The sequence below is a fragment of the Syngnathoides biaculeatus genome, chromosome 9 (assembly GCF_019802595.1).
Source record: "Syngnathoides biaculeatus isolate LvHL_M chromosome 9, ASM1980259v1, whole genome shotgun sequence".
Taxonomy (NCBI): domain Eukaryota; kingdom Metazoa; phylum Chordata; class Actinopteri; order Syngnathiformes; family Syngnathidae; genus Syngnathoides; species Syngnathoides biaculeatus.
Window position 1 is genome coordinate 6,669,605 of NC_084648.1, and position 118,038 is coordinate 6,787,642.

The 118,038-nt window shown below is 41.5% G+C and overlaps 5 protein-coding genes and 1 pseudogene across 10 annotated transcripts; 5 read left to right on the plus strand and 1 right to left on the minus strand.

The window, feature by feature from the left end:
- The first annotated feature begins 44,360 nt into the window (after positions 1 to 44,360).
- Positions 44,361 to 45,257, plus strand: LOC133505706 (myeloid-associated differentiation marker-like protein 2). Its single transcript, XM_061829059.1, has one exon. The coding sequence runs from the start codon at positions 44,361 to 44,363 to the stop codon at positions 45,255 to 45,257; it is 897 nt and encodes a 298-aa protein (XP_061685043.1).
- A 1,272-nt stretch (positions 45,258 to 46,529) lies between these two features.
- Positions 46,530 to 69,101, plus strand: LOC133505797 (testis-expressed protein 2-like). 2 transcript variants are annotated; one of them, XM_061829259.1, is made up of 13 exons: positions 46,530 to 46,689; positions 47,144 to 47,235; positions 56,816 to 58,313; positions 58,429 to 58,629; positions 58,786 to 59,092; positions 59,256 to 59,479; positions 60,010 to 60,168; positions 60,572 to 60,671; positions 60,883 to 61,000; positions 62,755 to 62,868; positions 64,225 to 64,440; positions 64,561 to 64,681; positions 67,469 to 69,101. In XM_061829259.1, the coding sequence occupies exons 2-13, from the start codon at positions 47,168 to 47,170 to the stop codon at positions 67,610 to 67,612; spliced, it is 3,270 nt and encodes a 1,089-aa protein (XP_061685243.1). In that variant the 5' UTR covers positions 46,530 to 46,689; positions 47,144 to 47,167; the 3' UTR covers positions 67,613 to 69,101. The 2 variants fall into 2 exon arrangements, with proteins under 2 accessions (XP_061685243.1, XP_061685244.1); XM_061829260.1 differs by lacking the exon at positions 46,530 to 46,689 and having other exon boundaries at positions 47,219 to 47,359.
- A 65-nt stretch (positions 69,102 to 69,166) lies between these two features.
- LOC133505798 (coiled-coil domain-containing protein 40-like) lies at positions 69,167 to 84,718 on the plus strand. Of its 4 annotated transcripts, none has more exons than XR_009796343.1 (21): positions 69,167 to 69,276; positions 69,705 to 69,795; positions 70,008 to 70,126; positions 70,256 to 70,343; positions 70,519 to 70,631; positions 70,881 to 70,964; positions 71,111 to 71,330; positions 72,214 to 72,371; positions 72,456 to 72,578; positions 72,746 to 72,867; positions 72,953 to 73,196; positions 73,273 to 73,455; positions 76,472 to 76,717; positions 77,108 to 77,321; positions 77,400 to 77,569; positions 77,656 to 77,747; positions 77,837 to 77,951; positions 79,728 to 79,916; positions 79,989 to 80,165; positions 81,965 to 82,323; positions 83,442 to 84,718. XR_009796343.1 is itself a non-coding variant. In XM_061829261.1 (20 exons), exons 1-20 carry the CDS (start codon positions 69,178 to 69,180, stop codon positions 82,220 to 82,222), a joined length of 3,105 nt encoding a protein of 1,034 aa, XP_061685245.1. In that variant the 5' UTR covers positions 69,167 to 69,177; the 3' UTR covers positions 82,223 to 83,319. The 4 variants fall into 4 exon arrangements, 2 of the variants coding, with proteins under 2 accessions (XP_061685245.1, XP_061685247.1); XR_009796342.1 differs by having other exon boundaries at positions 83,340 to 83,452; XM_061829261.1 differs by lacking the exon at positions 83,442 to 84,718 and having other exon boundaries at positions 81,965 to 83,319.
- LOC133506828 (5S ribosomal RNA) lies at positions 71,768 to 71,886 on the plus strand (annotated as a pseudogene).
- Positions 84,719 to 84,848: 130 nt separating the features above from the next.
- On the minus strand, positions 84,849 to 90,854 carry LOC133505799 (RIB43A-like with coiled-coils protein 2). Of its 2 annotated transcripts, XM_061829264.1 has the most exons (3): positions 90,705 to 90,851; positions 88,701 to 88,729; positions 84,849 to 86,368 (listed from the first exon to the last, which is right to left on the minus strand). In XM_061829264.1, exon 3 carries the CDS (start codon positions 86,278 to 86,280, stop codon positions 85,276 to 85,278), a length of 1,005 nt encoding a protein of 334 aa, XP_061685248.1. In that variant the 5' UTR covers positions 86,281 to 86,368; positions 88,701 to 88,729; positions 90,705 to 90,851; the 3' UTR covers positions 84,849 to 85,275. The 2 variants fall into 2 exon arrangements, with proteins under 2 accessions (XP_061685248.1, XP_061685249.1); XM_061829265.1 differs by lacking the exon at positions 88,701 to 88,729 and having other exon boundaries at positions 90,705 to 90,854.
- A 2,555-nt stretch (positions 90,855 to 93,409) lies between these two features.
- LOC133506531 (multidrug and toxin extrusion protein 1-like) lies at positions 93,410 to 106,203 on the plus strand. Its single transcript, XM_061830761.1, has 16 exons — positions 93,410 to 93,682; positions 95,328 to 95,429; positions 96,763 to 96,831; positions 97,034 to 97,182; positions 98,167 to 98,209; positions 98,313 to 98,357; positions 98,452 to 98,549; positions 98,743 to 98,840; positions 99,231 to 99,412; positions 101,499 to 101,607; positions 102,499 to 102,574; positions 103,219 to 103,288; positions 103,374 to 103,506; positions 103,598 to 103,692; positions 103,777 to 103,843; positions 105,255 to 106,203. The coding sequence occupies exons 1-16, from the start codon at positions 93,518 to 93,520 to the stop codon at positions 105,482 to 105,484; spliced, it is 1,731 nt and encodes a 576-aa protein (XP_061686745.1). The 5' UTR covers positions 93,410 to 93,517; the 3' UTR covers positions 105,485 to 106,203.
- The last annotated feature ends 11,835 nt before the right edge of the window (positions 106,204 to 118,038 follow it).

Here is a 118,038-nt window from a genome sequence, read left to right on the forward strand (position 1 = left end):
TTAATGCCGTTTCCCCCGCTAAATGTTTAACCCTGAGGAAATCGTAAAAATTGATAACAGTGGCGTTCTCATTCCATCATCAAGGTGGCGGAGTTGTACAGTAATGGAGGCCTTTGTAGTTTAATTGTCTCTATTAAACGGACCTTCCTCGTGACAACAAGAGCATTCATTCAGTGTGCGTAACGTGGCATCAATAACGAGGCGATTAGTGATAGTTACGCATATTCTTGTGGCAGGAGGATCTGGTTGAGCAAGCTGACAACCACAGGCCCGCATTTTTGACATTTGAAGACATTTCTAGTCGGGGGGGGGGGTTGCTCTGGTCTGAGCTGCACTTTCTATTTCTCCTCTCATGTTGATGCCTTACTAGGATGTGTAGGTTTGGTACAGAGGTGAGCAAGCTGTCCTACATCCCTCCCTCACCCACACACCCACCACCCCCACCCCCTTTTGGAAAGCTCGTGCCCAAGAGCGATCCATTTGAACTTCAATGAGAGGCTGCCTTCTTGTGAACACTTGAAACACACACTCGGAGAGGCTGTTAGAAGTGCTCGGGCATGTCTTCTTTACCTGATGTGATGTGAAGCTTACTTTTGTTTGATGATTCCATACATAGATGCAATCTGGTGTCCTTGGCTGGGAAGGGATGGAGGGGAAAAAGCTGAAGAAAGGATGGGGAGGGAGCACAAAATAAATCACTGACATCATACAGCAGCTTTACTTTACCTGTTACACAACACTGTTGAGCCGAAAGGGGGGGGGGGGGGGGGGGGGGGTGTCTCGATTTACAGTCGTTTTGACTTAGGACGTTTGCGGTTGCCAAAGGTGTGCCATCCACTTCGTTTACGTTCTGTTTTTCAGTCATTTACTTGATGTTTCAAATATTTATAATAATTATGAGTCTACCATCGTATCAGCAAAGATTAGTAACGTAAGAGCGGAACTTCATCCTAAACCCTCGTAAACCGAGGACCACCTATACAATAAAACCTCAAACGTGTGCGAGTGCATATACTATGTGTGTGGGTTTATGTTTCCCTTTTATTTTAACCACAACAGTCAAGTAATTTTCCCATGGCAGAAATGAAATTCCAGCAATTTAGATTCGAACACGACTGACGGGGGGAAAAAAAGACTTGCGCACACAAAACTTGTAGGCAGCGCGATCCATCAAACACCCCAAAGCGTAAAGTAACCCTCACCCCAGCCTTGAACCTAATGCTATTCAGCACGCTCCCATGATCTTAACAAAGGGGCGTCTGCCCTCAACCAAGATTTTAAATGCTTGGAAAGCCGTAAAAAAAAATGATTTATGAAAAACAAAATGGAGAGACGACCTTAAAAGGAAATCAAATACGAAGAGGGCACTTGAGTTTGGTGATGCTGAAATCCTAAGGGGAAGCTTCTTTTTCAGAGAGTCAAAGGTAAACCAAGATGACACCATTTTTGACACGAAGAATAAAAGCACGGTGGCAAATGGCAACTTTATCGCTAAGGAGCAACAACCCACTGCCATGAATTCGGAACGTTTTGATTTACTTGTCTGTGCCTGGGAAAGACATAATAAAATAAATAATAATAAATGTGGTGCAGTAAAAAAAAAAAAAATTGTAGATGCTAAAAGCTTGCTTAAAGTTAAACCAGACAGGAGAAAAAATAAGTGTTAATGGAAGTATCCATTCATTTTCCATACCCCTTATCCTCACCAGGGTCGCGGGAGTGCTGGAGCCTATCCCAGCTATCTTCGGGCAAGAGGCGTGGTAAACCCTGAACTGGTCTCCACCCAATCGCAGGGCTTGTAGAAACAAACAACCATTTGCATCCGCATTCGCACCTAGAGCCGACTGAATACATGAAAGAAATGTGAACGGAATACAAACCCAGTAGGGTTCTGAGAGCAACAGACACGGGTCAAACAGTGAAACACAGAGTCCAACACGAACATGGTGAAGCAGCATTTAGCTGTTATGCTGCACTCAAATGGAATAAGTTTGAAACAGAACTAACATTGGGCCCAAGTGTAAGTGATTTTAAATGCTTTTAACCATATTACATTGATTTATCTTGTGTATGAAATGCGCTATACAAATAAATTTGCTTTGCTTTACTTCCCTGGATGCCACAAAATACACAACGGATGTACGTGTGCCATAATTAAAATTCCTATGCGTTTTGTGTTACGCAAAGCTTTTTGGCACGTCACTTAGGTTGAGATATGTGTTCAAATATGTCAACTCGAGCGAACCACGTGCTGACGAATGTGCGCCGCTCTGTTAATAAATTGCTGACTGCTCGAGCCTCCTGTAGCCTGTTAGCTCCAATGCTAACTGATGGCAAGCAGCTCTCAACAAACCCCTGCGAGGAACTACTGCAATATAATCTGGCCACAGGCAGCTTTAAGCAGATGTATTTTTTGCAGCTCAAACATGTAGAGATGTTCCAACCTCCTCCTGCTTTTAACTTACTAATAATAATAATAAACATGGCCATTTGCATCACGCAGCCATCTTTGTTTCCCTGTAACATCATCTGTGCAGTAGATCTAACAGTCTCCTCCAGATGAACCCCCCCCCCCCAAAAAAAAGAAACTTGAGCATGCGCAAGCATGTAACATTCATTCATATCAGTAAGAATTCAGAAAAGTGGCATTCATAAATGATTTTCCTTACAGCCAACTGTAATGTTTTGTTCCCATTGAAGTGTACATTGACCGTGACCAGTGGAGACGCATTAACTCAACTTCTCAACCCAAATATTTGCAAAGTAGAATATCTATCTAAAATAGTCCTTTCAATAATAAAATGGGGGTGGGGTGGGGGAGCAGTTGGTGCGTGCACGTGAAACTGGCACGGTATGCCAATTAACATTTGCAGTCAGTTTTGAAACTCTGTTTGAACTGACATCAATACAAACACCTTTTTCTAAAAGACTATTCTGCTTCTCCATTCCTGGCGACACAGAACTTTTTTTTCGACGCCCCAATTCTGGACACACCGATGCACAACGTGAACATGCAATGAGCGACGGCATCAACACACCAGAAAATCAGGTTAATGACGTGATGCAAGATGGCACCGCATTACTTGGAAGGATGGATGTTGTGTTTTCTTTTGTAAAATGCCGGGAGAAGAGTACATTTGTGTGATGTTTGTGCAAAGACTTTGCTTCTCATGAAGTGCAGCAAGCCTACAGTATCACATTAACGGAGGTATGGCGTCTTAATGATCCATATTTCACGAACCAATTAATGTTATGTTTTGTTTTTGCTCAAGAGAAATTAAACTCGTCTTCGCTTTCAATGATATGTCTGTTTTGGAGTAATGGTTCATTAACTAATTGCTTTTCAAATGGCCATTTTTCATTGCAAAAATTCACTCTTGACCAAATTCACTGAATCGTGAATAATCTTAATGTTGAAAAATCGCTACTTTATTAGGATGTCACTTCTATCTTCGCTCTAATATTCATACATTTAACAATTAACATAACTTGCAGATGAATGTATAGTGGAAAGAAAGTGATTGGGAGGTGCTTGTTGCATTTACAATACACAATGATGGTGCAATAGCTTAAAAGTGTAACGAAATGCAGTTTCACTCTTGCCACACTATTTTTATTTTCCTTTGTCCAATTTTATGTAATTGCTAAAAAAAACAAACAAACATTTATTCCAAGAAATTATGTATCTTTATTCATCGATTTATGCCAGTGAGGCACAATGACAGATGGAACAAAAAAATCCTCTTCTATTAGATGGCAGGAAGTACATACAGTAATAAATCGATCCATTTTTGGTGACATTTACTTTTGTTAATGTGCTGTGGGAATTTTTTCCAATTGTAAAATATGTGCCTTGGCTCTATAAAGGTTGGAAATCACTGCTCTAAGCATTAAAAGGTGCAAAGGGGCTTAATGTCAGAAAACTAGCAGTCATCACCAAAAATGTATGTGGACATCTCTACTGACGCCCCCTTCCATCTCTGAAAGTAACAGAAGTACAGCCCAAATATTTGGGATTTTATGGATTTAAATGTTGAAGCACGGTGGGTGACTTGTTGGCACGTCTGCTTCATACTTCTGAGGATAGGAGTGAAAATCTCGGTCCTGCCTTGTGTAGCGTCTGTATGTTCTCCCCGTGCCTGCGTGGGTTTTCTCTGGCCACTCGGGTTTCCTACCACATCTCGAAAACATGCATGTATTGGACACCCTAAATTGCACCTAAGGTGTGATTGTGAATATGGCTGTTTGTCTTGTTGTGCCCTGCGATTGGCTGGCAACCAGTTCTGGGTGTAGCCCACCTCTCCCCCGAAGACAGGTGTGGTAGGCTCCAGCACGCCAATGACTCTAGTGAGGATAAGCATTGTAGAAAATAGACGGATGGGTGAATTTAAAGTCTGTTCTTTTTCTGTACTGAGGGTCAATGGTGAGTAAAACACGTCAATTTCTATAAAATTCATAATATTCGGCAGATTGTTGTTATATTTTCAGATGTGGGCATAAATTCTACTGATGGTTGACAATACCTTTCTGACATTAAGCAATGTTGAGCATTTGGATGGGAGATCTTCGTCATGTGTCCATCATTATGACAGCCAGCCGTGCCCATCAAAGTCCGCGGTCAGTCAAGTACAAAATGTACAAAAATGTTCGTTTTTCCACAGATTTTTTTTTTTAACATGCCAATACACATTTTTCTCAGATGCTAAATGATATTTTTAATTCTAAACTCAAGAAGTGTTCTTGGCTCCCTAGAGTTCAATTCCACTCTGATTCTTGAAATATTCTGACATCATTGACATCTACAGTACGAAATACCCATTTCTCCCAGCCCTTGAACATTATTCTAAATGGATATTTCTCAATTGCATTGTGATTAAACAAATGGTTTTGTGTCTAGTTTAAATATTATCTCTCCATTTGTTTTCATTACCGATTTTTGTTACCTTCATATTCAGTGGTATCTTCAAAGCAAACATACTGTTGTTGTTGTTTTCTCAAGGTCTCTGTTGTTCAACTTTCCATCAAAGCTCCATCAAAGTTTTCCAAATCAAATGTTGTTTGCCCTGTGAAAAGACTTTTTTTTCCGGTATGCGACGTTAAATACAAAAGAAGTAGCCCCAGGGTGACAGGCAATGTGTTAAAACGGCCAAGTTGGTCAAGTAGCAAAGATGTCACCCAAAAAAAAAAAGAAGCCCATCTTGATTTACTTTTCATGAATCGTCCTTTTAATACAAGTCTCCTTTCAAGATCTTTTGCCATCATCAAGCTCGAGAAAGGGCATGAGACAGCAGACAAAAGAACTCAAAAGCACAGACTTCACTTCTCCTTTGAAGATGTTAAAATTAGTCTTAAAAAAAAAAAAAAACCAAAGGCCCAACATTACACGTTAAAAGATTCTTGAAGCGTCGACACTTCTGTGTTTTCTGAAGAAAGGACATAAGATGAGACATACTTGGAACACCACTTTGGTGTCACTTCAAAGGCTCAGCTTTAAGGAAAGTGGGCTAATATAATACTGATAGGCGAATCAGTACCTGGCCCTGCTGACCTCCACCGAGGCTACTGACAGTCCCGCCACAGATCCTGGGACTATGCCTTCGCACCATTGGGAGAGGGCGGCTGCCGGGGTCTGCGGTCAAGGGGGTTCGGTTTTGACGAGTAACCTTGAAGGTCGTCTTTGGTGTCTTGCTCTGTGATGGCTTCTTTCTACTTTTTGTACACCCCCCCACCCCCCACCCCCACGCCCCAGAAAAAAAGAAAGACATCAGTCTTTGAAGTCCCAAGTAACTATAAAATCAGCTGGAGTTCGTCCACTAGCAATGGGCTGTCAGTGCCTGAATGTACCATCGTGACGGGCCAACATCATTAGACGGTGCCGCACACAGAACACACACAGACACATTTGTTGGTGCGGAGCATATAAACAAAGCCCCGTGGAAGAGTCTGTGTGAATGTGTGTTTGTCTTTAGGGGGTAAGGGGTCATTTTAATTGGGTCGGCCAACCAACCTACGGACTTCGGAGAACTCGTGACCAACAGTTAGTTTTATTTCCGTGCCGTTTGCGGTGTTTTCATGTCGCTGATTTAAGACTAGCTGTCACGTCTCCTGCAAGTGCTACATGCTAAAATCTGGGAAAAACAAAGTATTGGTAGTAGAACTGTCCCCCCTCTTAGTCGTCCAACAAGAAGTCGGCATTGTCACTGCTAAAACTTTCAGGAATGTGTTCTGTGTGCCACATTGATGACAAGATTACTGTTCACCAACAGATGTCAATCATCTCCTCCCTAAACAGTAAAAGAAAATATTTGTTTTTTGTGAAAACTTTTTGATTTTCCAGTCTCTGCAACTGCAAAGTGGAAACAATTTGTGAGTCCACAACTCTCTGAGCATCTTTGATTCTCTCGTTTCATTCTGGTGCCCTTTTCAGTAAATATGTGCATGAATGCCACTTTTCAAACAGATTATCTCTTTTATTTCAAAATTATGATTATGAGCTGGCCCAGCTAAAGGAGGTGCTCATGCTAATCCTCAGGAATTGCAATAATTTACATTTAATTCCTCGTTATAGGATATTCTATAGCAACTATTTGCCTTACAGTCTCAGCAAATGAGCTGTGCTACCCAGACTGCTCTGCATTCATAATTTCATTGGGAGGAAAGGCAACCCCTCGCCCCCCACCTTTTACTTTGATCCGTGAACATGTTTTTGAATTCACTGGTTGTATATTCGAACATCAATGGAAACGACGTTGTAAGTGCTTCCTTTCATTATTTCCCGCAGAAATGAATTGAAACAACAGAGGGAAGTCGGGAATGTGAGGATGGTAAGAGTCTTGGGTGTCGGTCCAGAAAGCCAATGATCACTCTGTCAATTTGGAGTCACGTTCTTACCAAGTTCTCTTCTAATAGGATGTTGCTGATAAAGCCTTTCTTCACTCCGTGTTCATATAGCCGGTGGTTTGGGCGTGGCCGGCTTATTTTTCCAAATGGTCTTTATCAGTAAGTCATTATGCTGCCCAAATTCGGGCAAGGAGCAAGTGGCCGTGCAAACGGGATGTCACCAGAATAGAGTCTTGAAAAATTTTCAAGTCTCAAACCATTTATTTTTTAAAAAAAACAAGCAAATGTGTCAAAGAGCAATGTTTATTCCGGAGCACATTATAAAATTAATTTGTAAAACATCACAATCAAACAAAATTTAATATTGACATTTCAGTTCAATGTTATTGCAAACTAAAGCGCAGGAAAGGTACTGTACATGTATAAAAATCTTATCAAAATAAATATATGTATTTAATTTTTAATTGCTGTCCACCGTCCATTATAGTGTTGCCTCGTTTAACAGTTACGTTACAAAAAATACCCACATTAAGTGGAATCTGTGTAGTAGATTTTTTTTTCATTATTCTAGTTTTGGTTTCGTTTTTTCATTTACAGTACTGTATTTTTTCATATCTTTCATGTTTTAAGGCTGCTAAAACCCTCACATCACACTTTATAAACCTTTCTCAGACAGCCATTAACATTTTCTCACTTTTCTCTCGTTCAACCACTCTCAGAATTCAAACTTTCTTAGTACTGTATTCTAGAACGACACCAAAGCTCAAAACCTGTTTGAGGCCAAAACATTCATTTGAGAAATAAATGTAAAAACACCCCACCATCCATTTTCCTACCCTTTATCCAGACTTGATGTAAGAGTTTTCCTATAAAGAAAAATATTATAGCTTTCAGAAATACATTTAATTTTAATGTTTAATCTATGAGGTTGGACGCACGAGAAATTATTAATAACAACTCTCGGATATTCTTCAGTTCCTCTGGCCGTGCCTCTTCCTCATGGCCTGGCGCTGCTTTTTCCGCTCAACCCTTTGACACGGGTGTCTTTTTGCAAGTCATTCTTGTAAACGGACACGACACCTTCAATTATGTTTGAGAACTGGAATGAACGAAACATCAAAAGGGGCCAGTTCTTGCGCAGTCCGCTGAAGTTCATTGGCCTTTGTCAAGCGAGTGTTGGGTGAAACGCGCTGTAGCGAGGGAACACGATAGTGCTATTTTTTAAAATTAAAAACACCATTTTTGGGGGGTCTTGGGGGACTGGTATGGATTAATGGCCTTTCAATTCATTTCAATAATAATAGTAAGTTTCTTTCAGCTTGTCCCCACAGCGTGACATCTCAGATCAGGGGTCTTCAACATTTTTGAGGCTGAAGGCTATTTCTTGAGAACTGATTGTACATGACTTGTTTGTAGCAAACTTCAGTCATAGTTCATTATACATACATAAATTATTTTTGTTTACATTTTTTGGATGATGTGACATTACAGGTATTTTTAAAAATGTAAATAACATGAGCAAGTCATATTCAAAATTTAAAGCGGTGGTATTTTTAGAAAATGCCTCGCGGGCGCCTTAGATTGTTCTCGCAGGCCACCATGCGCCTGCGTGCATCGCATTGGTGACCCCTGTCTCAGATGAATGCTGAAATTTGTTTTGGAAGTCAACATGGTCGCAGAATGATTTCTCTCAAAAGAATAAAAGCACAACAAATGGCAAAGGTAAGTTTTCTTTTTCATATATATATATATATATTATATATATCTTCTCATCCATTTTCTTAGCTGCTTATCCTCACAGCTGTCAACAGGCAGGAGGCAGGGTACACCCTGAACTGGTTGCCAGCCAATCGCAGGGCACTTAGAGACAAACAGTCGTACTCACAATCCCACCTAGGGGCAATTTAGAGTCTCCAATTAATGTTGCATGTTTTTGGGATGTGGGGGGGGGGGGTAAACTGGAGTGCCCGGAGGAAACTCACGCAGGCACGGGGAGAACATGTAAACTCCACGCAGGCGGGGCCCTGATCGAACATCTTGGTCATGGAATTCTAATTCCTTTCCTTTCATGTCATTTTCATAGTTGAAACACATTCGATAAACTTGCTAAAGTTTTCAAATCGTGTGTTTGACTTCAGTCTTGCCAGCATGTTGCCCTCCTCCTCGCGTTCCCTCCCCGATGAGGCACCCTGAGCCACGACTGCAGCAAATGGGGACTGAGGCATCCCGCAAAGTATAATGAGTGATTGGACTTCTTTTGAATCCTCGAAAGCTTTCATCTTCAGTCAAGACCTTGACTGCACTTTTTTTTTCTTCTCCCTGTTCATCTTTGTCTTTTCGCCTGATGTCTTTCCATGGTGCAGATAACGAAAAAGATCTTTTATGCGGTTATTATTTCTTGGGATTCCATTGCTAACTCATTTTACCTGTTGTCTTTGTGGAAACATTGGGGATAATGCGACAGTTCAAGACAATTAATTTTATTTGTCAAGGCTTACTGCCAGGCCTTTTGTCTGGAGTTTCGGGGGCATATAAAGTCACGGAGGCAAAAAAAAAAAAAAAAGTTTTAAACGATTTTGAAAAAAATAAATAAAAAAGGCAACTTGAAAGTAAAACTACAAAGATTCCATTTGTTGTCTTTCTATGCATACTTCCTCAGTCAAATGTTCTCATCTTTTATTTTTTAAAGCCTATAAAAAAAAGACAAAGGAGTCACAGATCAAAACAAATGACTATCAAGCTATCAAATGAGCACCACCCTGCCACGATTCCAAACGCTGACTGCAGGAGAGTGAGGAGAGCGTCGGAGTCAGACGGGTCGTGTATTGTTTCCACTCACTTTGATGCCAAACTTAAAACGCTTGCAACAACAAAAAACAAAACGAAAAAAATTTGAAGAAATCAAACGTTGACGATGAAAGAAGGAGGGAGGAAAAAGGAGAAGAAAAAAAGAGAGGACAATGAAACGCACAACGTTTACATATGTGCGCTTGCCTTTGTTTCATTAGTGGACCAGCTGATAACCTTCATGAAGCTTGATCTGGAATTAAACTCGTGGACCAAGAGAGCTTTGAAGCTCCTTTTCCTGTTTGCTCTCTAAATGTAGGTTGTGGTGAGGAGATAAAGAACTTCTGAAGGATACGCAGACTTGAAAGTCTCTTGGCTATTCATCGGGACATATTTGATGTTGTTCTTTTGCTCCTTTTGCTAAATTAGCATATCTCTTTCAAAGCATTCCTCTCCCTCTCCATAACAAATGTGATCCTCTACCATCACAAATTCGCCAAAACTCATAAATGATAGAAATATAGCGTGCACGCTACTGACACATCAAAGGTACGATAACAAGATTAGCGACGATGACTGGAGTTTGTTGTCTCCCCTCCCCTTCCCGCTCTTTCTTCTCATCATTGTAATCAGGCACCTTTTTGCTCTCGTCTTTATTTCTCGCCGCTTTCATTTCAGGCAAAATCACAGTCACTGTTTCCAGTCGCAATGGGGTGAATGACCTTTTGCGCGGGTGCGCTCACTTTCATTCAAGTTCGTCGCTGGAAAAGCGTTAGCGCAAGCCAAATTTAGCATCGTCGGTCTGCGTGACAGCTCTCTCTTATCCCACACGGTTCTCTTCTTGAAACGAGTCTTGTGCTGTGGGTGACAGGGCAAATGTGGCACACAACTGTGGATGAGCAGCCTTGTGTAAGTTAAACAGCAAAGCACATTCTGCGCCTCATCACAGTGCACACATCAAAACAAAAGACAGCGACAGTATCATTGTGATCTATTATTTAGCCCCCCTCCACATCAGATCACTAGTGCGTGCCATGGTGATGATCATGCAGATTAGACCTCTTTTCTTCCTGATGCCCCACTAAAATCCTTTGCTTTTATTTCTTAAGGGATCTGCAGTTTTTACCTCGCTTACTGCATGAGACAAAGTGGTGTACTGTTTAATAACAATGCTATGAGTGCAAGTTTTGATGTTTCAATAGGTAACAAGGCATCGTTAATCGAAACAATATGGCAGCTGCTTACGCATCGTGGCTCACTGTACTAGATGCTGTGACTGAAAGGCCACAAGTTTTTTTTTTTGTATGAAATACTTTTCGGATTTAAGTGTGGGGCAAAATATCAATACTAAATAGATTTTTCATTACGTCATTATGGATTCACTGGTGCATCATTAAATACATAGTCACATATGATACAGTTCAACACCCATCCATCCATTATCTACCGCTTCTCCGGGTCAGGTCGCGGGGGAAGAAGCTTCAGCAGGGATACCCAGACTTCCCTTTCCCCAGCCACTTCTTCCCGCTCTTCCGGAGGGATCACGAGGCGTTCCCAAGCCACCCGAGAGACATAGTCGGCATGTCCTGGGTCGTCCTCGGGGTCTCTTTCCGGTGGGACATGCCCGGAACACCTCACCAGGGAGGCGTCCGGGAGGCATCCGAATCAGATGCCCCAGCAACCTCATCTGACTCCTCTCCACAATGGGGAGGAGCAGTGGCTCGACATTGAGCCCCTCCCAAATGACCGAGCTTCTCACCCTATCTCTAAGGGAGACCCAGGACACCCTGCGGAGGAAACTCATTTTGGCCGCTTGTATCCGGGATCTTGTTCTTTTGGTCAGGACCCACAGCTCGTGGCCATAGGTGAGGGTAGGAACGTAGATTGACTGGTAAATTGAGAGCGTCGCCTTTCGACTTAGCTCCCTCTTCATCATAACGGACAGATACAAAGTCCGCATCACTGCAGACGCTGCACCGATCAGTCTGTCGATCTCCCGCTCCATTCTTCCCTCACTCATGAACAAGACCCCAAGACACTTGAACTCCTCCACTTGGGGAAGGATCTCATCCCCAACCTGGAGAGGGCACGCCACCCTTTTCTGATTCAGGACCATAGTTCTGGACTTGGAGGTGCTGATTCTCATCCCATCCGCTTCACACTCGGCCACGAATCTCTCCGGTGAGAGCTGGGGAACAGTTAAACATGCCAAATAATAATTAACTTTCTTGTGATCATCCGGTTACCTGCTGCTTTGATTTCCATTTACATAGGTCTCCTTGTAAAGTTCTCACTAGCTTGTTTATATATTCTGTCATCGTACCTGTTGAAACCTCGAAAACAACAAATTTGCAGCCAACGTGAGTGTGTGTGCGTGAGCAGGTAAAATGTTTCCATGTTGTGCTGACAAAAATTCCGCCGTTCCCCACCCCAAAAAGCAATTATTGACAAGAAAGAAAAAAAAGACAGACTGCGATATGTATGAACTGCATATACATTTATCAATTGATATTAAATTTAAGTGTGCTTGTTTTCATGTGCTTTACTGAATGTTAGCCATTAGCTTGAAGGAACTGCTGCCAGTGAAAGCTAACCCTGCGAGGACATCTGTACTTGCTGTTAAAATCACTCATGAGTAGTTTCACTACATTGTACATTCTTCCTTGTGCAAACGGATCACTCATCATACTAAAGCAAAGCAAATTTATTTCTATAGTGCATTTCATACACAACGTAACTCAATGTGCTTTATATGATTAAAAGCATTTGAAAACACAGAGATAAAACATTTAAAACGGCATAAAAACAAAAATGACAGACAAAATATTTTTTAAAAAAGACAAAACCGCATACAATGAAAGTAATATGATCAAAAAGTGGAAATATTGTAAAAAGCATGAGGAAAAAAGAAGAGTTCTCAACCTGGATTTAAAAACATTCACACTTGGGGCTTACATCACCTCTGTTGGCAACTTATTCCATTTGTGTGCAGCATAAAAGCTAACTGCTGCTTCATCATGTTTGCTTTGGACTCTGCGCTCCACTATTTGACCCCGAGTCTGTCAATCTCAGAGCTCAACTGGGTTTTGTATTCCTTAAGCATTTCTTTCATGTATTCAGGACCTAAATCATTCAATGATTTATAGCCCAGTAGCAGAACTTTAAAATCTATTCTAAAGCTGACTGGAAGCCAGTGCGAGGAATTTGGGTTGGAGTTATATGCTTTGACCGTTTTGGCCAGAACCTGAGCTGCAGCATTCTGAATGAGCTGCAGCTGTTTAATACTCCCTTTATTTTTTTGGGAGTCCAGTCAGAAGACCATTACGGTAGTCAAGTCTACTTGAGATAAAAGCGTGGATGAGCTTTTCCTGGTCTGCGTGAAACATATAAGATTACACTCTAGATATGTTCTTCAGATGATAGAAGGCAGTTTTTGTGATTTGATTTGATATGATTGTTGAAAGTCAGGTCGGAATCAATCAGAACACCAAGGTTTCGGACCTGGCCTTTGGTTTTTAAAGATAGAGAGTCCAGGTTTTTACTAACAGCAATTCTCGTTTCTTTATTGCCAAAAACAATCGTCTGTTTTGTTGTAATTTAGTTGAAGAAAATTTACTAGTGCGGAGTACAAATGAAGAATTTCATACAGCAAATCATGCTTCAGTTCTCCATTAGATTCATTTCACTGAAGTCCCTCCCCACCTGCACAGCGCTGCCTGACCCTGGGTGCTCATTGGTCATTTGCTGAGGCAAGTGACAATGCTGGCGAATTGGAAATCACATAACGTGGCGATTAACGAAGCACCACTCACGCCTGTACGCTGGCTGCTCATTGGTCATTCGCTGAAGATTCAGAAGCGAGTGGCAAAAATAGTTCAGTTTCCGCTTCCACTCAGTCGGTGGCCAAGCTAAAATAACGAATCATTTCACAAACTGTTTCAGTTGTGTTCGTTCTCGAAAAAGACGTATTCTTCTGGACAGACCGTTTGTGAACGAAACAACACTAGTGAAACGGTGTTGCCTGCTATTTATTTTTTTTTTTTTCCCCCCAGACAGCATAACTTTCAAATTCAATGAGGAGCTTGTTTTTTTCCACCACCGGTTTGGCTATTTTTCCCATGACATTTTCATCCAAGTGAATGAGCATTTATCTAAACGTGGGCGTACTGATGGTGTGGCTGAGATCATTACAAGCCGAGAACTGACGGTGCCATTGAATCGGGGAAGAATCCATTGCTGGGTGACAGCCTGCACAGCAACCTCACTCGCCTCCGATTAAAAATGCTAATTTACCTCTTTTGTACTTTGATGTGGGACGGGCAATTGTGTCTGCATTGCTGGGGGGTTACTTGGAGCTAGACAATGTAATCCTTTACTTGTCACCGTGCAACGACACCCAGCCGAGCGCTGTGACAGTCCAAATCAATCATCTGACACTGAAGCACGAGCACGACTGTTAATTATCCTCCCCTCCATTATTCAACTTCGAAGGCAGTGCAACTCTAATTGGTTTTGCACTCTCAACATCTTTTACAAGGATACCGATCGAGATGAACATATCTTTTTGTTGAGATGATTTACGCATTAGATCACTGCTCGTTTTAAATTCTTACTCATTTCTTGAGTGAGTCAACACAGGTCTCCTGATAGAGTCCTGAACCTGGCTTTAGGTATAATTTTTTTTTTATTAATCCTGAGCAAATTTCTGGGCTTTAAAGTTCTGAGTTGTGAAAAGAGCAATTCTTATTAGCAACAGCAATTCAAACTCATACTTGCAGCGTTTAGCCAGCCAATACTTAATTTTCTTTTATCTCATGTAGTAGGATCATGCCAAATTCGTGGGTAACAAGAATTAAAAAAAGATTTAAGAAAAACACTTGCCAGCGAATTGTGAGACATTTGAGTACACTTATAGACCTTTTCCACTGCAGAAGAGAATACGGGATACTTTGTTCTGCTCAAGTTTCTTTTCTTAGCACGTCTCATTCTTACTGATACATTCAATGCAGCACGATTTTTCCCTCCAACTCCAGAAGTTTTAAATTTTGTCACTTTTAAATGCTTACTGGCTTGATTGTGAGAGTTAAGAAGCTGCTGTTTTTAAATACACTGACATCCCAAAAATGTCCATCCATTTTTCTGAGCCGCTTATCATCACAAGGGTCGCAGGAGGGCACGCTGGTTTCCTCCCACGTTCCAAAAACATGCATTGATTGGAGACTCTAAATTGCCTTTAGGTTTGCGGGTTGTGAGTGCGACTGTTGTCTGTCTCTGTGCCCTGCAACCATTACAGAGTGTACCCTGCCTCCTGGCTGATGATATTCCAGCACCACTCCTGCAACCCGTGTGAGGATAAGCAGCTCAGAAAATGGATGGGTAGATAGTATTTTTGAATTTTTTTAGTTTTATTTTCGAAGTACACAATCCAGCAGCTTGAAATGTTGGAAGTACATTTCACTATTCATTGAAAGGTATTCCCAACAAACGGTGCCTGTGACTCAGTAGGTAAGTGGGTTAGACCAGTGACCAAAGGGTCACAGTTTCAAATCCCGGTTTGGAATGTCCACATATTAAAGTGTCCTTGGGCAAGACACTTAACCCGAATTAGCTCCCATTGGGCAAAGCAGCACCTCACCCATTGGTGGCTGAATGTGAGGGTTTGTGAAGTGCATTGGGCACTGTGATGGTGTTGATGATATGCTATGTAAGTGCAGTTCTATTTCCATAGTCCCTTGCCACAAATGACTTTCTTCAAGCTTATGTTTGACGGGCTCAAAATGAAGGCTAGGGTTTGTATCACAGCTTATTTTTTTTTTATTTTTTTTTTTAGTTTGCTTTTGGGCAGTTGTGGCTCAGTTGGTGGAAGAGATCATCTAGTGACAGAGAACTGTTTTCAGACCCGCAAAGACAGGCACTCATTGATGCTTGAGTTAAACTTTAGTTTAACTCTGGAAAAAAAACTTTTCGATGTTCAAGTACAAAAATTCTGATCAGTGTGTGGTATGAGCTGAGTAAGGTGATTTTCTCCTTGTCCTCTTTAAGGTCAATTAGTAGATTGAGCCTCACATGACAGTGCCATGAAGAAAATTCCTCATGTTAAACGAGGTTGGTAACAGTCTCCAATCAGATCTTAGTGTAATAATTTCCGTAATCGCTACCCTGTATGTTCCGTGGAGACGACCCTGTCCTCTTTTTCTTTGTTTTTCTTTGTTTTTTTTCCAGCAATCATGGTTGATGAATGCGAGTTTGTGTAAAACCAGGAGTCATTTATTTAAATATTGGTATTTGTATTGAATATTAGCTCAAAAGATCGATGAATTCCGGCAAAGGTTGACATGTGGCCGAACGTTTCCGCGTTCACGAGCAGTCAACCCATCACAGTGTGGGATTTATTCCAGATGAGAACAGATCCAGCAGCAAAGTATTTGTATGCGTCCAGACTTTTATACGCGTTCAAAACTTTTCCGTGTAAATCTAACGTCTTATTCACCAGATGTGTATATCCAGTTGTCCAAGACATGCGGAAGCGAATTAACAGTCCAGTTTCTTAGCAGCGAAAACATCGACTTCGGCATTAAATACTATGCCAAGTTTATCTAATTTTTCCACATAGCTTCGTTTATTATCACCTTCTAATTGTCTAACGGTATCAGACAAGACTCTGGGCGTCGTGCTATAAGGCATTATTTTCGTATCGTCTCCAACCGACTTAGCGTTGAACGATCCTTTGTTTGACATATATATAATAATACGGCGACGTAAACAAAAGTCACATGATTTTACGACGTAGGTGCACGAGCGCTATCTTCATCAAAAGATCATATAGTCTATCCACAATGAAACAGCATTCGAAGATGTTTTTGGGATAAATTTGCCCCTTGACTGTACACAAATGCTGTCACAGTCAAGTCATTTTTGAGTTAGACAAAATTTGTAACCTTTAGAAGACACTTTCATTAACGCCATTGGTATAACACAACACAAGAGGGAGGAGTTGAGACTCCACAATGGTCCACCAATATTATATACAAATTTGTGGTGATCTTTATTACCTCCTAAACTTGTAATTGCAAGTTATTGTTGCTTGAAATATTAAAAACATTGATATAGTGACTCATGTTTGAGACCTCTGCCAGATTTTTATTGTCAATGTTTAAAGTTTATTTAAAAAACAAAAACTGTGTTCTGGATATTTTTTATATCCCAGGATGCCTCCCCCCAAAAAATACTATGTTGCATTACAATGGAGTCAAGTAAAACCATAAAACTGCACCAACCAATAAAATAGTCAGTCAACTTCACTGTGTGTACAACCGATGAGAACTAAGAGTTTTGACCAAAATTCCCTGGTATGTTTACCATGTTTACTCTCCTTTTTATCGTGCCACGATCAGGATGTGACATTGCCGTGACTCTCTTTCAAGACATCTACTCTGCTTGAAACCGTCATGTTTGTCACATCCTGGCGATCTGTCGCTCAGCCACACGGATACAAAGCTTGAAGATTTCCTCTTCAGAGAGCCGTGTATATGTGTGTGCATGTGTCTGAGCCAAAGAAGAGGAGCGCTGCGATATGAAGTGGAGGGGCTTTTATCAGCTTCTGAGATGGGAGCCTTTGAGGGCCTCCTCAGAAGCTCAGCACTTCTTCCATTGTTCTATTTCCATCCCTCGTTTCACTGCTGTCACATGTAAAATTACAAAAGGCCTCCTATACCCCCCCCTCCCGATGCATACCTTTCCTCTTTGCTTATACTTCACCTCTTTCCCCCCGTGTTCCAACGTCACAGAAGCATATAACCCACTTAGAGTCTTCTCAAAATACTTCACAACTTTACAGTTTTTTTCCTGACAAATTGGAGTTTGGGCAAAGAACTGTAAAGTTGAGGTTGCGAACTTCAACGAGCAGCTTGCCTAATTTAGCCTCACTTAATGTGTCATACACTCAACAGCGGACAGAATTTACGCTGACACACATTCCTGAGTGTTGAAGGACGTTGTCATACCAACACACATTTACTGTACACATGATATGTCACAAAATGCCCAATAAGTCTTGGTTTCACAGTGCTGGAAATTATGTGATGCAGTAGTGTGTGGATGTATCCATAACTTTTGTAACATTACACCCAATACAATCTCAGGACCACATGTTACATTATTTTGGTTACCTGATCCACTCTTTTTCTCCTCTGCTTTTTGGAACCTCCAAAAAGGAATTTCAAAATCATCTAGTATTGGATTATCGCACTCAGCATGTATGGTTTACTTGTATAATCCTTGGCCACTCAGTCAATCATTTTATGAAACAATTTGATTGTTCGTGGTGTCCCACTGTCTGTGTACATGTCATAGCAGCCAGAATAAAGATTACATCCAGGGACAGTGTTTGCCAAAATGATTAACTCTACTATTGCAGAAACATTGAGGAAAGTAACAAGGAAGTAATGTTAATGCATTACAGTAAAAAGACACAAATATTGTTATTGAGCAAATCACCAAAGTAACTTATTATTCTTGTGGACTTTAACAACGCTAAACTCACCCACGATCTCTGCTAATACAAGTAGTATATTGACAGTCCTACCAAGGAAAATAACGTGCGAGACCATTGCTATACTATGCTAATTGATGCGTGCACCTCTGGGCATGTCTGATCACGGCTTAATTCACGTAATACCAACATACAGCCAAAAACGTAAATGTGAGAAGCCTATTGGTGAAAACAGAGAAGTAGACCTAGTAAGCAAAGTTCGAACGTCTGACAGCACACATCGGAGTGTCGTGAAAATTCAGCCCGGATGAATGTACGCACTGTGTCACATCCTATATCAGTTTCTGTAAAGATCTCCCAAAGTTCCGCAACTTGGCCAGACTAAAGAAGATTCCGATGAAGATGGGTTGAGACCCCTGTATAATTGCGCGAGAAACCATCTGACAAAAGAAATTAACATTGCAAAGTTATTATGATTATGCAGAAAAGATGGAAAAACCGTTTACTGCTAAGGACTTTAAGTCAGTCTGGCATGGATTACAAACTCTGACCAAGTACAAGCGACTGTCTCACGAAAAAAAGGACAATCTTTTAAGACGAACGACTTGAACGCCATTTACTCCAGATTTGAAAATGAGACTTTCACACAACACTACCGAGCACCATCACACCTCTTGACTCCCACTCCCATGTTAAACATCCACGAACAGGATGTAAGTATCTTCTCACAACAAAAGATCAACAAAACCCAGACCACGTGTTGTCATCCTGCCTCAAAATCTGTGTGGACCAGCTCACTATTGTCTTTACTCAGATTGTCCAAAGATCTCTGCAACTGTGTGAAGAACAATCCTGTTTCCATCATCCCAGTCCCCAAGAAACATGCGAGCTATGCTATGAATGATTACAACCCTGTCGCATTGACATCGGCGTTCATGAAGTCTTTTGTACGCCTTGTGCTGGACCACTTCCAGAGCGTCATATGACCCACTCTAATTTGCCCACCGAACAATCAGGTCTGTGGATGATGCAGTCAATATGGGACTACACTTCATCCCAGAACGACTCGACAGCGTGTGGATCTATTTGAGAATCCTGTTCGTGGACTTCAGCTCTGCGTTCAACATCATCATCATATTCACCAAACTCCTCTCCTCTAAGCTTCTCCCGCTCACTATCTGAACCTGCCATGTGCCAGTGGATTTGCACCTTGTTGATGGGCAGGACACAGCAGGTAAGGCTGGGTGACATCTCCTCATCCACACACATCACCAGCACAAGGGTGCCCCAAGGATGTGTCTTCTTTCTGCTGCGCTTTTCTCTCTACACGAAATCCTGCACATCACCGGACTCAGCTGTCAAACTTCTGAAGTTTGTGAACAACACCAGTCATTAGCCTCATCAAAAACTGAAGGGAGTTTGATAATAAACAGGAAGTTCAGCAGCTGAAGTTTTGGTGCGGCCAACACAACCTGGAGCTGTACGTGCGCAAGACTGTAGAGAAGATTTTGGACTTCAAGAGGCATCCTTTGCAACAGCTGTCACTCACTCTGTCAAATTGCCCTGTGTCAACTGCTGAGACCATCAAGTTCCTGGGAATTTCAGTCTCTCAGGATCTGAAGTGGGACACCGACCTTAACTTTATCCTCAAAAATTCCCCGGCAGAGGATATACTTCCTGTAGCTTCTGAAGAAGCACAGCCTGCCACAGAAACCATTCAGGCAGTTCTACGTAGGAATCATCAAATCAGTCCTGTGTTCATCCATCACAGTCTGGTTTGGTGCTGGCACAAAAAGCACAAACTCTGACTACAATAGCTTTCCAAAACCACTGGAAAAAAAATGTCAGTACGCCGATACCTACCATTGCAGGCTTCCAGAACTAAGACAAGAACGTGCAAAATCATCTTGGACGCTCCACATCCTCTTCCAGCTACTTCCCTCGGATAGGCGCTACCAAACAATGCAAACTAAAACTATCAGACATTCCAACAGCTTATTTCCTTTTCAACAGTTAAATTACAATTCCATTGTAACATACTGCCAATTTTGTCTTGAGATTGTTGGCCATCAAGCCAATTACACATTTTCCGTACACTCAATGTTACATACAGTATTCATACTGTATATCTATTGTATATACTGGCCACTCAGGTGCTTGAGAGGTATTTGCACAACTGACCCTGTTCCAGATTATCACACGACTAGTCCCTTTAAACTTCTTAAATTTCTTGACGTGGCCGCGCCATTTGCACAATTGTCACTGTACCAGATTATTGCTCTATTAGTCATTTCAAACTGCTCTGATTTGGTAGCGGACTCTGCATCATTTGCACAGTAATAAAACAATAATAATAATTCCTCCGGCATTATCACATAACAAGTAACCTTTCACGACTCAGTGATTCTCCATGCTGTGTTCGAAGGTTTTGATGTCTCAAAAAGTATTTTCTGTTCTCATACTAAAGTGGCTCCAACTACTACAGGCAAATTCCGTGTGTGTGTGTGCGTGCGCGTGTGTGTGTGTTTTTTTTTTTTTTTTTCTTGTGGCAAATAGACGATGACAAACACACATAGCCACAGAAGTCTGCATACACACTCAATGGGAAAATCCTACCTCCAGGCCACTAAACAGGTGATATCAGTATGTTCCGTCTGAGCTTCAGCAGATTGCAACCTTCCCTTGCGCATTATCTTTTTCAATTACCACCTCCATTTTTAACCTTCCTCTTTCTCCTTTGCTCCTCTTACCAACCCCAACTTTCTTCCCCTTTGTCCCTTCTGTTGCTGTTGTCGTTTTGACTTTTGCCTGAAGGTACATTTTGACTTCAGGTTGCAGTGGCAGACACAGGAAAAAGAAGATTAGCTGACCCTTTCCCTAAACGTAAACTTCGGCAGGTGTACTGGAAATCCCCTGGGTCACCTTTTTCCAAGGCAGCAATAGCCTTTGATTTTTTTTTTTTTTTTTTAAGGTGACTTGCCCACGAGCATGTAAAAACTGAACAAGCAAAGGAATGTATTAAGTGTTATGTCCCTGTCATTGATCAAAGTAAACATGGTGGTGGCATTGCTTGTGGCGCAACAATGTTACTACTACTCCCACTCTTCTCGAGTGTCAGCCACTTTTGCTGATCATACACTTGTCTATGCTGTAAATAAATGATCCTTACTTACAAACAATAAGGTGGCCATGTTAGTAGAACAATTAAAAAAAAAAAAAAGCTTAATGTTGTTTTAGGGATCATTTTATTAAGAGTCAGGGTGTTGCCGCATGTGTCTGAAGATAAAGGTGTCATTGTTTTGGTTACAGGTACGTGTCCGTTCTAGGTAGACTTGACCAGATGATCTAGAGAACAATAGCTCTCTTTTAGTGTAACACACCTGAGTCAGTGGGGGGATGGGTTGGTGGCGGGAGGTGAAGAGGGCCCATATACAAAAAGATTACACAAGAGCAGACTTCATTAAAACTGGGGCAGGGAAGCAATATAAGGAGTGAAGTGAGACAGAAAGATGAAAGAAAAAGATTTGGCATTTTATGATACCTTCTCAAAATCCCGAACAGAATACAGGGAGTCCTGGGGTCTACGACAGAGTTCCGTTCCTACAGCAATGACTTAACTCGAATTTCAACTTAAGTCGCATTCCACCATTAAAGTCAGAATCTACATCAAAATACTTTGTATAAAAAACAAATACATTGAAATAAACAAGATGATGTATTTAGCATTACTGCTGAGAAGTGGATGGAGAAGAAGAAGGGGGGGGGGGTCTGTGCTTAGCTATTGCGACGGAACCTGGTCCTCAATTCTCCATCTCGACAAGTATCAAAGACCTTGTTTTGTGATCATTGTATCTGACACAGGACCGGAACCCTTCACATGTGCTAAAATACGGGCTTTGTCTTTAATAATTGTCACCACGGTCGACCGACTGAAGCCTTGATGGTGTTGCTGTCTCTCCTTTCTCGAATCTTTTTATGATCTTGAGCTTTGTTTCCATGGTCATGGATTTTCTTTCGGCTACAGAAGCATTGTTTAAACACACAGCTTTCCTTTTTGGAGCCACAATGTCTAAAAAGGAGGGTGATAAATGTGAAGATACTCCTGGTGCACAAGCATTCGCCAGACAAAATGGCGGACGGGCGACGGGCATTGTAAAGTCAAAACGTCTTCGGTCGAAACCATCTTAACCCAAGGACTCCCTGTACAGTTAAACTCAATTTGCAAATCTTGATGTTTATTAAAAGGAATTCCAAAGCAATTGATCTACACATGATACAGCTTTATCATAAATACATTCGCCTATTCGGGAGGGATTGGCGTGTGGGTTAAAATATTTTCATTCATTTGTCAACAGGAACAGTCATATCAATTCTTTTGATAGGTGAATGTAGAGTGAGATCATACCTTGGAATTGAAGCCCAACAGTTACTCCAGGTTAAGTCTCCAATAAAAGGCAGGATTAAAGTCCAGTCTCATCAGGTGTCAGCACAATGCTGTTGTACAAATGGAAAATGTAAAGGCACTTGTCTATAAATTACAAGATTTGCAAATACATCAAGGCTGTCTCGTATGTGGAATGCTGGAGATCATGTCACATGAAGCAGAGCATAAAACTATTTGGTGAAGTGGGACAAACGTTGCATTCGATTGTGAAGCGCATCTTCATGAATTGCAAACCGGAACATGTTGAAGCCAAGTGGGGTAACACACTCAATACTGCAGGCCTCTTTTTACTCCCGTGCTTGTATAGCTGACAACAACCGCATTGCATCAGGTTGCCAACGCATTGGCCCTCCGTGCTAGCATACGACTAAAAATTGCTGCTGCACTTCAAATGCAGTGGAGATCATCTTTCGTAATTGGTCTGTTTTAATCACATGCTGTGATGATGTATTCACCGTCCCACATACAACCTTCTCCGCCTTGATCAAGTTTGCGGTATTATTAAATGTTTCATCTGGTCATGTAGCTCCATTTGTTCAAACCGATACCGTTCTACAGTTGCCATTATTGTTGCTTTGTTTCTAATAATGGGAAGGAAAGTAAAACCCATTTTTTAAATTAAAACGGGACATATTTTATTAGTGGACAGATTACACCACGCGTCAGTTGCACAAAAAATGCTTTTAAAGGTTCTGTACTCTGGTTATTTAGACCAAGATCAATTGAATAACTAACGTGCATTTAGAGCAGTATAAAAGCGTAAATTTCATTAAAAAAAAAAAAAACAGCAAACTTTGGTTTCGTCATTTCAGTACTACTTCTTCTGTTCGATCCAGTTTTGTACCCACTTTGTCCATATTTGGTTAAGATTGCCTGCCCCCTTTGCTCGGATTGGTTGCTTTGGTGAAGATGACCCACTTGTGAGAGCGTGCATTTGAAAAGCCAACGTGTTTGTGATGTTCACAGTGCTGGCTTAGGAAAAGAAAGTCTGAGATCTTTACTCGAGAAATTCGAAAGACCTGAATTTAGGGCTCTCTGCAGAAAAACAGCAAGAGCTCGGGAATACGTGGATAATTTCAACTCATGTTTCACATGTTTTTAACCTGGCACCATTACGGCTACATTACATCCCAAATACTTAAATTTTGGTTTGGTAAAATATGGCATCTTTAAAGGTCAAGTGTCATCCCTATAAACATTCTAAAATAGATATTGAAATGAAAAATACATATAACATTATTCACTTCAATGTCTATACGAAAAAATAAATATGAGCGGAGAGCGCATCATCCATGCGCAAAGTTGCGGAAGTCTCATTCGACATCCAAGTGGTCGCCATATTGGCTGCATCTCCTGTCTGTCGCCATTGAAAACACGCTGTGGCCCTTACTATGGGACTCGCTCCTTCAGACACAGAAGCTCTTTTTGAACAAAACATCGCACAATCAAATGAAGTATCCGGGGCAACATTACCCTATTGTTTTGAGCCATATTTAGATGATTTGCGGATCACTTCAAACTAACAACAGCCTCCCAGACAGTATGTATTAACCAGCCTGGCCGAAGCCGTGCTCGTCCGCGAGCCCGACGCGGCAGCCTTCGTCAACGCGGCAGCCGTCCGACGTTGACATCGACACATTTAGCACCCCTGTCATACGTACGGGGATCTTTTGTTACGTTATGACAGACAGATTACGTGGTTCCCCCCCCCCCAAAGTAGTTTTTTTTTTTAGTAGCTGTTTATAAACCTACCTGTCATTTGGAACCCACGAAGCTCTCGTCCTTTGCACCCGTGCAATCCATTTTTCACGACGAACCGGGTCTCTTGGAAACTTATGAAGGGTAAATCCATCCATCCAAGTGGTCAAGGAATATCCAGCAATGCAACGAGACAGCATTTTGGCTAACACGAAGGAACAACGAGCTATCTTCCCGCAGATAAAACTAATAGAAAGAAACGAGTCCGCTTGAGTGCGCTACTGCCTCCGTCACTTCCTGCTTCTTGTTGGGGGAGGGGAAATCCCTTGAGAGGATTTTCATGGCGTGAGTTACAAAAAGCCGAATACGTCAAAATCATATTTTGTGGTGAAAAAACTGGGTCCATACCGTTTCTTTCATTAATAACGTACTAAAAATCATCCATTTCATGACACTTGACCATAAAAGACAAAAACCAATGAGACACATTTCAAAAATGTGGTGCTTCATTTTGGCAGGTGTCATTTTCGCATCAAGATTTGAAAAATCGTCATTACTCATAAGAGTGAGGTGAACACAGCAAACCTTGTTACTCAATGTGCGTCTTCATGTCCACTGCACAATGTACGGCTGAGACCGACCCATCGAACCCCAGAGTTCTATCGAACCCAGACAAAGAATCTCTGTGCCAGATTGATATTCAAAAACTAAAACAACCAAAACGTCTGCAGGGTGATCCCACTTATAAAACACGATGTCATTATTATTACCTCATACAGTAGTCAGGTTAACTGTTAATGTGTCATGTTGCATTGTCAAGTAAAATAACAATCTTGAACACTCACTTTAAAAAAGTGAAAGAGACTTTTTCCGGAGGCTTTTGTCACTAATTCATGACAAATACTCTGTATAGTTGGATAATAAGGAGGAGACAGGGTGACAAGATGACAAAAGAAGAACTTACATGGAAATACTATGAGATTTAATTTGGCTCTCATCTTCCTTCCTCCTCCTCCAGCTTTCAATCATGCGTCCCTCCTGCGTCGTTGCAAAAAAGTTCACAAAGTCAAAGCGTTCGTACTTTCACACAGGATGAGTTCTGTTTCTGCCTCGGCTTCTCAGAGATGAAACACAAATGGTATGTAAATGGAGTCTTTGATTCTGTTTAATGTATCCCAGTGACAAGGTGTAACGAATAAAGGGGGTTTTCTTTTTTTTTTCATGCTCGTACATTTAAGGCATTATAGCACACCATTACAGGACAGTGGACCCCCCTGCTGTGAGAATAATAGGAAGAAATTGTTTTGGAGCGAGATGACGGGATAAGGGGAAAAGTATAATTTTTCAAAGACTTCACGACGCCTTTACTGGGTTCCATCTGGAGCTCATGAGAGGGAAATATTTGAGCGTTAATTGGGGAATTGCTGATTGTGAGTTGTACATCTTCTAATTGTATTATTTCTTTGTAGAGCATACAAATGAAATGTAAAAGAAGTCATTTTTGTAGCTTTTAACTTTGAGTGAGACAACCCTCAGAAACAAGTGTGCAGCAACTTAACCACTGACTATACAGTATTTGTCCTTGTGTGTCATAATAGCACAAGGGTCCTGAACCTTTTCGACTGAGAGAGCCATAAAGGCCAAATATTTAAATATGTAATTTCAAAAGAGCCATACAGTATTTTCAAAACTAAGTGCATGTCTATTTGCGCATTTATGTAAGACCAACACTTTTAGAGTACAAAAAGTCTCTGAATTCTTTTAAATAACATTCTTACACTGTTGCTCACCAATGATGACAAAAGTACTTCTTACCATTACTTACTAGTGCTGCACGGATTGCTGATGGCTTGGGAGTCTGTTTCATACATCATCACGGTGTTGAGACTTCCATCCGTTATTGTGATTAACGTGTAATTCAATTGGATTTGCCATCATGCTGGTACGATGGTGAACAGTTCTTGCCGACGAAAGCATGTCTTTTACTCGTTTGATTATCTTGTCTTTATGCGAAGTTGGCAAAAAGTTGGCATACTCCCCGCCTGTGAATTTAAACACACAGCAGAACCCTTCCCTCTCCACAAAGGCTGTCCATTCTTCTTGGAAACTTCGGTAGTCCTCATATTTTTGTCTTTGAGCAACTTTTGTCAAAAGTGTTTCAATAATGAGTTGTTCCGACATCATCACCATTAGACTCTTCTGAACCTTTGGACATCGACTACCACGCAAAAACCACGGCAATCCACTAGGCCAAAGTGTCCCTACGTCATTTGCGTTGCCTCCCACACCTAACTACGGCAACCCTACTAGACAAACGTCCGCACGACAGAAATCACATGTACAATATGTCGCTATGAGGGCTCCGTGAGCCATGTGCAACCAAAACCAAAAGAGCCAGGTATGGCTCGCGAGCCATAAGTTCCCGACCCCTATGATAGCACCAGGCAATGCCACGCAACCTCCATTTTTATTTTATTTAATCAAATATGCCGCATTCACTGTAAAACTCTTCCGATGAAAAAATATTCATTGAAAGTACAACTTAAAGGTCAAGTGTCAGCCCTATAAACATTCTAAAATGGATATTGAAATGAAAAATACATATAATATTCAATGTTTATACGAACAAATAGAGGGCGTCATCCATGCGCAGTTGCGGAAGTGTCATTCAACATCCAAGGGGTTCCCATATCGGCTGCATCTATTGTCCGTGACGTCACCTTGGACATTCGCCATTGAAAACACGCTGTGGCCCATACTATGGGATACGCCCCTTCAGATACGGAAGCTCTTTTCGAAGAAAACATCTCACAATCGAGTGAAGTCTCCGGGGCAATATTACCCTATTGTTTCAACCCATATTTAGTTGATATGCGGATTACTTCTAACTAACAACAGCCTCCGAGACAGTATGTATGAGCCAGCCCAGCCGAAGCTTATGGATTATGTGGTCCACCCCAAACTATTGTTATTCATTTTTTTTTAGTAGCCGTATACACACCGACCTGTCATTTGGGACCCACGAAGCTCTCGTCCTTTGCACCCGTGCAATCCATTTCTCACGACGAACCGGGTCTCTTGGAAACTTATGAAGGGTAAATCCATCCTCCCGAGTGTTCGAGCAATATCCAGACATGCAACAAGCCACCATTTTGGCTAACACGAAGGAACAAGGAGCTACCTTCCCGCAGGTAAAACTAATAGATACAAACGAGTCCACTGGAGGGTGCTCTTGCCCCGTACGTCACTTCCTCCTCCTTCACGAAAACAAATCTTCGAGAGGATTTTCATGGCGGGAGTTACAAATAGTCAAAATCATGTTTTGTGGTGAAAAAAAACGAATGGGTCCATACCGGCTGCCGTTTTTTTTTTTCATCATTAATAACACATTGAAAATCATGCATTTCATGAAACTTGACCTTTAAACAACAGTTAATAGCACCAACCAATCAAATCCTTTCAGAGCTAACATATGTTGCACATCTTCTTTTATGTTTTGAAATGTTTACGCTAACTTGTCTCATGTGCCTTTATGTAAACATTCAAAATGTGATCAGTCATTTGACATTTTAAATTTTAATCACCATATTTCATATTCAAATCCATTATTTAGCCACAATTGACTGCTGAGAATCAGTAAGACTTGGTTTGGAAGTTGGCTTAACTCATTATATTCATTATTCAAAATTGTGGTCATTTTTTCATTATAGTACTGTGCTGAGGTGTAACTGGAAGAGAACATAAAACGCTAAAAAACATGGACAACCTTATGCTGAAATGTCCAAACTGTCAAAACTCAGCCAATGTATACCAATTCTCACATAGTGTATGGTATTTACCTGGAAATATTTCGAAGCCCCCACCACCTTGTCGTGATACTCATTCGCAAAACCCAAAGGGCAGTAATGTTGTGTTTCTTAAATGACCCATAAATGCCTATTGTACTCCATTTAGCTTTTTCTGTTTGCTGCGTTTGCGATAGGCTGGCGATCACTTTGGGTATTACCCACTTCTCAACCAAAGTCAGATATGGGATACATGCCCGCACACTCCCCAACCCCTAGCGATGAGAATCAGTGCGCCAAACGGCTGGACGGATGGGCGTTAGCTGTATCCGAGCCTCAGTTCATCTCCACTGAAGCTGGCCTTTTACTGAACAAATATACCATGAGGGGATTTTTCTTCACCAGAAAAGAAATGTTAATATGTAGATGAAGAAACACAAAATGTAAAGTCTGACTGAGACGCCAAAGGAAGGTCTCTCGCAAAACCCTCGATCAGTGCTTTCAAACCGTTTGTTTCGAACCAACAAAGACTGTGTGTCTACACTGACAGGCCTGATCCAGCTGGGCTTGACAGCAGAGCACACATGAAAGAAAGACATGGAGGAATGGAGTGGTGAGAGCAATAGAAAAAAAGCGAGGGATGAAGAGAAACACACACTGGGCTCCTGCTGTTCACAGCAGCAGGTGCAAGAGAGGGGAGAGGGAGGGAATTGAGGGAGGGGGGTCCAAGCAGTTTTATTCAAAAGAGAAAAAGATTATGCCAGTTGGGGAGTCAGGGGCCGGCGGGGGCAACATATGCGGAGCGTTTACTGAATGAAGTTCCAAAGAGATAAGTTCTCAGCATGGGTTTCTATAAATGAGATCCCCCGTTTGATTTTGCGATCATGACGAAGCGTTTCATTAAGATCCACTGAACTTGGGCTGTCTGATGATGTTGAGACTACAAGAGGCCACAAACAGCAGGAAGGCGCACACTGAACTGTCATTTGCCGCCGCTCTGATGCCTAATAGAGGAAACACTTTGGTAAAGACTGATGATAGTAAAAGCCCCAAAACGAGACTTTCTTGATCAAATCAAGTCATTTCTGGGACTATAGCGGCTCGTTGTGAGGCAGTTTCAGGGCAGACTGTACATGAGGGTGCAGGCGGGAATATGAAGGGGGCATCATGCACCAACATATTTTTGTTGTTGTTGTTCATAAGTGTTTTCTTTGAGGGATTCGATTGTTAGCGGTGTTCAACAACCAAGAAAAGGAAAATCGTTTGTCAGGACTATTTCATAAGACCCCTGCCCATCTTGCGTGCCCCACCTAAGAGACAGAAAGGTAATTAAGGCCTGACCGCAACATACTTGGGGGGGGGGGGTCTAAACTTCTTCTTTTACTTTCGGCTTGTCCCTATTAGGGGTCGCCACAGCGTGTCATCTTTTTCCATCTAAGCACATCTCGTGCACCTTCCTCACGAAGATCCGCAGTCTTCATGTCCTCCCTCACCACGTCTGAACTAAACTCATTTATTGAGCAGTGAATTGAACTTTGAACTAGTTTTTGTACAAAATGAATGTTCCAGACACTGGTAATTATGGTCTTAAAAAAAAAGGCAAAGAATGTCAAAGAGGCCCCAGGATTTTAACATTTTTCTGTGACACTTGAAGGCCAAACTTTTGACAACGCTTCCGTTGTGCTTCATGAGCCTCCTAACTTGATAGCCTATTTTACTGTTAAATGTATTTTATTATGCTGATAAATAGTATAGCAGGAGTGCTAACATGTTTGTTTGCAGTCCCTTGAGCCAGCATGTGCCTTAACAAAGATTTTTACACCCCTCACCCGCACAAGTAAGGCGGGTGTGTGTTGGGGAGGGGGGGGACATATCAAATTACAGTACATCAGTCTTGAGGAGAAGCATCTTTGTTGAAGGCTGGGTGTTGACAGACAGCAAGAGAATAGGCAAGGGGGGGATAGGCGCACATTTCTGCGTTTGATGAGACAGAACAATATCCAAATCCCCAACTGTCTCTTATTTAAGTTACTGAGGACTCTAAAAAAGGGAAGTTCTTCCAAAGTCGCTCAGAAGCTTGCGCGCTTATAGGTGATGGGAGGGAATGGAGGGAGCAAGAAGTAGAGGGGCGGGAGGAAAGAAGATAATGTTTATGCATTAGATTTTCAAAGCCCTTTTCTCTGGAAGGAAATTCAGATTCAAAGGTGTATTTCTTGCAGGAAGATCTAAAGGATTCTTTCTCCCTGTTATTGCTTGAGTGACAAAGTCTCTGTAGCTTATCCAGGACTTTGTATGCGCACGGTAACTAACCGTGAGGAGGCCCTACATAGCAACTCTTTATCCGCTCGGGCAAGCGAGCGCTGTGTAACTGTATATAAAATATTGAATATTTTTTTCTCCTCAAACTACATATGTGACATCAAAGAGGAGAGTAACGGCGAATAGTAACACCTCGGCTATGCAATCAAATGCTACTTTTAAGTCAATCACCGAGCCCCCCCACAAGCAACAGCTCTGTGCACACAATGGAGTCTGAACTGTGTGTGCCCGTGCTTGTCGCTGCGAATTCAAACACGCTGGAACAATATTAGCTGAGACTTTTTTTTTTCCCCCTCTAAGAGGAAGTTTGAACTTCACAACTTCAGAGGAAGAGCACTTTGAAAGAGCTGAAGGAGCAGAGATGAGAGTGTTAGGGCGTGGATGTGCGCACTCGCGTCGAGATAGTTGCTGAGTGCAGCAGTCATACTTACGTGTGATTAAAAATTCAAATGAGTGCCTTTAGAATCAATGCGAGGCTTTGAGGCTTCGTAATGAGGCTGATAGATGAAGTTTAAACATTCCCATCTGCTGAAAGTGCCACCGTGGAAAAAGAGACAGAGAAAGCGAGGGAGGCAAAGAAAGAGGGAAAGATTTGCGGCTTTGATGCCAGGGTTTCACCGTGGGGCACGGCTTGCTAGGCTGGGTGTTACTGCCATCCGGAGCCCATCCGTTTTGCAACCTTCCCGAAGATACCGTTTTGTGTAAATGTTCACCAAAACGCGTGCGGAGCAAAGCGGAAGAGATGCTGGACCGGAGCGGCGTAGAAGGAAGAGCATAGAACGGGAGCAAAGACGTGAACACTGAAATAATGGAGGCGAGAATCAGGCACTATCAGAAACAAATTTTTCCAACATATGGCATTTGTAAAAATATAATGTGGCATTCACCCAGTCATTTCAAATCGACAAAAATAGACATACAATCCAATATCGTTTATTTAAAGTGCCTCTAATGTACAGCTTCCTTCTGTGTATCTGAGTTTTCACAATGATATATAAACATCTTATTCTGAGGGCATTTAACTGATCACAACTTAACTTTTCTGGTTATCGTAAAATACTTTTTCACGTCTTCAGGCTTCATCGTTTCATGCGACAAGACCTTGATGAGGACAGAATAGTCTGAGTTGGTGTGGAGAAACTCAATTTTTGATCCTAGATCCCAAACCAAGGATGCTATCATCAGTCACTCACATTTGAAAAATGTATGGGTGCGGTTAGTCATGCTCGCAGATAAAGTTGTGGGTCTGATTAGGGATGGAATCTCAAGACCTTAAAATAACTTACTGGATTCATATAACATAATTGTAAATTCAAAATAAAATAAACAAACATAACTAAAATAGAAAACTAAAATTTCAAACTCAGAAATGATCATTTCCAATTTCAACTGATATTAGTAGAACATGATATAAAACGATATTTAAAATTTTTCATCAATAAAAATTCTTTATCAGACAAATTTTATCTGAAGAAAAATTAAATGTACTGGGCTGTCAAGGAATAAACACAAACGGTCTATACCCGCAATTTTTTGAAGATGCTGAAAGTTTAGTTCAACATAATCGGCGTTTGCGGCAACAAGCTAGCAATACATTGTAACAAACATTCCTGTCGACAATTGTGATGTGTTGTTGTGGATGGGGGAGCACGCACCACCGGACTGCCATAAATAGGAGGGCGACTTGCTAGAACACACCTTTATGTGCATGCGCTCGGCGTATTGGCCACACCTGAATCAAGCAACGAGGAGGATGATAGTCTAACGTCTTTTTTGGGGGGGGGGCACGCTGTGACACTGCCGTGCAATCAACGCAATGAGCACCCCTGGTCTAACTGAATTTCCTTTGACATGGCTCATTATGTTGATGACTTTCGACGTAAATGCGCTCGCAGTACGTGAGGCAGCTCTAAACATGCGCTTTCGGCCGAACCTCCGTACATGCTCAGTAGGGTTAACTTGCATTTCCTGTTTCCGGGTGAATACTGGTTGTTTTGCAGCAGACTTGTTTAGTTAACAACGTTTATGAAATAAACACATAAATTAATGTCAAGACTATACAAAATAAGCGATGTCTTTCAATATCTATTTTTTGTACTCGTAACAAATTTTACCCCCGAGATTTTTCGTGCTCGACTGTGCAGATTTGCGAGCACGCAGGCGTGCGGTCGCGTTCGTCAAACGCGAGTGACTGTATCCTTCTTGCGGATTGCAAAAAGAGACATTTGACAGGGTCACAGGATTTGGTATTAAATGCGGAACTCCGTCTAGGAATAACATGCACACATGGATACTGTTCTCCAGGTGTCAAAGACTCAGGTGAAAAGCAGACGAGATGGTGTCCTCAGTGAAGGGTTTCATCCAGCTGGCTAACTGGAAGGGGTCGGAACTGGAGGGAGACCGGAGATGAGGTGGTCCTCATCAAAACTGAAGTTGAAAATTAGTCAATTATCTTATTTTGATTTTGCCCTTTACCTTTATTTATTCCCCAGAACTGTCCAATTATTTCTTTTTAACCTTTTCTTTTACTAACCGGAGGTAAATAATGTAAGATGTGTCATGAGCTGCAACTGCCGGTCCTCTTTTGGAGCTTGGGTAGCGCTTTGACGCCTTCAAGGATCCACCTCCAAATCCCTTTTTAATAAATCATTCTCCAGAAACTTCTTTATCCTGCGTCTGCTTCTGGGTCTAGTGAAAATGATCATCATATTGTCACAATATGGCCACAAAAACAAGTCTGTTTGAGCTTACGGCATGGCTGCAATGCTCAAGTGTGTGCATGTGAGTGTGAACATCAATTGTTGAACAGTTTGACGGATTTTCCAACGCCGTGCTCGGTTATTGAAATCATTTTAATACACTCAGCTCATACAGACAATTTTAATTTGACAAAAAGGGTTGTTATTTAAAAAAAACAGTCAGGCACGTAAAATGAATATAAATGAAAAATATATAATGTGATAATGCATAGTATACAGTACATAATGCCACCAGAAAGAATTCACACCTCTTCAGGTTTTCCACATTTTGCTTATTCTATCGATTATTGATCTGCGTAGAGCTTTAAAAAACCTACATAAAATATCCCATAATAACAAAGTAAAAATATTTTACACTTGTGCAAATGTATTGAACATTGTAAAGATAATTGCTACAGAAGTATCCACATCTTTGGCTTAATATTTTGTTGAAGCAGCTTTGGCAGCAATGGAGCCTCAAATCATCTGGGGTATTTCTCTACAATATTGGCACACCTGTTTTGGAGCATTTTCTCCCAGTCTTCTCTGGAGGGTTGGATGAGCAGCCCCGGTGGACATCCATTTTGTGGTCTTCCCCGAGATTTTCAATTAGATTCATGTCCAGGGTCTGGCTGGGCCACTCAAGGACATTCACAAGCTGCTATTGTAGAGGCTCCTTTGTTATCTTGGCTGTGTGCTTTGGGCCATTGTTGTGTTGAAAGGTGATTTGACACCCTAGTCTGGGTTACAGAACAATCTGGAGAAAGTTCTCTCGAATAATTAGTCTGTATTTGGCAGCTGTTATCTTACCCTCTACCTTGTCTCCCAATTCCTGTAGCAGAAAAACAGCCCCACAGCATGATGCCGCCACCACCATGCTTCACAGTTGGGATGGTGTTAGCTAAGTGATGAGCAGTGCCTTTTCTTCTCCAGATATGACACATGCAATTCAGACCAAAATGTTACATTTTGGTTTCAACAGACATTTGAATTTTGTTTCTTCAATGCGCTTTTTGGCAAGCTCCAAGCAGGCTGCAATGTGGCTTTTAGAGAACACCTGAAAGGCCTGATTGGTGGAGTGCATTAGCAAAGGTTGACCTTCCGGATGATTCTCCTGTCCAAGCAAGGGGAGAGTTAAACTCTGCTTTACTGACCTTTGAGTTCTTGTTCACCTCTGGATCTGTGGACCAAGGCTCATCTTCCCCAGTTACTCAGTTTGGTCTGACAGTTAGCTCTAGGAAGGCTTCCGGTGGTTCCAAACATTCTTCAGTTTTGAATGCTGCTGAAATTCTTCTTCGTTTCCTTCCCCAGATTTGTGCCTTGACACAGTCCGATCTTGGAGGTCTGCAACCAATTCCTTTGACTTCACTGCTTGGTTTCTGCTGTGATAAGTAAGTTTCTTTCAGCTTGTCTCGTTAGGGGTCGCCATAGCGTGACAGTTCATATTTGTTTGGCACAGTTTTTACGCCGGATGCCCTTCCTGACACAACCTCTCGCAGGGAGTGGAAGCCGCAGTGGGATACGAACTCACGACCCCTGGTTCACCAAACCAATGCGCTAACCACTGAGCGTCTTGGTTTATTCTCTGATATGACCTGCCAACTCTGAGACTTTACGTAGACAACTGTGCCATTCCAAATGATGTTGAATCAACGTCGTATTTATCACATAAGAACTCCAATATGAACCTCAGGGTTGAATCATGAGCTGGATGAGAAAGCGCTTGAACGATTCTGTGAAAAAGAACCGAACAATGCGATTACCGAATCTTTTGAATGAATCTTTTTAACAAACTGATTCGAGTGATTCAGTGGACGCAAAAGAACTGCCGTACACATCACTGGTAAATCTGTGTTGTGTCCTGGTCTAGGGTCACCGCTTCTCATCTCTGTCCATCTCCCAGGTTTGAATGCATTGCACACATTATCCTCCCTTTTAGACCGCGCTACATACACTGATTCTCTGGCAGGTTGAGTGATTGAGGTCGGTAGGGGGCAGGTTTTAGGACAGCAGGGCCCCTGCACATACAGGGAGCATACACGCATGTGCATACGCACAAGCACATGCATGTGGACACACACACACACATGCGCACATCCATTTTTCAAGGAAGCAGTGGGAGTTTCTGCCACTTTGAACATACCTACCATTAAAAGCCCGGAGCCAGAGTTTTGAAGAGGCCAATTGAAAGCGAACCTGTGCATTCATGATCTAAATGTATTTTTCCAACCCTTTCTTCTTCTAATCTTTTTTTATTTTGACAGCCTTTGAAATTTGTCATATGAACATTCAATTTAACAGGCAGACAGACTTCTTTGGCCCCCCTTTTTTCCCTTTTCAACACTGCAATACAATCTAAACTTTAAAAGGAAATGGCAGAATATTTGTGCTTGATTTTTATTTAATGTGGCCATTACTGTTCCCAGCACACCACATGTTGGGCTTTTAGTAACGTCATTTTCTGACAGATTTACTCTCATAACCGACTCATCAGAGAAAAACAACACATTTTGCAAAATACTCGATAGCAGGTTGGTTTTCTATACCCCTTACTTTGTTGCATTTGGCCCTAAAATTTCCCTCCAATTCTTTTGGGTTTTTTTTTTTTTGGGGGGGGGGGTTGGTCAAAAAAGATGTAAGTTTACATTTGCACTCAAAGCGACGGTTTACTTTTAAATCAGACTTGACCGGGCATCGTTTGAAGTGACTCATATCTGCATCCTAACCACTGACATGTGCTCTTGAACAAAGGGCCAAAGAGCAAAAATGATAACAAATATTATTGCAACAAATATTGAAGTGAAAAAAATAAGAAGAAGAAGAAGAAGAATTGCTGATCCTGTGCAGGTCACCTGACTTTCCCATGTTTCACCTCACTTAAATCTGTATTGGATCTCTGACGCTTAAGAAAATGTCTTTGATCAGACTACAACTCATCCTGACTACCAAAAACGCATTATTCTGTTATTAAATTCCCGAGTCAAATATATGACTTGTAGATTAGTAAGATATGCTTTTGTATTGTACCAAGAAGATATGAAATTGGGGAAAATGAATGTGGTACTGGCCCCAGCAATATCCACTGTTGGGGACTAAATAAAAGTAATTTAATTACAAAATTGAATGTCGGGGCTGGGGTGTGGATGAGAGGTCTAAATTATTCTTTTTCATATTGCTGTACTTCTTCCAACAGACTGTTTTCGACTGACATCACACACCTTCCGATTTAGAACGCGGGCGCCATTTTGGTCTGGTGAATTCACGTAAATACACGTAACTAACCAGGTATCATTTCAGAAAAGCGTACAAATGGGGGTGCACTGCTTTGTTATTGGTTGCTCTGACAGGCGTTGTGAAGCGTCTTTCTTTCGACTGCCAGCTGTGATCGAGAACCAGTGCGAGAAAATGGAGCAGTTAGCAACCAAACAGCGACAACTGCGGCTGTCTCGTATTAGCAGAGCCGATCTAGCAGCCAACCACAAGATTCGTGTGTGAATGCAATGCACGTCTCCAAAATCTGTATTTTCTGTTTCATTATAATAAGTTTGCAAAAACGAGTTACCGCACCAGCTCTTTCGTGAGTTGAGTTAAAAATGCAGCTGTGGAAGTAGAGAAAAAGGTGCGGGCGCCACTTGGGACTTGTCCCAGTCGAACCTCTCTCTCTCCCTCTCAGTAACAAAAAGGAAAATTATAATCTACACCTCTTTGGTTGGTATAATCAACATAATTTAACACAAAGCTGACTGTAATCACGTGGTACATATTTAAATTGCATTGTGCAGTACACTAACCTTAGCAGTGTGCTTACAATGGATACCGCTGCATGACGAGCTCAGCCATTGATATAATTGGCTGTAGGCCTCCAGACCTTTTGTAATTCTTTAGTTGGCCCACACTAAAAGCACTTGTCGAGAAGAGGAGAAAGTGGACGATGTCTGGATAGTTGTCCTCCATTTGTGTTTCTCCGAGGCATATGGGTCGATATTGTCGATCAAAGCACACTTCTTGTCGGAACAGTTTCTTGAAACAACATCTAATGAGCACCGATAACTTTCCAAACTCTTTTTAGCCATCACGCGTCACTTATAACAGTCGCACGAACATTTGTGCAACTCCAAAAGCATTAGAGTGAATGGCGCGTCAGTAGCGTGAACCCATCCAACACGGCCAGGTTGTTGAAAACAGTTTTTATATCCTAGTGCAGGGAAACACGGTGTCCCAGTGGTTTGATTCGATTAAGGTGTTTGTTATGTTCTCCTAGTGCTTGTGTGAGTTTTTCTCAGACTGATAGTTGACGACATTCGTATTCACTCCACGACGATCGTTTGTTTGACTTGTTAAAGTAAGCTAGCCAAAAGTCGTGCAGCATTTGTCGAAATACCATCTGTAGCTATCACTACCTACAGCACTGCTCTATATCAGCAGTATACAGTGTGTTGACACTCTCTAAACAAGTACATGCCACTTTAAGACATGAGATACTTATTAGAGCCGATGTGTTTTCACTTGCAGACCACCTATAGGTTTGGAGAAGAGACGGACTTTGTGCCGCATTCACTTGCGCAAACAAGGATGCTGAGTTGTTGTGCCCGTCATTGGCAGTCGAGTCTTAATAAAGCCAAAACCCCGCCGTGCGTGCGCTCTCTGTTCCACGGCTCCTGCTGGTCATCAGTCTCAACAGTGTCGTAATTTACTGTCAGAAACTCTTCAAACTGGCCACCACACAGAGCGCTGAGGGGGGACTGCAGACAAGGTAACAAAGATCACAGTCAAAAAGAGTGAGCGAAAACATTCTTACTTTCCTCTGCTGGGGAGGGGGGGGGGGAATAAAGGCTTAAAAATAATGGAGGAGGAGGATGGAGGAAGGAACTGACTGAAACACAAACAGCAGTTTGCCTTGCTTTGTTTATGTTTGCTTCATTTTTTCCCCCTCAGTAGAAAAAAAGGGGATGGGGGGCAGAGGGGGTGGGGTGGCGACCGCAAGGTGTTTGTCAACGGTTGAAGCTACAGCCGCACCTGGTGACGCGCGACTGGTCTTTGATCACTTGTCGGGTGAAATTCCTGCAGTGGATTAGAGTGAGTGAGGGGGCAGATGCGGGTGGGAGGGTTGGGGTGAGGTGGGGGGGGGGGGGGGGGAGACAAGGTGGAAACAGATAAGATCTGCTGGAATCATGGCCTGGATCTATTACTACTGAACTCTGTTCAGCCATTGTGGAATACAGAACAAATATGGGGAATTAAATAAGTCACAGAAAGAAGTGGGCTGTACTTTATTGAAAAGAAAGAACAATAGGAGATGCCGTGTTTACAGTTTTCCGCCAGTGCTTATCAAAACCAGAATCATCTTTCATTTCAAAGTACAGTGATATTAAAACACAAGGCATTTGTGTCAACTGCTTCCGACTACTTTCATTTTATTTCACTTCAAAAATACACAGACAAAATAGACATCGATTCATCAATTTTCTTTCCCGCTTATCCTCACGAGGGTCGCAGTGAGTGCTGGAGCCTATACCAGCTGTCAACAGGCAGGAGGCAGGGTACACCCTGAACTGGTTGCCATCCAATCGCAGGGCAGGTAGAGACGAACAACAGTCACAATCACAATCACACCTAGGGGCAATTTAGAGTGTCCAATTAATGCTGCGTGTTTTTGGGATGAGGGAGGAAACGGGAGCGGCTGGAGAAAACCCACACAGGCACAGGGAGAACATGGAAACTCCACACAGGTGGGTCAGGGTTTGAACCCAGGACCTCAGAACTGTGACGCCAACACTTTACCAGCTGCTCCACCTTGCCACCCCATAACAGACATTTCAGACATATAAGTGTACAAACTGTACCCTTACTATTTTTTTACTTTTGTGTAGAAAGACGAGCTATCTCCTTGAATATTTTGGTAAACAGTATAGTAAATGTTACATGAAATGAAATGTTAGCACGGAACAAAAAGATGTTCACTTGAATATCCATTTATTGAATAGTTCACATCGATATCAAATGTTGGGCACTTGTGGCACGCAATTGTACCCTAGCATGAACACATTAAAGTAGGCTAACCCTATGTTTAGGTGATTTTTGTTTTGTTGCATTCCTTTTGTGCTCAGTAGTTTAGTTTTCTCGTGTTATTTTACATGTCAGAGATTTAAAAAAACATATATTTTCAAATAGTTTGTCCAGGTTTTTGGGGATGAAGGGAGGCCTCCACGTTTTTGTTTGTTTTGTTTTTGTTTTTGTTGTGTTTTGCCACGCAAACACCCCTGTTACTCGCTACTGTAGTCCAGAGTGATAAATTTGAGTCGAGAAATACAGTTCAACCTTATGGCCAGCAGAGGGCACCAACAACAACAACTTTGTCCCTTGTCTTGACTTCAACAGTATCTGAAGACTGGATTTGAAGTTGTAGTTTCAATTTCAGAGTGAATATTATATAAATTGATCGCTACGAATATCTTGTGGATGTAATGCCTGTATCTACTTATAAACATTTCATACATACTTGTAAACATTTCAAATAGTTCTGCTGTGACACTTTTTCCATGAAATTCAGTAGTACAACTTTGTGATTTATGTATATGAAAATAGAAGCCATGTATCCGCCAAATGTTATCTATGGCTCTGTGGGAATCCGTATTTGCGAGAACCACAGTAATAAAAAAGCAGGGGGAGACCTGTCAAGATTTTTGTTTAGGAGCATGCACAGGTGTGGCATAGGTTGATCTCAATAAAAGGCCATTCTAAAAATGAAAAAATAAAAACCTGCAGTTTATGTTAAGGAATATCTTGTATTAGCTAAAACGAGACATACGGACATGTCAAAAGAGGGCACATAGTCTGTCCATAATCTTTTTTTTTTTTTTTTGGTTAGGTCATATTTTGTCACATGTTTTTGACAGTATACAAAAAGCCGACAAGGTTCTTGATTTTGTCCCGTGAAATGTTGCTTTATTCCTCTTTGAGGTCTTCGGTGTTAAACTATAGAACATCTGCAGGATTTTGGACAATGCTGCTCGCCCAAAGCATTGACAATGCTCATTATTGATGACCTATCTAGTGAAAATGCATAAACACACAATTTATGCCATTACAGGCAATTTAGAGACTTCAGTTAACCTACCGTGTGTGTTTGTGTTTATTTGTGTTGGAGTCCAAGAAGCCATTTTCTCACCCTGCACTTTCAAAACTGCAACTCCACCCACCCATTGACACACACACACACACACACACACTCACGCACGCATGCACACAAGCATGCACGCACACTCACGTGTGTGATGTTGCCATGATGCAGAAGTGTAGTAAACCCCATAAGCCCTCTCCACCTCTGCTTGGTTCCTTGGGAACCTGCGTACTGCTAATCTTTCTTTTTGGCTGGAAAGAGCTTCTCCAAACAAATCATCCGGTTCTAAGACCCACTGCTCCTCAAGTGGGTCCTGGCTCTCTTTGCCAAGTCACACCAAAAAAAAAAAAAGAAGAAGAAAAAAAAGCCCTCTCTCTTTTCTCATACACCCCACATAAAGCAGCGACCTAGCATGAGGCAAATCGCCCTCGTCTCTGTCTTTTTTTTTCTTCTTTGGGCCAGGGAAGGAGAACCGAATGAGATGTGGATAAGACACACCAGAAGGTGATTGTCAAGTCCAACAACCGAGGTGACCTGTGTTGGAAAACCGGGCGTAGCTGAGCAATGCTGTTAAAGAGGTCACTGCTTGTTTGCAGCAAAGAGGTAAGTAAGTGAGGCTAAGAGAGGATGCAACTGATCCAGTACTTACATTTAACTGATGGGGTGTGTACACATGGTTATATACTGTAAAAAGATATATATATATAAAGATCGGTTTAAATAAGGAAAGACTAACATTCCTGTATACTGCACCCCAACCAATGAGGTCTCTCGCTCTTCCCTCTAAGTCCCTCTCACTGCCATCCTCCAGTCATCCGGGTAATTCTTCTCATAGATTTCCAGTTCCCCATCCTACATTATACACCTCTCTACTCATTATATGAGACTCATATTGAAGTTTTTTTTTAACCTCCTTCCCAATTCAGACTCATACTCTGATCTTAATTTCCCTGTGGTTCCGCACTTGGGCCCTTGTGTACACGCAAAAAAGGTGGCATCCCCTCTTTTTCACACCAAAGCTCAGACGTGTCAAGAGTGAAATGGCTGCGGAGGCGTGTGCCGCCTCACGCCAACGTCACGGCTGGCGTACGCATGTTTCTGCAGCTGTTGGCGATTTACACACAAGAGATGCGTCTGTGACACCGTTCATGCTAGCACTGAAAAAAAGAATCCTTTGATTTTGATTTCAACATGTCCATCAGTCGCAGATGATTAAAATCTGTTTGAATGGGTTTTTTTTTTTTTTTTTTAAGAGAAGACGGGTAAAGTGTGTCATTTTAACCCATTTTAATCACCTGCAGTTGATGTACATGTTCAAATTTAGTCAATCCAAAGAACTTTATTTTCAAGTGATGGACGCAGGAGGAATTCTCTGCATCTGTGACGCTAGAGACGCCGGGGACAGTGGACAAATCCCCCGAACATGAGGCACGTGGCTGCGACTCCTGTGTATTCAAATAATTGAGTAATGGAACGGGAGTCAAAGGTTTCGATGTCCTCTTTGATATCCTGATGTGCTTGTATTTGAATTCAAAAGATTTATTACAAATACCATCCATACATTTACCCATGAGCATTTCTCTTATACAGCTGCGTGACTATTATAACACATTTGTCGTGAGTTATAAAAATGTTGTGTTTACCTTATGGGTAAATTAGAGTCAGCATCACGTGGTCCCCACCAGCCCTGAGAGAGCAGAGACTTTAGCGGTGGGCATCTGCCCTTCGCTTCAGCTCCACCTTGGTCAGACCTCTTCTTTTTTTTAGTTCGGCATACGTGCGCTGTTGTGACCCGGCTGCATCGACAGCTACACACACGATGGCACATTCACTCCTTTTTCACTTACTTACAGTGGAAGGACAGCCTGCCAAAGAGGATTGTGTTGTGCTCCTCCACTTTATCGAACAACTTCACATTCAGAAAAATTTGTCATTATCTACGAGTCTCATTGGGATGCAATGAGGCCTCGGGTGTGTTCTTCCCAACCCTTCCTGTTCCACATCAAAAATTGTTCCAGCATGAAAAAAAAAAAGGCATAGAGCTCCATCGTTCTGTTTGGCTATGCACGTGAAGACAGAAAGAAATGACAAAAATGAAGACAATAACAAATGTTATTTTAATAAGTCTGTGATTGGGTGACAACCACACCAGGTTGTACCACGTTTCTCTTTCAAAGTCAGTTTTGATCAAACCCAGAACACTACTGACACTAGTGAGGATAAGTGGTACTGAAGATGACTGAATGAACTTTATTAGGTGTGCAGTGCCTCTACCGCATTGGGGCAGCAATGGACCTTTCCGATGGCGATCTTAAGCTCCGCCCCCTTAGTCATGTCCCACAAGCTTCCAATTTCAAATGTTGCTCCCAATGTCAATTCTTTCCAAAATGATACTAATATGTGTCGAGTGTAGAACGACATTAGATATGTCCTTGAATTTTCTGGTTTCCACCAAATATGATTCTACACTACATGTTAATATGAAACATTTAAGATGTTAAAGAAAATGGCTGTGTATTAATTATTCCATGCACATCTCAAATTTGGAGTCCTTGTGGCACACAATTCTAAACTCACATGAACACGTCCAAGGAAACAAACTAAGTATAGTCAGGTTATTTCTGTTTGCTTTCAAGGTTATGTTATTTGATTCTTGTTGATTATCCGTCCATCCATTTTCTGAACTGCTTATCCTCACAAGGGTCACGGGTTATTGTTGATTGTTATTGTGTAATTTCATGTCGGTTTCTTTTTAGGGTCTGGGACCCCTACAAATTTTTGATTGTACCTGAACCCCCTGATCCCCTGAATTCAACTTTGTAAATGGGGGCGAGACACCTTATCAAAATGGCAAAAAATAAATTTAAAAAATCACCTGCCAGCCAGTCACAGTTAAGATCATAATAAAAATAAGAAATCCCGGGTTCAATCCCAGCTCCGCCTCTGTGGAGTTTGCGTGTTCTCCTAGTGCCGGTGTGGGTTTTCTCCGAGCACTCCGGTTTCCTCCCACATCCCAAAAACATGAAACATTAATTGGACACTCTAAATTGCCCTTAAGTGTGATTGTGAGTGCAGCTGTTTGTCTCTAAGTGCCCTGCGATTGGCTGGTAACCAGTTCAGGGTGTACCCTCCCTCCTGCCCGTTGACAGCTGCGACCCTCGTGAGGATAAGTGGCTAAGAAAATGGATGGATGGATGGATGGATGGATGGATGGATGGATGGATGGATGGATGGATGGATGGATGGATGGATGGATGGATGGATGGATGGATGGATGGATGGACTCGCACTGACAATTTTTGAATTTCATATAATACTTGTCTGGTTAAAGAGGTCATGTTGATGGAGACAAATGTTGGCATAATAATGTTTGCCAAGCTTTCCGCAATCAGCAGTTAATTCTAATGTTGCAATTTAGTGAGCATCTTTACATGAGGAGAAGAATGTACGTATTCTTTGCACAAAATCCCTCTTCCTCCAGTTACAGAGAAATCATTTTTTGATTGGTGAAATTTAACATGTAATGTTCAATGAACCATACTAGGAACACAGAATAATTTCTTGGTACCCAGCAGATGTGCAGAGCTCTTCACAGTGAAAATCAATGTGTAAAGAACATTTTACAAAGGTTGTGTCTAAAACTGTAAAGTATTTTATGGCTGATAAGATTCATATGAGTGATGACAGCGTGGTCTTTTATCGCAGCAATAAAGACGCTGTGGTCACTATGGTTTATTACCAATGGCTGGGAGAAATAAATAACAGCATTTTGTGAGACGCAGGATCGCCGTGTTTTCTTTTACACTTTATTGTGGCCATACGCACCTTTCTTTCCATGAGGTTTAACGTGCACTACTGAAACCACAAAAAGGAAGTAGGCGAGGCTTATTTTGGCAGACTGCGATGCACAATATATGTACGAACATGGTAATGTTGGTCCCACAACATTTTGCAGACGTGCAATAAACTCCAAGCGATTGCTTGCTGAATGAAATTTTTGGAAATTGGACAAATTGATTTCACAGGTTTTCTCAAGAGCGCAAGTGGATTAGCAATTTTGCAATCAATAGTACTTGGTTAACAAGCAGATTTAAGCAATATTCTCAGATGTTGCATATCCATATTTGACTTTGTTACGATGCCTGTTATCGTACTCGAGCCCAAAGACTTTGCAAGTCCTCTTTTTTGGGTGAGATCATGGGAGGTGTTATCCAGTTGTACCACATTCAGTCTGGTGACTGCGCTGGAATCATCAGAGCTGACCAAGAATTCGTTGCATCTTCAACACCTCTACACCATCAGGATGTTTTGCATATTTACCTGGAGCTTCTTCTTCACGCTGACCTTGCTGATCCAGATTCTGACCACCATCCAGTTTCACAACCTCCTTCCGGTGTCATGGAAAAACCTGACCGTGACGGCGGCAGTCTTGGGATCACTGATGTGTCTCAGTGCCGCCATATTTTTTCCGTTGCTCGTCATGGAACGCCAGCAGGTCTGTCCTCGTCCTGTGGCAGCCGCCGTGACATCCGGGCTCGCTTTCCTCGCCTACACCTCAGAATGCTACATCCTGTGCTCCCAGGTCCAGGAGCAAAGAGGTTTTGTGGGAAGCATACCTGGTCTCCTCAAGATTGTGCAACTGTGGGGCAGTTTGCAGATGATTCCTCTGTTGGTGGAAGCAGACCACGGACTGTCCAGTGGAGTACCTCCTTGGCAGCTGTGGGCGTCTGGATCGTCATATGGTGTCTGTATCCTCATGTCCGTTATCACACTGGGAGTAATACTGGGTGACTTTGCAGGGCAATGCCGTCTCCCTTTTGACAAAGTCATGGTTGTCTTCACTATTGCTGGACTGTTGCTATACATGGTTGCCACAGTGATTTGTTTTGACAAGGTACTACAGCTGAAAAATAGTGCCAACAAAAGTTCCGAGTTGGTTATAATGGAGACGGTGGTCGCTTGTATCGCGCTTTTAGCTTATACAGTGGACCTTACATTCTCGATTAAAATATTGCGTGACAGGAGTCACACGTGAATTTAACTCTCTGTGCTGAATGTAAGTAATGTTTTTCTATGGATGTTAAAACTCTTAACTGAATGACATATGAGTAAACAATTTAATCTCGGGACCTTTATGTAAGTATTGTTCACATGGAAATGTTCACACAATGCAATAAATCATTAACGTACAAAACTGCTGATTACGCTCACTGTCAAATTTATTTAGTCAACTTTAATCTGATATGTGGTGGCACGGTGGTGCATCTGGTTAGATTGTTGGCCTTACAGTTCTGAGGGGGGCCTTACAGTTCTGAGGCCCCGCCTGTGTGGAATTTGCATTTTCTCCCCGCGTGCCTGCGTGGGTTTTCTCCAGGCACTCCGGTTTCCTCCCACATCCCAAAAACATGCATTAATCGGACACTCTAAATTGCCCCTCGGTGTGATTGTGAGTGTGACTCTTGTCTGTCTCTATGTGCCTTGGAATTGTTTGGCAACAGGTTCAGGGTGTACCTTGCCTCCTGCCCGAGGATAGCTGGGATGGGCTCCAGCACTCCCGTGACCCTGGTGAGGATAAGTGGCTCAGAAAATGGATGGATGGATGTTTATTTTTAATGCAACAATGACAAATCTATCTATCTATCTATCTATCTATCTATCTATCTATCTATCTATCTATCTATCTATCTATCTATCTATCTATCTATCTATCTATCTATCTATCTATCTATCTATCTATCTATCTATGCTAGACGTCATGATGTGATTGTAGGCACTGTTAATGGTTTTGAACGTAAATTGAACAGTAGATGGATTTTGTTTTTCATGTACCTCTAAACATTTACACTAGATGGAGGCATTTCCATTGAAGTGACTGACGAAGACGCCTACCAAACGTCAATGACGATCTAGATTTGATTTTATTCGTTAGTGGTTCAATTTTACTCACAATAAGACGGATTTTTGTTTACTGAAATGTACTTTTTTGAGACAACGGAAGTGATCCATTCAACGCGAGATAACTTTTGAAAAAAGATGATTTTTGTATTATTCTCGTGTGCAGTGATGAAAGAAAACAACTAAACATGACACTTTTTTCATGTAAAGGTTAAACGTTTCCATGGCAATGTCCGTATATTCCAACTTGAACGACGCAGCATTGTTTTCCTTGTCACATCTGCCTCATCTGTTCTAGACCCTCTCAGCCGCTGTTTGATACGTCGCTCGACAAGAGTCGAGCGCACGGTGAGTCTTTGATCATTACTCGATGCTTGACTAGTCTGGACTTTTCAACATCCAAATAAAAGGAATTGAGTCGCTTGTCAACGGACTAAGCAAGACTGAACACAGTTGGGCAACAACAAGACAACACGTATTTGTAAACAGCACTGCGTTGCGGAAAGAAATTGGATTATTTTACGGTCACTTTCCCAAAATGCTTGTGAGGAAAATGAAGTTGCTTTTTCGCGGTAAGATGTCTTGTTTCCTCTTCTTTTACAAGCCTGTTCTTCCCGCACGAGTGGCGATGTGATCTTCGACTTGCTAAAAGTCACAGAAACTGAAAGCTAGCCACTTTCTCTTTCAAGCATGCGTTGTGCTTTAGCTGAGGAGTTAGCCAAGACTTGCCTTTTAATGTTGGCAAAACAATCCGTGTTTGACTAACTTGTCTGATATTTGTCAAGCGTTCGAGAAGACATTTGAAGGACAATTTACAAGCGATGTTTTACCACTCCTTTTGAGCTCGAACGCGGATAATTGCTGCCGTAGCCTTTTATTGTTTGCAGAATGCTTGCTGACAACAAAGCAGTCACGGGGCCATTATTACTGTACATTACTTTTAAAAAAAACAGTACTTTCCGGCAGTGATGTCTAATTTTGTTAGTCACACCTAATCATCTTTATTTCTGTTGATATTTTTTACAGAAGCTGCCTGAGAATCATGAACATATGAAACTTGACCCTGCAGAGGGCCGATGTACGTCCCCTGCCGGATTGAATGGCAATGAGAATACAAGGTAAGCACTTTGCCAGTAAATGCGAACGCATTATCGATCGGTTTCCTGAGCTACAAATGACCTTATGCGAGGACAAAGTCCAGCTACAAAGAGAAGACAAGCGGTAGGATCAAATAACCAAAAAGTAAGCCTTTTTCTTTGAATCCTAACACACGCTAGGGTACAAAGTCCATAGCTTATATATGATCATGTTTACTACGGACTCATAAAAGATTTTATTCAAGCTCATAGACTTTTGTCACATGGAAATGCTATCCTTGAGGGACAGATGTGCATAAATCTTTTGGAAAGATAATAGGCAAATTAGCCCTGAGGAAACATACCCTCAAGGTCTATCACTCTAAAATGTGGAAAGTTTCAGACCTGTGCGAATAATCACTGGGGAAACGAATGTAATAAATGTTTTCAAGCCAAGGTCCATCCGGGTTTCCTCGGAACCCAAGCTTTTAAAATGTTTAAAAGTGTGAATACTTAACGTCAATAGAAGAAAGGGGGTTTGCAGGTTTATTTGCAAGTAACATGCTTTGCAAGGTTGCAATCCAGAAACTCCCTCCATCCTTGAACTCCTATTTCTCCCAAAAATGTAGCACGAGTTACGTTGTCACCTTCTGCCCAGACAACCTGGACTACATCAAGCTGATAATTTAGGTGATTGCAGAACTAAACTAAGCCATGTGATGATTATTGATTGATTGAGCACTCTCTTTGGGACGATAACATCCGATGGTAAGCAAAAGAACAACATAATGCAGTCGAGTCATGCTGATTTGGCAGTGACTCTTTTTTTTTTTTTTTCCTCTAACTGTGATGCGTCATCATTTTTAAAGTAATTTCCCTGATATATTTCATTTCAATTTTAAACCCATTTATTGAAAGATCGATTTGAAAAGTCTGTATTTACGCAATGTACTCCTATTCAAAATGTCTCCACCTCTGCTCATTCATGAGAATTTTTTTCTATTCATGTCAAAATATATGAAAAGCTGTTTCACAGATCTAAAACCTAAAGGCCAAAGTTATAAAACAGCACACTGAAAATTACATTTTTTTCAGCAGTGATTCCTCATTTATCGCAGCAGTTTGACACCCCCCCCAACAATGTACCATATTTTCACAATCATAAGGTGCATTCACTCAAGTATTAAATTTTCTCCTGTAGTAGCATCCATGCTAAAAAGTGAGTTTTTTTTTGGCTTGTCCCATTATCCCGTCATCTCAGATGAAACACTCATATTTGTTTGGCAGTTTTTACGCCAGATGCCCTTCCTGACACAACCCCACTTGGGTACTAGAGGCCCCAGTGAAATACGAAATCACGATCCCTGGTTTACTAAGCCAATGGACCTCTCTGATGGTGATCTTAAGCTCCGCCTCCTTAGCCATGTCCCACAAGCTTACAAAATGGCGATTTAACACAACATGTTTGAAGTCGGTTCTGTATTGCGTATTCCAGATAATATTGGGGTACGTTTTTTCCCAAATATGTCATACTTGTCCAAGAGAGTTCTACGGAGAGGTCTCAACTATTTCACGCAAGGATATGTACATGGAGTTAAGATTTTGGACGGAGGAGGACACAATGTCAAAGTTACAACGAAATGTTGCCGAACGATGCAAAAAAAGTTTGACGCCTCACAAATTTCATAATGAAATCCAACAGGATAAAATAGTTGAACTGTACTGCGTATGTAATTTGGGAGGAGTACTTTTTTTACTTGGAAAAATCACGAGTAATATCATTGTAGTCTTTAGAAGTGAGTGGGTGTATTCATTTGACTTGGCTCGTAATGGAACCCAGTGCTCTGTATTAAAAGTCTGATGTGATACAAATGGGCAAATAGACGTTTCTCTTGCATGACATGCCGCATTTACGTATCACTAACCCAACTCTTTGGCATAAAATATTACACACTTTATGCAGCAGGTTAGTGATACTCTTAACAAGGTGAAAGTTGTTCTCCTGCAATGTATAAAGCACTGACAATAATTAAATTAAAGTCAGAGAAGATACTTCTCCCTCCCTTACCTTCGAACATACAGCCTTGTGTTTGTTGATATTGTCCACACTCTTCCACGAGCCTTAACCCATCGTAGACACTTGTCACCTGTGTTTTAGGCTTTGGAAAATGAATCAACAACCAGGCGCGTTGTAACCTAGCAGGATATCTTTCATCAGAATTGCACGTTCCCCAAGCTCATCTGAGGGCCATTTTCTTCGGAAGCACACGCTACTGACAACCAGCATTGCTCGTGGGGCAATACGGCAAAAGGGGGGCGTCAAGCCAGGGGTTAAGACAATGCTGACTGGCTAGCATTGTACGAGTGATTGACAGGTCAGAAAGGTCCATGCTCTAACCACTAGTGTGTTTAGTGTGACTACACATCCATCCATTTTCTTAGCCGCTTTGCCGCATGAGGGTCACGGGAGTGCTGGAGCCTATCCCAGCTGTCAACGGGCGGGAGGCAGGTTAGACACAGGGAGAACATGCAAACTCCACACACGGAGGCCCGGGATTTAACCCGGGTCCTCATAACTGCGAGGCCAACGCTTTACAGCTGCTCCACCGGGCCGCCTCATAAACTGTTGTTGCTTATACAGTACTGGCACGAGAGGCTGTCGCTAAGTGGCTAATAACCAGTCATGATTAGATGCGTGCAAATTTCCCCGGCTGATGAACGAGCCTTAACTGTGACAGCCACAGCTTTCTCCTGTCAGGTTGACTCCACGGAAGGTTAAAGAAGGACAAATTTGGGTGCGTTTTCTCAGTTTTGTTGCATTTTGGTGCACAACACGTCGGCATCTTGGCCTCGCTAGAACAAATGGTCTCTAATGCTAAGCACCAGCGACGTCAAGGGCGGAGTCTAGGACGTTTCTTCTGGGTCTGGCTGTGAAAGAATGTGTACATTTTTAAAAAAAATATATATATATTTTCATTTTTTTTTCAATTAATGTCCAAAATATATGTAATAATAATATTACTTCACATTGGAGGGTTTATTGTACATATGAATTTAGAGGAGAGTCTTCCTTTAAGTTAAGTAAAATCTGGTACATATCATACATAGTCGTGACCTAACCCACGACAAATGATTTGATCCAATGAAAAGTAACATACTTGAATTTTTCTTTCCATGTAGTGTGCCACATGAAGGAGAGCGTGCCGACATTACACCTGAGCTTGAACAATGGGATTTTTTTCAATGGCAAACCGCCTACCTTGCTCGGCAACGTCCACATATATTACCACGCACAAATTAATGTTGCTGAAATTTAAGAACATGAAGTGGCAGAATGCAAGCTTGTTTATGTACAAATGTTAGTGCTAGGGACTAATGTTGCCTGTTTGTAAGTCGCATTAAATGCAGGTGACAATGACGTCAAGTGTTTCTTTAAGAATGGATAGTTTAAAATGTCCACCGAAGCAGCCGTGTACAACGCCACACCTCTGGGATGCTCTGTGTCTAGATTTTCTTGTCATCCTATGCTAGCACTTAGGTTAAGGGGTATCTGCTTCTTTATATGACAATTTTACAATACACTACAGCTGAACAAATGAACAACTTTTACTCTTATTAGGTAAATAAATGGGACAAGCCAAAAGGAAAAGAAGATTTTGCAACCCTAAACTATTCTTAGTATAATTTTTTTTTGGTTGAGTGATGCATGTAGTGCAGGGGTGTCAAAGTAATTTTTCCCGTGGGCCACATTGTAGTTATGGTTTCTCTCAGAGGGACTTTCTGACTGTGAAACCATTAAAATCTTTAATCCCCTCATCATATTTACACACAATTTATGCAATAGTTTTGGAAACAGAAATCAAGGGTAATGGGTTTTTCAACCATTGCTCATGTTTGGTAACACAAAAATGCTCATCTCAATGTTGTCATTTCTGATATATGACAATTTGATATTTTGGCACAGATTTTCATAATCATGGAGTTTGACATAGATGAATTGCAATTGTGGGCCACATAAAATCACCTTTTTTGACACCTGTTGTTTAGTGCCTGTTCGGTGTCGGAATTCTTTGTCCCTACATTGTCAGGACATTTGCATTGTGACTACTGCGGTCACTCACATCTGAAAAATGTACGGGTGTGGTCAGTCATGCTCGCAGATACAAAGTTACGGGTGTGGTCCACCAGTCATGCCCGCAATTATAAAGTTGCGGGTGTGTGTTGTTTGTAATTATGAGTGTACCCCTTTAAGAGTGGTGGGGGGCAGTGTCCGGTAAACTCGGAAGTTGAAGTAGGCTAAGCAGAGACCGTGTGCTTCTATCTTTAAAAAAAAGACATCAGGCTGTGGTTCACTGCGCTGGATCGGTTTTCATGTGCACTGAGAGAGTGCACAGTGACGCAGTTTAGAGGGAACGTTGGTCAAGACTACACAAAATAAGCAACGTCTTTCAATATTTATGTATTTCAACTTGTAACAAATTTTACGCTCATTATTTTTCGTGCTTGCAATTTCGCGCGGCCGGTTATGTGCCCGTCAAATCACAGTGACTGCTACTGCGTTTGTGTACATTGCGAAGATGATGATCAGGTAGTAAGTATATCGTGCAGCCCCAGTCTGTAACCTATATGTTTCCTTGCTAAAGATCAAGGACCAAAATCTTGTGTGCCATCATCTACGCTGTTAAAAATAGACGGTTGAGTGTTATCTATTTAAAAAAAAGAAATAACAAAAAATTGGAAGCACAAATGAGAAACAAAACATAACAGTGAGCGTGGATAACCAACAGGTGAGGTGCAATGTAACTGTGTGATGCAGTGCAGCCTTTGGAATCTTTAATTGATTGAGCGAATCTGGCCGCTATTACAGTATCTGTTGATGAAAGCGAGTTCAAAATAAGTATATGTTAGGTTTGAGTAAATGTGGCAGGCAGTAAGCACTCAGTGATATGCAACACTAGTCGTGCGGTCTGTTTGAAAGGCAAGCAGCTGTCTCTCTGCTTCTTGAAATGCAGTAAAACAGGTAGTGGCAGTTTTGTTTTACGTGGGTTTGTTTTCCCTCTTGTTTGTCAAATGGTTTGACAAGTCAGGCTCTGGCAAAACTTTGACCATCTGAGGTAAAAATAGCTAGGTTTATCTTGGATTCTAAGCAGTTTCTTTTAGTACAAGACTTTCCTTCATTATTCACCTTTTTATCTAAGCGCAACACAATATTTACCCTCCAGACACAAGCCTTTAAAAAAAAGGCAAAGATGATTTGTACAATCATTTAAATGAGTGCCTTGGGACATTTTGTTTCATATATGAGAGTTCTATCTGAGGTGTTGGTTACTGGTTTATAGAAGTTTGACATTGGCCGTTTGAACAAAATTCATTTTCGTTCAATTCAAAAACTCTTAATGACTTGTGTAAAGTGGCTAACTGTAAAGGATATTTCATTGAACATTAAGGGTGTGTCCACCTCTACACTTCACAATTTGTTCTACTCCTTTTAACGTTGAGTTCTACCTTGTTCTAAACTGGCTGTATTCATATTCATTGACACAGTGGTTTTCAAACTGGGGACAAGGGGCTGTGCCTTTACCACAGCGTGGGCAAAGAGATGCCATGAAAATGATTGTTACACCCTGCTATTCTTCATGTTTTTGTTGAGTCCTAAGGAATAATGTTTGCAAGTGGTGGAGGAGACTGAAAATAATTTAATCTCCAAAAAAGGGGGGCAAAAAGTTGTATTAAGGAATCATTCTCAATTGCAAAGTTCAACATTACAGTATATATGCCTACCTTATCCAGAATAGTCTTCACTTTCTGCAGTTAATCTGTCTGTATAATGTCAAAGTTTTGTTGGAAAGTAATTAGGCGGAACAGCACAAAACACGGATGCTCTCTCTCTGTTTGCACCCAGCAGGATAGTGCAGCCGTCTACTTCAAAATTAGTCGCTCAGTTAAGAATTTTGAGCGGAGTCAGTCACCATGAGCTAAAGATTAGTTTTAAAACAATGATATAACACATACCAATTTAGTCTCCCATGGGCTGTTCATTCATTTAATAACAATGTAGTCCTTTGTTGCTCTGGGCTTAACTACAAAATGCTTTGCCCAATTAGGGTTGCCTGACAACAGTGACGTTTTGTTAAGGTTGATTGGACATGGTCATGTGTGAGTAGTTTTGATATAAAAGGGAGTGGAAAAAACAACGCCTTCTAACAAATTAAATGAGCCCCAAATGCTGTTTTCAAGAGGTTTGATTATTTTCCATCCGGAACGTTCTACAAGATTGTTTTTATTTTCTGTGTATCTCTGTAGATTTCTCTTGTTCTGATTTTATGGACTTTTTTTTTTTTTGCTCAAAGAGGAGGCAGCCTTAGAACAGACAATAAATGTCAATGTTGGTAGAAGTGGCAATAACGCTTCCTCATTCTGCTTTGATAACAACATAACCTGTCTGAAAGTAAAATGTCTAATTTTCTATTACATTGGCAATAATTTACATTTGAAAAGACTTGCATACTTACTGCTGTAGTTCTCAACTGTCACTACCATGGGACACACATTTCCTCTTCTCCCCAAGTCGTGACCCACTTTTCGGCAAGTTGAAAACAATAACAACAATGTGCTGTTCAAAAATTCCCTTTGCAAACATACTATAATTACATTGGATCGCATTTTTAAACATCCTATGCCTGGCTGTTGAAAGTGAATTTCTGTGCACAAAATTGAGAAAAGAAAAGAATAAACATGACAACTGCATGTTCAAAAAAACAAATGACATTTAATATCAAAATTTCACAAGAAATACAGCCACACAATTTCACTTGTATCTCAGCACTGATCTTTGATGTGAAATAAACCATGCCGAAAACAACAGTAACCGTTTTGAACAGTTTATGGCTCCATCTGAAGATCCCGGGAGAAAAAGGCTTTTTATATGCAGTGGGAAGTTTGATTGAACTATTTTATTTTTATTTATTTATTTATTTTATTATTTACTGAAGTTTTTGCTGGGTTGATTTTGACACACCATCAAAAGTAGATGATAAGCTATTACAGCCGCAAGCCAGAAGCTGAGTGTCACTGTAATTTTTTTATGGAGTAGATGTGTGACGAGAACATGAGGGCGTTATACACTTTCTGTCCCTTACCAGTTACGTTCCTGCAGTGCACAGAACAATTTTAAAATGAATCCATATACTGAAACACCCCAAAGTAATAACATTTCTGAAGCATGCCTGCCAATTTTTTTTCTTTCTTCTTTTTCTTTCCACATGCAATTTCACCTTTGGTGTATGTCACAGGGTCCATTGCTCACAAAGAAGTTTAATTCCTAGAGCTGCAATGTGTCAAAATACTGTAGTCGATCACTAACCTAAGCTAGTGACATACAATTTTTACGGAGCTGAAAGTTGCAAGTCAGTCTGTCAAATATTGTGAAACTGTGCAAAGGATGTAATACTAACTGCAATCTTTTAATCAAATACCCTGGAGCTTAACGCAAAGACCTAGAAAGTAAGACCTTTTCTTTGAAGAACAATGATGTTTTTTTTTCCCCCAAATTGACATGCTGGTTTTGATTACTTGTGGTTGTGACTTAAAGACTGTCTAATTGTCAAAGGAGATATCGAAAATGTGCCTCTATGTTATGCCATCCTAATCATCACATAGCCACCATAGTGCAGTAAAGAGCCAAATACAAAATAGTATGCTTTACTCTGTACGTATCAATTTAGCAGATCTAGTTTTATTTGCAATTATCAGACCAGAAATGGCATTAGATTCACCAAAAGATTAGGGTTTTTTTTTCCCCAAAATGTTGTCTCTTGGACATGTACAAAATGTACACAAGAGAGCTAAAATAAAAATTAAATACACAAGTGAAATGATTATGGTTATGCTGTAGTCATCTACAGTCTATTTTATTTTTATTAATTATTTAAAAGGATAATTATTCAGACTCCAATTTCATTGAAGTTAAGATGTGAAAAATGTAAATGGTGATTTGCGAATCCTTTTCAATCCAGAGTATATTCATTTGAGTATCGTATTTTCCGCACTATAAGGGGCACCGCATTATAAGGCCCATAGAATCGACGCTACAGTAGAGGCTGGGGTTACATTATGCATTCATTAAATGGAGGTGCACTAAAGGCTCAATAGTGATCCATATATAAGGCGCACCGGATTATAATGCGCACCGTCTGCTTTTGAGAAAATTAAAGGCTTTTAGGTGCGCCTTACATTGCGGAATATATGGTACGCTACAAAGACAAGATCAAGGAAACTATTTTTCTAAATTTTAAGGGCCTACTCACCACCATGTAGTCCAATAATGTCTCTGGTGCCTGGCCAGATTTAGGATTCGATGTCCTAGATTTATTAACTGACATAATGCAAAGAAGATAATTAGGTGACAAGTTCAAAAGAAGCGCCTCGAGTAGAGAGCTTGCGGCTGGTTCAGCACCTTGCTTGAATGGGGCACAAAGTACTTTCTTAACCTGTGCTCCTTCAAACTGAAATTATCCACTAAAAAATAGGTAATCTGAACGCCACTGACAGTCTTCACACCAAAATGGACTGTTCAATTATCTGTTGCAACTATCTATTAATACATGACTGTTCCTGTCCTGGTTTTACCGAGTAATTCAGTCCATCAATCACTGTACTCTTATATGTGTAACTACATATAGTACATGGATTTAACATTATTACATTCAACATCAGCAAAATCAAGGCGAATTAAGAAAAAAACACTTACATAAATTTTAATTGGAAGATACATTATCTTAAGTTCTTCTCCAAGGTGTCCTGATAAACTTTATATTTATTTGTTTGTTTTTTCATTTATCTATTTATTTATTTATTTGTGGTTGACAATGATTCATCCAGGCACTGAGATGGTCCTAAACCATCATAGTACCCTTCAAGCATACTTTGCTTTAAATGAGGTTTTGTTGATGGTATGCATCCATGCATTCATTCCAAAGAATTCAACCTTTTCCTCTTTCTAAGCATTTCCAATACCACCTTGAAACATCCAGGTGCTCTTATGCAAACTTCAAGCATGCACCAATGTATTTTGAACAGCTTTGGCTTCTTCTATTGTGTCCTGCCATGGCATCATTTCATGTTTTACTTATCGTAGTTATCAACGCAGATGGTAAAATGTCCCAGAGATTTCTTTAAATCTTTAGCCAGCACTCTAGGATTTTTCTTCACCTCATTGAGCATTCTGCATAGTTGCAGTAGAGGCCTTGGTAACACATCTTGAGAGATGAAATGCAGTGTTTGGTGATGTCTGTGCATTCCAGACTTCAGGGTGTAATTAACTGAAATGGATTTTCAACCAAAGAAGTAATAGAGTAAGAAAAAGTGAATGTTTGATTTGTGATTGTTAATTTGATTTATTTCAATTATGCCTAGTGGTGTACACACAAAAAAGACCTCCTGAGCATTATGTAATAGTTCCGTGCAGGCACCATGTTTGGTTTGAACGTCACGTCTGATTAAATCTGTGCATGGGTAACAGTTTATCAACAGTCATGCATCAAATTTATTTTAAAAGTGGTTTGACAAAAACTAGTTATTTTCAATATTTCTGAATGCACTGTTGTCTTTTTCTTCTTGGCAGACTGAGTGGGAGTACTGCAATGACTAGCCAGCATCCTAGCCATGCAGAAAGCACTTACTTCAGAGACAAACAGCCACCTGCTTTGGCGCCTAAGCTCCATGTTCATCGATCCGAGTCAAATGAGACCCTTACAATCCACTTCTCAGCTCTTGGGAAGGAGGAAGAGGAGGAGGAGGAAGAGCTGTACACAACATCGGTCTCCTCCACATCCACCACTCAGGATGAAGTAAATATTGTAACAGGCATTGAGGCTAGTGAGGAGATGTTTGAAGCACAGCAATCGGACCCTTCAGGTGATGTGGCTCCCACACACCAATCTACCAGATCGCCACTTTCTACTTCTCACACAGCCTCATTGCCAGATTTTGTCGAGCAAAAAGGCACAAGTACCAATTCATCCCCCACCAAATCTTTGAGCTTTCCGTCTGCAGACAAGTCCTTTCTAACGCTGATGAAATCTTTTGCCTCGGACATTGAGACTAAAGATGGAGTCTCTACTATTACTGCTCCCACAACAAGGCATAGGCATCTGATGAAATCTCTGGTTAAATCCTCATCTGACACCTCTCAGGACCCCTCGTCCCATCGTCTTTCAGAGTCCCGCCTTAATCTGCAACTCTTCAAGCAATTCACTCAGTCCCGGATGCAGAATGCTAGCACAATAGCAACTGGTGATTCAAAAACAGCCCCTTCTTCTCCGCTAATCTCTCCAGATAACCGCAGCTTCTTCAAAGTCTCAGAGGTTGAAGCACGAATTGAAGACACTAAACGCCGTTTCTCCGAGGCCATCTATGAACCACTTCAGCTGCTGAGCAAGATGATTGATGAAAAGAGCAGCAGCAGCCTGAGTCGGCCAAAGGCTCTCTCTGCCAGTGCGTCCGAACTCTACAACCTGACTTCTGTCAGTGGCCACCTGGACGGAAACAATGACTGCATCAAAGAGGAAGAAGCCACTGAATTGGAAGGGGAAAGCCCAAACACTGGCACCTCTGGTCCAGGAGAGCCTCTAGTGGCACCTTTAGACATGAAGAGCCCCAACAAATCATCCTCATTCCCGTTATATTTGGACAAGTGTTCCATGTCTGCTCTTGCAAAACAGGAGGATGAGGACTTTTGCATTTTGTACAGTGAGGACTTTGAATCTTGTACTGACGGTGATGTTGACGCTGGTACTGGAACTGGTACCCAGTCTCAAGTGCCTTTAAGTGGGAGTACTGAACCTTGCAGCGAGGATGAATCTGAAGATGCTGAGCCCGCGCCTAGCATTCCTCACTACACCCTTTTCATTCTTACTATTCTAGTCTATAGTTGCTTTGTATTACCTTTGCCGGAGTACATCCGAGGAATATTGCTTGGCGTGGCATTGGGATTCTTTGTCGCAATCGGGGTTGTGTGGCTGACTGGACCGAAACCTGACAGACGCTTTAGATGTTCTAAACGCTATGGAAAACTGTGGAATCTTAAAAGATTGGACATTAAAGAACCAGAAATCTTTAAGGTAAGTAAAAAATATATTTGTATATCTACTTTATTAATCAGTCAAGAACTGAATATTTTCTTGATCCTTATACCTTGTCAAAACTTTAAACTTATATAATGTTCTTCCCCATCAGGGCTGGATGAATGAAATAACAAATTATGACCCAGAAACCTACCATGCCACATTGACACACTCTGTGTTTGTCCGCTTGGAGGGTTCCATCATCCGTCTGTCAAAACCAAACCATAACATTGCCCGACGTGCCATTCACAGTGAACCAAAACCAGATGTAACCTACATCAGCCAGAAGATCTATGATCTAACAAACAGCAAAGTATGTTATTAAACAAGTTTCTTCTCCCATAACTCGCACACACACACACACACACACACTCTTTTTGATACGTGATTACTTCCAACTATCTTTAGAGCTGGTCTGCGATCTGAAAACCAAACCCAACAAGTAAATGTAATCCAATCCATCTTCTAGGTCCATCTAGTGCCTCAGAGCCTGGCCAGGAAACGGATATGGAACAAAAAATATCCTATCTGCATTGAACTGGCCAAACAGGATGATTTCATATCTAAGGTGGACGGTGACACCAGTGAGAACAGAGGAGACGGAACAGGAAGAACTCAAGAGTCAGTCCGGTCAATGTCCTCCAGTAGAGACCTTACTCTCTATCTTTTTGGACGGACTGGGAGGGAGAAGGAGGAGTGGTTCCAGAGGTTTATATCAGCTTCTATGCTTAAGGTGGATTTGAAAAAAGCCACAAGTCCTGCAAGCTCCAAAAGTGGTGAGAATAGATTGATTTTCTTCAAAAACATTAATTCCTTACAAGTGTCCATTTAAGCAATTGATTGATTATATCTTTTTATCCTCCAGTAATACATTTCAAGATCTTAAAGGGACTGAAAACCTTTAATCCCTCATCCTGTTTTTTAAATTATTGCCCACAGTTCTGAACTCTCATAGTCGAAGTAGTAGCCACAGCAGTCTGGATGATGTCCTGGGATCGCAGCCCAAATCAAAAGACTCCCCAACTGCAGGCAGTGCTAAAACCCAGCTGTTGGACTACAGTGTCTACATGGCTTCATTATTGCCAAAAGAGGTTGCACTCAGTTCCCCAGCGACCAGCTCTGATCTCCACTGTCCCCAGGGCAGCCCAGGAGCTGACAAGAAGGTATTACCGTAATTTCCGGCCTATAAGCCACGACTTTTTTCACACGCTTTCAACCCTGCAGTTTATGCGGTGATCCGGCTAATTTCTGCATTTTTTTCTAACGGCCGCAAGGGGGCACTTGAGCGGAAAAGGTAAGAGTGAGACCAGTGGAATCAATGTGCTGAGGAAGTGACTTTTACTGGTCAGGCCCTGTTAACGCGTCAGCGCTAGCGATAAACTCTCTGTGTACTGTCTTTCTTTGTAAATATCTCGTGTTTCAATGTTGGTTTCAATGACTGCACTTGCGGCTTTTACATGGCTGCGGCCTATGTTTGTACCAAATGGTATTTCCTTGACAAATGTGCTCGGTGAGGCTTACAACCAGGTGGGCTCTGTAGGCCTGGAATTACGTTACATATTCCACTCGGCTCATTATATTTCTTGATTAGATGGAACATCAATTATCTTTTATATACCCATGTTAGAATCATGACCAGTTTGTTGTCTTTAATTTCCATATGTTTTTGAACGTATTGTTCCTATCAATTCAGAGTCCCACCTCAGCACAGGAGCAGCTCCCAGAGGAGGGGGAGGATCCTGTTGCCTGGGTGAATGCAGCTGTCGGCCGACTCTTCTGGGATTTTCTTCGGGAGCCTTATTGGGCTGAGCTTGTCTCCAAGAAGATTCAAATGAAACTCAGCAAGATACGGGTGAGCAGATTGAGGACCAATTTACATTTACAATTTTACAAGTGTAATAAATTCAATTCAGGATAAAAATCAAAATCAAGATTCAGTTTTATTATGATTGCTACAACAGGCTTTTTGTGGTTTGGGTTCCTGGCTGCTGGGCATTTGTTTGACAACAAGATATGGTAGTTCTAGATTCCATAATAGTTCTTGCCAGTAATTTCTTTCAGTGGTGAGGTTGGTAATATTGTAGTCTAGCAGTACAGTGCTGGAAAATGTTTGCGCACAGACATATCCACAAGGGACTGACCTGTAGAGACGTGTCTGTGTGTTAGAGCTGTATATTTGTTGACGATTATTATTGTTCCAAAATTTATAACATTTTTTGGGGGGGGCGCAAGTAACTCCTATGTGTCTTTTCCAGTTGCCATACTTCATGAATGAGCTTACCCTGACAGAACTAGACATGGGTGTGGCCACACCGAGGATCCTTGGAGCTTCCAGTCCTTCCATTGACTATAAAGGCAAGTGAGAGAAAAGAATGCAGACATAAATAGACGCTCAGCTGAAGCACTTGTCCACAAACTCTTAAGACGTATTCACTGAAATCTTTTGCAAATTAATCATCTGCTCAACTTGCATTAAAACGAGGCGACTGCTAATCACAATTCCACATGTTGCCCTACAAATCAGCCCGTTTTTAAAATTGCACCCTTTCACTTTTTTTTCCTGCAGGTCTGTGGTTTGACTTGGATATATCCTACAGTGGGTCCTTCCTGATGACTCTTGAAACTAAGATGAACTTGATTCGCTTGGGCAAGGAAGGAGAAAGCTTCCGTTTAGGGGAAGATGGGTAAAGAATCCAAACTATCACTAATTGAAAAAGCGTCTTGGTGGTTTCCATGTTAGATTCTTTGGGTTTCCTCCTTTACACAATATAAAAATCTACTTTTCGTCTTCAAAAATCACATTTTGTTGAGCTAACCTCGCCTGTTTCTCTTGATTTTTCTATACCTTCTCTTCATCCTCTACTTTCTTGGATTCTGCTTTTATGCTGCTGTTAAATGGATGCATTTCTATTATTGGTAAGTGCTGATTGATAGCATTCAAAATCCTATGCCTGTCTAGTTTGGGTTGTGACATTTCATATAAATACATGTCATAATTGCAATGGCATTAATTCTGAGGGGCATTGTTATTCTCAAGAGTCCCTTCTCAGAAAATCCGTTGAGTTAATGAACAACATTATTACTATGTTATTAGTCAACAATATGGCAATACATTTTTGGAAGTGATACACACAAATAGTCTCCTCCAAAAGTATTGGAATGCCAAGGTCAATTCCTTTGTTTTTGTTGTAAAAAGAAGACCTTTGGATTTCACATTAATAAGAGTAATATGAGACAAAAATTCAGAATTGCAGCTTTCATTTCTTGGTAATAACATTTAGGTGCACTTAATAACCCAGTGAAGAGCATCTTTTGTTTGAAGGCACCCACTTTTCAAAATGGCAAAAGTATTGGAAGAGTCATGATTAAATTAACTTAAGGTCAAAAACCTTTAATATTTGGTGGAATTTTTCAGGCCTTTAATGCAGCCTCTTTCAGTTCTTGTTTATTTGTCGGGGTTCTCCTTTCAATTTCCTCTTCAGGAAGTAAAAAGCATGTGCTATTTGTTTAAGGTGTGGGGATCTGGTGAGGTCTGGCAGTCTAAAACCTTCCACAGACTTTGCAAGAAGAAATATATAGATGCCATACCACAAGATTCAAATCACTCATCAGCAAACGGAATCAGAAGGCTGGATCAGAGTTTGCAAAGAACTACATAGATGAGCCACAAAGGTTTTGGAGCAAGGTTTTCTGGACTGATGGGACCAAGATTAACCTCTACCAAAGTGATGGAAAGGCCTAAGTCTGGAGAAAGAAAGGATCTGCTTATGATCCAAAAAACAAACTAACCAAGAGAAGATGTATACAATGTAAAAGTACAAAGTACAATTACCCAAAACACATGGGTAACAAAACAAAGGACTTCATCAGGGAGGAAAATTGGAAGGTCTAAGACTGGCCCAGGCAGTCACTGGACGTTAACCCAATAGAGCATGCATTTTACCTCCTGAAGAGGAGACTGAAGAGAGAAACCTCCAGAAACAAAAAGAACGGTTGTAGAAAAAGCATTTCAAATGAAAGTGTCAAGTCAATGGATCCCAGGCTTGATGCAGTTATTGCATGTAAGGGTTAGCCCACCAAATTTGAAATGTTAGTCACTTAAAGTTAATTAATGATGTCCGTTGTGATATATTTCCTTACTTGAAAAGTGGATGGATTCAACTAGTAGGTGCTCTGTCCTGATTTTTTTAACCCATCTCGATGAACAGTATACCATGAAGTAAAACCTGAAGTTCGGAACTTTTTTGCGTCATATTCACCTTTTTAAACTGAATCCCAAATATCTTCTGTATACAACAAAAACAAAGAAATTGACTTTGGTGTTTCAATGCTTTTAGAGCGGACTGTATATTATAGATTTACACACACCATGTTTAGAAGTGACAGGTGAATAAGGAGGCTTGGCGTAATAAATTTATTTCTATTGGTGTGGCTGTAGATCCAGACCCCGGACTTACTGCCTGGCTGACAGTGATGAGGAGTCTTCCAGTGCAGGCTCATCGGATGAAGAAGATGCGTCTGATCAGTCAAATGAAATCCCTGGAGCAGAAGGGTGAGGAAAGGTCTCTAAAAGTAGCCGTAACAAATGTGCGACAACAAGCTCTTTTTGAGCACCTGGTCCTCATGTTATCGCCAATGTATTCTATTAGATGTGATAGAGATTTTCTTGCGCGTTACTGCACAGTGACTCCAGTCTACCACACTATAGAATACAAATATCCTAATATGCAAGTTTCAGCATTTAATTCTTTCAGTCACTGTCTCTACTGCGGAACCAGAGCGTTTGCTAGTTTCGTTCAACTTGAGTGATCCCCAGAGCTTTCAAGCACTGTGCTGTCCTCTACTGATTAGAAAATATAAATACTACATTAGTATTTGTCTGTAAAAATGCTCATCATCCAGGGCATTTCGTTCTTGTTCTCTAGCATGAACTAATGAACCCTGGTTAGATGGCCTTTAGAAAGTCTTCTAATACCTAGACACACACACGGATTTTTTCAAATCTTAAATTTTTTTTTTCTTTTTTTTTTTTCTCCTGTATCAGACCCCACAAATTAAGTTTAAAAAAAAAAAAAATTGACATTCAACAGTTTTGGTCAGACTGTGTGGAGTCAACACAAAACACCACACACATAAAGATTATGTTGCACCATTGACCTTGAATGTATTACGCCAATACCAAAATTTCGTGCAATCAGTGGACTATATCATAAACAAAGACAACAAATGTGCAACACGACATTGAAGAGGAGTGAATGATTGTGGCCTTGGGACGATTTTTATAAAAAAAATCCTGTGTTTAAAAAATAAATAAAATAAAGTGGAGATGTTAAAAAAAGCACTCTGACTTCCCACAGTTCCACGAGCTCATCCTCCGTTTCCGAGGTCCCCCGGACTTTGTGTTTTTACTGGTGTGCTGATTATTTTGAAGGCCTAGTTTCACAGGTTACTGGATATGTTGCGCCGATATTTCCCAAGTGTTGCTGAAGGGACTGGAGGCAGGAGTGTTGTAGAATGATGACGCCATCAATATAGACTTGCTTTGCCTTCCGGTGAACCCACTTATACAAAATACGACAACAGGTAGGACACATTTGTTCCCCCTTGGAGTTCCTGCTTGACTGGCTGCATTCAGTTTCACGTCACAATGTAGGAAGTCATGACTCAGGAGTCGTCAACTTTCTCTGGACATGTGATTTTTGGTCATGTCAGGTTTAAATGTATATTATTTGTACGTTATAAAAACATACATAACTATAAAGTGCGTCAAAGGAAGAAAAGGGGGTGTTGCAATGATCAACTCACTTTTTCACCCACTATCCCAGCCAATAAATTGAATCCTAGCGTTGTGCAACTGAGTAATCAAACAAATTCAGGTTTCAAAAAGTTCTCTTGTGTTTTTCTCTAGATATACTTTTGTTGGAGGCCACAAACCCAGCAAGATCATGCGCTTTGTTGACAAGATCGCAAAGTCCAAATACTTCCAGAAAGCCACAGAGACAGAGTTCATCAAAAAGAAGATGGAGGAGGTATCCAACACCCCTCTTCTTCTCACAGTGGCGTTGCAGAAACTCCAAGGAACTGTTGCAGTCAATATACCTCCACCACCCACCGACAGGATATGGTACGCTTAAGATATTTTCATCTTCATAATCTGTGGATTTGAATGTCCTGGACCGGAAATGTAAAATCGTGTGTGTGTGTGTGTGTGTATATTGTTTAAACTTTTTTTTTTTCCCCCCAGGTATGGCTTTAGGAAGCCCCCTCACTTGGAACTAAAGGCACGGCCTAAACTGGGAGAAAGAGAAGTTACTCTGGCTCATGTCACCGACTGGATCGAGAAAAAACTGGAACAGGAGCTTCAGGTACTGATGCGCCGTATATCGGTGCATAGCATTTAGATTCCAAGACAGTCAAACTTCCCTATCTGTTTGCAATTACTGATGTCATCCTCTTCAATTGATAAAGTAAACTCTTATTTATCATGGGGGTTGCGTTCCAGAAAACACTCGTAGTAAATGAAATCCATGAAGCATTGCCCAATGACAGTACCATGAAAAAGTATTGGCCCCCTACTTAAATTGTTATATTTTTTTCCCCGCTTTAATGTTGCAGATCATCAAAAAAAGGGCCAATATCAAGAAAACTATAACCAAGGGGAATTAAAAATGCTGTTTTTAAATGGTGATTTCATTTAAGGGGGAAAAAAAAAAGATTCGAAGTTACCTGGGCCTGTTTGGAAATAGTAATGGCCCCATAAATCTAATAGCTGTTTGGTGTATTGTTGTCAGCAACAACTGAAACCAAGCATTTTCCATAACTGCTTGGGCATTACTTAGTGGGCATTACCTGCTTGAGTGACTAATAATTGCAGTGATGTTTTAGACTACAGCACAGTAGTTGTAGAAAATCAAGCTGGATGTTCTCTGGCATTAGTTTGTGTTGATATTGTTTTGAGTGTGTCCATAAGTTATTCTTCAGGATAAGGTGGGTATATGTGAATTTATTACATAAAATATTTACTGTTGCCTGTGTTTTAAAACTGTAACTGTCCTATAATCTTCTTTTTTTGCCAAAGGGATCAGTTGATAATATTCAGTAAGGTTTATTCTTTTAAGTACAAGAGCCGATTGACCTTCTGTGAGTCATTACTGCCATATTTAAACAATTTTGCCTATAAAGCTGAATGTAATAAAATTGTGCAGGTGAGTAACTGCACTATAGTGACCATCCAAAAGAATAAATGTGTGATGCCACTGACTATACTGGACTATAGCAAGGGATGACCTCAGTTCTGCATTCATCAAAAGAATTATTAGCAGTTCATGTTTTATGTTTTGGTTGCCTTTGTTATGTGGCACAAAAGATGTAACGCCACTTTGGATGAATGACTTCACTATATAGTCAAAACATAAGTATTTGAACACCCTGCTATATTGCAAGTTCTCACACTTAGAAATCATGGAGGGGTCTGAAATTTTTCATCATAGGTGCATGTCCACTGTGAGAGAGAGATAATCGTAAAAGAAAAATCCAGAAATCACAATGTATGATTTTTTTTTTTTTTTTTTTTTAACGATTTATTTGTGTGATACAGCTCCAAATAAATATTTAAAGACCTGACAAAAGCAATGTTAATATTTGGTACAGTAGCCTTTGTTTGCAGTTACAGAGGTCAAATGTTTCCTGTAGCTGTTCACCAGGTTTGCACACACTGCAGGAGGCATTTTCCCACTCCTCTACACTTCTCAGATCAGACAGGTTTGTGGGTATGTCATTGAGAAACACGGAGTTTAAGCTTCCTCCAAAGATTTTGTATTGGGTTTAGACTGGAGACTGGCTAGGCCACGCCAGAACCTTTATATGCTTCTTACAGAGCCACTCCTTGGTTTTCCTGGCTGTGTTCTTCGGGTCATTGTCATGTTGAAGGAGACCCAGCCACGACCCATCTTCAATGCTCTGACTGAGGGAAAGAGGTTGTTCCCCAAAATCACACAATACATGGCAGTAGTCATCCTCTCCTTAATACAGTGCAGTCGTCCTGTCCCATGTGCAGAAAAACACCCCCAAAGCGTGTTGCTACCACCTCCATGCTTCACAGTAGGGACGGTGTTCCTCCAAACACAGTCAGTGGAATTATGACCAAAAAGTTCCATTTTGGTCTCATCTGACCACAAAGCTTTCTCCCATGACTCCTCTGTATCGTCCAAAACTGTCATTGGCAAACTTAAGACTGGCCTTGACATGTGCTGGTTTAAGCAGGGGAGCCTTCCATGCATGATTTCACACCATGACGTCTTAGTGTATTACCAACAGTCACCTTGGAAACGGTGGTCCTGGCTCTTTTCAGGTCATTGACCACGTCCTGCCGTGTAGTCCTGGGTTGATTCCTCACCTTTCTAAAGTTCATTGAGACCCCACGAGATGATATCTTGCATGGGGCTCCACTCCGATTGAGATTGACAGTCATGTTTAGCTTCTTCCATTTTCTAATGATTGCTCCAACAGTGGACCTCTTTTCACCAAGCTGCATGGCAATTTCTCCGTAGCCCTTTCCAGCCGTGTGGAGTTGTAAAATTTTGTCTCTGGTTTCTTTGGTCTTGGCCATGTTACAAGTTTGAGTCTTACTGATTTGTATGGGGTGGACATGTATCTTTATGCAGCTGATGACCTAACACAGGTGCATCTGATTCAGGATAATACATGTAGTGGAGGTGGACTTTTAAAGGCGCACTAACAGGTCTTTGAGGGTCAGAATTCTAGCTGATAGACAGGTGTTCAAATACTTATTTGCAGCTGTATCGCACAAATAAATCGTTAAAAAAATCATACATTGTGATATCTGGATTTGTCTTTTTAATTATCTATCTCACAGTCAACATGTACCTATGATGAAAATTTCAGACCCCTCCATGATTTCTACGTGAGAGAACTTGCAAAATAGCAGGGTGTTCAAATACTTGTTTTCTTCACTGTAGCTCTGTTCAGCTCAGGAAAAAGAATCAAGTCTGGTTGTTTGGGATTTCCTTGGCTTGCCTGATTGATTGCAACAGAAGTTTTTATGATAAAAGTATTTATTTTTTTTTTACATGGTTGAAATCACTAAGCAACAGTCCAACCCATGATCCCCATTACTTGTTCTCTTTTTGCAGAAAATTATTGTAATGCCAAACATGGATGATGTGTGGCTGACTATCATGCATTCTGCCATGGACCAACGAACCTCGGGTCGACCTTTGGCTTGGTCTGCAGTGTCCCAAGAGCCTTCGCTCCTGGAGAGGGACGGCACCAGATAGCCGCAAAGAACGCCTGTTTACAATACAGTATTCCCCCAAAAATCCAGATACCGAAGTTGGGGCCAAAGTTGATAGGAGAAATATACCCTCATCTACAAAATGAAAAGAAAAGATTTTACACAAATACTGACAGTGTCTGCTGCTCAGTTTTATAGCATTTGTCATGTCTTTGAAGGGTTTTCATGCAAGAATGTATTGGCGATAAAATGGCTGAGTTTAAGCCGGTAAGGGCAATGTATGACCTCCTTATTGTGCGACACGTATAGAAGCATTCACCAGATGTCTTAAGGCCTGCAAATAAGTTTCTATTGAGGCCCCAGAAAGAGAGCGGATAGCGTGTCAGTTGTCGAGAGTTAACGGAAATGTAAGCGGGTAAAAGCTCAGATTGTTGCTGATCAGGTGTTAACTAACAGTGTTCATTTTTGCTGTCTCTACCACCTGAATGCCACTTATTATGCCAATATTTCCCTTTATCTAGATCTGTACAGAGATAATGCTCGATGGCAAATCGTGTTTAGAAGAAATAGATTTTACTGTGTACATTCCATACATGCGTGAACACAAGTGCAATGATATAAATGCTGCATTAACTAATGAATGATGTGCTATAGAAGTCTATTGAAGTTTTTTTTTTTTTTTGGTTAACAGATATATTGAATGTATTTGTGGATGGTTACTGTCGTTCAATGTTATAATGAAGTGTCTACCTTTTTGATTGCGGTATGCAAGTGACTGCACAAAGAGAGTTTTCCTTTTCACATTCTTTGTGATGAAACACAATGTACACTATGTCTCAATAATTGGCGTAATTACCAATTGCATTTAACAAACGTGTTGGAGTTGGATGGAGTTAAACAACTTGAACAAAGAGTTCTTGCAAAGAGCCATGTCATTTAATTTTGACCATACTCTGATGATGCTAAGGTACTCAATAGTGAAGCCTTTCTTGCCAAGAGTGAATAGGCTTACTGGGTATCTTTGTTGGCTGGGGGGCGGAAATAGAAAAAGTGTCATACTTTTGTGTTATGTTAGCCAAAGTTCTACAGTTGGGGTGGCGTACAGTGCCCTTCCTCTCTGCTAAAAGGTACACTCATCTATTGTAATGTACTCCTAATTACAATGACTACAACACATTTACCATAGTTTACAGGAATTAAAATCGTTTGTCCTTACTGTAAGGATACTAATGGGCTGCAACTGAATAGATTTTGTGACTTAACCAAATGCCTTATAGCGTTTTCTTAAATGTTTTACATGAGGTGGCATCTGGCTTCTGTTTTTGTCTACTTTGGAATAAATAGAATCATGGAGTTATTTTATTTTTTTTTTTTAAAGGGTATATGAAGATCACGGCAATGTGTACTTGTGAATTATTTCTGACCTGCTAAAAATGGATGTGCAATTTTTAAAGCCAAATTAAGTGATTGTGTATCTGCCTTATTTATGAAGATAAATTGGAAATAATTAAAAGAAAATATTGGTGCAAATATATTGTTTTTGTCCTTCAATGTTTGCTTTGTGATGAGGTTTTTACCTTGATCCCCTTTGGTTGTCCATCACTATCTATGCATCCCTTTTCTGTACCACTTATCCTCATTAGGGTCACCGCCCTGCCAGAACCTATCCCAGCTGACTGGGCGAGAGGCGGTGTACACCCTGAACAGGTGACATTCATGATGTACAATATTTCAGTCAAAGTACAATTAATTTCTGACCTTATGAACGTATTTTCGTGTCTTGAGTATGTACAGTGATACTATTACCAAAGGTGGGAGTGGAGTAGTACTTTTATGATGAGTACTTGCGTCTTTTTTTAGGTTAATTATCGTAATTCTGGCGTACAAATGTTTTTATAAATCATGCGAGTACATGATATTTTTCTAACTTTTGTATTTACACTGTATTTTGTAAAAAAAAAAAAAAATATATATATATAATAATAACTGACAATAAAATGTCCTTTTTATTTTTGTAGTTAAATACATTGGTTTTGTTTTTTTTTTTAACCGGGAGCAGTGCTGTAGTAAATTACAGCAGTACAGTATACTTGCACTTTTTACTTTTAACGACCTCTGACTGCCGCTTCTTGCAGCGGAAGTTTGGGGTTGCCGAGCAACAGGTGATTGCGGCGGTTCCACAACAGACGCGAAAGGCTGTTGAAATAAGGTTAAAGGGATACATCGGTAATCAACACTCAATACACCTGTCTATTCAATATTGACATGAATTGTGCGCATTTAAAGATGAGTAGTTACTGTTTATAGGTTGCTATGTAAGCTAGCAAAACTTCTTGGTACGAACCTGGCGTCAGCCAGTGAGACCATGACTTCAAATCAATAAATGGGTGCTAATGTCGGCTAGCTCTAATTTTGTGGTTTCATTGCTGACCGCTCAGTTTCGATGCAGAGAGCCAAAGAGCAATTCGAAGTTGAGGAGGTAGGAGAACAAACCGATCCGCCGGATGACAATCAACAGGAAGAAAACTACGTTGGAGCAAATAGGTCTCCTCGACAGGTAAATACGTGGAACCGACAAACCAGACTGCTTTTAGAAGATTTTTGTTGTTGTTGTTGTTGTGAGTAAATGATTTCAGCTATTCAATTAAGTTCATGATTACTTCGAGATTGATATTTGTCACATCAGACAGGATCAGAACCTGTTGATGCGGGCCCACAGTCTCAAGATGATGCGACCGGTGCTGAAGGAGACCCTGCAGCAACCAGACATGCTGGTCGGTTGGTTGGTTTGATAATAAAAACCTCACATTACTGTAAAACTGCAATTCCCACAAAGATCCCAAAGCACTCAATTTCAATTGTAACAAGTGCATTTTGTATAACTCTTCAGAAAAGGATTTTCACATATACTGTGAGGTGATAAAACAATGCTTTTTATCTGTGTATCAGGGCATAGCAGTACTTCGCAGGGTGGATCACCAATCCACTTTTCAAACTCATCAGAGGAAACCGAACCACCGACTGAGGATGAGGAGGAACTCACTGTTCTTGACGCTGAACACGTTTGTAGCTACTTCAACATTTCTACAAATCTGTAGTTGTCAAAATAAATTTCCTTTCAAACACAACGAAATGAAATCCTATTCTGTTGAATGGAATTTTAGAGCGTTCTTGTTTTAAGGTAATTCTAACATTTCCCAACCTCGCAAATATTGTTTGTACGGATTTAGTGACCTCTGGTGGAAATCACTTGTGGGTTTCTTTCATAAGTAGCCAGCATGACTCAGACTTGATGTTCCATCTGTCGACAGCCTCTGGTTGCAAAGAAGCAAGCTGCACTGAAGAATCAACTCACCAAGGAGCTGGAGAGGCTCACACTGGATCTAAGAGAAGAGGTTAGCTTATTTGGATTTATCGTCTGTGTTTACAACCCCCCCCCCCTTTTCTTTTCTTTTTTTTTTTTTTAAAGGTGAATTTAACAGTTTCCCGATCCCTCTCATTAGATCGACTTTTGTGTGTGTTCATTCTGCCACTTGTGCAGGTGGCAACTGAGAAGGCAGAGGCGAGCCAAACTGAGGAAATCTACGTGCAGTTGTTCAGGGAACAGGAGCGCCTAAAAAGGCTCCAGACAAGATTAGATGACCAACAACAGAATAAGGTCTTGGCCGAAGGCAAACATCGTGAAGTAAACGATGAACTTGAGGCAGTAAAGTCTTTCCAGTCTTGCACAACGAGCCAGTGCGAGACGACCAGGGCCAATGGTGAGATGCGACATGACTTTTCCTCATCACATTTGATCCATCACCTTACGTAGAGTTGTTTTGATGGACAGTGTTGCCCCACTATATCACGGTTCTGCTTTACAATGTTTTTTTTTAAATTAAAAAAAAATGTGCATTTGTCTGACACCTCTGGGGAACATTTATCTTTGTCATGGCTCACACATCATTTAAAAATGAGCTAAACAGACGTGAAAATTATGACCCCCAAGTAATTTTTCCGTGAACCACTCACAATTTATACTTTAAAAAGAATTTTAGGAGATAATTTTTTATTGGGTTACTTTTCTCAAGTGTTGTCGTTTCTGATCTTTGGTGCAGTAGCAACAAACAAGCCACGCTAACGATTGTAAAATGCAAGGTCCCCGAGGAGGTCATAGACTGTAATAAATATAAATGCGTAACATAAGACATCGAATGGTTACGGCCACGCTACCCTGAGAACGCCCGATCTCGTCACATCTCGGAAGCTAAGCGGGTTTGGCCCTGGTTAGTACTTGGATGGGAGACCGCTTGGGAATGCCAGGTGCTGTAAGGTTCTCTCCCCGGCTACATGCAGAGGGGTTGCGTCAGGAAGGGCATCCGGCGTAAAACTGTGCCAAACAAATACGCGTCTTAGATGACACACTGTGGCGACCCCTAACGGGACAAGCCGAAAGGAAAGACGAAGACTTTCCTCTAGCGTTGAAGGTTGCGCTTGCTATTGGAGGGTTGAGAGGGATGAGAGGGTTCCTTGATGATCAAGGTAAATTTCCTCAATCCTCCTCCACAAAAGACTGTGGAACAAATTTGCTAACCACTCAACCACCATGCTGCCAATTATAAAAATCAACTTGATTTAAAAAAAATGTACTTTTCATCATAGTATCCAACCTACAAATGGAGGTAGACAAACTGCAATCGCACCTCCGTTTTACGCAAGAAGTCAGTGAAAATCTCCGTTCCAACGTAAAAGCCATGAAGAACGTCACCCGCAGAACGGCGGCAAAGAAGTCCCAAGCGGAAGACCAGAAACTCACGCAGGTGAGCAGGATCCAACGCGATAAACAGTTCCAGCTCCATGCACGATCAGTGTTGACCGGTTTACTTTTGTGACTCTACCAACAGGATATCTATGTGGAGCGCCTCACAAAGTGCTTGGAGAGACTGACACAACAGAAGGAATTGTACGGGGTCCAGACCAAAGCCCAGGCAGAGACAACATGGGCAACCAAAGAGGCTCTTTCTGAGGTACTTTGTATACACTTGTGCACGCCTCACAGTTCAGCGCTTGTGGACTCACCTAGGCGCAGATTTTTCTTTTCATTTTATTTTCCCATTTTTACTCTTTTCTTTGCGATCATCATGTTTGAGATTGTTGTATCATTTTGTTTGCGTGTGCGTACATTCATTTTTAGGCAGAAATTCAAATGGTGTCTCTGGCGATGTCACAGAAAAAGCTTTTACAGCAGTGGAACAGGAGCTTAGTGGATTTGAGGAGACGAGATGAAGACTTCACAGCTTTGCAGGAGGCTATTAGGTTTGATGTCTGTAAATAGATACAAGATAATGACAAAACTACTGCTCACACCGTACTGGCTGCCGGCTACTTTGTTTTTTCCCAGCATGGCTGAGCACCAAATAATCGTGCTGGACAGAGAGATTGAAGGCATGAAGAAATCCATCGCTGAGCTTCAGGAGGAAAGTGAGACTCTGACCATGCTGCTTAACTGCACCCATTTGGACTGTGAAGTCTCCAAAAAGATGATTAGTCAGAAGCAGACTCAACATGAAAACTTGCAGGCCCAATACAGCACTTACCTGCGTGCTCTGGGCCAGACAGAGCGCACACTCGCAGAACTCACAAAGGTTATCAGAAAACCTCTGACGAGGCGGCTTTGATTTTATTGACCATAGAGTTCATATGTTGTCTTCTTCTCTTTAGGAGGACAGCGTTCTTCAGGCCGAGGTGACAGATCGGAGGCGACAGCTGGAGAAAAACAAAGACAAGCACCTGGAGTTAGAGAACGGCATCATGAACCAAATGCTGCAGAAGCTCATGGACAACAAGGCTGCTCAGTACTATCAGCGACTCACCAACAAGAAAGCCTCACTCAAGAAAGAGAAGGTAAACTTTCAAGACGCATCATTGAAATTAGGCCTCGTATCGTTGGATTTCAAAGTCCCGGGTGAATTTTCTATTCAAATACAACCAGTTAAAGCTGTACAGTGTTTTTTGGGCGCCCCTTCCTGCTGAATTCAGCATTACAAAAAAAGCAGTTTGTCGCTTCAATAGAGCTGTTGCACCAACGTCATCAAATCACGTCACTGGGTGGAGGTGCTGGTCAAACAAACCATTCTTCAATGTTAAGTCGGTTGGAGATGACGCGAAAATACGTCTTATAGCACAACACCCAGTTTTGTCCGATACGTTAAACATTTAGAAGGTGATAATAAATGAAGGTAGATCGAAAAATGAGAGACACTTGGCATAGAGGACCCATATTTAATGCCGAAGTCGATATTTTCGGCGATAAGAAATTGGACTATTAATTCGCTTCCGCTTGTCTTGGACAACTGGATCTATGCATGTATCTGGTGAGTAAGTCGGCGTGATTTACACAGAAGAGTTTAAAAGCGTAGAAAAGTCTGGACGCACACAAATACGTCGTTGCTGGATCTGTTCTCAATCAAGAATAAATCCCACATAGTGATGGAGCCACTTAGATTTTATCAATACAAATATCAATATTTAAATAAATGACCCCTGGTTTTACGCAAACTTGCATTCTTTAACTATGATTGGGGGGAAAAAAAAAAGACAGCGAGTCGGCTCCTCTGTACACGAAGCGTGTTGCGGCCACATGTTAGACTTTGGTAAACTTCTCCGTTACAGACGTTTTTTTTTTGTTTTTTTTTTTTACTATGCATTCTTCTCAAATGAGTCCAATGCGTATTTACAAAAACAAAATAAACCGCTGGGATAGGCTACAGCCCCCGTACACAGAAGCATGTTGTAGCCACACGTTAACCTACGTAAACATCACTGTGACCGACGGTTTATTTTCTTTTTTTAAATACGCATTGGACTCATTCGAGAACAATGCATATTTAAAAAATAAATAAATAAAATACAGTCGCGTGTATTTGGTTGGGCACCTTCCATCACGTTTAATTGCCGAAATCCATCAATCTTTTCCCGTCTTTTCAGCTGCTATTCTACAGAATGATCTATTTGAATATGTCTTCTCTGTTGTAACAACCAACAGCACAACAAGTCTCGGGGATTGTGCATATTCAGATCTGGTTCAATCTCCCCGACACTGTCGACCAGCTGTTTTTGACCGGCAATAATGGTGCCGTGAAAATGGTGACGTCACGTGCACGAGCTCTACAGGACGTAGGCTGTGTCGAGTCCAACTGCCCCCCCCCCCGTCTCCCCATCTCCCATTGGTGTGAATCTGCACTCATGTAGTGTGTAATGGAGCCGTTGAGCTAAATAAAATGGGCAAGAGAAGCTATCAACAGTTCAATGTTCAGCATACAGTTACATTCTACAACCAGCTCCTTTTATCTGATAAATGTACAAAATCCTGTTTGTGCAGCATCAAACGTGCGTCCACTTATCCCGTGGCTGTGGTGTCAAGGCGGGGGTTTGCTTTGTGGAGGTGGAGGATGTTTTTCGCCCATTGTCCTGCTGCTTCTTCCTCTTTTCTCATCTCGATCATGCTTTTTGTGTCACGTCTCCGGACCTCAGCTGTATGTCACAACACTTCAAAGTTGTAATCAAGTCAATAAACCTTGGGGCAAATCATATTTCTGTGTCACCAGTCCTTTAACTTACACACGAAAATTAAATCAACAAAAGCAATAACAATTGCAATAATAACTGGAAATTATTCTTCTTTTCATTTAAATAATAATTATTATCTGAATTTTATGCCACATAATTGTAGAATATATTTAGTGGTCATTTTACAACTACTTTCTGCCCATTGCTGGGGAAAAGTACATAATTTCCATGCCGTAATTTCCTTCTACGTCATTTTCAGGTCGTCACCAACTGGGCCAGTGTGAGAAATAAATTGAGCACCCACTAAATATAAAAAAATAAATCAAGAAAGATGTTAAGAGTGGCTGACAGGGTTAATCAGCATTTTGTCATATCTAGTATTACCTTGGATGAAAATATTTGTTTGTTTTTAAGAAAAACAGTTGTGGAATCCATCTTTTAAAAATAGTATACTGTACGGACCAAAGTCAAAGTGAGGTCAGAGGTGTCAAATTCAAAACCTGGAGAACAGATTCAGGCTACATGATTTTATGGATTGATGGAAATAATTGCTTTTGCTGCCAAGTGTCTGGCGACTATTTTCCCTTCTGACTTAAAAACAACTTGTCCATTAATAAACTGGTTTAAAAAGATAATGCAATGAAGGGGCAACTATGTAAAAAAAAAAAAAAAAAAAAGTTTAAAAATTCAATATACAGTAGTCGGTTTGCAGTCTGCTGTTTTTTTGCTGTTGTTGCACACTACACAGATTTTTAACAGATAGGTTTTTGTGTTTTGGGGGGTTTTTTTTGTTGTTGTATATTTTGAAGCTTCATGCATATCAGCATGGCATGGTGGGCGACTGGTTACCACATCACCCTCACAGTTCAAATCCCGTGTGAGAGTTTGCATGTTCTCCCCGTGCCTGTGTGAGTTTTTGCTGCGTACTCCAGTTTCCTCCCACATCCCAAAAACATGCACAGTAGATTAAATTGTAGATGTGATTGTAGGTGTGAATGTGAGCGTGAATGGTTCATTTGTTTTATATGTGCTTCAGGGTGTAACCTGCCTCTCGCGTAGCTGGGTTAGACTCCAGTACACCCGTGACCCTGGTGAAGTTTAAGCAGGAGGAAAAATTAATGAATTTTTACATTACCGGAAACTTGCACTTGTGTAGTTTAAGCCAGTTCTACTTTGCAATTGTACTCTATTTCATTTTATTTAGAGTGACATGATCCCATTTTCTCTCACTTTCCTCGTGGCTCACTCATATTTCTATGCAAGTCTGCAGTTTGGAAAAATAATCACCAGAAAACCTGCATTATACTGAAAAAAAAAAACAATCCTAATTCCTTCTCTTCTGTTACTGAAGGTCTATCAGCTGTGGCTTTTGGAAAGTGAGGTAATGGCAGCTACGGTGGAAAGCAATGTGATCAATGAGAAACTGCAAAACCTGGCCCGAACTCAGAAGGAGCTGGACGGGGAAATCACAAAGTACAACAAGGTGGTCGCATCTAACCAGGCTGAAAGTTCTTCCATCGATGCGCTCATCACACAGAAACAGGCCGCTATTGTAAATTACAACAAAAAAAAGGATCTCATCACTGCACGCACTGGGGTAAGGAATCGTTTATTGCTGATCATTTTACAATGCAGGTTTCGACCTTGGGCCCATCATAGCCTTTTATGTAACCCATAAAAACTTTATGTTTCTTGGTAAAAAGGATTGTTTCTTTTCCATGTTGGCAGGAAATCTGCGCCATATTTATGAATATTCTTCGCTTTTTGCAAGCAATTCAAGTATTTTTTTTTGGGGGGGGGCAATTCTTTAACAAATGTAAATAAATGTAATAATAGTAATATTCAGTTTTCACTATGTTTCATTACTGTTTTTAAATACATTCTGGAGTTAAAAATCCACATGATGTAATGTAAATAGAAATGAGTGACACGCTTTTAGAATGTGTTTGCTACAGTAAATACATTTAAAATGTGTGTGCTTTTCCAGCATGAAGACCTCAGTCCTTTGCAAGTCAAGGTAGAGGCAATGAAGACTCAAACTGAGGAATTATCGGAAAAAATAAAAAATGATCAGCAGCTATGGCTGAAGCATCAGGGAGACCTTGTTGGACTGACGCTACAGGTTCAGGCGCACAATAGTGAATACAACAAACTTCAGGCAAAGTACACTGTGATCTGTCAGAAGAAGATTTATCTGGAGCGTATGTTACACAGTTTGTGACAGCCGTGTTTACAAAATGGAATTCTTGAGGTGTAAACGCCGACTCCAACCCCACCAGGCCAGCTTGAAGTCATGCGCCGTGAGGAGAATGAGGTGGAGAAGCGCAATAAGATGCTTGAAAGAGACCTGCTGAAGCTCAACACTTTTCTGAGCAAGAACGTCCAGCTGCGACAGGCTTTGGAGCAGGAGAACGCCGCGATGGAGAGCGACTTCCTTCACAAACTTAAGGCATATCCTTTGTGTTTGACATCAATCTTCTTTTTCTTCTCGTTTAGCCGGTGTGGCAAAATATTGAGGCTTAATGTTGTGTTTAGGAGGCAGAACGGGTGTCTGTAGAGATGGAGGTGAAGCTGGAGAAGACACAGGCGGAAAAAGAGAAACTTCTCAGCAGTTTGGTGGAGGCTGAGTCAGTTGTCTTTCGAATCAAATAAACGTGTGTCTCTCAAACACATTCATTATTCACCAATGCATGCAACTGCGTGTGTTACGTGACAGGCGACAAATCATGCTGTGGGAAAAGAAGTCTCACCTCATGAAAGAGACACGTTTAATCGTGGAAGAGGGTCATGGAGACCTCCAGATAATGAAAGATGACATTCACCGTATGGAGGTACATGCACTGCTTCTCCTCAGCCGTGTGTAGAGAAGATTGTCATACGGTACATTCCCTGTTTGACCATTCAGCTATCAGTGATGAGAAGTCAGGGTCATCAAAGCTTTCTCTGCTGACCTTAACACGATCACAAACACTGAACTGCATTTGCAACCTAAATTGTCACATTTTTTTCAATGAACTTGTACTCATGTTTCCCCGCCGGTGTCTTGATTTCGTATTTGATCACGAACAGCCAACTTCGTTTTTCGGTCGTCATATTATCTCAATCGTGATTCTGTATCACTCCACAGGATATTGATGGTAGAGTTGTGCATTGTTATTTTCCATTTTGGTTATTATTTACCATAATTCCAGGTCTACAGAGTGCACCTGGTTATAAGCCTCACCCAGTATATTTGTAAAGGAAATACTATTTGGTACATACATACGCCACAGCTGTGTTAAAGCCGCAAGTGCCCACATTGAAACCCACATTGAAACATGAGATATTTAAAAAGAAAGACGGTACACAGAGAATTTAGTGGTAGCGCCACTGCGCTAATGCTAACGCTCGCACTAGCTTGGCTAACGCTAGCACCGCCACACTAATAGGGCCGGTTTTAAAAAAAAACATACTGGTAAAAATCACTGAGACACGGCAGTACCCTTCTAAAAATTTTCTATGGAAATTCTATAGAATTTGTGCAGAATAACTTGTTCTATAGAACTTTGGCTGTGATTTTCTATAGAAATTCTACAGAAAGGACTTCTAGGAGAAAGGAGTTCTATAGTTCTTTGGAAATGTTCTATTGAACATTTTTAGCAGGGAACACGCTAACGCAGCGCCAACAGAGCCGGACCAGTAAAAGTCACTTCCTCGGCACATATATTCCACCGATCTCACTCTTACCTTTTCCACTCGAGTGCCCCCTTACAGCCATTAGACAAAATGGACAAATTAGCTCCATCACTGCATAAAGTGCAGGGCTGAAAGCGTGTGAAAAAAGTCGCAGCTTATAGGCCGGAAATTACGGTATTCCCGCCGGTCTATTGATTTCGCATTTGATCACTAACTTCATTTTTTCTGTTGTATTAGCGAAATATTTATTCTGTACCATTCCACAGGATATTGATGGCAGTTGTGCAGTATTATTTTCCATTTTGGTTCCTATTTACCGTAATTCCCGGTTTACAGAGCGCACCTGGGTATAAGCCTCAGTACGCTACGTCACCGCATAAACCGCAGGGTTGAAAGCGTGTGGAAAAAAAGTCGTTACTTGTAGGCCGTAAATTACAGTAATTACAATGCGGTAGTGGTGTATTAAGTTGGGCAAGTCATCACTCAAGGCCTAAGTTTCCGATTCACAGCCCGCCACTGTCAGCTCCCTTTCTGTTTTTTGGCCAAGGCAAGCGGAAGTCATCAGTGAAGTTGACGAAAACCTGAAAGTCTTTTTGAAAAAACAGAATGAGAACTTTCCAAGGTTCCCCCTGCTGGATGACATGTGTAAATCAGATGGGAGAAGGCTCTGAAATCGGAGACGTTTGTGTACGGAAACGAAGCAAGCAACTGCCATGCAGCGAGATCAGCTGTCAGAGTCATATCCAGCATGGACGGGTTAGGGTTAGGCCTTAACAAAAATTACTGAACTTCAGTACAGCCAGGTTCAAAGCTCTCAACCTCTGGGTGTCACCAAATACTGATAGCCCACATTACGACCCTTTTTTTTTTTTTTTTTTTAAATTGTATCGTGCTATAATTTTATGCTCTTGTGTCATCAACATGCTTAACAGCGGCAGCTCAATCAGCTGATGAAGCACCGCGAGCAGCTGGTGAGGAAGAGCGTCGCAGGCGTGGAGAGGAGGGGCAACATCATCGAACGCCACGATGCCATGGCCCGCAGCACTAAAAAGCAAATTACGAAAGGCGAGCTAGATCTGGTGAATAATGGCTTGCGCCGCAAAGTCAAGGAAACGCAAAAGGTGATATAAGATACATTTTTGTGTCTTGGTTTAATTTTTTTCCACATCTGTAACCAGGATTTATTTGGGTAGTTATATTTTGTTTTTAAGATGGTCAAAGAGTGGGACCAGGAGATCAAAGAACTGCAGGAGAGCCGAGTGAATCTGAGCAACATTGTTAAACTTCAGAAACAGCAGCTGATGGACCTGTCTGGCACCAGTGGGGTCCTTGAGACTGATCTAGACAAGATCCAGGATACCAAAGGCAGGGTATGGCGCAATTACTGTTATCGGTGTTAGCTTTGATAAAATGTTTAAAATTATTATTAAAGGTCAAGTGTCATTCCTATAAACTGTCTAAAATAGATATTGAAATGAAAATTACATATAACATTATTCACTTCAATGTCCATACGAAAAAATATGAGCAGAGAGCATCATCCATGCGCAAAGTTGCGGTAGTGTCATTCGACATCCAAGTGGTCGCCATATTGGCTGCATCTTCTGCCCCTGACGTCCTCGGACATTCGCCATTGAAAACACGCCGTGGCCCCTACTGCGCGAGACGAACAAACCCCTTTTGACACGGAAGCTCTTTTCGAAAAAGAGAACATCTCACAACCGAGTGAAGTGACCGGGGCAATATTACCCTAATGTTTCGAGCCATATTTAGATATGCGGATCACCCCCAAACCACCTCCCCGCCCGATCCACCTCCGCGCGGTGGTGATAAAAGCAATGCCGTCTGCGAGCAACGACAACGCCGCGGCCAAACCGCCTCCCCAACCGATCCACTTCTGCGGTAGAGATGAGCCACCGCAGCCCGGCGCCACAACCGGCCACCCCGACCGACATGGCCTTGTCGACAAGGCCAGTGGCGATTTACAAGGTCTGCAGAGGCTTTTCTTCAGCGGCCGCTCTCCGGAAGCCTTCTGATGCGCACATCGACACACTTAGCACCCCTGATTTACGGATTACGCACCCCCCCCACCCCCCCGCCCAATATTTTTTTTTTTTTTGTAGCTATATACACACCTACCTGTGAGAAGCCTGTCATTTGGAACCCACGAAGCTCTCGTCCTTTGCATCTGTGCAATACATTTTTCACGACGAACCGGGTATCTTGGAAACCTATGAATGGTAAATCCATCCTCCCGAGTGTTCGAGCAATATCCAGCAATACAACGCGTCGGCATTTTGGCTAACACGAAGGAACAACGAGCTACCTTCACAGAGGTAAAACTAATGGAAACAAACAAGTCCACTTGAGGGCGCTCCTGCCCCATACGTCACTTCCTGCTTCTTCTCAAAACAAATCCCTCGAGAGGATTTTCATGGCAGGAGTTACAAAAATCCATATAAGTCAATAGAAACGAGTCCGCCTGAGCGCACTATTGCATCCAACGTCACTTCCTGCTTCTTGTCGAAAGCAAATCCCTCGAGAGGATTTTCATGGCGGAAAATACAAAAAGCGATATAAATCAAAATCATGTTTTGTGGTGAAAAAACGGATGGGTCCATACCCGGCTACAATTTTTACCTATACTAAAAATTATCCATTTCATGACACTTGACCTTTAAAGCTCATCTTTGGTGTGGTGAAAAAACGGATGGGTACATTCATCAGCACTTTTCATACAAATATGTGACCTCCCTGACAATGCAGTCTTGACTATTTTGTAGTCCACTGGTGAAATTCACGGCCCACCTCTCTGCAAATGATTCTTCCACTAGATGGCAGTCGATACAATTCTGAGTGTTCCTCCTGACGTTCATACGTGTCATGTGACCATATTTCAAAAAGGTCAATTTGTCAATAAAATGAAATCATTAAATTTTTAGTACTTTTTGAGATGTTTTTATAAGGTAGTGTTCTGAGAGATTTTTAACGTAAATTACGAGTCTTCGTTCAATGTATGTTGTAAAATGGTCATTTTTCAATCACAGAATGAAATGAGACTGACCTGCTATATCCTGTTTTTCAACCTAATCTATTTTTTTAACCAGTTCCTTGCATCATGCTCACATGCTTTTTAGTTCAGCATCCACCTTTTCCACTTCCTTTCTAGGACCAAGCTCACCTGATGGAATTTCAAAACAAGGCTAAGAAACTCCAAGAGGTGGCGGACGGAACCTATCGACCCTCATCCTCATCCAGTCAATCGGTGGAAGCTGCTACGCACAGCCAAATGGAGCGCGTGCGCGCCATCAGGACGGTTATTCACCGCGTGTGTGAGGAGTTCCCCGATCACCGAGCTGCTCTCAGTGTTGTCTTACAGTCGTTGGCAGCAGGCGCACACGGTCCAGAGCAGGAAGCCAACGTGTGAAATGCAAAATTAGAGGGAGCACCGAAGATCCACAGGAAAGTTGCAGCGAGGCAGTTGTGACGTCTACAGTTGTTCAACTTAAAACAAAGGATGTTCACCTGGTCAGATCTGCTTTTGTCTGAACATTTTTGACCACTCATCCCCACTCTTATTCATTGTCAAAAGTGAGTCACTTTCCCAAAACTGTTCCCAATGTGTTTGATGCATACATCTGACCAAAACGTTTTGGTAAAATTAAGAAGCCCAGCCCGACTCTGATGCATTAATTGACCAGCACGTGTATCATGTTGGGAGTACCCCTGGTTGATTGGAATGGCCACACATTCTGCAACTCACACACGAGGTGAATTCTGCACCTTCTCCATTCTTTATGGACTATTCTTTATTACTTACTATGTACACTGTGATTGCTATGCATATATTTTGTATTCCTTTAGTTCTTGTTTCTGTCTGTTTCTTATACGCAAGCAGGTGTAGGCTACAAATTAGCTGTCCCAAACTCTTGTTCATCTTAATCAGCCCCTACTATACTGTAATTTCTTGAGAATAATGTGCAAATTTTTCCCCAAAAGTTACTAGAGCGCATTATATTTAGGTATGGATGAAAAATAAATTCGATCCCATAGAGTGGTAAAAAATGCATACATAAACATTTCTATATTTGATGTCTTATGTTACACATTTATATATAATACGGTTATGTGCGCCCCAACCTGAGCTCTCTGAGCACCTTGAGGAGCTTGCATTTTACGATCGTTAGCGTAGCATGCTTGTTGCTACTGCATAAAAGATCAGAAACGACTGCTCATGATTTTTTTTAACTTAAACTAAGACAAAAAATGTTGACTACAACGGCTAGTTGTGCAGCTGCTTTTTAAAGAAATGTCATCATTCGTACCGACGATGCCGCCAACCCGGAAGTAGCCCGGCTGTCCGAAACTATGATAGGTGAATGACTTCAGCTAGGTATCAAAAGAACGTGAGCTCAAACTACGTAATACAAGCAACATGGACACATAAAAAAACGGAGCGCGGTCACAATAGAAATGCTCACTTTTTTTAAAATGTGCCAATTACGCTCGTTTCTACATAGTTTGAACTCACGCTGTTTTGATAGCCACCTGACACGAGAGTGAAAGCTGCTACAGAATGGAAGGAAAGCTGCGCTGTGCAACCCAAACTAATGTTTCCTCACAAATGCCATCCATGGATGGTACAGATGACATGCGGTGGGAGCAAGATGGAATGTTAATGATGCAATGCAAAAAGCACCGGAACTGGACCAAGTCATCAATGATGAGTTCCGCAGTGATGCACCAAAGGGAGCTACTATGGATCTTTTTCGCATTGGAGATGAGTCAGATGTGTCATGATCCTGCCGCTTCAGCACGAGCTGTGCGGCTGCGCTGATTGGGAGGCACACACCTGTGCCTCATGCGGCCTGATCATCCCCCGTATATATAGGACCCGGTGACGACTGGCCGGCGCCAGTTCGTTGAGCTTTATGTCCCGTTCCAGCACTCTCGAATTCCTGACTGAACCTGTGTGTACCGACCTTCGTCCGTTCTCCGACCAACCTTGCAAGCCTGACTCCTTGATCCTTCTGCCTGCGTGGATTGTTTCCCCGTGTACCGACTCCTGCCTGTCCGCTCATCTGTTCTCGTCGCCCGACGTCACAACTACCGCTGCTGCACCGGACTGCCTGCTCGATCCCCGACCTCTGCGTACAATAAACGTGTCTCTTCTTGAACTACCTTGCGTCTTCCGAGTTCCTGCATTTGGGTCCTACCTCTCGTTCCGATGGGACGTGACAAGATGATTCTTTTGAAGGCTTGGCCAAGGATGTGTAATAGCTGGTTAAACTGCACTATGCACAAACGTTTTGTGCACAAATATTTAATGCAAAAAATGTTCAAGTTAAACATTGGTAAATAGTTTATATTTTTAAGACTGTAAAATTTGTTATCAACAGTATTAATAAAACGTGCCATCCTTGAGCATTTATTTTCATTGGTTGAGGGATTCGGTTCTGACAATTACAGGGATCAGGACAAGCGTGTCCTGTGGCCTGTCCAGAGATTATATTACGGCTACATCAGCACATGCAAAATGATTATTATTAATGATTGTTGTACAGGCAGTTTTTCAAAAAACAATACAAGTACAAACCTTACAAAATACACAGATCATTCCAAATATTTTTGAGCATATGGGTCGCAGCAAATTGGTGGTGCGCATTGTACATTGGTAGAAGGGTTTTCCTGGTATTTGGGGACAACCTTGAGGGTGCGCATTATACTTCGGGATGCATTGTACTCGAGAAATTACGGTACTTGCTATGTACAGGGGTGCAGCAGAAAATGTTCCCATTTCACAAAATATCTCGGATAATATCATTTAACAATAATTATGTAGCTAATTAAATGCTCTTCCATTATTCTACAATAAACAGGAAGTCATGGCTTTCTGAAATTCCATGCATTGTTCAATCTAGCCCGATTTCATACTTGGGTCATTTTGCGAAAAGTGTCATTATATTGACAGTAGTTTGGTGGGGTGCCGTGACATTTTTCTTCCATACTGTAAAATGGGTGGAAAAAAATCAAGTCGATTAACTTCACCCCAATATTCATATTTTTTTAATGCAGCCCTGTTGGAGGAAGCCAGAGTACCCAAGGAAAACAGACCAGCACAGAGAGAACCCGTGACAACTACTGCGCGTTAGTATTTACGTTAAAAAAAATTGAAGTTAAGCTGTCGTCAACTACATTTTTACAAGCAGGGTAGGCGGGTGCCCCCCCCTCGAGGTGTCGTGCTGTATGTGAGAATCATAACATTTGGGTAAAGGTGGTTCCTCTACGTTCAACAGGTGACAATTTAACTTTTAGGGGGGTGAGAAATCATTTGAATAGATAATTTAAACTAATGACAATATCTGATGTCAAAGGGGAAAAAAAGTAAAAAGTTTGTTCACAGCGTTTGTCCTTTTTACTCCAAAAGTAATCATAACGAGTATTTTCCATTGGAATTGTCAAGAGGTTTTGAGTGTAGCTTCAGCGACTGCACGTGTTGAACATGGCAAAGAAACTTTCGTCGATGCGCCCCCTTTTAATGTCGGGTCTGTTGCGCCGGTCAAATTCAGCGGTGGCGCTGTTGTTGTGGTCCAGTTCTTGCCGCAGCTCCTTCTTCTCCCGTTCCTGCTGCCTCTGTATGATCAGCGCCGTGCGCGCCGTCTTGGAGCACCAGCGAGCGTATTGTTGCTTCTCTTTGACCCCCTCTAACTTTGTCATCATTTTCTCTTCAACTTGAAGGTTCCAGAATTTTTTCATTTGCTGGTAGCTCTCGGGGCGTGGCCTCCTGTCGTAGCTGTGAAAAATACCCGGCACTCCCACCTGACTGGGCTTCACCTCTCTGGGGTCGTCTCTGAGCTCCCGCTCTTGCCGCTGTCTCTCTTCAGCCATGGCCTGATTGAACTCGTTCATTTTGACGGCGTTGCATTTCCTCATCTCCATTTCGGTGTTCTCCAGCTGCAGCGCCACGTTGTCCATGTGGACTCTGAATTTGTCGTCGTCTAAGCATTTCATTTTCTGCCGTTCTTTCTCCGCGGCTTGCTCCGTCTGCTGCTGCAGCAGCCACTCCCTCAGTTGTTCTTTCTGCCTGCATATTCGGCTTTCGCTACCGGGGTCCTCGCCCGCCATTCCCGGCGGCATCATGTGTTCGACCACTTCTTCGGTGTGGTCCCGGTCCAGCTCCTCCTGCCTTGCACGCTCATACTGCTCAAGTAAACTTGTCCTCTCCTTTGCACGTCGCTCCTTTTCTTCTTTGTTCTGAAGGAGGTACGCTTGCTTGCTGTTGTGTAGAAATTGGGCCTCAAAGGTGTCCTGTTCGAGTCTTTCCGCATCCTTCTCTTTCTTCTTGTCATCCAGCTGCTTGTCCAGGCCTTCCTTGTCAATACCGATGGTCCTCAGTTTATCGTTGAAAATTCTCTCTTTCCTCTCTCGCTCATTGTTGCGACGCCTCTCGATGCTGGCCAGCTCAAAGGCAGAGCCGTTCAACATTTTGGCCAATTTAAAATCACGAGCCCGTTTTAGAGCGTTTCAACAACACATTGATGTGCACTCTGCTAGATTTCGGTTATGGCTGGTTCTGAAACATGAAAAGAAAAAGGGAAAAAAAAACATACACCAAGATTTTCTAAAATTAAGCCCTAAAATGTTCATTCACTGAGTTATTTGCTCAATAGCAATCTTCTGACTGGAAATGAGACAAGTTGAAAAATGTGTATAAATATCCATCCATCCATTTTCTTTGCCCCTTATCCTCACGAGGGTCACCGGGAATGCCGGGGCCTATCCCAGCTGTCAACGGGCAGGAGGCAGGGTACACCCTCAACTGGTTGCCAGCCAATCGCAGGGCACAAAGAGACAAACAGCCGCACTCACAATCGCACCTGGGGGCAATTTAGAGTGTCCAATGGGAGGAAACCGAAGTGCCCAGAGAATACCCACGTAGGCACGGGGAGAACATGCAAAAACTCCACACAGGTGGGTCCGAAATTGAACCAGGGACCTCAGAACTGTGAGGCCAACGCTTTTACCGCCTGAGCCCCATGCCACCTGTGTTTAAACATTTCTGGAAAAATATTTACGATGTTTGCTTTTTAAATCCATTATGTCCCTTGCAATTTTATTTTGCACCATTATACGTTTAGTACAAGAACATTATTAAAAATACAGAAAATTAAGTTTTTTTAAGAGAGAATAAGTCATTTTAAGTGCTAATTTTGACATGGGATTATTTCTAAAAAATGAATTAATCAAATTCGACAATATTTCAACAAAAACATCTGACCTATTTTGCCACTTCACATTTGAGTCGGACTCAAAATGTGGCCGTAGTATGAATTATTTTGGGCTTAAATGTATGGTAAGCGTGTGTGCACAATATATAAACCACTGAGAAAATATTCTTGCAGTTATTGCATTTTAAGATTTTGAAAGCCGTAGCATTTTAAAATTGCTTAGAAAGTATTGCTATATTTTTGCATGTATGACGATTGACAGGCAGGTGTTTCAAGATGTAGTCCACCATTCACCCAAAGTTAGCTGGGATGGGCTACAGCACTTCCATGACCCTTGTGAGGATAGGCGGCTCAAATAAGAGATGGTGGCCCAACCGGTTACCATACGAGGGTTAGGAGCAATTAATTTCGCAAATAGTTTTTGTTTGTTTTTCTCAATAAAACCACCATTTAAAAACTACATTTTATGTTTACTCTGGTTATCTTTGATATTTACATTTGTTTGATTGTCTTGAACAACTAAGTGAGGAAACTGTCAAAAATAAATAAATGGGAATTTGAGAATGGGGCTGATACTTTTTCACATCAAAAAACATTTATTTGTAATGTTAGCTTTTCTAGAATGTTTCCAAGGTTGGAACACAATAGCAGCTGTCGTAGGCTAAATCGTAAAGACTTCTATTTTAAAACACGAAACCAAGCCGCAGTAATGTAGATGTCTCACTATCAAACCACACATCTCACTATGTAATATTTTCAATTTCCTTGTACTGTTATTTAATTTATTTATTTTTGCATGTTTTCAAGCAGGATGTGTTTTGCCTTTTGTGACCTGTTGTTCAACTACAGGAGAATTCAAACTTAGGGAATTTTGACTTTGACTTCCACTGTACAGTCCATCACTTGACATTCCATAAGCAGCTACAATTTTCAACTTATCTAGACAATCTTCTTGGGGTTTTTTTTTTTTTTTAAGAGAGTAATTGCACCTTTGAATTTGAATTATATCCAATCCCAGAATTGTTTACACATTGTGCATGGGATGAGTTCAACCCTCGTTCTGAAATCAAACAACAGGTCTATCAAATATTGTCTATCCATCCATTTTCTTTGCCGCCTATCCTCACGAGGGTCACAGGGAGTGCTGGAGCCTATCCCAGCTGCAACGGGCAGGAGGGCGTGGTACACCCTGAACTGGTTGCCAGGCAACCGTAGGGCACATCGAGACAAACAGCCGTACTTACAATCACACCTAGGGGCAATTTTAGAGCGTCCAATTCATGTTGCATGTTTTTGGGATGTGGGAGGAAAAAGGAATGCCCGGAGAAAACCCACAAAACATGAAAACTCCACACATGCGGGGCTGGGATTGAACCCGGGTCCTCAGAACTGTGAGGCCAATGCTTTCCCTGCTGCCTCCGTATTGCCTAATATCTAAATTATTATTTGATTCACATCCACACCAAAATCACCCATTGATATGACGACTGAATCCCGAAAAGCTTTTTAAACATCAACATTAAAATACAAGAGGGTCTCTCCAATATACTCAAATCTGTTTTGGTCTTGCCATTTTTTTTTTTTTTTTTTTTTTTGTCGTTTCCACCCCCTGCTTTTTTTACTCTATAATCTCTTGTACTTAATCAACTACAGAATGTAGAGAACTTGTTACGTCACCTCCAAAGTCAAAGACAGTCGCAGGCACCCTGGTGAGTAAAGAATTAACATCAGTCTTGTACAAAACCTTATAAGTCCATACCTACCCAGCGGAATGCATACGTCATGTATTACTTGTAGCGTTATCATAAAGTTTTCAAAGTATTACATCACAGAGGTGAATAGCCGTAACATACCACAAAGGATGATATCATAAAATGAAAATTGCCTCAGCATGAAAATTTTATCTGTGGGGGAGGGGGAGGTTTTGTTTTAATTTGTTGTGCAACAAGTTACATTTCACTCAGTATGTTTTCTTGGTTTAAGAGAAATTAAATAAGCGTGAAAGCAGCTGGACTGAAGTTGTACCACTTGAACAACAAAAGTATGATTGGTTGTTTATTTTTGTTTTGTTTTTATGCTCGATCTGGTTGTTCACAGTGTTGGGGAGTAACTAAATGTCATAGGATTACTTTTTTTTTTCATTTTCATCACTATTTATTTAGTTAATTTTTGTCATTGTAGTCCATTGCATTACTCAGAGAACATGTAATTACACATTTGCTTTGGGAATTATCCAAGACTCAATACCTCAAAGCATTTTTTTGGTCGTACGTACATTTCATCATGTTCTGTTATCAGTTTTCTTGTGTAAAGAACAAATGTGTTTAATTCCAAAATGGATAACATTTTCTTTGCCGCTTATCCTCACAAGGGTCACGGGAGTGCTGGAGCCTATCCCATCTGTCAACGGGCAGGAGGCGGGGTTACACCCTGAACTGGTTGCCAGCCAATCGCAGAGCACATTGAGACAAACAGCCGCACTCACAATCACACCGAGGGGCAATTTAAGAGTGTCCAATTAATGTTGCGTGTTTTTGGGATGTGGGAGGAAACCGGAGTGCCTGGAGAAAACCCACGCAGGCACGGGGAGAACACGCAAACTCCACACAGGCAGGTCTGGGATTGAACCCGGGACCTCAAAACTGTGAGGCCAATGCTTTCCAGATGATCCACACGTGCCGCCCAAAATAGTCATTTAGCATTTAAAGCTACTTTTTTTTTTTTTTTTTTTTTTTAGAAAACACCCAGGGATGTCGTTGCAGTCATTCAAAGTTAAGAAAAGTAATGTCATTGTACTCCAGGGTAATTAATTACATTACTTTGCAATAGTAATTGAAAGAGTATTAAGATTTTCAACAGGGTAATTTGCAATTGTAACCAATTGGATACATTTCCAACATAATCTTAATCCTAACAGAGAGACATCCCAGAGGGTGTGCACACTAGTGAGACCGCATTATCTAATTTTTCATCAAAAATACATTTTTCACTTGAGCTGTAAAGGCTATCGGTCACATTAATAGCGTGAACAGTTTTGAAATCCTTTTAGTGTCGGTTTTTTTGTTTGTTTGTTTTGTTTTTATCATGACAACCACCTAGCATTGAAACGGGTGTGTAGACATTTTTATAGAAATAGAAATAGATCCATTGTCTTGGGATGACCTTTTTGGGGGCCTGCCCTCCCAAATGTCTGTTCACGTGCTATCAGGAGATTAGTGAGGCTCTCAGGCTTCTTCGTTTAGATTTGGTAACCGGTCGGTTTGCAATTATTGTCAATGGCTCATCTATTTTGGTTACTACTTACAGTAAATGAAGCCCAGGGCAGGACAACAGATCCTCAATGCTGTTGCGTCAATGCATTTTATCAGCCCAGTTAACGAATTCTGTAAATTCTACTGTACATGCTCTCTTGTTACACATTTTGGTCAGGGTCAACATTAATAAATACTTTCTAACTACACATTTGTATTGTTAAAGTTCTTTTTTGCAAGCTTGTTTTCACAGTGTTATCAGACAGTTTTACATTAACTAAAACTCAAGACACTCGAGCGTCATTGTATAATAAGCTTAAGTGATCCCTAACAGCGCTTTGACTCCAAACGTCCATTTCACTGATTTCTTCCTGAGAGAACATTTTAATGGCAACTTTTTGATGCGTTCAAAATGTTACAAAGTACTCACATTTTCACCGGAGCACAATATCCTAAAGGTGTGCTCTTTTGAAGAAAATGTAATGTTCTGTGTTTTTATGGCCCTGCCGCTTGATCCGAATAGTCGCTCTCTTTAAACATAACGCCATTCCTACGCTCACATTACAAATAATACACGCACAAAGTACAAATTGTTCTGTCACACAATCGCTGATGAATTTATTCCATAAATGGCTGCGGGGCAAATTGCATACTCAGCTCACACAAGGATTCCATTTCTCTCGAAATGTATCATTCTTCACTGATTAAGGGTATGGCGCAGAATTAGTCAAAAGTAGCGAAGAAAATATGTTAGTCCGGCTCTATCACATCTACGTGCTCAGAATGTCAAGGTCGTCTAATTTTTTTTTTATATAATCTAATGTTACACAGGCACATGCATAGGCATTTTGGGGCACAAGGTGCTCAAGCCACACAAAAAAAAAGCACCAATCGCAATTAAAGTTCCCGTACTTGGCGCGAATATGGACGTTAAAATTGTCAATTTCATTTCAAAAACAAACTTGGTTTTGTCATACAAGTGTCGAGCAAGGTCCCTCTGACAGCTACTTCTGTTTGACTCAGTGTTGTGTCCACTTTGTCCATATTTGGCTAAGACCCTCCCCGTTGCTCTGATTGGTTGCCTCTATGTGGAAGACCCACTTGTGAGCGTACACGTTTATGTTGACAGTCCTGGCGAGGTCGGCAGATAGCTTCGCTACTGACCTAGCTTAAGCTCAGAAAATTCCAGCGAACTGATTTCCGCCTTCTCGGCAGAAGAACGTCTGGGACTCTGGAATGCCGTGATGATTTTAATTCATATTTTACATGTTTATTGTAACACCACAGAGACAATATAACACCCCAAACAGTACAAAATATTGTGTTGGTAAACTATGGGGTCTTTAAAGTCGCATAGGCAAAAATTGATTTGTATTTATAATTGTTGTGATGCACTTTTTCACGATTTGAGTTTTCCTGTTTTTGTGTTGAGAGCTGGGGCATCTCGTACTACTGTTTCTAGCGCATTCTGTCCCTCCCCTGCTGTGTAAGTACAAAGTCATGTGATTTTGTTGGGCTGTGCTGCTCAGTTGTGTGTTAGCTGCGCTTAGCTTCCTTAGCAAGGCCCATTGGCCACTCGCGCGTGCAGTCAGCAAGCTCACGACGGCTAAACCTCCAAAATACGTCTTCACTCAATCCCTAAAGTTACAGAACAGCTAAGTGGCGTTATTTAAAAAAAAAAATGAAAAGCGATGGATTGCCTTTTCGAAGACACGTGCACATGTTAGCTGAACAGCGACCCCACAACCCAACTCTGCGCCGTCCCTTTGCCCACGGCTAGTTTGGTAAACGTTCACCAGAGACAAACGTGGCTTGGTGGGTAACTTGATTGGAGTGAACGAGGCAGTCCCGACATCCTCCCTACCCGAGCGATTCCTCCTACCGTCCCGCTGTCGTCCCGGGCTGTGTTCGGCTGTGAAATTACGTCACAAAACAACACAAGTAAGTTGATGTGCTTATTTATTTTTTTAAATTGTTGTCCACATTAACCAATCAATTTTTAAGTTGAGGCTCCTAACGTGATTTTACATCATGTAAACCACGGGTGTCAAACTCATTTTTGTCATGGGCCACATTATAGTTACGATTTTCCTCAGAGGGCCGTTAGGACTGGGAAAACACCTCATCATATTTGCACATGAAATTTATGAACTAGTTTTGGAATCTGAAATCAAGGCGGATGGGTTTTTCAACTATTGTTCATGTTTGGTAACACAAAAATATGTATCTCATTATTTATGATACATGACAATTTCAAATTTTTGTTAAGAGTCATGGAAGTTGACGCAAATGTTCGCGAGCCACGTAAAATCGCGTGATGGCCCAGATCCGGCCCCGAGGCCTTGAGTTTGACACCTGTTAAGTAAGCCGTCACACCCTGAGTGTGTTTTATTCCTTGTGCCACATCCTTTTGACACGCCCACGGTTTTGAAGCCTGGTTCTTTCATTTGTAGGAGGAGGGAAAAAAAATACATTTCATATTTTTAACTATTTTATGTATTCCATTTTTTTTTATGTTCAAACTCATGTTAAATGGTAGTGAACGCCACCATGCCACCATTCAAAATGCATCTGATTAACCCCAAATAAATCTCATCTGGTGAAGTAGGCTGTTTTGCCCTTTTTGCTCTGACATTTTACGACAAATGATGGGCCACTTAGAGCTTAAGAAGTCAAACAAAAAAAAAAATAAATCCAAAAGCATCAATAATGAAGTGTCATTGCTGACACAGAAAATATTTTATATTGTAATTTTTTTAAACAATGAAAGATGAAAAATGTGGAATAGTAAAAATGTTATCATCCAGGGCAAAAGGGCAGGTAGGTGAGCACCACTTTGGGTCTATGTGTGCACGTGTCTAATGTTATGTCTACTTGAAATGTTTCTTTCATTATGTTGCGGTTTTTGCAGTGAGCACAAGTTTTTTTCCCACTATTGCAAACAGCAAATCACCTTGAAATTTCCATATCGTGTGAGAATTTTAACTGAATACTCTCCTCAGATGTGATGCGTTTGTGTACGGTGGGTCCTGAACGCACCATCCACGTGCATCCAAAACTGGCTCGGACATTGAATTTGTAACCGCGGCGAGGGAGGGAATATCCCGTTCACGTAGGTGTGATTTAAAAACGCATGTCCTCCCCTTGTCCTGGCTCATTCAATGACTACAGCAAGTGCAAGTACTCCACATCCAAAAGGGTGCGTCACAGAACCCTTGACGAGCGCTCCCACTCCGTCTCACCATGGACGTCAACGTGAAGACGTTTCCAAATTCCGAGGTGGCAAAGGCCGATTCAGAGCCCAACGAAACGGCTTCTTGGGACTCGTGTTTGGGACGCATTCGCGGCTGCATCCCGCTCCACTACCGCGCTGAACTCATTCAGCTTCTCAAGCTCGCGGGGCCGGTGGTAAGATGACCGGATGTCGTTGATCGCGGCACGAGCGCCTTTCTCACTGGGCTGGTGTGCAATTAACCTGCATCTGTTTTTCTTCCTAACATGTAAAAGTAACTCTTTTGGACATGTGCATCCGATCTGCTCCATATCTTCAATTGTTATGAAAGTTTTCACAGTTTTGTGTATTTTCTTGAGACTTTTCATAGTTTACTGGAACAAAATCGGACGACCAGACTCATCAAAGGTTTCAGTAGTTCTTTCCATTTTTAATGGGTTATCAAAGCAAAACACTGTAATTACTTTTTAATAGATCACAGGCCTGAGATTGTTTTTTTTTTTTTTTTTTTTTTTTTTAAAAGGACAAAAATCATACAGAGTCAGGTCAGGTGTGTAGAGAGTTTGAGCGAACATGCTGATGTACTTGGCCAGGAACTGTCTGATGCTCTGCGTTCTGAGCAGTCATGTTGTCACGGTCAAACCAAGCGACAAGTTGTCATACCACAACCTTCAACTCTTCCCTTGCAAATACATCCAACCATCTATTTTCTTTGCCGCTTATCCTCACGAGGGTCGCGGAGAGTGCTGGAGCCTATCCCAGCTGTCAACGGGCAGGAGGCGGGGTACACCCTGAACTGGTTGCCAACCAATCGCAGGGCACATGGAGACAGACAACAGATGCAGTCACTATCACACCTAGGGCCAATTTAGAGTGTCAACATAATGTTGAATGTTTTTGGGATTGTGGGAGGAAACCGGAGTGCCCGCGCAGGCATGGGGAGAACATGCAAACTCCACACAGGCGGGGCCAGGATCGAACCCGGGTCCTCTTAACTGTGAAGCCAACACTTTACCAGCTGCTCCACCGTGTCGCCGTTTGTATATCTTTATTAGTAGCAGTGGTGGAACCTTTCTGACAAACCTCGTGCGTCAATGTGAAACATTGTCTTCGCTTCATGATCTTACATCTGACATCAGATATGTTTTCCCTCCAGCGGGAACCATTTTGTTGTTTTCCTTCTGCCCGGTCAATTTGCACCACCCGGAACAACGAAGTGGTACTTTGACTTACAGTATAAGTACCCTTGGTTGATTTTTGGGAAGCCGCAAGTCACCCAAGACTACTCCCGAACCTGACTTTACTTACCACGCCATGCCCCTTCGAGGCAGACACGGATACGACACTACACACTGTAATTACACTTTATGAAACCAGTTTATTTCTTAGAATGCTCTTTTATTGGGTTTCTGGAAAAGCAGTGCTATTTTTATTTCCTAAAAATAACAAAATTGTTAAGCAGCTAACATTTAAGACCACCTTCAAAAAAAATATAGTACTGTAGATTTATTTTACAGAGGTCTTGAGCAGAGTTTGTTGATTCCAGTTGGTACCAGTTTGCTTTTGGTCCTGCATTTTAGATAATTATTGAATATTTGTGTGACTTTTCCTCACCTTCTGCTTTAGCAGCGCTGCAATCCTCTTCCTGCTCCCCCTCCCCCCTTCCCCCTCCTCTCCCATGGGTTTCTCCCCGCACTTTGGGAAGCGCTCATCTAATGTGTCATGATTTGTGTTTTAGGATAACATTAAGCCTTTGGATGAAAACAAAAACAAAACAAAACAAACAAACCAAGGAGATTGTTTTTGTTTTTCCTTGTCCAGGTCATTTCCCAGATGATGATCTTCATGATCAGTATCGTCAGCACGGTGTTCTGCGGCCATCTGGGGAAAACAGAACTTGCAGCCGTGTCGTTATCAATTGCCGTAAGTACCTTGCCTCAATTCTCTGTGATCAGTACTCTCACTTGAGTATGGAGTTAAAGAAAAATGATAAAATAAACAATTTATATCTAGTCGGCACTTCCCAACCTCGCCCGCTAACTCAGAGAGGTGATGTTCCACGTTCCACAATCGGATCCCCAATCCCCAAATCCCCTTACCTTCGGTCCCCGCCCAGCTGACAGCGCACTACACCCCCTAACGCCCCTCCCACAGGTGGTGACCCCATGGGAAGTGGGCCCCACATTTACCCTTTTGGGCTGTATTCATGTATTCAGAACTTACCCAGACTTGACACCTTTCCCGACTCAGTATGCATCCTTCTATCATTTACCGCATTGATAAGAGCAGATTCTATACTTTGATGAGATCGGAAAGCTGATTGAAAATGATCAAAAAGTTGATTTAAGTTCAAGAAATTGCTGAGGTGATTCAAAGTAACTCGCGATGAACACGAGAGTTGAGACGGGTCCGCTAACATGGAAGCGTCCGGCGTCATATTTTTTTAGAAGCTTCATGGCAGCTACTTTAAGAGCTTTGCAAAACTCCTCTAACTGAAGTGAAGTTATTCATGATTTGCTGCAAATCAGCAAGCAAAGCCTTCGTTGAAGAAGTCCGGTGGTATTGAGTCAAGACAGCTCGTTGATGGTTTCACCTGCTGAATCGCATTGTCTACGGCTTTTTTTTTTTAAATCAACCGTATCTAATTTGGATATAGTCATGGATGGCTTAAGATGGAGTATCATTTTACCATTTTGCTGATTTGCACTGATATTCATGAACTTAATGGATCCTATTTTTTTTCTACAAAATAACAAGCAAATTCATTGGATTTATCTGCTGTTAGGCATTATGGAGCTGGAGCTGGGGGGTATTGTGAGCTTTTCAACCAAATCAAACAGAGTGCGACGATTGTTGAAGTTCTTATTGATGATTTCATAAAAGCGCTGCTGTCCAGACCTGAAAATGCCAAACTCCTCGTCTGTGGAGGTCACAGTCCATTTGGAGTTCACACTCGCTGATTTCGAGGTCTTTGCCATCATCGTGCTCCTCCACGATGTTGCAGGTTGTCTCAAAGACAAATCCTCATTTTCCCGACAGAAGATAAGCAGACGGGCGATATATCATTATGACTATGTGGCGTGGACTTCAGAATTTCATCCATATCTTCACCAAAATTGAATGACTTTTGGGTCCACAAGTCATACCGCTACAATTACGTACTTTGCCGCCCACTTTAATCCTTCCAGTGACTATTGAGATATGACAATAAGACAATAAATTCCACGTTTCATTAACGACTTGTCTTTAATTGCAGGTGGTGAATGTGACTGGTATTTCGATTGGGACCGGATTATCATTAACTTGTGATACCCTCATATCTCAGGTAATGTTCCCAACAATGGCTGTACATTTGGTTTATTCACAGTATTGAACCAGAACTACTTTGACGGGGCTCTCCGATTATCTGGGGTCCAAACTTTGATCCAAACTTTTGGATCAAGTTAGTTTGCCTTTCACCTCCAGTATCAAAGCTGTAATTTTCAGTGCGCTTTTGGTGTTTATTATTCGATTCTGCCTTTGTGTAGACCTTTGGGAGCGGAAACCTGAAGCGAGTGGGGGTGATCCTCCAGAGGGGGGTTCTGATTCTGCTGCTGGCTTGTTTCCCCTGCTGGGCTGTTCTCATCAACACTGAACCTCTTCTACTCGTTGCCAAGCAGAGCCCAGAGGTTGCCAGGTAAGTCTTTTTTCAACCTTTAGCATCTTCCTCATGATATATATATCTATATATTGTTTTTGGTTTTTTGGGGGGTAAGGAATACCTGGCAGACGAGACAGCTGTATTTCTAATTCATATTTGCTATATAAAAAACATAATTCTCGGCCTACAGACCGCACCTGGTTATAAGGGTCACCCAGTACATTTGGAAAGGAAATACCATTTGGTGCATACATACGCCGCAGCTGTGTAAAAGCTGCAAGTGCCCATATTGAAACCTACGTTGAAGATATTTACAAGATATTTACAAAGGCGGTACACAGAGAGTTTAACGCAGGGCTCAGCAACCTTTTTGAGGCTGAGGGCTACTTCGTGAGCACCGATCGTATGAAGGGCTTCGTGACCTGTTTGCGGCAAATTTCAGACTCAGTTCATTACACTTACATAAAATATTTTTGTTTTAATTTATTGTAGTTAATGACATTACATGTATTTTACAATTTTAATTCACGTAAGCAAGTCAGATTCAGAATTTAAAGCACAAATAATAGTAACAATTTGTGGCCTATGATATTTGTAGAACATACCTCGCGGGCGCCTTTTATGGTCCTCGCAGGCTACCATTCACCCGCGGGCACCGCGTTGGTGAGCCCTGGAACACGTCACTAACACTAGCGCCACGCTAACAGGGCCGGTTAAAAAAATCCTACCAGTAAAAATCACTGAGACACGGCAGTAACACGCTAGCACGGCGCTAACAGGGCCGGACCGGCAAAAGTCACTTCCTCGGCACATATATTCCACCAGTATTACTCTTACCTTTTCCGCTTGAATGCCCCCTTGCGGGCGTTAGGAAAAAAAATGCACAAATTAGCCGCATCACAGCATAAACCGCAGGGTTGAAAGCGTTCACTCAAATTGCTTCTAACCTTCTTCCACTGTGGAAATCTCTTATTTTCAGCAACAATATGATTAACATGCATTTATTTGTGCGTCACGTAGTCTATCGCAGCTTTATGTGAAGATCGCCATGCCTTCTCTGCCGGTGAGTTTGCGTTTCTCTGTGTACGCGTAAGTTACTTGAATTGGAAAATAAGTACACAAAGTATACGCTGTGTACCTCTGTACCTTTTTTTCCCCCCCTTCAGGCAGCGTTCATGTACCAATTGCAAGGGCGATATCTTCAAAATCAGGTTCCGTGTCGCCGTCGCATTATCACTGATATGAAAGTTATTCACGTGCATATAAATAACAAGTTAATTAATACCGCTGTGTCTTTTTTTGCAGGGAATTATTTGGCCGCAGGTCATAAGTGGGGCCATCGGAAACCTCTTAAATGCATTAATCAATTATGTCTTCCTCCATCTTCTGCATTTGGGAGTTGCGTAAGTTTTCCTGAATGAGTTTAACTAAATTTCTCATTTTATTTTTCATTACTGGGTATGTTCTGCAAGTACAGTGAATAGATATTTAAAATGTCCAGGCCATTAGATAGGGAATGGTGCATCTGTTCTGTTTTTTTTTTTTTTTTTTTTTTTCTGCTGCTTTTAAAACATGCTGTGTTTGTCTATGTTTTAGGGGCTCCGCTGCAGCAAATTCGATCTCACAGTACGTGTTGGCCGTGGTCTTATTTATTTATATTAACATGAAGGGGTTGCACAAGGCCACGTGGGGAGGTCAGTTGCCCTTTCTCTCGCCCAAACCTCCATGAACGAATGAATGATACGTTTTTTTCGTATTCGTTTTCCTCCCCGGCTGCGCTATTTCATTTGAAGTTGCAGTAACTTTGTGGCGAAGGTCCAATGTGTAACCTTTTAACAAAATTGGTCGGTCAATGACTCTCAGTTTCATTATTCAAGGTGACGAAGATTCAGAAAGCACTACACGTTGTGTAATATCTGGCTTAAAGTTTACCATTGATTATTTATTACACATATTCAGTGATTACTTTCTGGGCTTCTTGAATTTGAATGCATTTTAGTGCTTGAACATGCTAACATATCTTCTCGTGAAAGTGATTTTTTTTTTTTAAGGAATGGCTTGACTGACGGATCTCTGCTCTCCAGGCTGGTCACTGGAGTGTTTACGAGAGTGGGGGCCCTTTATCAAGCTGGCTATCCCGAGCATGCTCATGCTTTGTCTGGAGTGGTGGCTCTTTGAAGTGGGAGGATTCATCGCCGGGATCATTAGTGAAGCTGAGCTGGGAGCCCAGTCCATCACGTATCAGCTGACTGTTGTAGCTTACATGGTAAATGAAAGAGAAGTGATGCCAATCAGTGGCAGCCAACTTGACCAGAATCATGAGCACGGGGGAGCCACACGATGTAGTCTTCTTCTTCTTTTCCTTTCAGCTTGTCCCGATTAGGGGTCGCCACAGCGTGTCATCTTTTTCTTTTTCAACCTCAACATCTTCATTTCTGCTACCTCCAGTTCTGCTTCCTGTTGTTTCTTCAGTGCCACCGTCACTAATGCGTCCATCATGGCCGGCCTCACCACTGTTTTATAGACCTTGCCCTTCTTCCTAGAAGAGACTCTTCTGTCACATAGAACACCAGACACCTTCCTCCAACTGTTCCACCCCACTTGGACCCGTTTCTTCACTTCTTTACCACACTCTCCTTTCGTCTATATTGTTGACCCCAAGTATTTGAAGTCATCCACCCTCGCTATCTGTTCCCCCAGCAGCTTCCCTCTTCCCCCTCCATCCCTCTCAATCACGCACATATATTCTGTTTTACTTCGGCTATTCTTCATTCCTCTCCTTTCCAGTGTGTGCCTCCATCTTTCTAATTGTTCCTCTGCATGCTCCCTGCTTTCACTGCATATGACAATATCATCTGCGAACATCATGGTCCAAGGGGATTCCAGTCTAACCTCATTTGTCAGCCTATCCATCACTACCGCAAACAGGAAGGGGCTCAGTGCGGATCCCTGATGTAGTCCCACGTCCACCTTAAATTCTTCTGACACACCACGAGCACACCTCACCGCTGTTCTGCTGCCCTCATTCATGTTCTGTACTATTCCAACATATTTCTCCACACGACATAATACCACAATAACACTATCTTACAATGGCGGACACAAAATAGTACACCTGGCCAATCTACCTTCAGTACAATACACTCATCCCATCGTGATGTGTGTTCTGTTAGTCATCTCAAGTACACTATAAGAGAGCGCGTGGGTTCACTCACATTTAACAAAATAAAATTGATTAATTTTTAACGTCATGGCAGTGTGGTGCAAAAGGCCATCCGGACCAAAAAATACTGAGATATGCGGAACGTCACATGGATCAACAAGGAACACACGCTGTAGCTAACTTTCTGTTTTGGTGACTTGCGAACAATCATAACTATGATTGATTACATGATTGTTTGACGCTAAAATTTTGTTTATGGCCAGTGTTGCTCATTTGGAGAAGATGTTTAAAATTGATGGGATTATCTTTACTTGGAAAAAAATATTATCGGCTGTTTGGCTGTACTGTGTACAGGGAGTCCTCGGGTTAAGACGGTCTCCACCTATGACGTCCCCCTTCCACCATTTTATTTGGCTAATGCTTGTCCGAGTTTCTGCGCCGGGACTATTTTTGCATTTTTCGCCCTCCTTTTTAGACATTATCGCCCCAAAGAAGAAAGCTGTGTCTTTTAGCAATGCTTCTGCAGCCAAAAGAAAATCCATTACCATGGAAATGAAGCTCAAGATCATAGAAAAATTGGAGAAAGGAGAGACACCACCACCACCAAGGCATCAGTCGGTCGACTGTGGTGACGATTATTAAAGACAAAGCCTGTATTTTAGCGCATGTGAAGGTTTCCGTTCCTATGTTGGATACAATGATCACGAAACTACGTTCTTTGATACTTGTCGAGAGGGAGAGGGTTGAGGACCAGGTTCCGTCGCAATAGCTAAGCACAGCCTCCCCTTCTTCTCCATCCACCTCTTAGCAGTAATACTAAGTTCATCATCTTGTTTATTATTTGTTGGTATTTTTTATGTAAATTCTGACTTTAATAGTGGAATCCAACTTAAGTCAAAATTCGAGTTAAGTCGCTACTGTGGGAACAGATCTCAGTCATAGGCTGAGGAATCCCTGTGTTGAAAAAACATTTAAACGTACATTTTCAAAATTGAAGTCGAGTTTGAAAATGTAAAATTTAAAAATTGTCTGACAGATGAACTACAAGCCACACTGGAGCAGCCAATGAGTGTCCCTCTTATTAACCTTGTGTTGGCCACACCCTTATATAAATTACACAATATATTGTAGAATATTTCACGGACTTCCGAATGACTCATAAGTGTTCTTATGCATTCTTCTTTTGCAGTTCCCACTTGGAATTTCTGCTGCTGCTAGCGTTCGAGTGGGAAATGCTCTCGGTGCAGGAAACAGTGAGCAAGCTAAGCTGTCTAGCAAAGTTTCCATCGTCTGTGCATGTAAGAGACTTTATGATGGCGCTGCATTGCGATAAATACTGATCGACAGTGCTTGCCTTACATTTGTCAAATATAAGGTCAAAAAAAGAGGAAACACAACACGGCTATATTTTAGATTGGATGGACCGCATGGCATGCAGTAGGTTGGTAACTGTGGTTACTCGGGGTTACTCGGCAAAGTGTGGGTTCAAGTGCGAAGCATGGCTATGATATATTTCAATATTGTGATTTTTGTCCCGCTAGAAATCTTCAGTATGGACGCAACCAGCCAAAGTAACATTCATTATGGAAGTTAATTAGTGCCACCAGGATTTGAATTTGAAATGTAAAGTGATCACATTTTCAATAGTTGTATTTCAGTGTAACTTTTCAATGTTAGCAATTCAACTGGCTACAAATTCTGTCTGAAATTCACGTCTGTGCCACCAGGCAGGGTAACATCAGGTCAGAACCAAACAGCCAGCCAATCCAGTCACACTTTCTCGTCACGCTATGTGACGTCACGAGACTAAGAAAGCGTAACTGCGATTGGCTGGGTGTTCAGTGCTGACCTGAAGTAACCCTGCCTGGTGCCACAGACGGTGAATTTTAGTGAATTGTAGCTGTTTGAATTTCAGACAGCGAAATGAAGCAACTATTGAAAATATGATCATTTTACATTTCAAATTCAAGTCCTGGTGGCACTAATTTACTTGCGTAGTTCATTCTTATCCAGCGAGCTTGCTGACTAGACGCCTTCAATAAAAAAGACATTCGATCAGTCCATCAGCGAGCACCTTCACAAGACGAATATATTTGAAATATGTTTTCAGGTCATGTTACCCTTGATCAATCGACTTCAATGTCACATGAGGTATCACTATTCCTGTTTGTGCCTCTTTCCCGTCGCAGTCATAGTGGCCTGTTTTGTTGGAACAAGCATCACCCTTTCCAGGAATGTAATCGGCTACATTTTCACCACAGAGCAGTGAGTTATACTGTTTTTTTTTCTAATTCATTTATTTCTGTGCTAATCAAGCCTAACAATGACAACTCATTATATAGTTTGTGGAAACAGTCAAGAAACTAAGGTAAGCATGGTCCAAATCAAAAATAAAATTGGAAAAAAAGCTTTAAAGTTGGGAACTGAACCCAGACATCTGCACGGGTCTAAATTTTGATCGTATAATGAAGTGAAAATCTGTAGATAATTGACAGCTACAGTAATTAAACATTGAATTTTAAATTAAAATTTAAATTCAATTTAAATAGAATTAAATTTCAATTAAATTAAATTTATATTAATTCAATAATTCTTGAATAAGGAGGATACACCTCTAACAGGCATTTACGGGATTAGTTCCCCATCAAAACAGGGAAAAAAAAAAGACAAATAATTAGTGAATAGGTGAGTCCGCTGATGTGGAAGCACAAGTATGCGGGGGTCCACTGTACTTATTGGCACATCTGGCTCAAAATTCAGAGGTTGAGGGTTTTTTAGGGCAGTCACATTAATAATAATTAATCTTTATTGGTACCTGTGCGACAGTGACATTTTATATGACTGTCTGCACCTCTCGGGGCTTCTTGCTCTTTTATTCGTTATTGCATCTTGATTTTACTTCCCTTCAGAGACATTTTGCAAAGGGCCGCCAACGTCCTGATTATCTTCGTCTTCATGCATCTTTCTGATGCTGTTGCGGTGAGAATTCTTTTTTTTTTTTTTAACTGACATTTTAGGAGAACTTTAAAATATTCTTTGTATCAAACTGCAAAAATCACGACAGGGTGTCAGTGGAGGTGTCATTCGAGGGGTTGGAAGACCAAAGGTGGGTGCTCTATGCAACCTGGTGGGACACTACTTCATTGGCTTTCCCATCGGTGTGTCCTTAACATTTGCAGCACATATGGGGATCTTCGGTAAGAAGCGAGTCTTTTAACAGGCTTATATGATCTGCAATCACGATATGTCGTATGAGATTCAGCAACACCGCTTTTGTGTCTTTCACAGGACTTTGGACAGGACTTACCATCTGCGTGTTAATGCAGGCTATTTTCTTGCTAATTTATTTGTACAAACTTGATTGGAAAAAGGCTGCCGAAGAAGTGCGTAACCAAATCCCCTGTAAACACAAATCCGACATCATTCAAGCGGTTGTGAGTTGAACATATTTGAATGTCTTCCGTCAGGCTAAAATTAGAGCAGGGGTCCAGGCCACGGTTGAAGACAGGATCAAGATGGAAGATTGCAAGTCAGGCAAGTACAAGAATTTCATAGCCTGACATTATTCCAGCAATAACAATATTTTCACTATTTGGAATTATACAAATTCTTGTTGAACATGCAGCATGCATACAAAAATATGGCCTCCAAATACTTTTACAATATTAGTCTGATCATGGGGAACAGTGGATGGCTGGTTAGAACATCTGCCTCACAGTTCTGGGGACCCGGGTCAAATCCGCCCTCATCTGTGTGGAGTTTGTATCTTTTCCCCGTACCTGCTTGGATTTTCTCCGGGTATTCCAGTTCACTCCCACATCCCCAAAAGCATACTTGGAAGGTTAATCGAAGACTCTAAATTGCCCGTTGGTGTGAATGTGAGTGCAAATGGGTGTTGGTCTCTATGTGCCCTGTGATTGGCTGGCGAAGAGTTCAGGGTGTTCTTCGCCTCTCGCAGCAGGCCCGCGACCCTTGTGAGGATAAGCGGTATGAAAAATGGATGCATGGTGAAGTGTGTCTCCTGCCCATATTTAGTCAGGACTGCATAATTTCCTCATGTCCTCAGTGGGGCTCTGCTCTGTAGCCAGATGTGTCCTTGAGTGATATCCGCATCTCCGCTTGTAGGCTAACCTTGCTGAACTGCATACTGGACACATTGTAATAATCCATTGCCAGCTAGAACCGGTTGAGACAGAAACCCTTTGTCTAAGTGGAAAGCACCGGCGTCGTGCCACAGGTTTGATACCCCCATGGTCCGCCCTTCTTACAAGATAAAGGATGTGTGCTTTCTCTGCACCTTGGCACTTGTCATCTGCTCTCTACAGCCATTGTCTGTAACTCGCAAGTGCCCGGAATATTCTGTAAGTAAAAAAAACTTCGAAGAAACTGTTCATCGTCTCCAGCCTTTAATTTGGATAACCAACATTCTCACTACCTTAAATTAAATGAACCCACGGAGGAAAAAAGCGTCCTCCAACAATGGATAGTCTACTCAAATACTGTTTGTGTTCAATTGATGATTTTTCACTTCACAAAAAAAATGAATAATAATCACATATCATTGTATACGTAGCACCAACAATATGAATCACTGAATATTTCATTAGGTTGTTTTAAAACAAAATGTAAGTAGACCATGCAGGTCAGGTAGATCACCTATGAGTCTTCTATTTATGTTATGTTTCCCTCAGTTTTCAACAATAAATGTAAATATCACGAGTGGCATGCAGCGGGGAAGTAACTTTGCAGCCAATTGTTAATAAGATATCACCAAGCATGTAAACGGAGAACACAGAGATTGGGGAAACACAAGTCACAACACAAGAGCAGTACCTGATTATCGGGTGTCGTCACTGAGAGATGACAGTGTGATATATAGTAATATCAGCACTTTGTCACAAACTGAAATAAATGCTAAACTCGTGTTTTATTGTTACATTTTTAGACTCAAACACCAACCAGGCCCCGGTTCCTCCTGCGACACCTAAGTCTGAGAGCGCTGCTGCAGAGGAGCATCAGATTCCAGAGCTGTGTGAAACTGTGACTCCCGTCGTTGGAGATGCGCTCACATTAAGACAGTTGCTTTTACGGCGTGGCTTGGTTTTACTTTGCTTAGTTGTCATCTTCATCGCTGGAGTCTTTGCCAGTCACTTCCTTGTCAAACTTCTGAAATAAGTTTTAAGGTTTAGTTTTTGGGGTTTTTTTTTTTTTGTCATCTGACCGTCGTCAAGCGGATCATCGTCATCATTGGAGCAGCCAGCAGTGGTGAAAGAGCAAAGTTTCTTATATCTTGAGTAAAATCATCACAATAACACCCTCCGTCATAAATCTCTCAATAAGTATGTAGAAGCAAATATTATGTATTCTATCAGGTTCATTCCATAATGACTTACAGTAATAATGTTAATTTTGAGCCTTTGAACACATTTTTCATATTTCGTTATTGGCTGGCGACCAGTTTAGGGGGTAGTCCACCTTTCACCCGAATTTAGGAGGAATAGACTCCAGCACTCCCGTGACCCGTGTGAGGATGAGTGGCTGGATGGAAGGATGATTGACATATTCAAGGACCAGCGATGGCATGAAGAGTGACTGAAAGGCCACGCAGTGACGATATCGTCAGACCCTGGAGGAAGTTGGAGCTTACTGTGAATCAAGAATACGGTACATGCCAAATGAGGAATAAAAAAAAAAAGACGATTGGTCTCCGTGTGAGGGAGGATGGCAGGATGCAGCAGTTGGAGAAGCCAGTGCTCACATCCTCAAATGAGTTCAAGATACAAACAATCCATCGACTTGTAAATTCATAGAATGAGAACGTTGAGATGATCTCGATGAGGAGATCGTTCTATGTTAATATGTAAGTTGACTAGTAAAAGTGTTTTTTGACAGAAGTACGAGTTTCTTTGTTTTTTTTTATTACTATTTACTTTTTAATGCTCTCTATGTATTACAAATAAATAAAGTGAAGAAAATAAGGACTTGAAATCATGGAGGGGTCTGAAATTTTCATCTTAGGTGCATGTCCACTGTGAGAGAGATAATCTAAAAAGAAAAATCCAGAAATCACAATGTGTGATTTTTTTTAACAATTTATTTGTGAGATACAGCTGCAAATAAGTATTTGAACACCTGTCTCTCAGCTAGAATTCTGACCCTCGAAGACCTGTTAGTCCCCCTTTAAAAGTCCACCTGCACTCCATTTATTCTCCTGATACAGACGCACCTGTGTGAGGTTGTTATCTGCATAAAGACACCTGTCCACCCCATACAATCAGTAAGACTCAAACTTGTAACATGGCCAAGACCAAAGAGCTGCCCAAAGACACCAGAGACAAAATTTTACAACTCCACACGGCTGGAAAGGGCTACGGAGAAATTCCCAATCTGCTTGATGAAAAATGGTCCACTGTTGGAGCAATCAGTAGAAAATGGAAGAAGCTAAACATGACAGTCAATCTCAATAGGAATGGAGCCCCATGCAAGATATCACCACGTGGGGTCTCAATGATCCTTAGAAAGGTGAGGAATCAGCCCAGGACTACACGACAGGACTTTGTCAATGACCTGAAAAGAGCTGGGACCACCGTTTCCAAGGTGCCTGTTGGTCATACACAAAGACGTCATGGTGTGGAATCATGCATGGCACGGAAGGGTCCCCTGCTTAAACCAGCACATGTCAAGGTCTGTCTTAAATTTGCCAATGACCGTTTGGATGATACAGAGGAGTCATGGGAAAAAGGTTTGTGGTCAGATGAGAAGAAAATTGAATTTTTTGGTCATAATTCCACTAACTGTGTTTGGAGGAAGACGATTGATGAGTTCCATCCCAAGAACACCATCCCTACTGTGAAGCATGGCGGTGGTAGCATCATGCTTTGGGGGTGTTTTTCTGCACATAGGACAGGACGACTTGAAGATGATTCGTGGCTGGGTCTTTTAACATGACAATGATCCGAAGCACACAGCCAGGAAAACCAAGGAGTGGCTCCGTAAGAAGCATATCAAGGTTCTGGCGTGGCCAATCCAGTCTCCAGACCTAAACCCAATAGAAAATCTTTGGAGGGAGCTGAAACTCCGTGTTTCTCAGCGACAGCCCAGGAACCTGTCTGATCTAGAGAAGATCTGTGCGGAGGAGTGGGCCAAAATCCCTCCTGCAGTGTGTGCAAACCTGGCGAACAACTACATGAAACATTTGACCTCTGTAAAAACGTGCAAAAACCTCTTGCAGCCTCCACATCCTTGTCAGTAGTTCTTCCAGCTCCTTACCTTACCCTGTACAGAAAGCTACGAGATGAGATTCAAACTGGGAACCTCGGTACTGTGAAGCAGTCGCGTTAAACCACGAGGCGACAGTGCTGCCCACACACAAATGCGCAGAGAGCACTGAAATTAAGCCTTCCGCGGGGCAAAATTCGGAGACAAATGAGACATCTTCTTGGGGCCTCTGGCTGGGAAAAATGTAAGGTTTGATCCCAGCCAAGTCCCACACTGAAGTGATTCAGTTTTTGAAGCTTGTGGGACCTTGGTAAGAAGACAAGATGGAATGAATGACAAAGTTTTATTTGTTTTATGATTGTCTGGATCTTTTTATCATCATGCTGGTGTGCGGTATGGTCAGTTTTAGCATTGAAAGAAAAGATTTCAGATTTCACCTTAATGTCTTGTGTTTTTTTTCCTTGTGGCACTCTTATATTTTGCAGTTTCAGTTTCCCGAATTTCAAGATTTTTTTCCATTACGGCAGCGGTGAGTCATAAGCGCATCAACCTCACATTTGTGAGGCTGAGGGCTTGAATCCCTACTCTGACCTTCCTGCTGTAGACGTTGCATGTTCTCCTTGTTCTCTGTTGGTTTGCCCTGGGTGCTCTGGCTTCTTCCCACATTCCAAAAACATGCATGTTAGGTTAATTGAGCATTTAGATTGTCCTTCGTTTGAATTGTTGTTTCTTCTATGTGCAGTTCAGCCCGGGGTGGACCCTTGCCTCTCACTCAAAGTCAGCTGGGATAGGCTCCTGTAGGCCAAAATGGATGAATGAATGAGGTTGTGGGCCTCAAAGAGGAAAAGCATAGATGGCGAGGTTTTGAAAAGGTGCAAGCATGCCCTCTGGTGGCGACCACTATTATCGCCTGGATTTGCTTTGCTGTATGGTTTGAAGTGAGGCCACTGGTGGTACTAGATACACCTCCTTATAAGCTCCATATAAGCAGTACATCCATCCATTTTCTGAGCCGCTTATCCTCACGAGGGTCACGGGAGTGCTGGAGCCTATCCCAGCTTTCAACGGGCAGGAGGCGGGGTACACCCTGAACTGGTTGACAACCAATCGCAGGACACACGGAGACAGACAAGAGTGACGCTCACAATCACACCTAGGGGCAATTTAGAGTCTCCAATTAATGTCGCATGTTTTTAGGTTGTGGGAGGAAACCGAAGTGCCCGGAGAAAACCCACGCAGGCATGGGTAGAACATGCAAATTCCACACAGGCGGGTCCGGGATCAAATCCAGGACCTCAGAACTGTGAGGCCAACGCTTTCCAGCTGAGTCACCGTGCCACCAAAGCACTACAGTATATGCATATTTGTCTCTCACGTCAACTATTTTCCATCAAATGCATTTGTCAAATGACATCTAATTCAAGTGATTTATTTACTTATTTATTTTAACATATTTTAATGTTCCTGACCAGCCTCAAACGAGAGCAGGGGTGCAGGTAACTTTTGGAAACATGCTGGAGGTGCAGGACCGCGAGCCAGGCAAGTCCAAGTGTAGAAATTAGCAGTAGGAATTGCAGAGCAAATTATGATGACGATATTATTGAATATATATATATCATGATGTAGCAATTGTGCATTATTCTTGAGTGGAATATGTGCAAATTAACCAGGAAGGCCACAAATCTGTATTTATGTTTCTCTTCTCTCATACCAAATTAGTTATGGTGTGTATGTATGTAAAATTTGATGTGAATTTTATAGTGTTAATTTAATGGTGATTTCATCATTTTATGCACCTCATCCATGCATCCATTTTCCATACTGCTTATCCTCACAAGGGTCACGAGCGGGCTTGGGGCTCTTTCAGATACCTGTGGGCAAGAGGCATTGTACACACTCTGAACTGGTCGCCAGTCAATCACAGGGCAATCTTATCCATTTTTTGGTACAGTTTAATGTATTGTATAATATAATTGTGTTATAGCATATGTTTCATTTGGGTTATTTTTTTAAATGCTCTTTTTGTCTGTATCCTTGTCCCCTGTGATTGGCCGGCAACCAGTTCAGTGCATACCCCGCATCCAGCTGGGATAGGCTCCAGCACTCACAGCGACCCTTGCGAGGATAAGCGGCTCAGAAAATGGATGGATGGATAAATGCTTTTTTAAAAATATCCTGCACAAAATATGACCGGCTAAGTTCCTAAAGAGGACTGCAAACACATGGTGAATTTCCGACTTTTTTAAAAGTGAGAGACCCCACAAGGGACACACAAAATCAGCTGTAATACCAAGAACGGTCTGTGAGGGGCAGCATGGACCCAGACTGCAGTCCACAATTTTGGGGTCGATGACTGGTGAGAAACTTTGTGCTCACATTTTAACACAACAATCCCTCCTCTATTTGTGCTCCTAATTGTCTCTCATTCCTGCCCATCACATTGACGGAATCCCTCAACTTGTTGTTGACAACACACATCAGAATTTGTGACTGTAAATACTAAACTGGTTTAAGAGTGAAGATTGTTGGAACTGACTATTTTCCAAGCAGATAGGGAGAGAAAAGATTTCTCTTCATTTTCACCCCCCACCACAGGATAGTCAATCAGTTGCAAGATGCATGCGAGAATCTAGATTTTGTTGATTTAGATCCCAAAGAGGGGGAATGCTCGAATATGACCCAATTGTCAGTAGGTGTGTAACCTGCTATACTTTATCATAATTATTTTATTTTATTCATTCGTAACACTATATTTTGTGTTATTTTGGGTGAAAATACTTGTCACCACTGGTCGTTTTGTTCAATAACAACAGATTATTACCAAGGCTAATATAATTGTTGATACTTTAAATCACGCTGACTACGTATTTACCAAACAGCACAGGCCTGAAAGCCAAATCAAATACAAACAAAATCTTTATATTAAAAAAAAAACAAAAAAAAAAAAACGTATGCCCAGAACTCTGTTTTCTTTGAATTATCTAGTTAGTAAATCCATGAAAATCCGAGAATGCAAGATATATTCTACTGATCGTCCACACAGCTAGCGATTTTCTATACTACTTCACACAGGGAAACGGCAGCCCATAGCAGGTGAATTACGTGAATTGAGGACAACTTGGACCGATCACCCGTCAATCACAACAATGTTGATTGGGAATGAAAGCCATTTGAACCACTATCCGGCCAATGATCAGATACTATACATTTTACACACACACACACACACACACACACACACACATTATATGTTTTCATTTCCCAGTTCGTGGAGTCGTCCCAATGATCAGCCTCAGCAATCTCGGCGGAACCTTTGCCTTCTGCTCTGGAAGTTTGGTACCAACAAAATCTGACTTTGCCACGTTACAGAAAATCATAAAAAGCCAGTTTTCCATTTAGTTTCCAAAAACTGTCTGTGAACAGTTGACCTTGCAAATGCTGAAGCGCAAATATGCGGGGTTCCAGTGTCCTACAGACTTCCATGAACTGTGATCACCCGAACGTGTTGTGGAATTTTACCGTCCTTGTGAGTTGTGTCACTGAACTAATATGTTGTCCTTGCAGTGACCGGGTGTCGCATTTTCTCTATCACCTGTCATCTTATCTGCGTTGTATTTGGCCGTGAGATATTCAAAGCTCACTTGCTGGAACTAAAGAACTGCCTAGATTATCTGACATTTTAAAAAGTCACCAAAATTACTGCTTGTCAATCCCGATACTGGATGTGATGTCAGGATCTCTAAAACAGAAGACTGATCCTTTGGATATTTACATCTTTTGCAGTACAAGCAGCACAACTACCCTGCTAATAAAAACGCAAGCATAGATCAGAGTGGATTCTCTCCGCATTCTGGCCACCAGCTCTTCAGGCTCCTTCCCTCAGGTAGGCGCTACCGAACAATAAAAACCAAAACTAGCAGGCATTCCAACAATTTCCTCCCTCTTACGGTTAAATTATTCAAGAGCTAACGTACAAATCCAGTCCAACATGCTGCTAATTTTGTTGTCATGTTCTGTTGGGCCAATTAATATTATATCTGATAAATTATTCATGGACTCACTGTGGAAGTCGGACCTCTGCACCATTTGCACATCTGTTGCTGACCACGATTAACCTGTCGTACCTGAATAGGATCTGCCCAATTTGTACAATCAACCGAGGAGTATCTGCAACATTTGCACAATTGACATTGTCCCAGGCTACCGTACGAGTAGTCACTTTAAACTGCATAAGCTCCTTGAAGTCCTGAGACACTTTGCATAAGTCTCATTGCACTGGACAACCGCTGTAACTGCTGTAAATGCTAGAAGACTCCGCATGTGTGTTAAAAATTAAAATAAATAAATGTTCTCTGTCAATTGACAGTCTGTCTGCTGCCGTACTCAACATGTATGTCATACTAACGCGGCTCCAACTCCTGGAGACAAATTCTTGTGTGTTGTTTCCATAATTGGCCAATGTAGCTGATGGTGATTCTGATTACCATGATGGTCAACTAATAAAGTCATCTTAATGGTCTTGAGGCTGGTAGCTGGTGAATAACATGCTGGTGTTGTTGGTGTTAGCAGCTACCATCAGGGCAATGGCAACATGCTGATTTTTCTGGGTGGCTCTGGCGCCGTAGGTAAAGCCGACAACAGTATGCATCACTCTGGTATCGGTGTTGCGCTGACGGTGCCACATTACTAGTCTGATATAGAGCTCATGCAAAATCACGTCACTTTTTTTTACCTCTCCATATTGCCGGTCTAGCAAAGCATTGTTAAATGCCAAGTCGGTTGAAGACGACACAAAAATATTTCTAAATCTTATTGCACGACCCCCAGAGCCTTGTCCGAACATTTAGAAGGTGATAATAAACGAAGGAACGTGGAAAAATGAGAGACACTTGGCATAGAGGACCTGAATTTAATGTCGAAGTCAATAAGAAATTGGACTGTTGATTCGCTTCCACTTGTCTTGGACAACTGAATCTACACATGTATCTGGTGAGTAAGTCGTCGAGATTTACATGGAAAAGTTTGAAAGCGTATAAATGTCTGGACGCATAAATACTCCGTTGCTGGATCTGTTCTCATCAGGAATAAATCCCACATAATGATGTGTTGACGGGTTTTGCCACACGTTAACCCTTGCCGGAATCCATCAATCTTTTCAGCTAGTATTCAATACAAATACCAATATTTGAATAAATGACCCCTGGTTTTACACAAACTTGTATTCATTAACTATGATTGAAAATAGAGGACAGAGTCGTCTCTACGGAACGTACACGGAAGTGATTGCGGCCACACTTAGCCTCTGTAAACCTCTGCGACAGACATTTTTTTTCTAATACGCATTCTTCTCAAATGAGCCAACTTGGCATTATAAATACTTCTTGGTCATTTGAGATTGAGAAGAATAATTACTATCTGAAATGAAGCGATCACTACACAGGCGTGTGCGTATTTTGGTTGGGCGCCATCCATCACGTATAATTGCCGAAATCCACCCATCTTTTCTGGTCTTTTCAGCTGGTATTGCATAGAATGATCTCTTTGAAGATCTGTCTCGTCTATTGTGACAACCAACAGCACAAAAATCTGCTCTGGTTCAGCAGCTCCCACAATGTCGAGCAGCTCTTTTTGGCCGGCAATATGGCGCCGTGAAAATGGTGACGTCACTTGCACGAGCTCTATGTACCTTCTGGGCAGGAACCGTGCCAGAATCAAAATGGGTGATGAACTCTTTGTGTGAATAGCACCGACCAGCAAGCATCGACCTCCGTGACCCCCGTTGCCTGATCCGCTCACCATGCGCATTGCGGTAAGTCGTGTTTCTTTGACGGTCTGGAATAGTTCATAATTAGGTGTTCATATTTGTTCTTTGTTATGAGCCCCGATTGAAGGCTTTGCCGACTTTGCAGTGACATTTTGCAGAGGAAAACGTACTTTTCTGCATTGAACTAATTTGCAGTTGTTTATGTTGTGCAGAAGAAACAGTTGTACTGTAAGTATTGCACCTCCATGCATCACTGTGACAGTTTTGCTGTATTTTGTTTGTTTCCATGTTATTTTTCATTTGTCTTGTAGTTCATTGGAGCCACTATTCCTATTTACACTCGTAGACTCATCATGGCAGAGTGAGCTGCACTCGTTATACAACACGTTGTAGATAAAAGTGAATGTTTATTTCTTTCTGTATGGCATTGTACTGTATATTGTCCAATCCTTGGGGAAATTAACACTTCAGCTAACACACACTATAGGATCTCACTTCCAATGATTCATTTTGTTTTGGTTTTTTTTGTTCCACAACACGACAAGACAGTGATATCAAGTATCGGGACTATGTATTGAGGGTACGACTCCAATGTGAGTACTATTACTCGTACGCCTACTCTGTCTGGAAAAAAAGCAGTATTGGTGGCTCCCTTTTTGCATTCTCGGTGCTGAGCATAGATGCAAGATTCAAATTTATAATGGACCCCTTTGGGACTTTTATACCCGACAAGGCTGTCGTCTTGTTTGTGGATGCCATGCCCTGCCCCCTGTCTTGTGTACACCTGCTCCTGATTGGGCTTTCCCACACCTGTACGTTGTCACATTTTCTAGTTTTGTTTTTTAACCTGCTGCTTAATTCTGTCCAATCACCAATTGATTCTACTTGTCATCAGGTCCCAGCATCCCTTTGCATTGGCTTGAACCCATGAGAACTGAGCCAGTTTCTCTCCTAGCCTTGCTTTTTACCTATTGTGTTTAGATACTGCTACCTTCTGTATCTGTATCTAGCTTTCCTCCCTTGGATGCTGGTGGCATTTATCACAATCGATCAAGGGTGTCAAACACAATTTTTGTCACGGGCCACATTGTCGTTACGCTTTCCCTCAGAGAGCCGTTAGGACTGTTTTGGAGTCAGAAATCAAGGGTAATAGGTGTTTCAACGATTGTTCCAGTTTGGTTACACAAAAATGCTTGTAATATTTCAACGATATCGAAGTAAAACAGTATCTATGTATATATATATATATATATATATATATATGTGCATGAATGAGAGGGACAGAGGGGGAAAGAGTGAAGCTCCAGGGAGAAGAGATAGTGAGGGTGGACGACTTCAAATACTTGGGGTCAACAATACAGAGCAATGGTGAGTGTGGTAAGGAAGTGAAGAAACAGCCGGCGGAATGTGTCTGGTGTTCTTTGTGACAGAAGAGTCTCCATTGGGATGAAGGGCAAAGTTGTGATGCCGGCCATGATGTACGGATTAGAGACGGTGGCACTGAAGAAACAACAGGAAGCAGAAATGGAGGTAGCGGAAATGAAGATGCTGAGGCTCTCGCTAAGAGTGAACACGTTGGATAGGATTAGAAATGGGCTCATTAGAGGCACAACCAAAGTTGGATGTTTTGGAGACAAGGTTAGAGAGAGCAGACTTCGATGATTTGACATGATCAGGGGCAAGAGAGTGAGTATATTGGTAGAAGGGTATTGAGAATGGAGCTGCCAGGGAAAAGAATGAGAGGAAGACCAAAGAAAAGTTTGATGCATGTTGTGAGAGAGGACATGAAGACTGTGGGTGTTAGAGAGGAAGATGCACAAGGTAGGCTTAAATGGAAAAAGATGACCCGCTGTGGGAACCCCTAACAGGACAAGCCGAAAGAAAAAGAGGAAGAAGACAATTAGAACTTTTGGTACAGATTTCCACAAGGATTATGGAAGTTGAACGCGTGATTTGTCTTTGTGGGCCACATAAAATAATGTGGCGGGCTGGATCTAGCCCCTGGGCTTTGAGTTTGACACCTGTGCAATTGACCAACAAAATGCCCACTGTGCAACCCGGCCCAAACCCGACCGCAATTTTTCGTCCAGGCTTTCCCGAACCTCCACCTTACATGACCTCAAAAGGATAAGTGTTTAAACAAAAAAATGTCAGGATAGCCGTTTCTCTTTGTGGACAATTAACAGAGGTCAAATCTTATGGTCAAACAAAACAAGCATGCCCATTCTTTATAAACGACGGCAAACCTGAAGCACAAGTTAAAAGAATCACAAATAAATGATATTTTTCATCTCATGTTGCCCAGCCTGTCAAAATCTTTCAGAAATGACACAGACACACCGTTCTACTCGGTCATTCATTAATGGTCACGTTGTTTTGATGACGCAAATTAAAAGATGCTCCCCATTCCTGCCCAAACCTCAGATTAACATGTAAGACAAGACATTTTGAATAGCTTGATAATTAACTCATCATGACCTAACAAAAAGATACAGCTTTACAAGCCTGACTAAGTGTGGTAAAAACAAATTTGTGATTAAAAAAAAAAAAAAATTAGGCTAGTTTGTTAAAAGCTTTTCTTAAACCTTTTGAACAAATATTTTGCTCCTTGAAGCCAAAGTAAAATTCCTCCACATCTTCTGTTGTACATATCCAACCTTTTTCTACTGCTTGTCACGTTCAGGGTTATCCGTGAGCTATGAAAGACTATAAGCAAAAAAAAACAATAATACACTTTATCAAATATGGATGACTAATGATTGTTCAATAGAGGAAAATGAGAAAGAAATGACTTGGAATTATTCCACAAATGTTTTGCATGTACACGCATTACTTACTTACTTACTTACTTACTAGAGTTAGAGAAACACATACACCGACTATTATGACCACTTGCATAATACTGATATTAAATACAAAAATGCATCAAAAATTTACCAAGGCAAAGATGACATAAAAAAAACAAATGAATGAATGAATAAATAAATAAATAAATAGATAGATAAATAAAAGTAACAAATAAATAAAAATACAAAATCAATACATAATGATAATAATATTACAACATAAAAAATGAAAAATAATGTTCATTATTATGGAACTGTACAAGAACTGTCCCCGGTATATTTGAGTCCTCAACAACAGAAGTAACCAAAATACTTGTGCGAGTTCTACACCCCAAAAAAAGAAGTTATTGTTACTGTAGATTAATTCAGTTTTTTTCCCCTGCAGCATCAATTAACAGCATGATTACTTTTGGGTTCAAGGTATGAGTCTGACTATGGATTTATGTACCTCAAAATGTGGATTGCTTTCCTGTGATGTATGATCTATGAATGTTTTATCATCAAGTTTATCCATCAAAATTGCATCTCTTATCATGTTTAGGGTCATGGGTGTCACAGTTGACAAGTTTGGAATGAACACCAGTCAATTACTTCTTTTTCTTTCGGCTTGTCCTGTTAGGGGTCGCCACGCTGTGTAATCTTTTTCCGTCTATAAATCCTGAATTTGGACCGAATTTTTGCGAATACCCAACATGGGACGCTCCTGGCGACGACTTCAGTGAACTAAAATCATCATCTGTGCAATCTTAGTACCCAAATTGGAGCCGTATCGTTCGCATTGAAGCTGCTCGGCCCGTTAGCCTAGCCTAGATCGCTAACAACAAAACGCGTCTGTATTCTAATATTTACTGAGGAGGAAAACATCAAACGCTAGTACCTACACATCCTGTAAAACCTATTGTTCATATACAAGGATTATGAGTACTCATAAGAAGTTGGGCAAATGGAAACGTCAACTTAAACTTGCTTGTCAGCCTAGTACTCATTAGCTTAGCTTGCTAACAACGAGATGCGTTTGTGATCAAATCGTTGATGTTGAAGAAACATCGAACAAACGTGGACTCAACCTTCAACTACTAGCGTGAGAGACATTGTGGTTTGAATCTCTTCCATCCCTATATCCTTTAAATTGCCATATCTTTTGTATTTTCACACAAGTAGTATGTGATTTGTGTACCTTATGTGCTGACTGTGTTTATGTGATTGCTTTCCTTTGACCTTAACTTTAACATAGATTAGGTCGTATGTGAATTGTGTATTTTATGTGCTGACTTTGTTTATTTGATTGCTTCTTTTTTTGACTATCTGCAACCTGTTGGGCAGCACAATATGGTGCAACTTGTCGGCTGGACCCAAGCCAGGATAAATGAACAGGGTTGCGTCAGGAAGGGCATCCGGCATGAAACTGTGCCAAACATATGAGCGTTCATAATACGAATTCCATAAGTCAATTACAACTGGATTCACATAAAAGAAAGAAGAACTTGGGCACCGTATTGACCCATCGAAGTCACCGCTTGTCATGCAGCTAGACAAAGATGAAACTCTGTTAGACAGGACCACGAAACACGATTGAACAGCATCCGGCACTCATCGCTACTCGCTAAAATCTTGTACATTTTTTCATAAATTGTCATAAATTCTTTGCACATGAGGTGGCATGGTTGACTAACGCTTAGCACATCCGTCACACATCTCTAAGGTTGGGGATTCGAATACGGCCTTCTTATGTGGGTTTTGCACGTGCGCCCCATGCTTGCGTGAGTTTTCTCCATGAACTGTCTTCCTCCCTCGTTCCAAAAACAAGCAGGTTCGGTTCGTGGAAGATTCTAAGCTGCTCTTGAATGGGCATGTGTGTGAATGGTTGTTTGTCTATACTCCGTGTGGCCTGCGATTGGTCC

Bases quoted from the DNA above. Each gene is read 5' to 3' on its own strand.
- LOC133505797 (XM_061829259.1), top strand. From the start codon at position 47,168: ATGAAACTTGACCCTGCAGAGGGCCGATGTACGTCCCCTGCCGGATTG. The intron at 60,169-60,571 runs GTGAGCAGATTG...TGTCTTTTCCAG, and splicing joins TGAAACTCAGCAAGATACGG to TTGCCATACTTCATGAATGA. The intron at 61,001-62,754 runs GTAAAGAATCCA...GTGTGGCTGTAG, and splicing joins TTCCGTTTAGGGGAAGATGG to ATCCAGACCCCGGACTTACT.
- LOC133505798 (XM_061829261.1), top strand. From the start codon at position 69,178: ATGCATCCCTTTTCTGTACCACTTATCCTCATTAGGGTCACCGCCCTG. The intron at 71,331-72,213 runs GTGAGATGCGAC...TTTTCATCATAG, and splicing joins CGAGACGACCAGGGCCAATG to TATCCAACCTACAAATGGAG. The intron at 77,748-77,836 runs GTCAGTTGTCTT...GTTACGTGACAG, and splicing joins AGCAGTTTGGTGGAGGCTGA to GCGACAAATCATGCTGTGGG.
- LOC133506531 (XM_061830761.1), top strand. From the start codon at position 93,518: ATGGACGTCAACGTGAAGACGTTTCCAAATTCCGAGGTGGCAAAGGCC. The intron at 93,683-95,327 runs GTAAGATGACCG...TTCCTTGTCCAG, and splicing joins TCAAGCTCGCGGGGCCGGTG to GTCATTTCCCAGATGATGAT. The intron at 103,289-103,373 runs GTGAGAATTCTT...AAATCACGACAG, and splicing joins ATCTTTCTGATGCTGTTGCG to GGTGTCAGTGGAGGTGTCAT.
- LOC133505799 (XM_061829265.1), bottom strand. From the start codon at position 86,280: ATGTTGAACGGCTCTGCCTTTGAGCTGGCCAGCATCGAGAGGCGTCGC.
- LOC133505706 (XM_061829059.1), top strand. From the start codon at position 44,361: ATGCCTGTTATCGTACTCGAGCCCAAAGACTTTGCAAGTCCTCTTTTT.